Source organism: Carcharodon carcharias, chromosome 19 (genome assembly GCF_017639515.1).
Source record: "Carcharodon carcharias isolate sCarCar2 chromosome 19, sCarCar2.pri, whole genome shotgun sequence".
NCBI classification, from domain to species: Eukaryota; Metazoa; Chordata; class Chondrichthyes; order Lamniformes; family Lamnidae; genus Carcharodon; species Carcharodon carcharias.
In genome coordinates, this window is record NC_054485.1 from 111007598 (window position 1) to 111151776 (window position 144179).

Here is a 144179-nt window from a genome sequence, read left to right on the forward strand (position 1 = left end):
ACATCACAATGATTGGCTGATCGAATCAAATGACATGATCCATCAGTTGTTCATACTGGGCGGAGTATAGACCGTACTCAACCAGCCCAGTGTTTGCAAAAACCCAAAGCAAAACAGCTACTTTTAGATGTGATCCACGATTGGACGGCACTTGCTGAACAATCCTGAATGCACTAATAGCTATGTTAACAGCCAATTTAAGATAATCAGTTCAGCTCATAACGTGGCTCATTTACACTTGCTAGAAGGACATACATTCATACGCAGGGACCCATTCTCTGCAAACAAAAGGAATATGTTCAAGCCTTTTTTGAATTACCAATGAGGCTGGGGAACCTATGTTCCTGTTGCTTTCTCCGTGGCAATACCTCAGCCAATCAGAGTCTACTTTCCAATCAATGAGGACCTTTTTCTCCTGTGGTAAAAGCTGCTGAGATCATTTGAAATTTGGCGTTCTTGCTTTTGTCCTGACGAGTGTGAGACAAAAGAAACTTCAGCAACATATCTCCCATATTATGAAAGAAGTGAGTTAGTGACTGCAAAGATTCAGTTCCCACCCCAGAGATTTGAGGTTATATCCCGGGTAGACACTCCCAATGCCAGTATTGCAACTTCAGAGGCGCCATCTTTCAGGTGAGGCATTAAACCGAGGCTCTGTCTGCCATCTCCAGTGGATATGGAAGACCCTACAGCACTAGTTCGAAATTATCCTTCAAATATCATCATAAATAGAAACAGATTATGTGGTCATTATCTCATTGCTGTTTGTGGAAGCTTGCTGGGCGCAAGTTAGCTGCCGCATTTTCCACATTACAACGGTGACTGCACTGCACAAAAAATATTCCATTGGGTGTGAAGGGAATGTCCTAAGAATTGCAAGTGAAATGCAAGTCTTCCTAACTTCTTATTGAAACTATGGTTTCATGCTGGTATGTTTGTCCAAAGTTAATAACGCAAAAAGAAATGTAAATAATTTCTCTCAGAGTGCAAATAAATTTGAAAAAAATAAAATCTTTTTGAAGCTCCTATGATTTTTCACTCCATTTTCTCCAGCACTGTAGTGGAGGGTTAATCTTCATTCCCTGGAGACTGTGGCCACTCTGGAGGGTTGATAAACATACTGCGAGATGGGTTTTTTATATTGTCATTGATTCCAGTATTTTCCACATCAGCCGCATTTTGTTTTGGGAACAGCTTCGATTAGCCAACTCCTCCCTCCTAAGTTAGGAGTGGTCTGCTCCCCAGCATGATCCACCTCTCACACACCTGTGCGCACGGGGAAGGGGGTGGGGGGTGGGGGTGGGGGGATTCCCCCCTAGGGTCAAAGGTCAGATATGAAAAAGGCCAGACACATGCATATTGACAATAATTTATATAAATACAGAAATAAATAGATCGGCGTCCTGATTAAACAAAAAAGAGTTATTGCATATAAGCTGGACCTGGCCTGACCTTTCAAAGGTCAAAGTTGAGAAGCAATGTCAAAGGTCCATTTTTTAAATCAGATCCCTGTAAAAGAAGAATATTGCTTGAGCTCATCCCAACGGTTCGGTGCTTGCTTGCGGTCCCATATTTTGCTCAATTTCCTCATTCCAAATGGGGTAGAACTGAGCAAACTTCCATCCAATCTCCAGAACCGTGGAATGCTGGAATGTCGAAGCGCTGTCCTATTTGTGACCGGGAACAAGGCTTGCGTGATCTTGTCTGCAGGAGGTCCGGGGCAAAGGAAGTCTTTATAAAGCCTCTGTTCTTCCCCAGTAAAGAGCCAGGCAGTGACAGGACACCAGCAGGCTAGGTGATGCTCGGGTCCTTGGAGCTGGCATTCAGATGGCCTTGTTCTCGGGCCTCAATCAGCTGCTTGATCAGAGAAGTCTTCTCCTGCTCTAAGATGGTGATGCGTTCACTCTTCATGGACAGCTCCTGTTGGGAAGACATGAATGAGGTTGAAATCCATGCTGTTTTGCGTAAAACAGTGAGAGAGATGCTTGGCTAACCAGTTGGAACCTCTCTCTCACTTGCTACAGTCAGAGAAGTTTACGAGGGTGCCCATCTGGGTTCAGTAGGTTATTCTCTCATCTCTAAGCCAGAAGGCTGTGGCCTTAAGCCTCCACTCCAAAAACTCAGAATCATAGCATGGTTACAGCATGAAAGCCGGCCATTCGGCTCAGCATGTCTGTGCTAGCTCTCTGCAAGAAACTCACGTAGTCTCAATCACTCATCTTGTCCCCATAGCCCTGCAAATGTATTCCAGGCTAACTCCTCCAGTGGAGCACTGAAGGAGTGTTGTGCCATTAGAGGCCTTTTGAATGAGACCAAGGCCCCTTCTGCCCTCTCGGGGTGGCCACTATTTCAAAAGAGGAACAGCGGAGACAGGGGATGGGGGTTGGGGAGTGGGGCTGGATGGGGGGAGGTAAGGTGGGTAGGGGTGCCGGGGTGGCACTCACCCTGGTCAGACAAATTTAGACAAATTGCGAGATGAGTATTTTCACTGCTCCCAGGCAATCAAATGGCCTTAGTTGCAGGAACAGGGCAATCTGCCGCATTGCCTGGCTGGTTAGGAACTGGAGGCCCAGCCCCTCCAACAGGCCACTGAGCTAAAAACCATTGGGACCAGAGTCTGTGGTTGAGCGGATCCCCTTCGGCTGCCTGGGTGCTAGAGCTGTGGAATTCCCTCCCTAAATCTCTCTGTCTGTCTACTTTACATGTGAACACAGGAGCAGGACTAGGCCTCTCGGCCCCTCGAGCCTGCTCCACCATTCAGTAAGATCATGGCTGATCTGATTGTAACCTCAATCCCACATTCCTGCCAACCCCTGGTAACCTTTCACCCCCTTGTTAATCAAGAATCTATCTAGCTGTGCCTTAAAAATATTCAAAGACTCTGCTTCCACTGCCTTTTGAGGAAGAGTTCCAAAGACTCACAACCCTCTGAGTGGAAAAAATTCTCCTTATCTCTGTGTTAAATGGGTGGCCCCTTATTTTTAAACAGTGACCCCAAGTTCTAGATTCTGCCACAAGTGGAAACATCCTCTCCACATCCACCCTGTCACGACCCCTCAGAATCTTAAAGGTTTCAACTAAGTCACCTCTTACTCTTCTAAATTCCGGTGGGTACAAGCCTAACATGTCCAACCTTTCCTCATAAGACAACCAGTCCATTTCTGGAATTGGTCTAATAAACCTTCTCTGAACTGCTTCTACCACATTTACATCTTTCCTTAAATAAGGAGACAAATACATGTACAAATTACCCAGCTGTGGTCTCATTGGTACCCTGTACAACTGAAGAATAACTTCCCTACTTTTATAATCAATTCCCCTCACAATAAATGATAGCATTCTATTAGCTTTCCCAATTACCTGCTTTAGCTGCATAGTAGCCTTTTGTGATTCATGTACCAGGACACCCAGATCCCTCTGAATCTCAGAGATCTACAATCTTTCACAATTTACATAATATGCTTTTTTTTTATTCTTCCTGCCAAAATGGACAATTTCACATTTACCCATATTATACTCCATTTGCCAGGTCTTTATCCTCTCATTTAACCTATCTATGACCATTTGCAGCCTCCTTATATCCTCTTCACAACTTACTTTCCTACTACCTTTGTGTTGTCAGCAAATTTAGGAACCATACCTTTGGTCCCTTCATTCAAGTCATTTATATAAATTGCAAAATGTTTTGGCCCCAGCGCTGATCCCTGTGCATCACCACCCATCACATCCTGCCAACAAGGAAAAGACCCCTTTATGCCAACCCCCTGCTTCCAATCTTCAAGTGCCCTGCTGTAGCATCTTTAATAAAAGCTTCTAACATTTTCCCTATGACAGATGTTAAGCTAACTGGCCAGTAGTTTTCTGCTTTCTGTCTCCCTCCCTTTTTAAATAAAGAAGTTACATTTGTTATTTTCCAATCTTATGGAACATCCCTGGATCAAGGGACCTTTGGAAAATTAAAACCAATGCATCAACTATCTCACTTCTTTCAGGTCCCTAGGATGAAGTCCATCAGGGTCCAGGGATTTGTCAGACACAGCTCCAAATACCGGTCTCCTGGTGACTGTAATTTTCCTGAGCTTCTCCGTCCCTTCCATTTTCTGATCTAGAGCTATTTCTGGGATGTTACTTGTATCCTCTAAAGTGAAGACCAATGCAAAATAACTGATCATTTCATCTGCCATCTCCTTTCTTTCCATTATTAATTCACACTTGCTACAGGACCAACACTCACTTTGTTAACTCTATCATTATTTAAATACCTATAGAAACTATCACCATCTGTCTTTATATTTCTAGCTAGCTTTCTCTTGCACTATAAGTTTCACTCCTTATTAATCTTTTTGTCATACTTTTCTGTTCTTTATATTCTGTCCAATCTCCTGACCTTTCACCCGTCTATGCGCAATTATATGCTTTTTCTTTAAGTTGATACTGGCTGCAACCTTTTTAGTTAACCACAGATGGTGGGCCTTCCCTTTGGAATTGTTCTTTCTCATTGGAATGTATCTATTTTGTGTACTCTGAAATATCCCTTTAAATGTCTGCCACTCTCAACTGATCTATCCCTTAATTTCATTTGCCAGTTCACTTTAACTAGCTCTGCTTTCATGCCCTCATGGTTGCCCTTTTTTAAGTTTAAAATACTAGTCTTAGACCCACTCTTTCCCCCCTCAAACTGTATGTAAAATTCAATTATATCATAATCACTGCTACCTAGGGGGTGCCTTCACTATGAGGTTATTAATTAACCTTATCTCATTGCACAATACCAGATCTAGTACAGCCTGCTCTCTGGTTCGCTCTAGAACATGCTGTTCTAAGAAACTATCCTGAAAACATTCTATGAACTCGTCATCTAGGCTACCTTTGTCCATCTGATTTTTCCAGTCTATATGTAGATTAAATCCTCCATGTTTATCACTGTACCCTTCTGACAAGCTCCCATTATCTCTTCCTTTATAACTCAATGCTACCGTGCAGTTCAATTAGGGGGCCTGTACACCACTCCCACAAGTGACTTCTTGCTTGCCTTTCTCACCTCAACCCAAACCGTTTCTACATCCTGGTTTCCTGAACTTAGGCCATCCCTCCCTAACATGCTAATACCATCATCAATTAACAGAGCCACCCCTCCACCTTTTCCTAAATTCATGTCCTTCCTAAATGTCACGTACCCTTTATTATTCAGGTCCATCCTATAGCCAAGCCTCTGTAATGACTATCAAATCATACTTATTTATTTCTATTAGCACTATCAGTTCATCTGTTTTGTTTCAAATGTTGTGTGCATTCAAATACAGGGCCTCCTTAAAACCTAAAACCTTAGCCTTCTAGCTAGAGGAAAGAGTCACACACAGAGTGTCTGTCCTTATCAGGGTGTCAGCATCATAATTAGGCTTTCAGTCACCCATCCTAATATCACCTTATGTGGCCCAGGTCTAAAATTTGCTCCTGTGAAACACCTTGTGACTTATTACTAATCCAAAGGTGCTACATAAATGCAAGTTGTTGTTGTTGTAGTTGCCTCAAGACACTTGCATGGCTCAGCAGGTTCCACTTTAACCTCTGAGACAGATGGTTGTGAGTTCAAGCCCCACTCTAGAGCATTGAGCTCAAAAGGTTGTTGCTGTTGTTGAATGCTGTACAACCCAACCTCCTTTCACAGAAGTATGAACAGTCAAGGGTTCTGGCTTGCTTTATTCACCGCCTCTCTTCCGATCCCATCCTCAAATACCAGGGGTGCATCTCATTAAACACCAGTGGAACGTACCTTGGTTAACAGATGGTTCTGTTCTTTCAACGAGCTGATTGGCTGCCTTTGGAACCCCATCACCTTCAGGGGGGATCCAAAGCCATTGGTGTGGTGGTGAACGAATGGCAGCTGCAAACAAAAAAAAAGTGTGGAGGGTCAAGGGGTTAGAGGCCAGGGGGCAAAGACCAGAACACAAACCACAGCCTTGCTTCAGGGCCATTCCTGGGAATGTGCCACCCTCAGAGATCTGATGGGAATCGTGATCTTGGGAATTCACTGGGAATGGCCATTGCTGGCTAGGCCAGTACTTATTGCCCATTCCTAATTACCCTTGAGAAGATACAACTGAATGGCTGGCTCAGCCATTTCAGAGGGCAGTTAAGAGTCAACCACATTGCTGTGGGTCTGGAGTCACAAGTAGGACAGACTGGGATCGAGTTGAGAGATTGACTGGGTCGGTACACCTGTCACATCTGTATCGCAGGCATCCTAAAGGACAACTAGGTTCAATTAATTGTTGGAATTCTCTTCCCCAGAGATCAATGGAAGCTGGGTCATTGAACTTATTCAAGGCAGAGTTTAGTCAGATTTTGGATTGACAAAGGAGTCAAGGGTTATAGAGGGCAGGGAAGTGGAGTTAAGGTCACAGTCAGATCAGCCGCAATCTTATTGAATGGTGAAGGTGGCTTGATGGGCTGAATGGCCTACTCCTGCTCCTATTTTGTATCAGCCCAGGAAGGACAGAAACTCCCTGTGGAGCAGAAATGGGAAGATTTCCACCCCTAAAGGGCATCAGTGAACCAGATGGGTTTTTACAACAATCCAATGTTTTGATGATCCCCATTAATGATGTTAGCTTATTTTAAATTCCAGATCTATACAATTAACTGAATTTAAATTCCCCAACTGCCACAGTGGGATTTGAACTCATTGCTCCAGATCAGGCCTCTGGTTGAACAGTTCAGTAACGTAACCATTAAATTACCATAGCCAATTGTAAATACTGTGAGGGGTTGGCAGAGATGTCTCACCACCAACACCACATCCCACTCCCCCAGGTCTGTACAACGGGCCTGGTTCTCTCCCTCTCCTCCGACTACCAGTTGTGCGCTTTGAGGGTGAGGCGGTGGAGGGGTCTCTTCTCTCTTCCAGTTGGCACCATAAGGTTAAAGCTGCTCTTTCAACACCGCTACCCCTACAAACCACATCCACCACCCCTAAACCCCCCAACACCCCCCCAGCCCCCGGGCCATAGCTGTGCGCAACCCGGTGGAGGTTGGGCCCTCTTGACCGGCCATGCCGACCATTCTTCACAGAGACGAACCTTTCCGGAGGAGGAAATGAGGTCGCTGAGGCAGCAGTTCACTTCCTGGATCTTAGCCAATAGAAGGTAGGCTCGATTCTGGTGCGGATCAGTGAAGTAATCCTGGAACAAGAGGATAAGCTCGTCAGAAAAACAAACTGGGGGTACGATGAGGGGGGTGTGGGGGTGGGAGTGCACGTTGGCGGGGGAACAAAATGCTCACAGGGAAAAATCTCACCCTCATCTCCCCTACAGCTCGGGACTAGGATTTGTGCTGTGGCTCACACCCCTTGCACAACATTGCAGGGGCTGTTCTAATGGAACTGTTCCAATTGGGTGTGGGTGGAATTCGAGTTGTTGGCTTCTCCAATGTCTTAGATTGAACTCTTTCTCCCAGGCGTATATGCCTCTGACACATTTAGCAAGCTGGATTGTAGAAACATACAGGCATGACCTTGTATCCAGTGATACTATGGTCATGATAGGGGGGAGAGAGAGAGACGCAGAGAGGTTTAGGGAGGGAACTCTGAGTCTTAGGGCCCAAGCAGCTGAGGGAATGACCACCAATAGGGGAGTGATTAAAATAACGGATGCATAAGAGGCCAAATTGGAGGAACGCCAAGACCTTGGAGGGTTGCAGGGCTGGAAGAGGTTATAGAGATAGGAAGGGGCTGAGGCAATGGAGGGATTTGAAAACAAGGATAAGAATTTTAAAATCTTATCATACGTAGACAAAGTTTATCCAGAACCTTAAGGAGAGACCGTTAACATTCTCAAACTGGGCTGACGAAATCAATGAATGATCAAACCTGCAACTCGTTTTCATATTATGACATCATAAGGTGCTGAATGTGACATCACAAGATCATTAATGTGGCATCATAAGCTCCTTGTGACATCATTAGGTAATTATGATGTCATAAGGTAGTTAATTTGACACCATAATGCCTGGCATCATAATGTTACATTTACTAGCCTAATACCAGCAATGGACTGGTTGTCTTATGAGGAAAGGTTGGACAGGTTAGGCTTGTATCCAGTGGAATTTAGAAGAGTAAGAGGCGGCTTAATTGAAGCCTTTAAGATCCTGAGGAGTCTTGACAGGGTGGATGTGGATAGGATGTTTCCTCTTGGGGGAGAATCTAGAATTAGGGGTCGCTGTTTAAAAATAGGGGGTCGCTCGTTTAAGACAGAGATTAGGAGAATTTTTTTCTCTCAGAGGGCTGTGAGTCTTTGGAACTCTCTTCCTCAAAAGGCAGTGGAAGCAGAGTCTTTGAATATTTTTAAGGCAGAGCTAGATAGAGTCTTGATTAACAAGTGAGTGAAAGGTTATCAAGGGTAGGCAGGAATGTGGGGCTGAGGTTGCATTCAGATCAGCCATGATCTTATTGAATGGTGGAGCAGGCCTGAGGGGCTAAGTGGCCTACTCCTGCTCCGAATTCATATGTCCATATGCCCGTATGTTGCTGAAGCTTTTTGTCTTGCACACATGACGACAAACGCAAGAATAGCAAATTTCAAACAATCACAAAAATTTATACTACAGATAAAGGGCACTGATTGCTTGGGATGTTTGGCTACAGTTGTATGGGGCCTTGGTGAGACCACACCTAGAATACTATGTACAGTTTTGTTCTCCTTATTTAAGAAAGTACATAAATGCGTTAGAACCAGTTCTGAAAATGTTTACTTGACCGATTCCTGGGATGGATGTAGTTATCTTAAGAGTTAAGATAGGACAGGCTGGGCCTGTATCCAATGGAGTTTAGAAGAATGAGTGGTGATCTTATTGAAACACATAAGATCCTGAGGGGACTTGACAGGGTAAATGCTGAAATGATGTTTGCGCTTGAGAGAGACACAGGAACTAGGGGACACAGTTTAAAAATAAGGGGTCTCCTAATTAAGATGGAGATGAGGAGAATTTTTTTCTCTCAGAGGGTTGTGACTTTATGGAACTCCCTTCCCCGGAGAGTTGTGGAGGCTGGGTCATTGAATACTTTTAAGGCACAGGGAGATAGATTCTTGACCAACAAGGGATACAAATGTTATCAGTGGCAGGCTGGAATACGGAGTTGAGGACACAATCAGATCAGCCATGACCTTATAGAATGGCAGAGCAGGCTCGATGGGCTGAGTGGCCTACTCCTGCTCTTAATTCGTATATTGGCAAATTAACTCTGATCAGCCAAGGCATTGCCATGTGGAAAGCAAAAGAGAACTCTAAGCTCCCCAAGCTTCTGGGTACTTCAAAGAAAAGGCACAAAGCTTGAACATATTCCTTTTGTTTACAGAGAATGGGTGTATGTGACTGTATGTCACTTCCAGCAAGCGTAAATGAGCCATGTTACAAGCTCGACTGATTATCTTAAGTTGTTTGTCAGTGTAACAATTAGTGCACTTAGGATTGTTCAGCAAGTGCTGCCCAATCACGGAATCACATCTAACAATAGACATTTTGTTTTGGGTTTTGCAAACACGTGCTGATTGAGTACAGTCTGTCTTCTGCCTATTACAAACAACGAAGGAATGTGCTATTTAATTGGTTCAGCCAAGCTAGAATTGACATCTATTTATACTCAGGGGCACTTCCATGCTAACAAAAGGAATATGTTCAAGCCTTGTCCCTTTTTTGAATTACCAGGGAGCTTGGGGAGCATGTTTCTCCCTTGCTTTCACCTTGGCAACGCCTCAGCCAAACAGAGTCGACTTCTCAACCAATCAACTTGTCAACCCTTATACCCCTGTAGTATTGTTGTGATCGTTTGATATTTGGTATTCTTGTGTTTGTCCTGATTGGTGCTAGACTAAAAGCTTCAGCAATCTGTCTCGCTTTTCAGCAATATTCTAATTCTGTTCTATCAAGTGACTGAATGTTATCATTATGACACCAACAGGCTGTTAACATAACATCATTGGGTCATTATTATGACACCATCAGGTTGTCAATCTTATATAATGCCTGAATTGACATGGTCACCCACATATGGTTGGAAATGAAATTGTGTGAGAAAAGGCACGGGGCCCTAACATGATTAGATATTCAGGCCCTTTCATAAAGTGGACAAGTAGGAAATGTTCAGCCACCCAGTGATACACTGAACTCAAATCCCAATCTCCTCACTGATACCGTGTCACTTTGTACAGTTCCCTTGGAAACAGTGTGAGATAGTGGAAGAACTCACAGGCAGTGGCTTAGTGGTATTGTCACTGGACTAGTATTCCAGAGACTCAGTGTAATGCTCTAGGGACTTGAGTTGGAATCCCATCACAGCAGATGGTTAAATTTGAATTCAATAAAAATCTGGAATTCAAAGCCTAATGATGACCATGAATCCATTGCTGATTGTTGTAAAAAACCCACCTGCTTCACGAATACCCTCCTTTAGGGAAGGAAATCTGCCATCCTTACCTGGTGTGGCCTGTGTGTGACTCCAGACCCACAGCAATGTGGCTGACACTTAAAAATGCCCTCTGAGTGAGGGTACTTAGGGATGGGCAAAAAAAATGCTGGCCTAGCCAGTGATGCCCGCATCCAATGAATAAAAAAAAAGGCTGATTACTGGTCTGACAGGCTGTGATGGGAACACTCCCCCCCAACTTTATACCGGGCATTAATAGTCATATAAGGTGAGGGCTCCGGTGGCCCATATGGTAGTGGTGGTGGGGTTGGGGAGGTAGGAATAGGAGGTAGCTACACCCACTGGACATTAGTATTGGATAGTAACCCGGAATTCAGAGCCAGAACCCGGGGCTCTATGCTCCAGGCTGATCTGACTCTGATTGGAGGATTGGAATGCAGCTGCAAGGCCATAGGCTGGCTCTGTTGATATTAAATGAAGCCAAGTAACTGGGTGCTGCATGAAATGGCAAAGAGGCAGAGTTGGGGTGGGGTGGGGCAGCGGTGGGGTGGGATGGGGGGTGGGGGGGTGACGGTGGGAGAGGGAGGAATTCTCTGCGCCCAGCAGTCAGGCAGCACTGGCTATGGCCACGTCAGAACTCACTTTGTTTCCGTAGCCCTGCCTGACATGCTTCTGCCTCTGGTGCACAGCGTGGATCTGCTGATGGTACCAGTCCCGTGCCCGCTCAACCACCTCCAGCCCATGCAAGAGGGCATCACGCTCACGCTCCAGCTCCTTCATCTGCTTCAACTGTGGAGAGACAAAGGGAGAGAAAAGCACTCCATGTGGCAGCTTGTTACAGCCAGGGCCATTTATTCATACTGCCCACCCACTCTGAGAATGTTAACAGTTCCTCCATTAGGCTCCAAATATACTTTGTCTAAATACAATCTAAAAAATTTCATCTTCCGTTGCCTCAGACCATGCACCCCCATCCCCACCCCCCCAATCCCAGTGCCTTCCTTATCTCTATAATCTCTCCCACCCCTGCAACCCTCTAAGATCATCTTCCAATCCTAGCCTTTATGCATCCTGGATTTTAACCATTCCACCACTGGTACCTTCAGCTGCCTGGAGTATAATCTCTGGAATGCCCTCCCTAAATCTTTCTGCCTCCCTCTCCCTCCTCCTTTAAGATGCTAATACTTCCTGATGTGTGGTGCAGGTATGGAGCGATAATGCACATGAAGAAAACCACAGCACTAACCAGGAATGTGCCAGCCATTGCACAATATATAGTTTTACCAGGAAGAGTTGCTTTCCATAAAACCAGCTCCTGCTTGCAAAAGTAGAGCTTTTTTTCTTTGCATTTGTGATTGAAGTGACTCCTACCAGCTGAATGAGTCATCTGGAAAGAACTTGTACTTTATCGCACCAGTGTACAACCTCCGAACATCCTAAACAGGCCAGAGATTGCTTTTTGATATGTAGTCACTGTTGCACTGTGGAAAACATGGCAGCCAAATTGCACACAGCCACATATTACCAGATCATTTGTTTCCAGGCGTTATTTGAGGAGTAAGTATTGACCAGGATACCAGGGAGAACTCCCCTGTTTTTTGTCAATCCTTAATACCTACCTGAGAGACCAGATGGGGATTGAGTTGTTTTTATTTTTTTGCGGAATGTGGAGCTCACTAGCTGGGCCGGCATTTATTGAGCATCCCAATTTGCCCTTGAGAAGGTGGTGGTGAGCCGCCTTCTTGAACCGTTGCAGTCCATGTGGTGTAGGTACACCCACAGTGCTGTTAGGGAGGGAGTTCCAGGATTTTGACCCAGCAACAGTGAAGGAACAGCGATATATTTCCAAGTCAGGATAGTGAGTGGCTTGGAGGGGAACTTCCAGGTGGTGGTGTTCCCATCTATCTGCTACCCTTGTCCTTCTAGATTGTAGTGGTTGTGGGTTAGGAAGATGCTGCTGAAGGAACCTTGATGAATTCCTGCAGTGGATCCCATAGATGTTACACACTGCTGGAGGGAGCGAATGTTTGTAGATGGGGTGCCAATCAGGCGCCGTGCTTTGTCCTGAATGGTGTCAAGCTTCTTGAGTGTTGTGGGAGCTGCACTCAACCAGGAAAGTGGGGAGTATTCCTTCACACTCCTGACTTGTGCTTTGTAGATGGTGGACAGGCTTTGGGGAGTCAGGAGGTGAGTTACTTGCCGCAGGATTCCCAGCTCTTGTAGCCACAGTATTTATATGGCTAGTCCAGTTCAGTTTCTGGTCAATGCCCCCAGGATGTTGATGGTTGGGGATTCAGTGATGGTAATGCCATTGAATGACAAGGTTCGATGCTTAAATTATCTCTTGTTGTAGATGGTCACTGCCTGAAATTTGTATGGTGCGAATGTTACTTACCACTTGTCAACCTGTCTAGGTCTTGCTGCATATACACAAGGACTGCTTCAGTATCTGGGGAGTTGTGAATGTTACAGAATATGCCATGATGGTCAGCGAACATCCCCACTTCTGACCTTGTATGGACTAAAGGTCATTGATGAAGCAGCTGAAGATGGTTGGGCTGAGGACACTACCCTGAGGAACAACTGCAGTGATGCCATGGAACTGAGATAATTGATCTTTCAAAGCCACAGCCATCTTCTTGTGCGCTAGGCAAGACTCCAAACAGTGGAGGGTCTGATTCTCACTGAATCCAATTTTCCCAAGGTTTTTTGATGCCATACCCAGACAACTGCTGCCTTGATGTCAAGGACAGTCACTCAAACCTCATCCCTTGAGTTCAGCTCTTTTGTCCTTCTTTGCACCAAGGCTGTAATGAGGTCAGGAGCTAATTGTCCTTGCGGAACTCAAACAAAATGTCAGTGAGCAGGTTATTGCTGAGTAATTGCCTCTTGATAGCACTGTCTACAACACCTTCCGTCACTTTACTGATGATGGAGAGTAGACTGATCGGGCAGTAATTGGCAAGATTGGATTTGTCCTGCTTTTTGTGTACAGGACACACCTGGGCAATTTTCCACATTGCTGCTCAGATGACAGTAGTATACTGGAACAGCTCGGCTAGGGGTGCGGCTAGTGGCGGAACACAAGTCTTCAGTACTAATGCCAGGAATGTTGTCAAGGCCCGTAGCATTTGCAGTGTCCAGTGCCATTAACCATTTCTTGGTGTCATGTGGGGTGAATCTCATTCACAAGATAGCACATTCAACAGCATGGATTTAGTTCTCAGATTGTTGGAGTGGGAGTTGAACCCCTGGTTTTCTGATCCAGAGGGGAAAGTGCCACCCAATGAGCTATAACTGACATCTTGATGCAGCCACAAGGAATTAATGTTGGGATGTTGATGAGGAGCAATAGTAGTAGCTGACATGGGTCATTATACCAGCTGAGGGAGAGCACGGTCCATCTCCCTGAACCTGCCCTTTGGATACATGATTCAGCTGGCATTCTTGAAGTGGAGCTTTGGGACCCTACTGGTCATCTGGCTCCAGCTACCTCACCATAGAGAAGTCCTTGAGTATACGACCATCTTCATCCTGATCTGATGTGCTCCTTCCGTGACAGCACCACCTGGTCCTCCTAAGTCGGCCTCTGTTTGATGAGTGCTAACACACTTTGGAGCCCTGAGTTTGAGGGGACTGCCGCGATCCTGATTTTGTCCTGTTAGGATATACCGCAGGCAGCAAAGATGGATATTGTTGAGCTTCTTTTGCTAGTGGCTGTAAGTTGTCCATCCAGCAAGGTGCTGAGTACACAGGCCTTATAGACCTTAGGTCACCATGCAACCGTGAGTTTGCTAACCACTTCTAATGGGGTGCTATTTAGTGATCGGGGGTGGGGGCAGAGATGCAACACCTTGTCCCGTGGCCATGGTTTTCTTGAGGCTGATGGGAGACACGGTCCATGAGTCCTTGTGGCTGAGTTTCTGTGTGGGGGTGACTAGCGCAGCATCGTCAGCTTAGAGGAGTTCACTGATCAGGACGCATTGTGTTTTTATCTTCACTTTCAGTCTGGACGGATTATAGTAGAGCTTGCCATCTGATCCAGTGTGCAAATGGACTCCTTCCATACCTGCAGGGAAGGCAAAGGTCAGGAGCACAGAGAAGAAGATGCCAAGCAGAGTGGGGACTAGGACACGACGCTGTTTCACTCCATTCTTCACTCAAACTGTCGGAAGTGGAGCCATCGAACTGTACAGTGCGGTGCTACCATGGAAAGAGCAGATCAGACGGAAGAGCTTTGGTGGGCAGCCAATTTTCCCCAAAATCTTGTCGAATTCTGCTCTGTTGATAGTGTTGACTGCCTTATTGAGATCTACGAAATAGTTATACCCTGTTCACTGCATTTCTCTTGTAGTCGGTGTATGGAGAAGGTGGTGTCCACTGTAGATCTGCTGGCACAGAAGCTGTTCCTGTAACTGCAGTATAATCTGAGCCTCCAGAGAGCAGCAGCCTTGCACACGGAAAGAAGCTTTGTTCATTGTTTGTGAATGTGATGATCATTAACTGAGAGTTTCTTTGTGTTTCAGTCTGATTCACTACTTATTCAGTTCTGAATGCTGTTCCTGCTTCAATTCAGGTTCAATTGAAGTCAAACCTGCTGAATGGGTCAGAATTTCCTCTTCAGTGCTCAGATAGAGTTTTGTTATGTCAGTGACTAGGTTTCATTGGCTATAAAGAGCTTTGGGACATCCGGTGACCATATAAAGTGTTAGAGAGGTGCAAGTTCTCTCTTACACAATTTCCCACCTCTCTCCTTGCCCACGATGTGATGTCAATGGGTCTCACTCTCACCCCAGCCTCAGAAAATTTTGGTTTAAGTCCCACTCTGGAGACTTGAATCTGTCATCACGGCTGACACTTTCTGTGCAATACTAGGAGCACTGCATTATGGGAGGGGCACTACTGAGGGAGTGCTGCATTGTCGCAGGAGGGGTACTGAGGGAGCGCTGCACTTTTGGAGGGGCAGTACTGAGGGATTACTGTACTGTCGGAGGGGCAGTATTGAGGAAGTGCTGCACTGTCGGAGGGGCAGTAATGAAAGAGTGCTGCACTGTTGGAAGGGCAGTACTGAGAAGTCTTGCATTATTGGAGGGGTACCATTAAGTGAGTGCTGCACTTCAGAAGGGCAGTACTGGGGAAGTACTGCACTGTCAAGGGGCACCATGGAGGAGCGGTACTGAGGGACGGTTACATTGTTGGAGGATCAGTGCTGAGGGCATGCTGCAATGTCAGAGTGCAGTTCTCGGGAAGAGTTGCACTGTTGGAGGGACAGTGCTGAGGGAGTTTGGCGCTGTTAAAAGGAGTTGCTAATTTTCCAGCGGGACAAAGTAGAGGGAGCACTGCATTTTGGAGGGTCAGTACTAATTGAGTGCTGCAGTGTCAGAGGTTTCATACTGAGGGAGCGCTGCAATATTATGAGAGGCAGTAAAGAGGGGGTGCAGCACTGTTGGAGGGGCAGTACTGAGGAAGTGCTGCACTGTTGGAGGGGCAGTACTGAGGGAGCGCTGCACTGTTCAAGGAGCAGTGCTGAGGTAGTACTGCACAGTCAGAGGTGTTGTCTCTCAGATAGTCACAATTCTGACTTGAAACTAAATCACCGTTCCTTCACTGTCACTGGGTCAAAGTCCTTGCCAGCAATGTTCACATCACATTAATGAATAAAGATTCGACAGGCCGCATACAGAATAATACAGGCTGACGGAATTCAAAACAAGGGCTGTGAAAGCTTTAAACAAACTTAAATATGAATTTGGTGGTGGTGTTGGGGGTGGGTGGGGTGGGGGTGGGGGGTGTTGGTGGGTGATGGTTTCGGCAGGCTGAGCTCTTCTCTCATCTCCATGGCAACCTTCATCCTAATGACCTCTATAAATCTGAGGCCTCGTAAATCCCACCGGCCCAGCATGTGTTGGTGACAAATTACTGTTGCTCTTTTAGATTTGTGGAATAATTTCCTTGCTTTGTCCGATGGCGCAGAGAGAGAGGGAGAGACAGAGAGAGAGAGAGGGAGGATGCCCTTGTGTTGCAGCTGTCAGAGTGTCTGGCTCTGCTCCCATAGGATTTCATTAGGACTCGGTCTAATTAGCAGCCAACTGGATGGATGACCTTGTTCCCTGGGATACCTCATCCAGAATTCCCCTCAGGCATCATAGGCAGACGCCACAGGAGAGTGCTTCATTGCCTGGAGGGATTTGACAGGCCAACGTGCCCACATTGGAGGTCCTGTTGTCACTAGCGTCTTCCACATTGGACTGTTTCACATCCTTGTTCAATCTTATCTGTAACCCTTCACAGGCACGGGCTGAGGACACCGGTGATTGGGGTGGGGGGGATGTCAGGGATAGGGGGGTGCGTTACCATGGTAAGCATGGTAATGAGGGCAGAGGACCATAACTGAGGGAGAACAAGGGAAGGCAGGGTAATGGAGGGAGAGCGAGGTAATGGGAGAGAGCAACATAATGGGGAAAGAGCAGGGTAATGCAGGAGAGTGGGGTAATGGGGGGATGAGTGGGTAATGGGGAGAGTGGGATAATGGATGAGGGCAGGGTAATGGGGAAAGCAGGGTAATGTGGGGAGAGCAGGGCAATGGGGAGAGCGGCGTAATGGGGGAGAGCAGGGTAATGGAGGAGGGTGGGGTAATGGAGGAGAGTGGGGTAATGGGGGTGAGTGGGATAATGGGTAAGAGCAGGGTAATGTGGGAGAGCAGGGTGATGGGAGAGAGCAGGGTAACAGGGAGAGCAGGGTACTGGGGAGAGCGGCGTAATGGGGGAGAGCAGGGTAATGGAGGAGGGTGGGGTAATGGAGGAGAATGGGGTAATGGGGTTGAGTGGGGTAATGGAAAGAGCAGGGTAATGGGGGAGAACAGGGTAATGGGAGAGAGCAGGGTAATGGGGAGAGCAGGGTAATGTGGGGAGAGCAGGGTAATGGGGAGAGCGGCGTAATGGGGGAGAGCAGGGTAATGGAGGAGGGTGGGGTAATGGAGGAGAGTGGGGTAATGGGGGTGAGTGGGATAACGGGTGAGAGCAGGGTAATGTGGGAGAGCAGGGTGATGGGAGAGAGCAGGGTAACAGGGAGAGCAGGGTACTGGGGAGAGCGGCGTAATGGGGGAGAGCAGGGTAATGGAGGAGGGTGGGGTAATGGAGGAGAATGGGGTAATGGGGTTGAGTGGGGTAATGGAAAGAGCAGGGTAATGGGGGAGAACAGGGTAATGGGAGAGAGCAGGGTAATGGGGAGAGCAGGGTAATGGGGAAAGCAGGGTAATGGGGTGAGCTGCGTAATGGGGAAAAAAGGATAATGGGGAGAGCAGTGTAATGGGGAGAGCGGGGTAATGGGGGAGAGCAAGTTAATGGGGAGAGCAGGGTAATGGGGAGAGTGGGGTAATGGGGAGAGCGGGGTAAAGGGGGGAGAGCAGCGTAATGGGGAGAGCAGGGTAATGGGGAGAGTGGGGTAATGGGGAGAGTGGGGTAATGGGGAGAGCGGGGTAAAGGGGGGAGAGCAGCGTAATGGGGAGAGCAGGGTAATGGGGTGAGCGGCATAATGGGGAAAAAAAGGATAATGGGGAGAGCAGTGTAATGGGAAGAGCAGGGCAATGGAGGAGAGTGGGATAATGGGAGTGAGTTGGGTAATGGGGAGAGCAGGGTAATGGGGAGAGCAGGGTAATGGGGTGAATGGTGTAATGGGGAAAAAAGGATAATGGGGAGAGCAGTGTAATGGGGAGAGCAGGGCAATGGAGGAGAGTGGGATAATGGGAGTGAGTTGGGTAATGGGGAGAGCAGGGTAATGGATAAGGGCAGGGTAATGGGAAAAGCAGGGTTATGTGGGGAGAGCAGGGTAATAGGGAGAGTGGCATAATGGGGAGAGGAGGGTGAGGTAACGGAGGAGAGTGGGGTAATGGGGGTGAGTAGGGTAATGGGGAGAGCAGGGTAATGGAGGAGAGCAGGGGAATGTGGGGAGAGCAGGGGAATGTGTGGGGACAGGGTAATGGGGAGAGCATGGTAATGGGGAGAGAGGGGTAATGGAGGAGAATGGGGTAATGGGGGTGAGTGGGGTAATGGGGAAGAGAAGGGTAATGGGGAGAGCAGGGTAATGGGGGAGAGCAGGGTAATGGGGAGAGCAGGGTAATGGGGGAGAGCAGGGTAATGGGGGGAGAGGAAGGAAATGGAGGGAGAGCAGGGTTATGAGAACGGAGCATCACAATGGGGAATCAGGGTAATGGGGGAAACAACGCAACAGAGGAAACATGGCAATAATTGGGGGCAAAAGTTATATAAAGGGATATTGGCATGTTACATGAATGTCATGAACCGATACAGAAAATAATCAAAAAGCACAATGGCATGCTTGTCTATATCTCTAGAAGACTAGAATTCTAGGGGGTAGGAGTCAGGCTAGATCAGACCTAGAGTAACTGTAAGCAGTTCTGAACACAGCATCTTAGGCAGAATGTCTCGACCTCAGAGGAAGTGCAGCATAGATTCACCAGAATGGTACCTGGACCAAGAGGTTAGATTAAGAGAATACATTACACAAACTAGGGTTGTATTCCATAGAATTTAGAAGGTTAAGGGCTGATTTGATCAAAGTTTTCGAGATATTATGTGAAGAGATAAGCTGGATAGAAGTAAACTATTCCCATGAGTTGATGTCTGTCTGGAGTGGGGTGGGGTGGGTGCAGTGTAAAAATCAGGAGTGAAATTAGGAAACGTTGCTAAACACAAAGGGTGGCGGAAGTTTGGGACTCCCTTCCCCAGTCAGCAATTGATACTAGATCAACTGTTAGTTTTAAAACTGAGGTTGATAGATTTTTGACAACCAAAGGTGTTATGGGATAAGGGCCAAAGGGAAGTATATGGAGCGAGGCTGCAGATGAGCCATGATTTTATTGAATGGTGGAACAGGCTCAAGGGGCTGAATGGCCTCCTCCTGTTTTTATGTTACTACCACACTCCCTCGGTCGCACTTACCATGTCATAGTCAATGCCGTTGGCTATGGTGTGCCGCCTGGGTTCGTTACGGCCCTGGCAGCTCCTGTGCAGGGCACCCCGGGCAATGGAGGTGGCAATGCTCTGGGAGCGGCTGATTCCCGTGCCCTCGTGGTCTAGTCAGAAGAGAAAAGGGGATTGTTAAAGTGCCAAAGGTTTGGCACTGACTGAAATCACCAGCTTCCTAGATTCTCGTAGCAACAGCTCAGTGAGACATCTGCGTTCCTCCGATTCTGGCCTCTTGTCCATCGCCCACTTCCACCACTCCACCATTGGTGGGCGTGATGTCAGCTGCCTGGGCCCTAAATTCTCAATTCCGTCTCTAAGCCCCTCCAACTCTCTCACCTCCTTTAAGACACTCTAAAATCCACAACTTTGACCAAGCTGTCTTATAATATTTCTTTATATGGCGCAACGTCAAATTTTGTTCCATAACAAAAGTGCCTTGGGACATACGTAATATAGTAAAGGTGCTGTATAGATGCCAGTTGTTGTTGGTGTGACAACAGGGATGGCTGTCCAAAGGACGCTCCTCCTGTGTAAGTCTTTGACACTGTGCTCAGTGCGACCACCCTAGCCCGGCTGTCAACCTATTGATTCAGACACGGAGAGGGAAGCCCTGCTCAGTTCCCCTTCCATCTGCTCGCGGAACGATGGTAATGTTGCTTTTTACTGCGATGCCGGGACATTACAGAACCTGCAATGGAGCCCACAGCCTTATGACCAGCAACAAGACATAGGCATCACTTTCTAAAGAGACCAATTGCTATGTGTCTAAAGCACCTGCCTGTAACAGGTGACAGGCCCCTTTAATGTGGAAATCGGGGCCCTATGACAGAAGCCTGATTGCTATTGTGAAAAAGGGGTAGTGCATGAGTCACAAAAAGTTAAGATACAGGTACAGCAAGTGATTAGGGAGACAAATGGAATCTCGAATACTGTGTGCAGTTTTGCTTTCTTTTTTTAAGGAAGGATGTAAATGCATTGGAGGCGGTTCAGAGGAGGTTTACTAGATTGATACCTGGAATGAATGGGTTGTCTTACTAGGATGTGTTGGATAGGCTGGGCTTGTTGCCACTGGAGGTTTAGAAGATTGAGGGGTGATTTGATTGAAGTATATAAGATCCCGAATGGTCTTGACAAGGTGGATATCGAAATGATGTTTCCTCTTGTGGGTGAGTCCAGAACTAGAGGGCACTGTTTTAAAATTAGGGGTTGCCTTTCAGTACAGAGATGAGGAGAAATTTTTCTCTCGGACAGTTGTGCCACATTGGAATTCTCTGCCTCAGAAAGTGGTGGAGGCGGGTCATTGAATACCTTTAAGGTGAAGATAGATAGATTCTTGTTAGGCAAGGGGATCAAAGGTTATCAGAGGTAGATGGGAACGTTGAAATACAAACAGATCAGCCATGATCTTATTGAATAGCAGGGCAGGTTCAAGGGGCCGAATGGCCTATTCCTGGTCCTATTTTGTATGTTCATATGTTTGTAATGAAAGTTGGTGTTTATTGCAAGGGGAATGGAATATAAATGTAGGGTGCAGCTGTGCTGAGACCACACCTGGAATACTATGTACGTTTTTGGTCCACTTATTTGAAAAAGAGATATAATTAGTGTCAGAAGCAATTTAGAGAAAGTTCACATGGACTCACTCCTGTGATGAAGGGCTTAACTTATGAAGAAAGGTTGAACAGGTTGAGCCTACAGCCATTGGAGTTCAGAAGAATGAGAGGTGATCTTATTGAAACATATCAGATCCTGAGGAGACTTGATAAAATAGATAACAGGAGGATGTTTCCACTTGTGGAGGTGACTAAAACTTTTTATCTGTTTATTCTTTCATGGGATGTGGGCTTCACTGGCAAGGCCAGCATTTGTTGCCCATCCCTATTTGTCCTTGAACTTAGTGGCTTGCCATCACCATTTCAGAGGGCCATTTCTGCAGGTCTGGATTCACATGTGGGCCAGACCATGTAAGGGTGGAAGATTTCCTTCTCTACGGGACATTAGTGAACCAGAGGCATGTTTACGATAATTGACAATGGTTTCGTGGTCACTGTTACCGAGACTAACTCAATTCCAGATTTATTCACTTTTATTAAGTGAATTCAAATTCCACTGAGCTGCCGTGGCAGGATTTGAACCCATGTTCCCAGAGAATTAGCCTGGGCTTCTGGATTACTAGTTCAGTGACTATGTATAGCATTATATGGCTCAGTGCTTAAGCCCATTATTGCTACACCACTGTCTCCCCGCTAGACAATGCTATTTAAGAATAAGAGGTCTCCATTTTCAGATGGAGATGCAGAGAAATTTTTTTCTCTCAGAGGGCATTGGAGGCTGGATCATTGAATTTATTCAAGGCTGAGTTAGATTTTTGATCGACAAGGAAGTCAAGGGTTATGGAAGGGCAGAGGGCAAAGTGGAGTTGAGACCACAACCATGATCTTATTGAATGAAGGAGCAGGCTCCAGAGGCTGAACGGCCACCCCTTACACCTAAGCCCAATGTTCCTATAACTGGCCTGAATGTGTGCAGCACACTCCTTTAAACCTCTTCCACAGGTGATGGGAATGAGAAGATACTGAATGAGTGAGTTCCTATCGTTGGTCTTCACCTTTGCCAGCACACTGGGTTGCTTTAGCCAGAAGCCCCAGAGCTGTCATTCTGCAAGGAAGATTTCCTCCAAGGATCATTATGTATTCAGTGCTTAAGCCCAGCAGAGCCAGGTTTTTCTTTTATTCTTTCACAGGATTGTGGGCATCACTGGCAAGACCAGCATTTATTGCCCATCCCTAATTGCCCTTGAGAAGGCAATGATGAGCTGCCTTCATGAACTGCCACAGCCCCTGTGATGTAGGTACACCCACAGTGCTGTTGGGGAGGGAGTTTCAGGATTTTGACTCAGCGACAGTGAAGGAACAGCGATGTAGTTACAAGTCAGACTGGTGTGCAGCTTGGACGTGGTGGTGCTCCCCTGCAACTGCACACCTTGTCCTTCTCCGTGGTATAGGTCGCGTGACTGGAAGGTGCTGTCAATGAGTTGCTGCAGTGCATCTTGTAAATGGTAAACACTGCTACCACCATGTGTCATGGTGGAGGAAGTGAACGTTTAAGTTGGTGGATGGGGTGCCAATCAAGCGGGCTACTTTGTCCTGGATGGTGTCGAGCTTCTTGAGTGTTGTTGTTGCTGTACCCATCCAGGCAAGTGGAGAGTATTCCATCACACTTTTTTTTTGGTTTTTATTTGACCTAAACATTGCTTTCAGGATCATTATTTTGTGCCCTGTCGCAGGCAGAATGGAGCTGTACATTCAGTGGGAGACTCAGTATGTTGCATGTCAGAGAGATTGAAGCTGTATATACAGAAGAGAGGGTCAGTATATTATATATCAGTGGGTGGAGCTGTATATACAGTGGGAGGGTCAGTATATTATGTATCAGTGAGTGGAACTGTATATACAGAAAGAGGGTCAGTGTATTATATATCAGTGAGAGGAGTTGTGTATACAGTGGGAGGTTCAGTGTATATTATATCAGTGAGTGGAGGTGTATATACAGAGGGAGGATCAGTATATTATACATCGGTGAGTGGAGGTGTATATACAGAGGGAGGGTCAGTATATTATATATCAGTGAGTGGAGCTGTATATACAGAGGGAGGATCAGTATATTATGTATCAGTGAGTGGAGTGTATATACAGAGGGAGGGTCAGTGTATTATATATCAGTGAGTGGAGCTGTATATACAGTGGGAAGGTCAGTATATTATATATCAGTGAGTGGAGGTGTATATACAGTGGGAGGGTCAGTATATTATATATCAGTGAGTGGAGGTTTATATACAGTGGGAGGGTCAGTGTATTATATATCTGTGAGTGGAGCTGTATATATAGTGGGAGGGTCAGTGTATTATATATCAGTGAGTGGAGCTGTATATACAGTGGGAGGGTCAGTGTATTATATATCAGTGAGTGGAGCTGTATATACAGTGGGTCAGTATATTATATATCAGTGAGTGGAGCTGTATATACAGTGGGAGGGTCAGTGTATTATATATCAGTGAGTGGAGCTGTATATACAGTGGGAGGGTCAGTGTATTATATATCAGTGAGTGGAGGTGTATATACAGAGGGAGAGTCAGTATATTATATATCAGTGAGTGGAGTGTATATACAGTGGGAGGGTCAGTGTATTATATATCAGTGAGTGGAGCTGTATATACAGTGGGAGGGTCAGTGTATTATATATCAGTGAGTGGAGCTGTATATACAGTGGGAGGGTCAGTGTATTATATATCAGTGAGTGGATCTGTATATACAGTGGGAGGGTCAGTATATTATATATCAGTGAGTGGAGCTGTATATACAGTGGGAGGGTCAGTGTATTATATATCAGTGAGTGGAGGTGTATGTACAGAGGGAGGGTCAGTGTATTATATATCAGTGAGTGGAGGTGTATATACAGAGGGAGGGTCAGTGTATTATATATCAGTGAGTGGAGGTGTATATACAGAGGGAGGTATTATATATCAGTGAGTGGAGCTGTATATACAGTGGGAGGGTCAGTGTATTATATATCAGTGAGTGGAGCTGTATATACAGTGGGAGGGTCAGTGTATTATATATCAGTGAGTGGAGCTGTATATACAGAGGGAGAGCCAGTATATTATATATCAGTGAGTGGAGGTGTATATACAGTGGGAGGGTCAGTGTATTATATATCAGTGAGTGGAGCTGTATATACAGAGGGAGGGTCAGTGTATTATATATCAGTGAGTGGAGGTGTATATACAGAGGGAGGGTCAGTGTATTATATATCAGTGAGTGGAGGTGTATATACAGAGGGAGGGTCAGTGTATTATATATCAGTGAGTGGAGCTGTATATACAGTGGGAGGGTCAGTGTATTATATATCTGTGAGTGGAGCTGTATATACAGTGGGAGGGTCAGTGTATTATATATCAGTGAGTGGAGCTGTATATACAGTGGGAGGGTCAGTATATTATATATCAGTGAGTGGAGCTGTATATACAGTGGGAGGGTCAGTGTATTATATATCAGTGAGTGGAGCTGTATATACAGTGGGAGGGTCAGTGTATTATATATCAGTGAGTGGAGCTGTATATACAGTGGGAGGGTCAGTGTATTATATATCAGTGAGTGGAGCTGTATATACAGTGGGAGGGTCAGTGTATTATATATCAGTGAGTGGAGCTGTATATACAGAGGGAGAGCCAGTATATTATATATACATCAGACAGAGAGAGACTGTGCGCACAGCTGTTTGAGAAGTACACTGCTTCACTGAGTTTGTGTACGAAGGGCATTAAACTTCTCCATCTCTCATTTGGATTCCTTCCATGTGCAGCGGATTGAGTGGATCAGGCAGGCTGATTCACAACCCGCTCCGATTAAATATTTGGCAACACTCACAAGACAAGGCTAACAAACAACAGGCAGATGTGAGGGAGTGGGAGCAGGCACAGGGCAGCGGGGTCAGGGAAGCTGATCAAGCGTGACTTGAGGTGAGAGTGTACAGAGCTCAGATGCTCCCATCTGATTGCTCCTGAACTCTGGTGCCTGAGGAGCATGAGGTCTGGTGAAAAATAAAACGTCAATGATAGAAAAAAAAATACAGTTCAGTCACATTCTAAAGAGATGTTCCCCAGCCAATGGCTGAATGATTAACCTTCCAAATAGCTCAATTCTGTTACCGAACTATTAACCCTTTGTTCACCCTAGCACCGCTACTGCACAGTTAACCTCTCGATCACTGCTAACACAGCTACTGAGGCATTAACTCTTCAATCACCATAACCCAGTTACTGAACAATTATCCCTTAGAATCATGGAATGGTTACAGCACAGGAGAAAGCCATTTGGCCCATCATGTCTGTACCAGCTCTCTGCAAGAGCAATGTACCATGTGCCACTCCCCCACCTTATCCCCATAGCCCTGCACATTTTTCCTCTTCAGACAATATTTCAATTCTCTTTTGAAAGTCATGATTGAATCTGCCTCTGCCATATTCTCAGGCAGTGCCTTCTAGATTCTAACCACTTGCTGTATAAGAAAGTTTTTCCTCGTGTCACCTTCACTCTTTTTGTCAATTACCTTAAATTGCTGTCCTCTGGTTCTCGATCCTTCCACCAATGGGAACAGCTTTTCCCTATCTATTTCCAGACCCCTCATGATTTGGAATACCTGTATCAAATCGCCTCTCAACTTTCTTTTCCCTCAAGGAGAACAGGCCCAGCTTCTCCAGTACAACCAAGTAACTGAAGCTTCTTGTCCCTGGAACCGTTCTTCTGAATCTTTTCTGCACTCTCTCTGATGCCTCCATATCCTTCCTAAATTGCGGTGCCCCAGAACTGTACACAATACTCCAGTTAAGGCTGAACCAGTGTTTTATAAAGGTTTAACATAACATCCTTTCTTTTGTACTCTATGCCACCATTATAAAAGCCTAGGATACTGTATGCTTCATTAACCACAGTCTCAACCTGTCCTGCCATCTTCAATGACTTATGTACCTAAACACGCTTGAGGTCATCCTCACCAAACTGCCTGCCGCAGATGCACCTGTCCATGACGGTATCAGTAAGAATGACCACCGCATAGTCTTCATGGAGACAAAGTACCGTCTTCACATTGAGGACACATTGAGGACACCCTCCATCGTGTTGTGTGGCACTAACATCGTGCTAAATGGTTTAGATTTCAAACAGATCAAGCAACTCAAGACTGGGCATCCATGAGGCGCTGTGGGCCATCAGCAGCAGCAGAATTGTACTCAAACACAATCTGTAACCTCATGGCCCAGCATATCCCCCACTCTACCATTACCATCAAGCCAGGGGATCAACCCTGGTTCAATGAAGAGTGCAGGAGGGCATGCCAGGAGCAGCACCTGGCATACCTAAAAATGAGGTGCCAACTGGTGAAGCTATAACACAGGACTACTTGCGTGCCAAACAGCATAAGCAGCAAGTGATAGACAGAGCTAAGCGATCCCACAACCAACGGATCAGATCTAAGCTCTGCAGTCCTGCCACATCCAGTCGTCAATGGTGGTGGCCAGTTAAACAACTCACTGGAGGATGATGCTCCACAAATGATAGGGGAACCCAGCACATCAGTGCAAGAGATAAGGCTGAAGCGTTTTCAACAATCTTCAGCCAGAAGTGCGGAGTGGATGATCCATCTCGGCCTCTTCCGGAGCTCCCCAGCATTTCAGATGTCAGTCTTCAGCCTATTCAATTCACTTCATGTGATATCAAGAAATGGCTGAAGGCACTGGATATTGCAAAGGCTATGGACCCTGAAAATATTCAGGTAATAGTACTGAAGACTTGTGCTCCAGAACTGGCTATACCCCTAGCCAAGCTGTTCCAGTACAGCTACAACACTGGCATCTCCCCAGCAATGTGGAAAATTGCCCAGCTTTGTCCTGTACATAGAAAGCTCAGTTGGGCCCGGCACCTCATCAAGCAGTGTGCTTACCAACCGGGTCTTTGCCAAAGTCGGGAAGTTTTCATTATAGGCTCTGTCCTGAGGCTGCGTCAATTTACGCCAGAACCCTAGTGTGGAAAGGACCTGAGCATAATCAATTTTACCCCATCTTTTATCTCTTACGGGACTCCCTGACCTGTGATGGGATTGGGTGATCAATCACTTTTCAGTCAATAATTGTCATCACTTTGTCATTTCAGCTGAGAGCAGAGCACTTTCCCCTTTGTCACAGGGGCTTCATGCACCAGGATAAATATTCACCCAAACCATTTTAGTCAACTATGGTCGCCAATCACCCACTTCCTCAACGCAGGTTAATAAAAGAGAAAGTACTTGACAGAATGATGGAGAAGAGGAGGACATTCAGTCCACCGCTACTGTGCTGCCTCTTTGAAAGAGCTGCCTGATTAGCTCCATGACCCTTGATCTTTACCTACAGCCCTGCAAATTTCTCCTTTTCAAGTATTTTCCAATTTTCTTTTGATAGTTACTATTAAAATGACTTCCAGCAGGCGGGTGGCCAACTTTGGTTAGGTGTTATCCTGGAGGTTTCACCACATAAACCACTACCTGGTCTTGTCCAACAAACTTCCCCTTTGTTTGAAAGAAATTATTTAACAAGGAACATTTTGCTCATTTAGTAGTACAGAACTTGAGTATTGCTGAAAAAAGACATTTTGTCGAAGCTTTTTGTCTTGCACTCATCAGGACAACTGCAAGAATACCAATGTCAGGGAAAATATAACTTTATACTGTGTGAGGAGAGAGTGCTGATTGGTTGGTAAGAGGTAGATCTGATTGGTAGATTCCAAACAATGCTTGGCAGTTAACTGTTAGTCCCCATTAACTGATGCATTCTCCATGGCACTACCCCTACCAATCAGAATCCACTTACCAACCAATCAGCACTCTGTTCCCATATGGTATAATGTTGTTGCTTCCCCTGACATTGGTATACTTGCGATTGTCCTGATAAGGGCTAGACTAAAAGCTTCAATTAAATGTCTTTTTCAGCGAAACTAAAGAATATTTTCTTTTATACGTTGCTCCTAGCACTGCCTAGGAGGTTAACCTTGAATCCCAGGAGACTCCAGGGCCATTCTGGAGGGTTAGCAACCCTATAATCCACCAACCACTCTTTCAGGCAGGGCGCTACGAATCATAACAACTCGCTGCACAGGAAAGATCTCATCCCCCCAACCTCAGGACATCCCAAAATGCTTTACAGCCAATGACGGACTTCTTGAAGGTTGTCACAGTAGTAATGTTGGAAGAGTGGCAGCCAGTTTGCACACAGCAATCTGACACAAACAGCAATATGTTAATGAGCAGATGATGTCAGTTCTGGTGATGTTGATTGAGGGATAAACATTGGCAAAGTTACCGAGGGGAACTCCCTGGCTCTTCTTGAGAATAGCGGCTGCGAGATCTTTTATGTCCACCTGAGAGGGCAGACGGGGCCCCGGTTTAACTGCTCATCCAAAAGGCAGCACTCCCTCTATACTGCACTAGGTTTTGTGCTCAGGGCTTCAAAGTGGGACTTGAATCCTCGGCTATACAATTGACAAATGAGCTATCCGATAGGCCAGGACTGACACTGAGGTCCTTTACATTGAGTATATAAGGGTTCCAGTTGCCTTGAGTGCAAAAGGAAAGAGAAAAGGCCGGAAGTAACTCTGAAGATCTGGCAGCATCTGTGGAGATAGAAGCAGAGCTAATGTTTCGGGTCGATGGCCTTTCATCAGAAATGGGTTTTGAACATGTGAAAGTAGAGAGGGTGGAGAAGAGAACAAAAGGGAAAGTCTGTGACATTAAATCCAATATTTGTACTTTGGGGAAGAATGAGTCTGAAGCTAGTCTGTACCTTAAAACAGGTTTATTTCCAAGACAGCAAAGGAAAGTCACAGACTCTCCCACTTCCTCCCAGACACCCAGAGCCAACTGGTTAATATACGCTTGCAATGATTGCCAAATCCTTCCCCAAACAGGGGTGGCTGTGGTTAATTAACAACTTAAAGCATGTATTCCACTGCAGCAGATTCAGCATTAACATGTGATAGTTTGGAGGGCAGAAGAGACTGAATGACAATTGGCATGATGGTGCAAGGATAAAGGGAATGATGAGAAAAGAAACAAAAGATTTGACTAGAGGAGGTGTAAATGGAGGAATCATGAACAACTGCCGCCTGAAAATGAAACACAGGGAAGCAAGGGAGATATAAAAGCAAAAGCAAGAAAGATAAAGGAACAAAATGGGCAAAGAAGTTACAGTCTGAAATTGTTGAACTCAATGTTGAGCCCAAAAGGCTGTAAAGTGATTAATCAAAAAAAAGTGAGGTGCTGCTCCTCAAGCTTACATTGAATTCACTGGAACAATTCAGCAGGCCGAGGACAGAGACGTTAGTGTGAAAGCCATGTGAAGAATTAAAATGACAAGCATCCAGGAGCTCAGGGCCATGCTTACAGACTGAACAGAGGCATTCCACAAAGCAGCCACCCAGTCTGTTTTTGGTGACCCCAGTGTAGAGGAGTTAAAGAGTTAGAAGTGAATCACTGTTTTACCTGGAAGGAGTGTTTAGAGCCTTAGAGGGTGAGGAATAGGGAGGTAAAAGGCCGGGCTTAGCATCTCCTGTGCTTGCATGGAAAGGTGCCAGAGGGAAGGGAGAGGGTGACTGAGGAGTGGACCAGGGTGTCATGGAAAGAGTGGTTCCTTCAGAATGCTATCATGGTTTTGGGAGGGGTGGGAACAGAAGTTCAGGAAATGGAATGGACACAGTGGAGAGTCCTGTCAATCACGGTGGAGGGAAAACCGTAGACTGAGGAGAAAGAAGGACATATCGGAAGTGTTGGTATGGAAGGTTGCATCATCAGAGCAGATGTGACAGAAATGGAGAACCTGGGAAAGCAGAATAGAGCTCTTTACAGGATGCGGGATAGCTTTGTGAATCAGTAGGCTTACACTGCATATTCATCGTTAGCTTATCCCGAGAAATGGAGACAGAGAATTCAAGGAAGGGAAGGGGAGAGGACTGTGTGATGCAAATTGGAAACAAAGTGGATGAAATTTTCCAGTTCAGGGCGAGAGCAGGAAACCGCGCCCATACAATCATCAATGTACTGGAAAGAAAGAGGTGAGCCAGGAGGCACAGGTAGGGCCGGAAGAGAGAATGTTACACATATCCCTCAAAAAAATAGGCCCAGCTACAATCCATTTATTCAGAGGAAGTGCACAGAGTTAAAAGAGAATGTGCTCGACATGAGAACAAGTTCAGCCAGGCAGAGGAGGGCGGCGGTGGATGAGGACTGGTTCATTCAAAGGCTGTCACACCGTCCTAGAGGAGGATGGGTGTAACCCATCAACATACCTTTCTATTCCCTTCTCACTTCTGTGTTTCTGTAGCTTTCCCTAAATGCTCTTTCCTCAAATATCCCTTGTGGTAACAAGCTCCACATTCACACGACCCTCTGGGTAACTAAGGTAGATTGTTCACGATTATGTATTCATGCCTCTTCTAGACACTATTTGTTTCTTCGCTTGCCCCATTACCACTCCCTTTGGCCTTGCGCCATAATTCCTTCTCTCACTGAATCTCTCCGAGACTTCCACCCTATCACAGACCTTCCCTTTTGTTTATTTCCCCACCCTCCTCCCTTTCAATTGCTATAAAGCCTAATGCATTTCTAACTATTCCCAGTCCTGACAAATTGACCTGAAATGTTAACTCTGTTTCCCTCTCACCGCTAAAGCTCCCTGACCTGTTGATCGAGTATCCCCAGGATTTTCTGTTTTTTTTTAGATTTCAGACTGCCAGCATGCGGGGTAATATTCCTTCTTGTGCTAAGACACAACGTTGCTGCTGTAAACTGTTTGGCGACCGGTTATAGCTATTGGTTTCGGTTGCCAGTCTGGGCTTGAAGGATATGAGGAGCAGTGCTCGCATGACATGGTGACCTCTGGTCATGCTTCTCTGCAATTTGTCAAATGGCCTCATGCTTCACCGATCCAGCCCACACTGCAGTACAAAGCAGGCTTTTCCACAGATAAAGCTGGCAGGGACAGAGCTTAAAAGGAACCACAAATTAAAACAGACCTTACCTCCTTAATCACTTCACAGGGGACTGTTACAGAGAATTACATTGGCTTTACTACCAGCAGAAACAGGCCATTCTGTCCAACACATCCACGTTGGTGTTAATGCTCCACATGAGCCTCCTCCCACCCCTCTTCATCTCACCCCTCATCTTAGGCTTCTGTTCCTTTCACCCTTGTTTGTTTATCTAGTTTCCCCATAAATGCATCTTTGCTCCTTGCCTCAACCAGTCTCTGTGGTAGAGAGTTCCACATTCTCACTGCTCATTAGGTGAAGAGGTTTCTCCTGAATTCCCTCCTGGAGTTATCAGTGACTGGCAGCACTGTGGCTCAGTAGTTAGCGCTGCTGCCTCACAGGTCCACTGAACCCGGGTTCGATCCTGACCTCGCGTGTCTGTCTGTGTGGAGTTAGCACATTCGCCCCACATCTGTTTCTACGGGGGTGGCTTAGTTTCTTCCCACCGCCCAAAGATGTGCTGGTTAGCTGGATGGGCTATGGTTAAATTGCCCCTTAGTGTGTGCCCTGTGATGGACTGGGTGCTCTGTCCTGGGTGTACCATGCCCATTGCCTGTTGGAATAGGCTCTGACTCCCCATGACCCTGAGCTGGATGAAGGGATTCTGGAAAAGTGAGTGCGTTATTAGCGACTATCTTGTATCTCAGACACAACGATGACTAAAATCACCACTTCTTTTAAGAATTTTAAGACTATCAGCGGGATTTTCTGGTAGGCATCATCGAGAGCAACTTTTGGTTGCTCTCCAAATTTTCCTTTACTGCCGGCGACTTTGCACCCTGCTGGCGGGATCGGAAAATCCCGGCCTACATGTATAATTCTCTCCTCCTCCTCTTTAGCCGCTCGGGATCAGACCCACGGCTGGATCCCTTCAGGTGCAGCGGGGGATAACCACTCTTGTCAAGCGAGTACTTAGACATTGAGTGCTGGAGGGTGACTTGTCCATGGGATGGGGAGACGACACCAGAGATCTTAGCTGAAACCCATCCTTACTGGAGGTGAGGGGGCTTGGGTTATCTGCTCCTGAACATGGAGACACTGAGGCCAATAGTTGCGCATCAAACACTGAGGCAACAAGTTGCATCTACGCATTGGGCTGAATCTTCCGTGGGCTGGCAATCACAGTCAGAATGCCTTCTGCTCCCATTTTCATACCTTACCCTGGAGCTCCACATCTCTCATCCAGACTTCCGACAAGGACCTTTGAGAAACGTGGAACATATCTGCTCATGGGCTCCCTGCAGTGCAGGGCTGGAGCATTGGGGAGGGGGTAAATTTTTTAAATAATCCTTCACGGGGTGTGGGTGTCACTGGCTGGGCCCAGCATTTACTGCCCATCCCTAATTGCCCTTGAGAAGGTGGTGGTGAGTTGCCTTCTTGAACCGCTGCAGTCCATGTGGTGTAGGTACACCCACAGTGCTGTTAGGGAGGGAGTTCCAGGATTTTGTCCGTGTGGTGTAGGTACACCCACAGTGCTGTTAGGGAGGGAGTTCCAGGATTTTGTCCATGTGGTGTAGGTACACCCACAGTGCTGTTAGGGAGGGAGTTCCAGGATTTTGTCCATGTGGTGCAAGTACACCCACAGTGCTGTTAGGGAGGGAGTTCCAGGATTTTGTCCATGTGGTGTAGGTACACCCACAGTGCTGTTAGAGAGGGAGTTCCAGGATTTTGTCCGTGTGGTGTAAGTACACCCACAGTGCTGTTAGGGAGGGAGTTCCAGGATTTTGTCCATGTGGTGTAGGTACACCCACAGTGCTGTTAGGGAGGGAGTTCCAGGATTTTGTCCATGTGGTGTAGGTACACCCACAGTGCTGTTAGGGAGGGAGTTCGAGGATTTTGTCCGTGTGGTGTAGGTACACGCACAGTGCTGTTAGGGAGGGAGTTCCAGGATTTTGACCCAGTGACAGTGAAGGAACGGCGATATATTTCCAAGTCAGGATGGTGAGTGGGCTTGAAGGGGAACTTCCAGGTGGTGGTGAAGCCATTCCCCTTTTTATTGGCACTAGCTGCCGCATACTGGGAAGTTTAGATGTCCCAGCCACTTTTGACAAGCTATGGTGAGAAGTCGGGGGTTGGTGTGGGGGGCAGTGGAGGAGGTGGCTGTAGTTGGGGCAGTGGGGGGATAGTCCACTCAGGAAGGGTTCGGGATAAGTCGAGGGGTTGGAGGGGTAATTGGGGGATGGTCAGGAGGGTAGCCGGGAGAGAGGGGGCGGGGGGATGGGTGGTGGGTGTTGGGGTGTGTGGTGTCAGTGGTATGGTTACCCAGGATTTAGAACTGGTTTTAATCCTTCTACCTTTTCCTGAGTAACTGTGCTGCTAAGTAAATCCGAACCATCTAAAGTCTCTGACTTAATCGGAATTTCGGAGTGTCCCAGGCACAGGGTAATCACCAAGGGAAGTTAAATTTTCCCAGTCACTTCCTGTGTAGTCCTGGCTTCGGGACTTCCGAGGGGTCTCCCAACACATCTTCTGGGGCACCACCTTTCAGAGGCAGGTAGATCTGGGCCCTCATCTTTAAGCTAGTAAAACATCCCAAGCCGGGTCAGAGGAATGGTTATCAAACAAACAAAAGGCAGTCCAGAGAAGGTTCACAAGGATGATTCCCGGGATAAAGGTAGTTGTTTGATGAGGAATGGTTGAGTGGGCTGGGCCTATACTCATTGGAGTTTGGAAGAATGAGAGGTGGTCTGATCGAAACATGGGCCAGGGTGTTACAGCCCAGCCGAACTGCATGGAGATTTAAATGACTCGCTGCATCTACTGGGGGGGTGTAAAATCCAGGCCGTGTAAGATTCTGAGGTGGCTTGACAGGGTAGATGCTGAAAGGATGTTTCCTCTTGTGGGGGAGGCTAGAACGAGGGGGCACAGTTTCAGAATGGTTTAAGATGGTGATGAGGAGGAATTTCTTCCCTCAAAGGTTCATTAGTGTTTGGAATTCTCCACCCCAGAGAGCAGTGGAGGCTGAGTCACTGAATATGCGGAAGGCAGAGTTAGACAGATTTTCGATCTACAAGGGAGCTAAGGGTTATGGGGACAGGCTGGAAAGTGAAATGAAGGCCACAATCAGCACAGCCTTGATCAATCTGAATGGCGGGCTGGTCCGAGAAGCCAAATGGTCTACTCCTGCTCCTATTCCTTACGCTCATGTGTTCTAATGTAGGATCGAGCTTGGTTAACGATGCTTCCCATGGCTGAATACCCAGCTAACACTTACTGCTTCGACTCACACACAAAAGCGCATCCTCTGTATGTCAGCACCACAGCAGAGAATGGGGTGGGTGGTGGGGGTGGTGGGGGGGGGGGAGAGCGGGGGGGAGCATGGGAGGAGGTGATTAAAAAATTAAAGAAGAGAGAAGTGAAATCGCAAAGCAAAGAGTAAACAAAACTGGATTTTCCAGCTTTTGACATTTTCTGCAGCCAAGCCCCCAGCTTGTTTACCTGTTGAGGGATCTAATTCCATTGTGCTCGATAAACTTTTTTTTTAAGTCGCTGTTCAATGATGAGTTTCCTTGCATTGCATTCGATGGGTTGTTCGATGAATAAATAATTAAATCGGAGAAGGCAAAGATTTGCAAACTTCCCTGGATTTTTGTCTCATTCCAATATGCAAATTCCAGGAATCCTGGTGCAGCTCAGGTGTTTTCCTGGCAGAGTGAGCCAACTCCACCACAAACAACATTGTGTTTTATTTTTGCCAGTTCTGTCTTTCTCTCTCTCTCTCTCTCTCCTGCAGGTGCTGAGATCTCGCTGGGGCAGCATACAGGAACCTCCTGCACCCAATCCGACTGGCGAGAGACCACCCCCTCCCCCCATGCCAACTGGGTAAGGTGGCACAGGGATTATGTCACTGGACCTGTGCTCCAGAGAGGGATGATGTCAAAACCCACCCGTGGGCACAATGAGGATTTGAATTCGGTTTTTTTTAAAAAAATGTGGAAATTAAAAAAAAGGCCGGGATCAGGATTCTTGTAAAGACCCATCTAGCTCATTAATGTCCTCCAGGGAACCTGCTGTCCTCAGCTGGTCAGATCTTAACGTCCACTGTCAATGTCAACTCTTACCTATCCTCCAACGTGCCTTAGCAACCCACTCCCTTGTGCCAGCACCTTCTTGAGGGCATTTGGGGTTGGGCAAATGTGGCCTTGCTAACAATGCCCACACCCTGAGGATTATTTTTTACAATTGTTTCGCCTGTGAATATCAACAAGTATTTTTTATTGTTTATTTATTCATGGGATGTGGGCGTCACTGGCTAGGCCAGCATTGATTGCCCACCCTCATTGCCCCTTGTTTGTAGAGCATTTAACAGCAAACCACATTGCTGTGGGTCTGTAGGCCAGGCCAGGTATGGACAGCATTAGTGAACCAGATGGGTTCTTACGATTTCATGGTCATCATCATACTTTCAATTCTAGGTTTTTATTGAATTCGAGTTTCACCATCTGCTATGGTGGGATTTGAACCAGTGTCCCCAGAGCATTACCCTGGGGTTGCTGGAAAACCAGTCCAGTGACAATATCACCATGCCACCGCCTCCTCTTAAAGTTATTCTTCTATATTCTTTATGCTCCCGCTCCCCCGTGCATTATTCCCCCTTCATTTTGCCGTTGGCTGTCATGGCCTCAATCTCCAGAATTTCCTCCCTGAACCTCCCCACTTCTCTCTCTCTCGCTCTACAAAAGCCCAGAGCAAAACCCCTCTGAGGCTCCATTCACCTGCCTCAATCTCCCCACTCTGTGTACGAGTGTCCATCCCCTTGCCTGTCCCTTGCTCGTGAACGAGGGGGATTTTGCTAAACATTAGTGGCCCGATAACCACAAGTTCCCGCAAGTTTTGCTGTTCACCCTCTGGCCCAATCCCACTCTCGCCCCAAATCTATGTCCAGGTTCAATCCTCGGTCAGTGTGGGGGTGGGGTGGGAGGTGCAGGGGGGGTGCAGGGTGTAAGTGAGTGGTCAATTTTAACAGCAAACCGCCGTTCTGTCCAAAAATTGATAGGATCCATCTGTGATGCTGGTTTCACACCACCAACAACTACCTCCCCCCACTATGTCCCCCACCACGCCTCCAATTTTACTGTCAGTCAAAGACAAAGGAGAACGGCTATTAACGGTGGAAATGTCAACGGGTTATTCGGCCTTGGAAGGCACCACAAGCAAGCCTGATTCTGGGCACTGAGGGAGATGGCTGAAGTCATTCCTAGATTTAAAAATGTGCAGCCAGCAGCAGGTTGGTTTGGGGGAAAGTAATGTCGGTGGCAGCTCATCTGTTGATTCCGTGAGTGGTTGACACAGCTGTGCATACAGCTCACACCTCCTGTGCAGATATTTTTATCTGTTCAACACACGCGTAGACTCATGGGCTTATAGACATTTACAGCACAGAAGGAGGCCATTCAGCCCATCGAGCCTGCGCCAGTCAGCAAAGATCTGACGACACTAATCCCATTTTCCAGTGCTTGGCTCAGACTGCCACCCACCCTCTGGGTGGAAACATTTCTCTTCAACTCCCCTCTTAGCCTTCTACCTCTTACCTTAAATCTATGCCCTCTGGTTATTGAACCCTCTATTAATGGAAAAAAGTGCCTTCCTACCAACCCCATCAATGTTACCAGGCGGGAGAATCTTATGTCAGGGGTTTAGGGTTCAGCTGAAAGACCTCAGGCTAGCTGCTGCAGTTGTCAGCCGTGGATCACTTGCTAGCACTCTCGCCTTTGGCTCAGAAAGCCAGTTCGAACCCCAGCCCAGAAAGCTGACCACCCTGCAATGCAGTGCTGAGGGAGTGCCGCACCGTCTGACGTGCCGTCTCTCAGATGAGGCGTTACAACAATTAGCCGGAGTTCCAGCTCTTGATCTCCTGCCAATGGCTCTGACCGCAAAGCGTGCCAGGCGGACCCCGGGGATGGGGCTCCACCGTCAACCCCAGTACCCACCCCCCCCCCCCTCCCCCCACCATCTCCCAGCTTACAGACACACAGAGGGGTAACTGGGAAAGGGGGCAGTTTGAACTGAGCACGCCCATTGGGAAGCTGATAGGATTGGGTGGGGGTCGGGGGTGGGCGGGGGGGAGGTGGTGGCTGTTGGCAACATTTGTCCAAGTTTACCCCACATTGAAGCCAACGGGCTGAGTTTTACCATGGGCATCAGAAACACTCCCCACAGATTCCTCTTTTGGGCCAATTGAGGCCCCTGCTCCAATGGCCCATTAAGCTAAGGGCCTCTCTACATGGTAGGGGGGGTTGTCCTGCCATAGGTAAACTGTAATTCGGCCCCTGATGGGCCTTTAATTCTACTAATTGGCTGCCAACTCCTTGGAGCAGGCGAAATGCCTTTGGTGGCAGGATTGCATCTGGGGGTTTGGGGGGGGTTGGGGAGGGGCAACCTGGCGTGGCTCCCCCCCCACTATGATTTTGCATGCCTCCGTCACTTCCCAGCCCACCCCCCCGGGACTGGTAACATCCCGGCCAACAAGTAATCTCAGGCAAGAGAAGGGAGGTGCAAAACTGACCCAGTGGAACCCTGGCCTAGAGATGAGTTAGTTGAACATTGACGCTCCCTTGCTAGATGGGGTGGTTCCTAATCCTCAGGTCTTGCCAGGCTGCTGGAATTTGGGGAAGAGAGCGTGTCCTCATGTGTGACTTGCTCGGTAAAGTGGTTTGGCCACAGCTATGGAACTTTGTAGAGTTCTGGTCAACACATTACAGGATCGCACGAGAGAGGCTACGGTGAATATTCAACAGAGGATGCTGCCAGGACTGGAGAATTTTAGCAACGAGGAAAGATTTGGAGAGGCTGCGGTTGATTTGGTTGGAGCAGGGGAGGCTGAGGCCAGATTTAATTCAGGTGTAGAAAATGCTGAGGGGCCCAGATAGAGTTGCCAACCCTCCAGGAATTGAAGATGAACCTTCAGGACACTGCCTTATGCAACACCGAGGAAATATCATGGAGACATTTAAAATAAATTCTTCAGTTTCTTTGAATATTTCTCTTTGCCAGATACAAAAATATTGAAAATGAGGGATAAAAAAGCTGTTTAGCGGAAAATCAAGCATCATGCAATTGGCGATTGAGTCTTATTGCTTTCAAGTTGACATAGGAAGGGCAGCATGTCACAAGGCTAGATGTGTTGGCTGACTAATGTCTGGAGCGTGGGGGCAAGTCATGTGATGAAACCTCTAGGAATATATTTACTTGCAGTTGGCAACCCTAGGCCCAGATGGAGTGAGTAGGAAGAGCCTACTTTGTTAGCAGAGCGTTCAATATTCAGGAGTGGGGAGTGGGGGGTGAGGGAGGCGGGTATAGATTTAAAGTTATTTACAGAAAGGTGAAAAAGGAGTTGAGGAGAAATGTTTCACCCAGAGGGTGGTGGGGATCTGGAGCTCACTTCTTGAACGGGTAGTAGAGACAGAAACCATCACTGAATTTTTTAAAAATCATTTAAGTTATGAAGAGAGGTTGGATAGACTTGGGTTGTTTTCGTTGGAGCAGAGAAGACTGAGGGGCGACCTGATTGAGGTGTACAAGATTATGAGGGGCATGGAATTAGGTAGGTAGGTCGGTGTTTCTCATGTGTCGGTGCAGACTCGATGGGCCGAAGGGCCTCTTCTGCATTGTGTGATTCTGTGATTTGTATATACATTTGAAATGCCATAACCCACACAGCTGAAAACCAGGAGCTGGAAAGTGGGAATAGGCTCATTTTTTTGGCTGGTACAAACAAGATAGGCCAAATGGCCTCCTTCAGTGCCACAAATTTTTGATAACTAAGTGATTCTAGGAATAATGCATAGCTTTAAGTTTAATTTGCATTTTGTATTTGGGTGCTAAGAAAGGTGAAACCTGGTTTTAGTTTCATTTAGAGGTTTATGTGAGCTGAGTGCCAGAGAATCTGGGGCCCTGTTTGTATATATGCATTTTGAATGAGGTTTTACAACTCTTGAAATGAAGAGATGGGTTACCAAAGGGGCTAGTAGTTTAGTGAAGTTTGAAAAAAGTAGGAAAAACTGTGCTGTTGCCTGGCAACAAGGGTCCAGAGACACACAGAGAGACAGGGAAACACAAGGGAGTTCAGTTAGTGTGTGCATACCAGGGAGTGCAGGTAGAAGGTCCAATCTCTCTAATAAGAAATCCTACAAAACTGGGGAACCAGGTTTAGGGAACTCATGTGTTTGCTCTGAAGTTGAAGCAATAGTGAGTTTAGATTGTGGTTTTTGGGTGTCTCAAGAAGAGATACCAGCTGAAGAAAAGCATCTAGTGAATGCTCAGCAGTCTGCCAGAAGGTAACTGTTTGAAACTAAGCTAACCCAAGCAAGAAACCCTGGTGTTGAGACAGTGGTAAATCTTCACTGGGGTTTTGTATCTGTAAGGGTTGCTGGGATAAAAGGAATAGTATGAATTTGAATAATTTTCTGGTATCTGTACTGAAATCTTTCCAACCCTTTTGTCTAATATAGTTTATTTTTTCTTGTTTAGTAAACATTTTATTCTTTGTGTTAACAGTGTACTGGCAGACTCTTGTGAACATGTTCAGTGACTGACCTCCATAGTTTCTAAAAAAAAAGTTAAGAACTACCAATATAAAAACAGAAAATTCTGGAAAAACTCAGCAAGTCTGGCAGCATCTGTGGAAAGAGAAACAGAGTTGACGCTTTGAGTCCCTATGACTCTTCTTCAGAGCTAAAGAGAAGTAGAAAATGTGATGGATTTTATACCGTTTAAGAGGGAATGGAGCAGATGGAGCAGGATAGAAGGCCAAGGATAGGTGGGAGCTAAGAAGAGATAGACAAAGATGTCATGGATACAACACAAAGGGAATGTTAATGATGGTGGTAAAGACTAAAGAAGGTGCTGATAGTGGCATAAAGGGAAGAAAGCAGAATGTGCTAATAGCAGAACAAGGACCAGCGCTCTGTGAAAGCACAACATAGAAACAAGATGGCCCTGTGGGGGCTTGGGGGAAAAGGATATAAAAACGAATACATAAATAAAAATAAATAAATCAAAAATTAAAATTAAAATAAATTTTTAAATAAACATTGGATTAAAAAAAGGGTAAAGATGGAGGAGAGAGTTCATGGTCTGAAGTTGTTGAACTCAATATTCAGTCCGGAAGGCTGTAAAATGCCTAGTCGGAATATGAGGTGCTGTTCCTCCAGTTTGGGTTGGACTTCACTGGAACATTGCAGCAAGCCAAGGACGGACATGTGGGCAGGAGAGTAGGATGGGGTGTTGAAATGGCAAGCGACAGGGAGGTCTGGGTCATGCTTGCGGACTGAGCAAAGGTGTTCCACAAAGCGGTCACCCAGTCTGGGGTCTGACTTGTCCAGTATTAATATCAGCTGGGATCAATGTAACTGGAGTTGGAAATTGCTTTCCAAACAGATAATGAGCTGACGGGGGCAGGAAAAGCTGGACGCACAACACTTTACATTTAAGCTGAATTGCTGAAACGTAAAATGGATCCACATGGGTCTGTGGGACTTTCATGTTTGACATGTAATGAATAAAGGTTGATTTGAACAAAGTTTTTCAGGTATTTAAGGGAACTAATATAATAGCAGGGGGTGGTGGGGGGGTGGGGGGAAAGTGATTTCCTCTGGTGGGGAATTGAAGAGTAAAAGTCTAAAAGTGTAAAAATGAGAACCAGACCTTTCAGGAGTGAAATTAGGAAGTGCTCCTGCACACAAAGGATGGTAAATGCTTTGGAATTCCCTTCAACAAATGGCAGTTGATGCTGGGACAATGGTTAATTTTAAATCTGAGATCAATAGATAACTGTCAACCAAACGCGTTGAAGGATATGGGCAGAGGTGGGGATATGGGGTAAGGTTGCAGATCAGCTAAGGTCAGCATTGAATGAAAGAACAGGCTCGAGGGGGCTGAATCGTCCCTTCCTATTCCTACAACAGTCGTTAGTCCAAGCAAAACTTCACAGCTCTGATATCCAGATCTCCAGCCCAGGAAACACATGGTCCTCGACAGGAGAGGATTATCTTTCCACTGTGCTAAGCCCGGCGAAGCAGCTAAGCAGATTTTCAGAGGATTGTACAGGATGTTGCACATCCTCCGCAAACTCTGTGACCCAATTAAGAAAAGGGAAAAAAACACTTTCACTCAGGAGTTCAGGCGATTCCCCCACCCCCCACCTCCCCCCTGAGCGTCAGCCATGGCTCAGTTTCGTCAAAGCAGTCAGAAGGAAGTGGCTTCATGTGACTTAGCCCTGCCCCACCAGCTCTGCAATAGGTTACCAGGTCACGATAACATCTGTCTGTGGGAGCTTGCTGTACAGAAATAAAACTGGCTGCAGTGTTTCCTACACTACGGGAGCGACTATACTTCAAGAGTAGCTCATTGGGTGAAAAGTACTTTGGGACCTCTTGAGGACATAAAAGGTGCTATTTAAATGCAAGTCTGTCTGCTAAAGTATCATATAGAACATGCAGCACAGAAACAGTCCATTTGGCCCAATTGATCCACACTCCATACAAGCATCCTTCCATCCTACTTCATCCCATCAAATCAGCATATCCTTCTATTCCTTCTTCCCTATGCATTTATCGAGTTGGCCCTGAAATGTATCTGTGCTAGTCACCTCAACTGTACTCCGTAAGTAGTATTTAGTTCAAAAAATTGCCTCTCCGAGGATGGAAGAGTAGGCAAAGAGAAGGAGAGGGAGTGAAGGAAATAAGTGAGAGGAAGAGAGACGGAGAGAGAATAAGGTTGCCAACCCTCCAGGATTGGCCTGGAGTCTCCAGGAATTGAATATCAATCTCCAAGATATTGCTGTGTGCAAACCTGGAGAAAAATTATCACATTAGAAACGATTGGTGTTTTTCTTTCATTTTCTTTCAACATATATCTTTAAAGGAGTTAAAATATTGAAAATGGGGGAAGGGAACCAGCTGTTAGGCAAACAGTCCAGCATCATCCAATTGGGTAATGAATCTTTTTTTCTTTCCAATTAGCATAGGAAGGCGATACATCACAATGCTGAGTGCTTTGGCTGACTAATGGCTGGAACATGTGGGCAAGTCATGTGATGAAACCTCCAGAAATACATCAAATCACAGTCAGCAACCCTAAGAGAGGGAAAGGCAATTCATTCATGGGATGTGGGCTTCACTGGCTGGGCCAGCACTTATTGTCCATCCTTAATTGCGCTTGAGAAGGTGGTGATGAGCTGTCTTCTTGAACCGCTGCAGATCATGTGGTGCAGGTACACCCACAGTGCTGTTAGGGAGGGAGCTCCAGGGTTTTGACTCAGCGACAGTGAAGGAACAGGGATTTATTTCCAAGTCAGGATGGTGAGTTACTTGGAGGGGAACTTGCAGATGGTGGTGTTCCCATGTATCTGCTGCCCTTGGCCTGCTAGATGGTAGTGGTCGTGAGTTTGGAAGGTGCTGTCTAAGGAGCCTTGGTGAGTTCCTGCAGTGCATCTTGTAGATGGTACATACTGCTGCAGAGAAGTGGGCAAGTTAGAGGTTTGAGTCAGAAAAGGATCATTCTGGAGGTACACTAGAAAACAAAGTGAACATCAAGCCATGTGGCTACAAGAATAGGTCACCTCCTGACTCCCCAAAGCCAGTCCACAAGTCAGGAGTGTGATAGAATACTCCCAACTTGAATGGATGAGTGCAGCTCCCACAAAACTCAAGAAGGTTGACACCATCCAGGACAATGCAGCCCACTTGATTGGTACCCCAATGACAAGCATTTACTCCCTCGTCCACTGAAACACAGTAGCAGCAGTATGTACCATTTACAAGATGCACTGCAGGAACTCACCAAGGCTCCTTTGACAGCACCTTCCAAATTCACGACCACTACCATGTAGAAGGACAAGGGCAGCAGATACATGGGAACACCACCATCAACAAGTTCCCCTCCAAGTAACTCACCATCCTGATTTGGAAATAAATCGCTGTTCCTTCACTGTCGCTGAGTCAAAACCTTGAAGCTCCCTCCCTAACAGCACTGTGAGTGTACCTACACCACATGAACAAAATCCTGGAACTCCCTCCCTAACAGCACTGTGGGTGTACCTACACCACATGGACAAAATCCTGGAACTCCCTCCCTAACAGCACTGTGGGTGTACCTACACCACATGGACAAAATCCTGGAACTCCCTCCCTAACAGCACTGTGGGTGTACCTACACCACATGTACAAAATCCTGGAACTCCCACTCTAACAGCACTGTGGGTGTACCGACACCACATGGACAAAATCCTGGAACTCCCACCCTAACAGCACTGTGGGTGTACCTACACCACATGGACAAAATCCTGGAACTCCCTCCCTAACAGCACTGTGGGTGTACCTACACCACATGGACAAAATCCTGGAACTCCCTCCCTAACAGCACTGTGGGTGTACCTATACCACACGGACAAAATCCTGGAACTCCCTCCCTAACAGCACCGTGGGTGTACCGACACGACACGGACAAAATCCTCGAACTCCCTCCCTAACAGCACTGTGGGTGTACCTACACCACATGGACAAAATCCTGGAACTCCCTCCCTAACAGCACTGTGGGTGTACCTACACGACACGGACAAAATCCTCGAACTCCCTCCCTAACAGCACTGTGGGTGTACCTACACCACATGGACAAAATCCTGGAACTCCCTCCCTAACAGCACTGTGGGTGTACCTACACCACATGGACAAAATCCTGGAACTCCCTCCCTAACAGCACTGTGGGTGTACCTACACCACATGGACAAAATCCTGGAACTCCCTCTCTAACAGCACTGTGGGTGTACTTACACCACATGGACAAAATCCTGGAACTCCCTCCCTAACAGCACTGTGGGTGTACCTACACCACATGGACAAAATCCTGGAACTCCCTCCCTAACAGCACTGTGGGTGTACCTACACCACACGGACAAAATCCTGGAACTCCCTCCCTAACAGCACTGTGGGTGTACCTACACCACACAGACAAAATCCTGGAACTCCCTCCCTAACAGCACTGTGGGTGTACCTACACCACACGGACAAAATCCTGGAACTCCCTCCCTAACAGCACTGTGCGTGTACCTACACCACATGGACAAAATCCTGGAACTTCCTCCCTAACAGCACTGTGAGTGTACCTATGCCACAGGGACTGCAGCGGTTCAAGAAGACAGCTCATCACAACCTTCTCAAGCGCAACTAAGGATGGACAATAAGTGCTGGCCAAGCCAGTGAAGCCCACATCCCATGAATGAATTGTTTAAAAATCCAATTTGCCTCTTAAAAGCTTCTATTGACCCTGTCTCCACCATACTCTCAGACAGTGCATTCCAGACCCTGACCACTCGATTGACCCTGACTACGCAAAACTCTCAGACAGTGCATTCCAGATCCTAACCACTCGATTGACCCTGTCTCCCCCATGCTCTCAGACAGTGCATTCCAGACCTTAACCACTCGATTGACCCTGCCTCCACCATACTCTCAGGCAGTGCATTCCAGACCCTAACCCTCAATTGACCCTGTCTCCACCATACTCTTAGGCAGTGCATTCCAGATCCTAACCACGCGATTAACCCTGTCTCCACCATACTCTCAGACAGTGTATTTCACATCCTAACCATTTGATTGACCCTGTCTCCATCACAATCTCAGGCAGTGCATTCCAGATCCTAACCACTCGATTGACCCTGTCTCCACCACACTCTCAGCCAGTGCATTCCAGATCCTAACCACACGATTGACCCTGCCTCCTCCACACTCTCAGACAGTGCATTCCACATCCTAATCATTCGATTGACCCTGTCTCCACCACACTCTCAGCCAGTGCATTCCAGATCCTAACCACTCGATTGACCCTGTCTCTACCACACTCTCAGGCAGTGCATTCCAGACCTTAAACACTCGATTGACCCTGTCTCCACCACACTCTCAGACAGTGCATTCCAGATCCTAACCACTCGATTGACCCTGTCTCCACCACCTCTCAGGCAGTGCATTCCAGACCCTAACCACTCAATTGACCTTGTCTCCACCAAATTCTCAGGCAGTGCATTCCAGACCCTAATCACTCAATTGACACTGTCTCCACCACACTCTCAGGCAGTGCATTCCAGACCCTAACCACTCAATTGACCCTGTCTCTACCAAATTCTCAGGCAGTGCATTCCAGATCCTAACCACTCAATTGACCCTGTCACCTCCACACTCTCAGACAGTGCATTCCAGACCCTAACCACTCAATTGACCTTGTCTCTACCACACTCTCAGACAGTGCATTCCAGATCCTAACCACTCAATTAACCCTGCCTCCACCACACTCTCAGGCAGTGCATTCCAGACCCTAACCACTCGATTAACCCTGTCTCCACCACACTCTCAGGCAGTGCATTCCAGACCCTAACCACTCAATTGACCCTGTCTCCACCACACTCTCAGGCAGTGCATTCCAGATCCTAACCACTCGATTGACCCTGTCTCCACCACACTCTCAGACAGTGCATTCCAGACCCTAACCACTCGATTGACCCTGTTTCCACCACACCCTCAGACTGTGCATTCCAGATCCTAAACACACGCTGTGTGAAAAAGCTTTCCCTCATCATCATTGTTTCTTTCACCAATTACCTTAAGACTTTGCCTTTTTGTTCTTGATCCCCCCACCAATAGGAACAGCTTTTCCCTACAACTACCCTGTGTCGCCCTCTCATGATTTTGAACAATCTGGGAGATTGGCCAGGGTTATAATGTATGGAAACACGGCAGTCAAATTATGCTCTGCCCTCATAGGCAGAATGTGACAATGGCCATTAATAATTAAATCCATTCCAGCTCCTACCACTTGGGATTTGACCTAAACCTTAATTCCAATTGAAGAATTCAGAGAGCTGTAGCAAAACAAAATGTGTGCATGTGGCAGTGAAGGAGAGGCGACACTGAGATTAAAAGCCACACATGCAAGCCTTCATGGTGACAGCCCCCTTTAATCGGCTTTTGTTTCGAACCCATGGGTCATTAACTCTGTCTTCTCTCTGAGCTCAGTAACAGCTGAACCAGCAGACACAGTGAGTTAGCAATGGATTCATCCATTCGATCCATTGTTGTCAGTGTGAACTGTGTCATCCCTTCTCATAATGTGCTGAGAGTTAACGAGAAAGTATCTATTGAAGCATTCGAGGTGTACAGGTGTTCTTTAAAAGGTGTTTGACAAGAAGATAAACTATATGTTAATATTGGCACAGGGCCAAATGTAGGAAAGGTGTTGTACGGTAAACACATCAATTTCCATAGAAACCATTCTTTAGCAGGATATCATTCCAATTCTGCAATGGAAAGAACAGATAAGGGACACACTGCACAATGCAGTTCCAACTTATCTGCTAGCAGAAAAGTGAAGGAGAGTTTCAGGGTGGGTGGAGTAGTGGGTCAGATAGTGTCCTTTCCCCCTCTGGGACTGGGTGGGACAGTGGGTCAGATAGTGTCCTTTCCCCCTCTGGGACTGGGTGGGACAGTGGGTCAGACACTGTCCTTTCCCCCTCTGGGACTGGGTGGGACAGTGGGTCAGACACTGTCCTTTCCCCCTCTTGGACCGGGTGGGACAGTGGGTCAGACGCTGTCCTTTCCCCCTCTGGGACCGGGTGGGACAGTGGGTCAGACGCTGTCCTTTCCCTCTCTGGGACTGGGTGGGACAGTGGGTCAGACACTGTCCTTTCCCCCTCTGGGACTGGGTGGGACAGTGGGTCAGACGCTGTCCTTTCCCCCTCTGGGACTGGGTGGGACAGTGGGTCAGACGCTGTCCTTTCCCTCTCTGGGACTGGGTGGGACAGTGGGTCAGACACTGTCCTTTCCCCCTCTGGGACTGGGTGGGACAGTGGGTCAGACGCTGTCCTTTCCCCCTCTGGGACCGGGTGGGACAGTGGGTCAGACGCTGTCCTTTCCCCCTCTGGGACCGGGTGGGACAGTGGGTCAGACGCTGTCCTTTCCCCCTCTGGGACCGGGTGGGACAGTGGGTCAGACGCTGTCCTTTCCCCCTCTGAGACCGGGCGGGACAGTGGGTCAGACACTGTCCTTTCCCCCTCTGGGACTGCGTGGGACAGTGGGTCAGACACTGTCCTTTCCCCCTCTGGGACTGCGTGGGACAGTGGATCAGACACTGTCCTTTCCCCCTCTGGGACTGCGTGGGACAGTGGGTCAGACACTGTCCTTTCCCCCACTGGGACTGGGTGGGACAGTAGGTCAGACACTGTCCTTTCCCTCTCTGAGTCTTTGTTGAAACACAGTCCAGAATGATCTTGGGAAAATCTCTTTGCATGCTGGCTGTAAAGATTTTGCACAAGAGCTATCTGAGCTGCTTCAATCCAGTTTCCAGTGGGTGTGGATCCACAACAGTAAACTGACTTTATCTGGCACAGATTCAGCGTTTAATTGGCACTTTCACTCAGAGAACTCATGGCGCCTGGTGTGGGAAAGGAAAGTCTTTCACATTTGTGAATTACGAGACAAGGTTGAGACATATTGTTAGGCTGCAAAGGAATACAGGAAGAACAAGAGGCCATTCAGCAGCTCGAGCCTGTTTTGCCATTCAATGAGATCATGGCTGATTTGTGATGTTGCTCCAGAGACCTGCTTCTCTTGATGCCCAGTGGTGACTTGGTAACAAAAACCAGTCAATTTAAAATTAACCATGTATCAAGCATCAATTGCCATTTGTGGAAGAGAAAACTTCTCCCACCCTTTGTGTGTACAAGTGTTTCCTAATTTCACTCCTGAAAGATCTGTCTCTAATTTTTAGACTACGCCCTCCCTCGCCCGCCCCTTGCAATAGTCCAAGACTCCCCAAAAAGTGGAAATAGTTTTTCTCTGCCTTTCTTACCTGTTCCCCTTAATATCTTGAAAACTTTGAACAAATCACCCCTTAACCTCTTCAATTCCGGGGAATGCAATCCTTGAATATTTGTTTAATTTCTCCTCGTAATTTAACACTTTGGAGTCTAGCTACCATTCTGGTAATTCTCGGCTGCGCTCCCTCCAAGACCAGTATAACCTCCCTAAGGTGCAGTGCCCAGAACTGCTCACAGTGTTCCAGATGTTGAGTATTACCAAAAAAAAGACACTATTTTTCAAAACTTTTCATCTTGCACTCATCAGGACAATTCTCAAGAAAATACCACTGTCAAGAGGAAAACAACATATTTTTACGGTATGAGAAGAGAGAGCTGATTGGTTGGCAAGTGGACTCTGATTAGTAGAGGTGTTGCCATGGAGAGCACACCAGTTGATGGTGATTGTCAGTTATCTGCCAAGCATTGTTTGAAATTTTAACCAGGCAGTTTGACTCTGATTGGTTAAGACATTGCCCTGGTGAATGAACCAACAAATGGTTGTCATTTATTTTGTTTAGCTGAAACGGGCGCAATATGTGTACATGTTCTTTCTGTCTGCAACGAACAGGGTCCTGTGTGTGAATATATGTAGCTTCCAGTACATGAAAATGCACCACACTGCCAGCCTGACTGACAATCCTAAACTGGTTGTCAGCGTAATTCTTAGAACACTGAGGATTATTTAGCAAATGTTGTCCAATCGCGGAATCACATCTAATGTTGGACACTGTGTTTTGAGCTTTGCAAGCACGGGCTGGTTGGTTATGGTGTGTACCTATATTCCAGGTGCGTTCTAACCAGGGCTTTGTAGAGCTGAAGCATGTATATTGACCAGTTTTCTTAACTGTTCTATTGTTCGGACTGTGTTCATTCCCTAGCATTGACAACTCCACTTTGACAAAACCCGGAAAGGAAAGGATATTGGGTGGGATTTTCCGGCCCCACCATGGCGCAGGATATTCAGCAGCCCAGTCAAAAGTCCATTGACTTTTGGCAGCACGGAATGGTCCTGGTGGTGGAGAGGGGGAGGGGCAGAAAATCCTGCCCATTATTTTCAGTATCTATGATAAATAATTACTACTCATTTGGCCAAAAAGCTCAATGGAAGCTATGTGCAATGGCTAATGACTTCAGGAGCGAAGAGATAGACAATAACAGACCTTGCCTCAGGGACAACAGTGAGATAGCCGAGTAGAGATAGGGAGGGAGCAGCACTAATTAGCCAACGTAGGCGCAGCTCAGCCAGTAACACTCTTACCTCAAAGTCAGAAGGTTGTAGGTTCGAGTTGCCACTCGAGCAACCTGAACATAACCTGGGCTGACACTCCAGTGCAGTACTGAGGGAGTGCCGCACTGGTGGTGGTGCTGTATCTCAAGTGAGCCATTAAACCAAGGCCCTGCCAGGATGAGAGAGGTCCTGAGGCCACTGTTTTGGAGCTGAGCAGTTGTGAATCTTTCCAGAGCCCTGGGCAATATTGATCCCTCACTCAAATAATTACAAACAAAAGGTTCCCTGTTCATTATCACATTGCTGCTTTTGGGGCCTTTCTGTGCACAAAAGGGCTGCCACGTTTTCTACATTACAACAGAGGCTGTAAAATGCTTTGGGATATCCCGAGATCATGAATGGCATTGTGTAAATTTGGATGGCAGTTTCACAGAGCAAACACAATGGGCTGAATGGTGGCCTCTGTGCTGTGCATTCTATATGCCAATTGGAAAATCTTGTCTCTTCCCCTTCCCTACTCTCTCTCGATGTGAACTCTTATATCACCACAAGATTACAGGCGCAAATCCCTCTCCCCCACCTCCAGTCATCCCTTGCGCATCCTGTGCAACCGGATGCCAGATATCAAAAGCACAGAAGAAAACCAGCTACTCCATTCAGTGATGGCCTGGACTGTGGATTCGATCGAGTATTTCTCACACATTACCCTCACACAAGAGGTGTTGGAAAGCATCTGACACGAGGCTTACTTGACCAATTTTCTTCCTTTCCAACCGTCCCTGAGCTTTTTCCATTGTTTGTGATGGGGTTCTCTTTTTTCCAATCCAACCGTGGGTTGTGAGCATCACTGGCAAGGTTAGTATTTATTATCCATCCCTAATTGTCTTTGAGATGGGCCACAGGGTCTGTCCAGTGATGCTCGCATCCCTTGAGTGAATTAATAAGAATACAGCACGAGTGAGGAACCAGACTACAGTGGTCTCTGCCAATCATTGCAAAGCCTGCATTCAGGAATCCTCCTCTTCATTTTTCTTCCTCCCCTCCTCACTGCCTTACAAACATTTATGACACTCTAAGAATATAAGAACATAAGGAATAGGAGCAGATGGCCAGTTGTTAAGCTCATGACTTATGTTCAAAATTAACTCCACTTCCCTGCGCTATTCTACACTCCTTGGTCTCCTTAGTGCTCATCGATCTCAGTCCTGAGTCTACTCAATTAGGGGAGACGGTGTGGTAGTGGTAATGTCACTGAGCTAATAATCCAAAGCAAACGCTCTGGAGACATGGGCTCAAATTCCACCACGGCAGCTGGTGGAACTTAAATTCAATTAGTTAAAAAAAAAAATCTGGAATATAAAGCTAGCCATGGTGACCCTGAATCTATCACTGATTGTTGCAAAAGCCCATCTGGCTCACCAATGTCCTTTATGGAAGGGAATCTGCCCTCCTTACCTGGTCTGGCCTACAGGTGACTCCAGACACACAGCAATGTGGCTGACTCTTAAGTGGCCTAGCAGCCCACTCAGTTTAAGGGCAATTAGGGATGCAATAAGGGCAATAAACGCTGGCCTTGTCAGTAATACCCACATCCCATCAAAGAATCAAAAACAACCAAAGCAATCCATAACCTTTTGGCTAAAGAATTCCAAATATTTAGAACTCTCTGATCGACGTCCCCTCTAATTGGTGTCTCGCTAACACAGCAATCCGGAAATTCCTGTGCAGGTTGAGCACAATCAGTCTCTTTAAGATACTGTGCGTGTGAGGCTGCACAAAGAATTTTGGAAAGTCCCTATTGATTGAACAGGAGGCAGACAATTAAGAAGAAGAAAATAGTGGGAATGTTACTCTGAATTTAAAAAAAAAATTGCATCTCAGTCTTAAATAACGGACCCATTATCCTGAGACTGTGACCCTGCGATCTGGATTCTACAGACAGGGGAACCAACCTCTCAGTGTCAATCCTGCCAAGACATTTCAGGATTTCATCCTTCAATAAGATCACCTCTCATTCTTCTGACCCTCCTCAATATCGCCTTTCCTCACTTCTGCAACGCTTCCTGTTCCGTGCCCCTTACTCCCACTAGGAAGCATCCGGACTGCTGATGTATGGTCATCGACTTGAACTGTTCATAGTCATTCTAGGTGAACGTGTCGAGCTAGAATTCCATGGGGTCAGGTGGAATGCTGGTTGAACATCCCACCACAGTTGACTACAATTGCCCCTCTCTCCACAGGTGCTTCCTGACCTGCTGAGCATTTTCTCTTAATACTTTCATCAATGTGGATATCGCTGGCTAGGCCAACATTTATTGCCCATCCCTAATTGCCCCTTGAGAAGGTGGTGGTGAGCTGCCTTCTTGAACCGCTGCAGTCCATGTGGTGTATGTACACCCACAGTGCTGATAGTGAGGGAGTTCTAGGATTTTGTCCATGTGGTGTATGTACACCCACAGCACTGTTAGTGAGGGAGTTCAAGGATTTTGACCCAGGGACAGTGAAGAACTACGATATATTTCCAAGTCAGGATGATGTATGGCTTGGAGGGGAACTTGTACATGGCGATATCGAAGGAGCTATGTTGAATTACTACAGGGAATCTTGCAGATGTGTGACCTGCGGGCTGGATGTGGCCACAAAGCCAAACATTACGGCCCTGGGAGGTGGGTCCTAAAATGCCGATATGTGCAGTGGTAGATTCTGAAAGAAATTGCTCCTCCAATCACAGGCTGCTCCTTTCCTGCGTTTGCTGCTGTTAGGCTCACGAGGGAGCCTATCAACAGCAAATGTGGGAGAGAAGCAGCCTGTGATTGGAGGAGCAACAACGTTGGTAGCAGCAAGTGGGCTCTGGAGAAGGGAGATGGGAGTGGGGTCATGGGGTGGGGGGTGGGGAATCAGTTGTGGAGGCCGGGGTGGGGGGGAGAAGAGACAGAGAGAGAGAGGCTGCCGTGCCGTGCTGAGCCAGGTAAGCGAGGGAGAGTTTTGCTCCGTGTTGGCCTGGAAGACACTCGCTGCTGGGCCAGAAGAAGCTGGATGCGTGTGGTGAGGATGAAAAGACTCACTGACCAGGGATGTGGGAGAGGGAGAGTGAGTGAGTGCGGGAGAGAGTGAGTGAGTGTGTGAGAGAGTAAGTGAGTGTGTGAGAGAGTGATTGAGTGTGGGAGAGAGAGTGAGTGTGAGAGAGAGTGAGTGAGTGTGGGAGAGAGAGTGAGTGAGTGTATGAGTGAGTGAGTGTGGGAGAGTGTGAGTGAGTGTGTGAGAGAGTGAGTGAGTGCGGGAGAGTGAGTGAGTGTGTGAGAGAGTGAGTGAGTGTGTGAGAGAGGGTGAGTGAGTGTGTGAGAGAGAGTGAGTGAGTGTGTGAGGGAGAGTGAGTGAGGGTGTGAGAGAGAGTGAGTGAGGGTGTGAGAGAGTGAGTGAGTGTGGGAAAGAGAGAGTGAATGTGGGAGAGAGAGTGAGTGAGTGTGTGAGAGAGTGAGTTAGTGTGGGAGAGTGAGAGAGTGAGTGTGTGAGAGAGAGTGAGTGAGTGTGTGAGAGAGAGTGAGTGAGTGTGGCAGAGAGATGAGTGGGTGTAGGAGAGTGAGTGAGTGTGAGAGAGTGAGTGAATGTGGGAGAGTGAGTGTGGGGGAGTGAGTGAGTGTGTGAGAGAGTGAGTGAGTGTGGGAGAGTGAGTCAGCGTGGGAAAGAGAGTGAGTGAGTATGGGAAAGAGAGTGAGTGAGTATGGGAAAGAGAGTGAGTGAGTATGGGAAAGAGAGTGAGTGAGTATGGGAAAGAGAGAGTGAATGTGGGAGAGGGTGAGTGAGTGTGGGAGAGAGTGAGTGTGTGAGAGAGTGAGTGAGTGTAAGAGAGAGACTGAGTGAGTATGGGAAAGAGAGAGTGAATGTGGGAGAGAGAGTGAGTGAGTGTGGGAGAGTGAGTGAGTGTGTGTAGGAGAGTAAGTGAATGAGTGTGAGAGAGTGAGTGAGTGTGGGAGAGTGAGTGTGGGAGAGTGAGTAAGTGTGGGAGAGTAAGTGTGAGAGAGTGAGTGAGTGTGTCAGAGTGAGTGAGTGTGGGAGAGTGAGTGATTGTGGGAGAGTGAGTAAATGTGGGAGAGTGAGTGAGTGTGGGAGAGTCAGTGAGTGTGGGAGAGTGAGTGAATGTGGGAGAGTGAGTGAATGTGGGAGAGTGAGTGAGTGTGGGAGAGTGAGTGAGTGTGGGAGTGAGTGAATGTGGGAGAGTGAGTGAATGTGGGAGAGTGAGTGAGTGTAAGAGAGAGACTGAGTGAGTATGGGAAGGAGAGAGTGAATGTGGGAGAGAGAGTGAGTGGGTGTAGGAGAGTATGTGAGTGAGTGTGAGAGAGTGAGTGAATGTGGGAGAGTGAGTGTGGGAGAGTGAGTGAGTGTGTGAGAGAGTGAGTGAGTGTGGGAAAGAGTGAGTGAGTGTGGGAAAGAGAGTGAGTGAGTATGGGAAAGAGAGTGAGTGAGTATGGGAAAGAGAGTGAATGTGGGAGAGGGTGAGTGAGTGTGGGAGAGAGAGTGTGTAAGAGAGTGTGTGAGTGTGGAAGAGAGAGTGAGTGAGTATGGGAAAGAGAGAGTGAATGTGGGAAAGAGAGTGAGTGAGTGTGGGAGAGAGAGTGAGTGTGTGAGAGAGTGAGTGAGTATGGGAAAGAGAGTGAGTGAGTATGGGAAAGAGAGTGAGTGAGTATGGGAAAGAGTGAGTGAATGTGGGAGAGAGTGAGTGTGTGGGAGAGAGAGTGAGTGTGGGAGAGTGAGTGAGTGTGTGTAGGAGAGTAAGTGAATGAGTGTGAGAGAGTGAGTGAGTGTGGGAGAGTGTGTGGGAGAGTGAGTGAGTGTGGGAGAGTAAGTGTGAGAGAGTGAGTGAGTGTGTCAGAGTGAGTGAGTGTGGGAGAGTGAGTAAATGTGGGAGAGTGAGTGAGTGTGGGAGAGTGAGTGAGTGTGGGAGAGTGAGTGATTGTGGGAGAGTGAGTGAATGTGGGAGAGTGAGTGAGTGTGGGAGAGTGAGTGAGTGTGTGAGAGAGTGAGTGAGTGTGGGAAAGAGAGTGAGTGAGTATGGGAAAGAAAGTAAGAGAGTATGGGAAGGAGAGTGAATGTGGGAGAGGGTGAGTGAGTGTGGGAGAGAGAGTGTGTGAGAGAGTGTGTGAGTGTGGAAGAGAGAGTGAGTGAGTACGGGAAAGAGAGAGTGAATGTGGAAAAGGGAGTGAGTGAGTGTGGGAGAGAGAGTGAGTGTGTGAGAGAGTGAGTGAGTATGGGAAAGAGAGTGAGTGAGTATGGGAAAGAGAGTGAGTGAGTATGGGAAAGAGAGAGTGAATGTGGGAGAGAGTGAGTGAGTGTGGGAGAGAGAGTGAGTGTGGGAGAGTGAGTGAGTGTGTGTAGGAGAGTAAGTGAATGAGTGTGAGAGAGTGAGTGATTGTGGGAGAGTGAGTGTGGGAGAGTGAGTGAGTGTGGGAGAGTAAGTGTGAGAGAGTGAGTGAGTGTGTCAGAGTGCGTGAGTGTGGGAGAGTGAGTGACTGTGGGAGAGTGAGTGAGTGTGGGAGAGTGAGTGATTGTGGGAGAGTGACTGAATGTGGGAGAGTGACTGAATGTGGGAGAGTAGGTGAGTGTGGGAGAGTGAGTGAATGTGGGAGAGTGAGTGAATGTGGGAGAGAGTGAGTGTGTGAGAGAGTGAGTGAGTGTAAGAGAGAGACTGAGTGAGTATGGGAAAGAGAAAGTGAATGTGGGAGAGAGAGTGAGTGAGTGTGGGAGAGAGAGTGAGTGGGTGTAGGAGAGTATGTGAGTGAGTGTGAGAGAGTGAGTGAATGTGGGAGAGTGAGTGTGGGAGAGTGAGTGAGTGTGTGAGAGAGTGAGTGAGTGTGGGAAAGAGAGTGAGTGAGTATGGGAAAGAGAGTGAGTGAGTATGGGAAAGAGAGTGAATGTGGGAGAGGGTGAGTGAGTGTGGGAGAGAGAGTGTGTGAGAGAGTGTGTGAGTGTGGAAGAGAGAGTGAGTGAGTACGGGAAAGAGAGAGTGAATGTGAGAAAGAGAGTGAGTGAGTGTGTGAGAGAGTGATTGAGTATGGAAAAGAGAGTGAGTGAGTATGGGAAAGAGAGTGAGTGAGTATGGGAAAGAGAGAGTGAATGTGGGAGAGAGTGAGTGAGTGTGGGAGAGAGAGTGAGTGTGGGAGAGTGAGTGAGTGTGTGTAGGAGAGTAAGTGAATGAGTGTGAGAGAGTGAGTGAGTGTGGGAGAGTGAGTGTGGGAGAGTAAGTGTGAGAGAGTGAGTGAGTGTGGGAGAGTGAGTGAGTGTGGGAGAGTGAGTGATTGTGGGAGAGTGAGTGATTGTGGGAGAGCGAATGAATGTGGGAGAGTGAGTGAGTGTGGGAGAGTGAGTGAATGTGGGAGAGTGAGTGAATGTGGGAGAGTGAGTGAGTGTGGGAGAGTGAGTGAATGTGGGAGAGTGAGTGAATGTGGGAGAGTGAGTGAGTGTGTGAGAGAGTGAGTGCGTGTAAGAGAGAGACTGAGTGAGTATGGGAAAGAGAGAGTGAATGTGGGAGAGAGAGTGAGTGAGTGTGGGAGAGAGAGTGAGTGAGTGTGGGAGAGAGAGTGAGTGGGTGTAGGAGAGTATGTGAGTGAGTGTGAGAGAGTGAGTGAATGTGGGAGAGTGAGTGTGGGAGAGTGAGTGTGTGAGAGAGTGAGTGAGTGTGGGAAAGAGTGAGTGAGTGTGGGAAAGAGAATGAGTGAGTATGGGAAAGAGAGTGAGTGAGTATGGGAAAGAGAATGAGTGAGTATGGGAAAGAGAGTGAATGTGGGAGAGGGTGAGTGAGTGTGGGAGAGAGAGTGTGTGAGAGAGTGTGTGAGAGAGTGTGTGAGAGAGTGTGTGAGTATGGAAGAGAGAGTGAGTGAGTACGGGAAAGAGAGAGTGAATGTGGGAAAGAGAGTGAGTGAGTGTGGGAGAGAGAGAGTGTGGGAGAGAGTGAGTGAGTGTAAGAGAGAGACTGAGTGAGTATGGGAAAGAGAGAGTGAATGTGGGAGAGAGGGTGAGTGAGTGTGGGAGAGAGAGTGAGTGGGTGTAGGAGAGTAAGTGAGTGAGTGTGAGTGAGTGAGTGTGGGAGAGTGAGTGAGTGGGTGTAGGAGAGTAAGTGAATGAGTGTGAGTGAGTGAGTGTGGGAGAGTGAGTGTGAGAGAGTGAGTGAGTGTGGGACAGTGAGTGTGAGAGAGTGAGTGAGTGTGGGAGAGTGAGTGAATGTGGGAGAGTGAGTGAGTAAATGTGGGAGAGTGAGTGAATGTGGGAGAGTGAGTGAGTGTGGAAGAGTGAGTGAGTGAATGTGGGAGAGTGAATGTGGGAGAGTGAGTGAGTGAATGTGGGAGAGTGAGTGTGAGAGAGTGAGTGAATGTGGGAGAGTGAGTGAATGTGGGAGAGTGAGTGAGTGTGGGAGAGTGAGTGAGTGTGGGAGAGTGAGTGAGTGTGGGAGAGTGAGTGAATGTGGGAGAGTGAGTGAATGTGGGAGAGTGAGTGTGAGAGAGTGAGTGAGTGTGGGAGAGTGAGTGAGTGTGGGAGAGTGAGTGAGTGATTGTGGGAGAGTGAGTGAATGTGGGAGAGTGAGTGAGTGTGAGAGAGTGAGTGAATGTGGGAGAGTGAGTGAATGTGGGAGAGTGAGTGTGGGAGAGTGAGTGAGTGATTGTGGGAGAGTGAGTGAGTGATTGTGGGAGAGTGAGTGAATGTGGGAGAGTGAGTGAATGTGGGAGAGTGAGTGAGTGTGGGAGAGTGAGTGAGTGATTGTGGGAGAGTGAGTGAATGTGGGAGAGTGAGTGAGTGTGAGAGAGTGAGTGAATGTGGGAGAGTGAGTGAATGTGGGAGAGTGAGTGTGGGAGAGTGAGTGATTGTGGGAGAGTGAGTGAGTGATTGTGGGAGAGTGAGTGAATGTGGGAGAGTGAGTGAATGTGGGAGAGTGAGTGAATGTGGGAGAGTGAGTGAATGTGGGAGAGTGAGTGTGAGAGAGTGAGTGAGTGTGGGAGAGTGAGTGAATGTGGGAGAGTGAGTGTGAGAGAGTGAGTGAGTGTGGGAGAGTGAGTGAGTGTGGGAGAGTGAGTGAGTGATTGTGGGAGAGTGAGTGAATGTGGGAGAGTGAGTGAGTGTGAGAGAGTGAGTGAATGTGGGAGAGTGCGTGAATGTGGGAGAGTGAGTGTGAGAGAGTGAGTGAGTGTGGGAGAGTGAGTGAATGTGGGAGAGTGAGTGTGAGAGAGTGAGTGAGTATGGGAGAGTGAGTGAATGTGGGAGAGTGAGTGAATGTGGGAGAGTGAGGGTGAGAGAGTGAGTGAGTGTGGGAGAGTGAGTGAGTGTGAGAGAGTGAGTGAATGTGGGAGAGTGAGTGTGAGAGAGTGTGAGTATGGGAGAGTGAGTGAATGTGGGAGAGTGAGTGAATGTGGGAGAGTGAGTGAATGTGGGAGAGTGAGTGTGAGAGAGTGAGTGAGTATGGGAGAGTGAGTGAATGTGGGAGAGTGAGTGAATGTGGGAGAGTGAGGGTGAGAGAGTGAGTGAGTGTGGGAGAGTGAGTGAGTGTGAGTGCTGTTTGTGGAAGCTGACTGTGAGCAAACTGGCTGCCATGTCTCCTGCATTACAGCTTAGCTGTGAAAGTACTGCTTTGGTTGTGAAGCACTTTGGGATATACTGAAGTCATGAAATGTGGTGGTATTGTCACTGGATTAATAGTACCGGATACTCTAAGGACCTGGGTTCAAATCTCATTATGGCAGATGGCGGAATTTGAATCCAATGTTAAAAAAAATGGAATTCAAAGTCTGATGATGATCGTGAAACCATTACTGATTGTTGTAAAAACCCATCTGGTTCACTAATACCCTTTAGGGAAGAAAATCTCCAACCATTCCTTCTCTGGCCTACATGCGTACTCCAGACCCACAGCAATGTGGGTGACTCTTCTGAACAAGGACAATAAATGCTGGCCTAGCCAGTGATGCTCACATCTAATTAATTTAAGCAATCTCGCCACCAATATTTTTTAAACAACATTCATTCTGGATCATACACAGGAAATTGCTTGGTTCTGCTTGATAAAATGGTCTCTTTATTTGCAAAGCTGCACAGTTGGTTCAGGTCAGGGTCAAATCAGTGAAGATTGGATCAGATGCAGTCTCATGATCATTGTCATTAAACATGAAATGGAAAAATATCAGTTAACAACATGACCTCAGTTACTTCTGTTTTGTTCTTTCTTGGGATCTGGGCATCACTGGCAGGGCCAGCATTTGTTGCCCATCCCTAATTGCCCTTGACCTGAGTGGCTTTCCAGGCCATTTCAGAGGGTAGTTAAGAATGACCCACAGTGCCCTTGCCTGCTCTGAGTCGAGTGCTGTACCAATGTGGGTTTACTCTTGCCCTTTGAAGCGTTCTATTAAAGTGACCGCACCACATTTTCTGCAGCGGTTCAAGAAGACGATCCACCATCTTCTAAAGGGCAGTTAGGGATGGGCAATAAACTCCAGTCTTAGCAGTGACACCCACATCTCTCCGAGGCCGGGAACCCCATTTTGAGGGATACAGGAAAATTCTATGTCTGCCACACACTATTCTCATGGGTTTTGTAAGCCCTAAGAACAAACGCTCATCCTTGGAGAGTTCATGGGGGAGAGAACCTGCTCAGGAGTTTGGATTGTTCTGAAAGGTAAGTGTAAAGTTACAACAAACCTTGTTGTGTAGTAATGTAGATGTCTTTTTAATGCTGCGATTCATCAAAGGGAACCGCCCTGCAAGGTTAATTTATGGGGAGATGGTGGCATAGTGATATCGCTGGACTAGTAATCCAGAGGCCCAGGCTAATACTTTGGGGAAACAGGTTCAAACCCCATCATAGCAGCTGGTGGAAATTAAATTCAATTACACAGATCACAGAATTGTTAAGGTTCATAAGGAGGCCATTCAGCCCATTGCGCCTGCACTGGCTGTGGAATTGGAATAGTGTGTTGGTGACCATGAAACTTTCATTGATTTGGTTCACTAATGCCCTTTAGGGAAGGAAGTCTGCCATCCATACCCGGTCTGGCCTACATGTGATGTCAGACCCACAGCAACGTGGTTGACTCTTAACAGCCCTTTCAAATGGCCTAGCAAGCCATTCAGTTTCAAGGCAATTAAGGATGGACAACAAATTCTGGCCTTGCCAACAACATCCACATCCCATGAAGGATTTTAAAAAATGACCGTTACATTGACCAGCATTATGTAATTGTCAAGCATTACAGTACTTTTCAATCTGTCAGAAGTGCCATCATGCATTAAAATGTAAAACAAAAAAAGTCCTGTTAGCTTCTGATATCATGTTTTATAACAGTATTGGCTGATAAAAAAAAACTCTGCTTTTGAATTTTGCAAAAAATCTCAGCACCCTCTCCCCTCCATTGTTTGATGAACACTCGACTTTGAAATGGAAATGGGACCCCATTCTGTTCTGTTAATTCCATGCAGTATAGCTGGAAGCTTTTATTATAACAGCTGTAGCTATTATGAATGCTTGGCTGGCTATCAAAAGCCAGTAATAACTTCAGCTTAGCAAGTGGTCTATGATCCAAGAACAATTGAAACTTTTAAAAGGCTGTAATATCAGAATGTGTCCTTGATGTGGTTTCTTGTTTGTTTAAAAGAATATTAGATACTTAAAGAATTACAGGTTTCGTTTTGCACTGGAGTAGTTTTTTCTTTCGAGTGTCAAGTATAGTGTGTTTAAATTCAGATTTTTATTAGATTGTTAGAGATTTTTTTCCTAAATATTTTAAAGTAGTTCCCATTGCAATTGCAAGGCTCCTGAGCACTGTATATAATGGACACAGGGTGCGTGTCAATGGAGGGTACATGGGGGTATGGAGGAAGCATTAGCCAGCATGAGGATCTGAGGGATGATGGGTGGCATGGGTGATATGAGGGTGGGAGGGTTGAGGGGTGGGGGGGTGAGGGGTGAGGTTTTAAGGGGCTGGAGTTGGCTACTGTTGGAGAACTGGGGCAGCCAGTAATACTCCTCACACACTCATTGTGGCTCACAAACCCAATCCCTTGTGTGAAAAGACAAAAACCCCACAAAAAGCCACACATGTGCTGAATGTGCATCTTGGAAGGTGCAAAAGTGTGCTGGTTGGATTTTCCTGAGCCCACATGGAAATCAAGGCCATGGGGTCATTATGGCACAGAAGGAGACTATGTGGCCCATCGAGCCAATGCCGACTCTCTGCAGAGCAACCAGTCAGTACCATTTCCCCTTCTCTATCCCCCAGCCTTTTGGATTTATTTTGCTGAAGTGCCCATCCAATTTCCTTTTGAAATCATTCTCCATTGAAGATTAAAATCAAATGTGGTGTTAAACCAGTGTTGCACCCATTCCCACCAGTTTACCAATGGGTGGGATGGGTTAAAACTGCCCTTTGAAGTTTTGCTGTTACTCTCCTTGTATCCCATGTGGGTTTAATAACTGACTCTCTGCTTCATTACTCTGTACATACACAACAGCCAGGAATAACTCATTGTCTGTGGATTCAAATCTACTCTGGGTCAATCAAGTGTACCTAATGTGTTATCATGTCATTTAACCACACCCCCACCACTGTCCCTCCACGATCCCCAGCAAGAAAAAGATTAAACAGCTGCTGTTTCGAAGTGGACTGTTTCCAACTGCTGTCAAGTGGAACTGTGTGCCTGTGCACGGATGAACAATGAATGTCAGTGCCTCTGGAAAGCGGGTCAATGGGATTGATATTTAGTTAGTCAACAACAGGAGCTGCTCCCCCAGAGCATGGCAACCATATCGGAGAAGGGCCGGTCTGATTGTCTGCTTGTATGTGAGAGAGAGAGAGAGAGATAAAAAATGGTGGGGGGTGGGTGGGTGGGGGTGGGGGTTGGAGTGGAGAGAGAACAAGAGAATGAAAAAGGAGATAGTGAGAGGGAGGGAGATGGTGAAAAGAAGAGAGAGACAGAGGAAAAAATGAGGAAGAGAAAAAGAAAGAGGCCAATAGAGAGAGTGAGATAAACTAAGCAAAATAGATAAAGAGAAAGAAACAGAGTACGAGAAAGTGAGAGGAACAGAGAATGAGAAAGTGAGAGAAAGAGAACATAAAATATGGATGGGCAGGAAATATAATATTAAAATGAGCAGGGATATCCTGCCCTCTGTTCTCACAGTTTTTTTATTACATATTTGCCCAAACAGTTGATACTTATGGTGAGTTCCCAGTTTCTATTGCCAGATTATTATACATTTATTACTAATAGTTTGTTATTCACACTGTATTAAATTCTTCCTGTCTCTGTTGGATCTATTAATTAGAAAGTATTTAAATTATTAAAATCACACACTTTGCATCCATTTCTTGCTCTCTGTTTTACTTTCAAATATATTAATAATCTGATACTTGCACACTCTGTGTACAGCTCATGCTGTTGCGTTTTACTACTAAATATATTAATAATCTGATACTCATACACTCTGTGTCCAGCTTCTGCTCTCTGTTTTACTATTAAATATATTAATCTGATACTCACACATTCTGTGCCCAGCTCCTGCTCTATGTTTTACTATTAAATATATTAATAATCAGATACACACACACACTTTGTGCCCACTCCTGCTGCCTGGTTTACTATTAAATATATTAACAATCTGATACTCACACACACTGTGCCCAGCTCTTGATCTCTGTTTTACTATTGAATATCTTAATAATCTGATACTCACACACTCTGTGCCCAGCTCCTGCTGCCTGTTTTGCTATTAAATTTATTAATAATCTGATGCTCACACACTCTGTGCCCAGATCCTGCTGCCTGTTTTGCTATTAAATTTATTAATAATCTGATGCTCACACACTCTGTGCCCAGATCCTGCTGCCTGTTTTACTATTAAATATAATAATAATCTGATACTCACACACTCTGTGCCCAGCTCCTGCTACCTGTTTTAATATTAAGTATATTAATATGATACACACACACTATGCCAAGCTCCTGCTGCCTGTTTTACTATTGAATATATTAATAATCTGATACTCACACACTCTGTGCCCAGCTCCTGCTGCCTGTTTTACTATTAAATATATTAACAATCTGATACTCACACACTCTGTGCCCATCCCATAATTGCCTGTTTTACTATTAAATATATTAATCTGATACTCACACATTCTGTACCCAGCTCCTGCTCTATGTTTTACTATTAAATATATTAATAATCAGATACTCTCACACACTTTGTGCCCAGCTCCTGCTGCCTGGTTTACTATTAAATATATTAACAATCTGATACTCACACACACTGTGCCCAGCTCTTGCTCTCTGTTTTACTATTGAATATCTTAATAATCTGATACTCACACAACTGTGCCCAGCTCCCGCTGCCTGTTGGACTATTAACTATATTAATCTGATACTCACACACACTGTGCGAACTCCTGCTCTCTGTTTTACTAATGAATATCTTAATAATCTGATACTCACACAACTGTGCCCAGCTCCTGCTGCCTGTTTGACTATTAAATATATTAATCTGATACTCACACACACTGTGCCAACTCCTGCTCCCTGCTTTACTATTAAATATATTAAAAATCTGATACTCACACACTCTGTGCCCAGCTCCTGCTGCCTGTTTCACTATTAAGTATATTAATATGATACTCACACACACTGTGCCCAGCTCCTGCTGCCTGTTTTACTATTGAATATATTAATAATCTGATACTCACACACTCTGTGCCCAGCTCCTGCTGCCTGTTTTACTATTAAATATATTAACAATCTGATACTCACACACTCTGTGCCCATCTCCTGCTGCCTGTTTTACTATTAAATATATTAATCTGATACTCAAACATTCTGTACCCAGCTCCTGCTCTATGTTTTACTATTAAATATATTAATAATCAGATACTCTCACACACTTTGTGCCCAGCTCCTGCTGCCTGGTTTACTATTAAATATATTAACAATCTGATACTCACACACACTGTGCCCAGCTCTTGCTCTCTGTTTTACTATTGAATATCTTAATAATCTGATACTCACACAACTGTGCCCAGCTCCCGCTGCCTGTTGGACTATTAACTATATTAATCTGATACTCACACACACTGTGCGAACTCCTGCTCTCTGTTTTACTAATGAATATCTTAATAATCTGATACTCACACAACTGTGCCCAGCTCCTGCTGCCTGTTTGACTATTAAATATATTAACCTCAAACTCACACACACTGTGCCCAGCTCCTGCTCTTTGTTTTACTATTGAATATCTTAATAATCTGATACTCACACAACTGTGCCCAGCTCCTGCTGCCTGTTTGACTATTAAATATATTAATCTGATACTCACACACACTGTGCCAACTCCAGCTCTCTGCTTTACTATTAAATATATTAAAAATTTGATACTCACACACTCTGTGCCCAGCTCCTGCTACCTGTTTTACTATTAAGTATATTAATATGATAGTCACACACACTGTGCCAGCTCCTGCTGCCTGTTTTACTATTGAATATATTAATAATCTGATACTCACACACTCTGTGCCCAGCTCCTGCTACCTGTTTTACTATTAAGTATATTAATATGATAGTCACACACACTGAGCCCAGCTCCTGCTGCCTGTTTTACTATTGAATATATTAATAATCTGATACTCACACACACTGTGCCCAGCTCCTGCTACCTGTTGTATATTAATATGATACTCACACACTGTGCCCAGATCCTGCTGCCTGTTTTACTATTGAATATATTAATAATCTGATACTCACACACACTGTGCCCAGCTCCTGCTGCCTGTTTGACTATTAAGTATATTAATATGATAGTCACACACACTGTGCCCAGCTCCTGCTGCCTGTTTTACTATTGAATATATTAATAATCTGATACTCACACACTCTGTGTCCAGCTCCTGCTGCCTGTTTTACTATTAAATATATTAACAATCTGATACTCACACACTCTGTGCCCAGCTCCTGCTGCCTGTTTTACTATTAAATATATTAATCTGATACGCAAACATTCTGTGCCCAGCTCCTGCTCTCTGTTTTACTATTAAATATATTAATAATCAGATACTCACACACACTTTGTGCCCAGATCCTGCTGCCTGGTTTACTATTAAATATATTAACAATCTGATACTCACACACACTGTGCCCAGCTCCTGCTCTCTGTTTTACTATTGAATATCTTAATAATCTGATACTCACACAACTGTGCCCAGCTCCTGCTGTCTGTTGGACTATTAAATATATTAATCTGATACTCACACACACTGTGCGAACTCCTGCTCTCTGTTTTACTATTGAATATCTTAATAATCTGATACTCACACAACTGTGCCCAGCTCCTGCTGCCTGTTTGACTATTAAATATATTAACCTCAAACTCATACACACTGTGCCCAGCTCCTGCTCTCTGTTTTACTATTGAATATCTTAATAATCTGATACTCACACAACTGTACCCAGCTCCTGCTACCTGTTTTACTATTAAGTATATTAATATGATACTCACACACACTGTGCCCAGCTCCTGCTGCCTGTTTTACTATTGAAAATATTAATAATCTGATACTCACACACACTGTGCCCAGCTCCTGCTGCCTGTTTTACTATTGAATATATTAATAATCTGATACGCACACACACTGTGCCCAGCTCCTGCTGCCTGTTTTACTATTGAATATATTAATAATCTGATACTCACACACTCTGTGCCCAGCTCCTGCTACCTGTTGTATATTAATATGATACTCACACACTGTGCCCAGCTCCTGCTGCCTGTTTTACTATTGAATATATTAATAATCTGACACTCACACACACTGTGCCCAGCTCCTGCAGCCTGTTTTACTAGTAACTATATTAATAATCAGATTATCACACACACTGTGCCCAGCTCCTGCTCTCCGTTTTACTATTGAATATATTAATAATCTGATACTCACAGATTCTGTGCCCAGCTCCTGCTGCCTGTTTGACTATTAAATATATTAATCTGATACTCACACACTCTGTGCCAACTCCTGCTCCCTGCTTTACTATTAAATATATTAAAAATTTGATACTCACACACTCTTTGCCCAGCTCCTGCTGACTGTTTGACTATTAAATATATTAATCTGATACTCACACACTCTGTGCCAACTCCTGCTCCCTGCTTTACTATTAAATATATTAAAAATTTGATACTCACACACTCTGTGCCCAGCTCCTGCTGCCTGTTTTACTACTAAGTACATTAATATGATACTCACACACACTGTGCCCAGCTCCTGCTCTCTGTTTTACTATTAAATATATTAACAATCTGATACTCACACACACTGTGCCCAGCTCCTGCTGCCTGTTTGACTATTAACTATATTAATCTGATGCTCACACACACTGTGCCCAGCTGTTGCTGCCTGTTTTACTATTGAATATATTAATAATCAGATACTCACACACACTGTGCCCAGCTCCTGCTCTCTGTTTTACTATTGAATATCTTAATAATCTGATACTCACACAACTGTGCCCAGCTCCTGCTGCCTGTTTTACTATTAAATACATTAACAATCTGATACTCACACACACTGTGCCCAGCTCCTGCTCTCTGTTTTACTATTGAATATCTTCATAATCTGATACTCACACAACTGTGCCCAGCTCCTGCTGCCTGTTGGACTATTAAATATATTAATCTGATACTCACACACACTGTGCGAACTCCTGCTCTCTGTTTTACTATTGAATATCTTAATAATCTGATACTCACACAACTGTGCCCAGCTCCTGCTGCCTGTTTGACTATTAAATATATTAACCTCAAACTCACACACACTGTGCCCAGCTCCTGCTCTCTGTTTTACTATTGAATATCTTAATAATCTGATACTCACACAACTGTGCCCAGCTCCTGCTGCCTGTTTGACTATTAAATATATTAATCTGATACTCACACACTCTGTGCCAACTCCTGCTCCCTGCTTTACTATTAAATATATTAAAAATTTGATACTCACACACTCTGTGCCCAGCTCCTGCTGACTGTTTGACCATTAAATATATTAATCTGATACTCACACACTCTGTGCCAACTCCTGCTCCCTGCTTTACTATTAAATATATTAAAAATTTGATACTCACACACTCTGTGCCCAGCTCCTGCTGCCTGTTTTACTACTAAGTACATTAATATGATACTCACACACACTGTGCCCAGCTCCTGCTCTCTGTTTTACTATTAAATATATTAACAATCTGATACTCACACACACTGTGCCCAGCTCCTGCTGCCTGTTTGACTATTAACTATATTAATCTGATGCTCACACACACTGTGCCCAGCTCCTGCTGCCTGTTTGACTATTAAATATATTAATCTGATACTCTCGCACTCTGTGTCCAGCTCCTCCTGCATGCTTTACTATTAATTATATTAAAAATCTGATACTCACACACTCTGTGCCCAGCTCCTGCTGCCTGTTTTACTATTAAATATGTTAATCTGATACTCACACACACTGTGCCCAGCTCCTGCTGCCTGTTTTATTATTGAATATATTAATAATCTGATAATCACACACACTGCCCAGCTCCTGCTGCCTGTTTTACTATTAAGTATATTAATAATCTGATACTCACAACTCTGTGCCCAGCTCCTGCTGCCTGTTTTACAATTAATTATAGTAACAATCTGATACTTACACTGTGCCCAGCTCCTGCTGCCTGTTTTACTATTAAATATATTAATCTGATACTCTCACACTTTGTGTCCAGCTCCTGCTCTCTGTTTTACTATTAAATATGTTAACAATCTGATACTCACACACTCTGTGTCCAGCTCCTGCTGCCTGTTTTACTATGGAATATATTAATAATCTGATACTCACTCACTCTGTGCACAGCTCCTGCTCTCTGTTTTACTCTTAAATACATTAATAATCTGATACTCACACACACTTTGTGCCCAGCTCCTGCTGCCTGTTTTACTATTAAATATGTTAATCTGATACTCACACACTTTGTGCCCAGCTCCTGCTGCCTGTTTTACTATTAAATATGTTAATCTGATACTCAGACACATTGTGCCCACAGCCTGCTGCCTGTTTTACTATTAAATATATTAATAATCTGATACTCACACACACTATGTCCAGCTCCTGCTGCCTGTTTTACTATTGAATATATTAATAATCTGATACTCACACACTCTGTGTCCAGCTCCTGATGCATGCTTTACTATTAAATATATTAATATGATACTCACACACTCTGTGCCCAGCTGCTGCTCTCTGTTTTACTATTAACTATATTAATAATCTGATACTCACACACTCTGTGACCAGCTCCTGCTCTCTGTTTTACTATTAAATATATTAATAATCTGATTCTCACACACTCTGTGCCCAGCTCCTGCTGACTGTTTGACTATTAAATATATTAATCTGATACTCACACACTCTGTGCCAACTCCTGCTCCCTGCTTTACTATTAAATATATTAAAAATTTGATACTCACACACTCTGTGCCCAGCTCCTGCTGCCTGTTTTACTACTAAGTACATTAATATGATACTCACACACACTGTGCCCAGCTCCTGCTCTCTGTTTTACTATTAAATATATTAACAATCTGATACTCACACACACTGTGCCCAGCTCCTGCTGCCTGTTTGACTATTAACTATATTAATCTGATGCTCACACACACTGTGCCCAGCTGTTGCTGCCTGTTTTACTATTGAATATATTAATAATCAGATACTCACACACACTGTGCCCAGCTCCTGCTCTCTGTTTTACTATTGAATATCTTAGTAATCTGATACTCACACAACTGTGCCCAGCTCCTGCTGCCTGTTTTACTATTAAATACATTAACAATCTGATACTCACACACACTGTGCCCAGCTCCTGCTCTCTGTTTTACTATTGAATATCTTCATAATCTGATACTCACACAACTGTGCTCAGCTCCTGCTGCCTGTTGGACTATTAAATATATTAATCTGATACTCACACACACTGTGCGAACTCCTGCTCTCTGTTTTACTATTGAATATCTTAATAATCTGATACTCACACAACTGTGCCCAGCTCCTGCTGCCTGTTTGACTATTAAATATATTAACCTCAAACTCACACACACTGTGCCCAGCTCCTGCTCTCTGTTTTACTATTGAATATCTTAATAATCTGATACTCACACAACTGTGCCCAGCTCCTGCTGCCTGTTTGACTATTAAATATATTAATCTGATACTCACACACTCTGTGCCAACTCCTGCTCCCTGCTTTACTATTAAATATATTAAAAATTTGATACTCACACACTCTGTGCCCAGCTCCTGCTGACAGTTTGACTATTAAATATATTAATCTGATACTCACACACTCTGTGCCAACTCCTGCTCCCTGCTTTACTATTAAATATATTAAAAATTTGATACTCACACACTCTGTGCCCAGCTCCTGCTGCCTGTTTTACTACTAAGTACATTAATATGATACTCACACACACTGTGCCCAGCTCCTGCTCTCTGTTTTACTATTAAATATATTAACAATCTGATACTCACACACACTGTGCCCAGCTCCTGCTGCCTGTTTGACTATTAACTATATTAATCTGATGCTCACACACACTGTGCCCAGCTCCTGCTGCCTGTTTGACTATTAAATATATTAATCTGATACTCTCGCACTCTATGTCCAGCTCCTCCTGCATGCTTTACTATTAATTATATTAAAAATCTGATACTCACACACTCTGTGCCCAGCTCCTGCTGCCTGTTTTACTATTAAATATGTTAATCTGATACTCACACACACTGTGCCCAGCTCCTGCTGCCTGTTTTACTATTGAATATATTAATAATCTGATAATCACACACACTGCCCAGCTCCTGCTGCCTGTTTTACTATTAAGTATATTAATAATCTGATACTCACAACTCTGTGCCCAGCTCCTGCTGCCTGTTTTACAATTAATTATAGTAACAATCTGATACTTACACTGTGCCCAGCTCCTGCTGCCTGTTTGACTATTAAGTATATTAATATGATAGTCACACACACTGTGCCCAGCTCCTGCTGCCTGTTTTACTACTGAATATATTAATAATCTGATACTCACACACTCTGTGTCCAGCTCCTGCTGCCTGTTTTACTATTAAATATATTAACAATCTGATACTCACACACTCTGTGCCCAGCTCCTGCTGCCTGTTTTACTATTAAATATATTAATCTGATACGCAAACATTCTGTGCCCAGCTCCTGCTCTCTGTTTTACTATTAAATATATTAATAATCAGATACTCACACACACTTTGTGCCCAGATCCTGCTGCCTGGTTTACTATTAAATATATTAACAATCTGATACTCACACACACTGTGCCCAGCTCCTGCTCTCTGTTTTACTATTGAATATCTTAATAATCTGATACTCACACAACTGTGCCCAGCTCCTGCTGTCTGTTGGACTATTAAATATATTAATCTGATACTCACACACACTGTGCGAACTCCTGCTCTCTGTTTTACTATTGAATATCTTAATAATCTGATACTCACACAACTGTGCCCAGCTCCTGCTGCCTGTTTGACTATTAAATATATTAACCTCAAACTCATACACACTGTGCCCAGCTCCTGCTCTCTGTTTTACTATTGAATATCTTAATAATCTGATACTCACACAACTGTGCCCAGCTCCTGCTACCTGTTTTACTATTAAGTATATTAATATGATACTCACACACACTGTGCCCAGCTCCTGCTGCCTGTTTTACTATTGAATATATTAATAATCTGATACTCACACACACTGTGCCCAGCTCCTGCTGCCTGTTTTACTATTGAATATATTAATAATCTGATACGCACACACACTGTGCCCAGCTCCTGCTGCCTGTTTTACTATTGAATATATTAATAATCTGATACTCACACACTCTGTGCCCAGCTCCTGCTACCTGTTGTATATTAATATGATACTCACACACAGTGCCCAGCTCCTGCTGCCTGTTTTACTATTGAATATATTAATAATCTGACACTCACACACACTGTGCCCAGCTCCTGCTGCTTGTTTTACTAGTAACTATATTAATAATCAGATTATCACACACACTGTGCCCAGCTCCTGCTCTCCGTTTTACTATTGAATATATTAATAATCTGATACTCACAGATTCTGTGCCCAGCTCCTGCTGCCTGTTTGACTATTAAATATATTAATCTGATACTCACACACTCTGTGCCAACTCCTGCTCCCTGCTTTACTATTAAATATATTAAAAATTTGATACTCACACACTCTGTGCCCAGCTCCTGCTGACTGTTTGACTATTAAATATATTAATCTGATACTCACACACTCTGTGCCAACTCCTGCTCCCTGCTTTACTATTAAATATATTAAAAATTTGATACTCACACACTCTGTGCCCAGCTCCTGCTGCCTGTTTTACTACTAAGTACATTAATATGATACTCACACACACTGTGCCCAGCTCCTGCTGCCTGTTTTACTATTAAATACATTAACAATCTGATACTCACACACACTGTGCCCAGCTCCTGCTCTCTGTTTTACTATTGAATATCTTCATAATCTGATACTCACACAACTGTGCCCAGCTCCTGCTGCCTGTTGGACTATTAAATATATTAATCTGATACTCACACACACTGTGCGAACTCCTGCTCTCTGTTTTACTATTGAATATCTTAATAATCTGATACTCACACAACTGTGCCCAGCTCCTGCTGCCTGTTTGACTATTAAATATATTAACCTCAAACTCACACACACTGTGCCCAGCTCCTGCTCTCTGTTTTACTATTGAATATCTTAATAATCTGATACTCACACAACTGTGCCCAGCTCCTGCTGCCTGTTTGACTATTAAATATATTAATCTGATACTCACACACTCTGTGCCAACTCCTGCTCCCTGCTTTACTATTAAATATATTAAAAATTTGATACTCACACACTCTGTGCCCAGCTCCTGCTGCCTGTTTTACTACTAAGTACATTAATATGATACTCACACACACTGTGCCCAGCTCCTGCTCTCTGTTTTACTATTAAATATATTAACAATCTGATACTCACACACACTGTGCCCAGCTCCTGCTGCCTGTTTGACTATTAACTATATTAATCTGATGCTCACACACACTGTGCCCAGCTCCTGCTGCCTGTTTGACTATTAAATATATTAATCTGATACTCTCGCACTCTGTGTCCAGCTCCTCCTGCATGCTTTACTATTAATTATATTAAAAATCTGATACTCACACACTCTGTGCCCAGCTCCTGCTGCCTGTTTTACTATTAAATATGTTAATCTGATACTCACACACACTGTGCCCAGCTCCTGCTGCCTGTTTTACTATTGAATATATTAATAATCTGATAATCACACACACTGCCCAGCTCCTGCTGCCTGTTTTACTATTAAGTATATTAATAATCTGATACTCACAACTCTGTGCCCAGCTCCTGCTGCCTGTTTTACAATTAATTATAGTAACAATCTGATACTTACACTGTGCCCAGCTCCTGCTGCCTGTTTTACTATTAAATATATTAATCTGATACTCTCATACTTTGTGTCCAGCTCCTGCTCTCTGTTTTACTATTAAATATGTTAACAATCTGATACTCACACACTCTGTGTCCAGCTCCTGCTGCCTGTTTTACTATGGAATATATTAATAATCTGATACTCACTCACTCTGTGCACAGCTCCTGCTCTCTGTTTTACTCTTAAATACATTAATAATCTGATACTCACACACACTTTGTGCCCAGCTCCTGCTGCCTGTTTTACTATTAAATATGTTAATCTGATACTCACACACTTTGTGCCCAGCTCCTGCTGCCTGTTTTACTATTAAATATGTTAATCTGATACTCAGACACATTGTGCCCACAGCCTGCTGCCTGTTTTACTATTAAATATATTAATAATCTGATACTCACACACACTATGTCCAGCTCCTGCTGCCTGTTTTACTATTGAATATATTAATAATCTGATACTCACACACTCTGTGTCCAGCTCCTGATGCATGCTTTACTATTAAATATATTAATATGATACTCACACACTCTGTGCCCAGCTGCTGCTCTCTGTTTTACTATTAACTATATTAATAATCTGATACTCACACACTCTGTAACCAGCTCCTGCTCTCTGTTTTACTATTAAATATATTAATAATCTGATTCTCACACACTCTGTGCCCAGCTCCTGCTGACTGTTTGACTATTAAATATATTAATCTGATACTCACACACTCTGTGCCAACTCCTGCTCCCTGCTTTACTATTAAATATATTAAAAATTTGAAACTCACACACTCTGTGCCCAGCTCCTGCTGCCTGTTTTACTACTAAGTACATTAATATGATACTCACACACACTGTGCCCAGCTCCTGCTCTCTGTTTTAGTATTAAATATATTAACAATCTGATACTCACACACACTGTGCCCAGCTCCTGCTGCCTGTTTGACTATTAACTATATTAATCTGATGCTCACACACACTGTGCCCAGCTGTTGCTGCCTGTTTTACTATTGAATATATTAATAATCAGATACTCACACACACTGTGCCCAGCTCCTGCTCTCTGTTTTACTATTGAATATCTTAATAATCTGATACTCACACAACTGTGCCCAGCTCCTGCTGCCTGTTTTACTATTAAATACATTAACAATCTGATACTCACACACACTGTGCCCAGCTCCTGCTCTCTGTTTTACTATTGAATATCTTCATAATCTGATACTCACACAACTGTGCCCAGCTCCTGCTGCCTGTTGGACTATTAAATATATTAATCTGATACTCACACACACTGTGCGAACTCCTGCTCTCTGTTTTACTATTGAATATCTTAATAATCTGAACTCACACAACTGTGCCCAGCTCCTGCTGCCTGTTTGACTATTAAATATATTAACCTCAAACTCACACACACTGTGCCCAGCTCCTGCTCTCTGTTTTACTATTGAATATCTTAATAATCTGATACTCACACAACTGTGCCCAGCTCCTGCTGCCTGTTTGACTATTAAATATATTAATCTGATACTCACACACTCTGTGCCAACTCCTGCTCCCTGCTTTACTATTAAATATATTAAAAATTTGATACTCACACACTCTGTGCCCAGCTCCTGCTGACTGTTTGACTATTAAATATATTAATCTGATACTCACACACTCTGTGCCAACTCCTGCTCCCTGCTTTACTATTAAATATATTAAAAATTTGATACTCACACACTCTGTGCCCAGCTCCTGCTGCCTGTTTTACTACTAAGTACATTAATATGATACTCACACACACTGTGCCCAGCTCCTGCTCTCTGTTTTACTATTAAATATATTAACAATCTGATACTCACACACACTGTGCCCAGCTCCTGCTGCCTGTTTGACTATTAACTATATTAATCTGATGCTCACACACACTGTGCCCAGCTGTTGCTGCCTGTTTTACTATTGAATATATTAATAATCAGATACTCACACACACTGTGCCTAGCTCCTGCTCTCTGTTTTACTATTGAATATCTTAATAATCTGATACTCACACACTCTGTGCCCAGCTCCTGCTGCCTGTTTGACTATTAAATATATTAATCTGATACTCTCGCACTCTGTGTCCAAATCCTCCTGCATGCTTTACTATTAAATATATTAAAAATCTGATACTCACACACTCTGTGCCCAGCTCCTACTGCCTGTTTTACTATTAAGTATATTAATATGATACTCACACACACTGTGCCCAGCTCCTGCTGCCTGTTTTACTATTGAATATATTAATAATCTGATAATCACACACACTGCCCAGCTCCTGCTGCCTGTTTTACTATTAAGTATATTAATAATCTGATACTCACAACTCTGTGCCCAGCTCCTGCTGCCTGTTTTACAATTAATTATAGTAACAATCTGATACTTACACTGTGCCCAGCTCCTGCTGCCTGTTTTACTATTAAATATATTAATCTGATACTCTCACACTTTGTGTCCAGCTCCTGCTCTCTGTTTTACTATTAAATATGTTAACAATCTGATACTCACACACTCTGTGTCCAGCTCCTGCTGCCTGTTTTACTATGGAATATATTAATAATCTGATACTCACTCACTCTGTGCACAGCTCCTGCTACCTGTTGTATATTAATATGATACTCACACACTGTGCCCAGCTCCTGCTGCCTGTTTTACTATTGAATATATTAATAATCTGACACTCACACACACTGTGCCCAGCTCCTGCAGCCTGTTTTACTAGTAACTATATTAATAATCAGATTATCACACACACTGTGCCCAGCTCCTGCTCTCTGTTTTACTATTGAATATCTTAATAATCTGATACTCACAGATTCTGTGCCCAGCTCCTGCTGCCTGTTTGACTATTAAATATATTAATCTGATACTCACACACTCTGTGCCAACTCCTGCTCCCTGCTTTACTATTAAATATATTAAAAATTTGATACTCACACACTCTGTGCCCAGCTCCTGCTGCCTGTTTTACTACTAAGTACATTAATATGATACTCACACACACTGTGCCCAGCTCCTGCTCTCTGTTTTACTATTAAATATATTAACAATCTGATACTCACACACACTGTGCCCAGCTCCTGCTGCCTGTTTGACTATTAACTATATTAATCTGATGCTCACACACACTGTGCCCAGCTGTTGCTGCCTGTTTTACTATTGAATATATTAATAATCAGATACTCACACACACTGTGCCCAGCTCCTGCTCTCTGTTTTACTATTGAATATCTTCATAATCTGATACTCACACAACTGTGCCCAGCTCCTGCTGCCTGTTGGACTATTAAATATATTAATCTGATACTCACACACACTGTGCGAACTCCTGCTCTCTGTTTTACTATTGAATATCTTAATAATCTGAACTCACACAACTGTGCCCAGCTCCTGCTGCCTGTTTGACTATTAAATATATTAACCTCAAACTCACACACACTGTGCCCAGCTCCTGCTCTCTGTTTTACTATTGAATATCTTAATAATCTGATACTCACAGATTCTGTGCCCAGCTCCTGCTGCCTGTTTGACTATTAAATATATTAATCTGATACTCACACACTCTGTGCCAACTCCTGCTCCCTGCTTTACTATTAAATATATTAAAAATTTGATACTCACACACTCTGTGCCCAGCTCCTGCTGACTGTTTGACTATTAAATATATTAATCTGATACTCACACACTCTGTGCCAACTCCTGCTCCCTGCTTTACTATTAAATATATTAAAAATTTGATACTCACACACTCTGTGCCCAGCTCCTGCTGCCTGTTTTACTACTAAGTACATTAATATGATACTCACACACACTGTGCCCAGCTCCTGCTCTCTGTTTTACTATTAAATATATTAACAATCTGATACTCACACACACTGTGCCCAGCTCCTGCTGCCTGTTTGACTATTAACTATATTAATCTGATGCTCACACACACTGTGCCCAGCTGTTGCTGCCTGTTTTACTATTGAATATATTAATAATCAGATACTCACACACACTGTGCCTAGCTCCTGCTCTCTGTTTTACTATTGAATATCTTAATAATCTGATACTCACACACTCTGTGCCCAGCTCCTGCTGCCTGTTTGACTATTAAATATATTAATCTGATACTCTCGCACTCTGTGTCCAAATCCTCCTGCATGCTTTACTATTAAATATATTAAAAATCTGATACTCACACACTCTGTGCCCAGCTCCTACTGCCTGTTTTACTATTAAGTATATTAATATGATACTCACACACACTGTGCCCAGCTCCTGCTGCCTGTTTTACTATTGAATATATTAATAATCTGATAATCACACACACTGCCCAGCTCCTGCTGCCTGTTTTACTATTAAGTATATTAATAATCTGATACTCACAACTCTGTGCCCAGCTCCTGCTGCCTGTTTTACAATTAATTATAGTAACAATCTGATACTTACACTGTGCCCAGCTCCTGCTGCCTGTTTTACTATTAAATATATTAATCTGATACTCTCACACTTTGTGTCCAGCTCCTGCTCTCTGTTTTACTATTAAATATGTTAACAATCTGATACTCACACACTCTGTGTCCAGCTCCTGCTGCCTGTTTTACTATGGAATATATTAATAATCTGATACTCACTCACTCTGTGCACAGCTCCTGCTCTCTGTTTTACTCTTAAATACATTAATAATCTGATACTCACACACACTTTGTGCCCAGCTCCTGCTGCCTGTTTTACTATTAAATATGTTAATCTGATACTCACACACTTTATGCCCAGCTCCTGCTGCCTGTTTTACTATTAAATATGTTAATCTGATACTCACACACATTGTGCCCACAGCCTGCTGCCTGTTTTACTATTAAATATATTAATAATCTGATACTCACACACACTATGTCCAGCTCCTGCTGCCTGTTTTACTATTGAATATATTAATAATCTGATACTCACACACTCTGTGTCCAGCTCCTGATGCATGCTTTACTATTAAATATATTAATATGATACTCACACACTCTGTGCCCAGCTGCTGCTCTCTGTTTTACTATTAACCATATTAATAATCTGATACTCACACACTCTGTGACCAGTTCCTGCTCTCTGTTTTACTATTAAATATATTAATAATCTGATTCTCACAAACTCTGTGCCCAGCTCTTGTTCTCTGTTTTACTATTAAATATATTAATCTGATACTCAAACACTCTGTGCCCAGCTCCTACTCTCTGTTTTACTATTAAATATATTAATAATCTGATAGTCACACACACTGTACCCAGCTCTTGCTGCCTGTTTTACTATTAAATTTATTAATAATCTGGTACTCACACACACTGTGCCCAGCTCCTGCTGCCTGTTTTGCAATTAATTATATTAACAATCTGATACTCACACTGTGCCCAGCTCCTGCTGCCTGTTTTACTATTAAATATATTAATCTGATACTCACACACTTTGTGTCCAGCTCCTGCTCTCTGTTTTACTATTAAATATGTTAACAAGCTGATACTCACACACTCTGTGTCCAGCTCCTGCTGCCTGTTTTACTATGGAATATATTAATAATCTGATACTCACACACTCTGTGCCCAGCTCCTGCTCTCTGTTTGAATATTAAATATATTAATAATCTGATACTCACACACACTGTGCCCAGCTCCTGTTGCCTGTTTTACTATTAAATATATTAATCTGATACTCACACACTTTGTGCCCAGCTCCTGCTGCCTGTTTTACTATGGAATATATTAATAATCTGATACTCACACACTCTGTGCCCAGCTCCTGCTCTCTGTTTGAATATTAAATATATTAATAATCTGATACTCACACACACTGTGCCCAGCTCCTGTTGCCTGTTTTACTATTAAATATATTAATCTGATACTCACACACTTTGTGCCCAGCTCCTGCTGCCTGGTTTACTATTAAATATATTAATAATCTGATACGCACACACACTGTGCCCAGCTCCTGCTGCCTGTTTTACTAATAAATATATCAATAATCTGATACTCACACACTTTGTGCCCAGCTCCTGATGTCGTGTTTTACCACTGAATATATTAATAATCTGATACTCACACACATTGTGCCAGGCTCCTGCTGCCTGTTTTACTATTAAATATATTAATAATCTGATACTCACACACATTGTGCCAGGCTCCTGCTGCCTGTTTTACTATTAAATATATTAATAATCTGATACTCACACACACTGTGCCCAGCTCCTGCTGCCTGTTTTACTAATAAATATATCAATAATCTGATACTCACACACTTTGTGCCCAGCTCCTGATGTCGTGTTTTACCATTTATATATTAATAATCTAATACTCACACATAGTGTGCCCAGCTCCTGCTCTCTGTTTGACTATTAAATATATTAACAACCTGATACTCACACACTTTGTGCCCAGCTCCGGCTGCCTGTTTTACTATTAAATACATTAATCTGATACTCACACACTCTGTGCCCAGCTCCTGCTGCCTGTTTTACTATTAAATATATTAACAATCTGATACTCACACACACTGTGCCCAGCTCCTGCTCTCTGTTTGACTATTAAATATATTAACAATCTGATAATCACACACAGTGTGCCCAGCTCCTGCTCTCTGTTTGACTATTAAATATATTAACAATCTGATACTCACACACTTTGTGCCCAGCTCCTGCTGCCTGTTTTACTATTAAATATATTAATAATCTGATACTCACAAACTGTGCCCAGCTCCTGCTGCCTGTTTTACTATTAAATATATTAACAATCTGATACTCACACACTCTGTGCCCAGCTCCTGCTGCCTGTTTTACTATTAAATATATTAACAATCTGATACTCACACACACTGTGCCCAGCTCCTGCTCTCTGTTTTACGATTAAATACATTAATAATCTGATACTCACACATACTTTGTGCCCAGCTCCTGCTGCCTGTTTTACTATTAAATATGTTAATCTGATACTCACACACATTGTGCCCACCGCCTGCTGCCTGTTTTAATATTAAATATATTAATAATCTGATACTCACACACTTTGTGCCCAGCTCCTGCTGCCTGTTTTACTATTAAATATGTTAATCTGATACTCACACATTGTGCCCACCGCCTGCTGCCTGTTTTAATATTAAATACATTAATAATCTGATACTCACACACTCTGTGCCCAGCTCCTGCTCTCTGTTTTACTATTAAATATGTTAACAATCTGATACTCAGGCACTCTCTGTCCAGCTCCTGCTGCCTGTTTTACTATTAAATATATTAATCTGATACTCACACACTCTGTGCCCAGCTCCTGCTGCCTGTTTTACTATTAAATATGTTAACAATCTGATACTCACACACACTGTGTCCAGCTCCTGCTCTCTGTTTTACTATTAAATATGTTAACGATCTGATACTCACGCACTCTGTGTCCAGCTCCTGCTGCCTGTTTTACTATTAAATATATTAATCTGATACTCACACACTTTGTGTCCAGCTCCTGCTCTCTGTTTTACGATTAAATACATTAATAATCTGATACTCAAACACACTTTGTGCCCAGCTCCTGCTCTCTGTTTTACTATTAAATATGTTAATCTGATACTCACACACTTTGTGCCCAGCTCCTGCTGCCTGTTTTACTATTAAATATGTTAACAATCTGATACTCACACACACTGTGCCCAGCTCCTGCTGCCTGTTTTACTATTAAATATGTTAACAATCTGATACTCACACACTTTGTGCCCAGCTCCTGCTGCCTGTTTTACTATTAAATATGTTAACAATCTGATACTCACACACACTTTGTGCCCAGCTCCTGCTGCCTGTTTTACTATTAAATATGTTAACAATCTGATACTCACACACACTGTGCCCAGCTCCTGCTCTCTGTTTTACTATTAAATATGTTAATCTGATACTCACACACTTTGTGCCCAGCTCCTGCTGCCTGTTTTACTATTAAATATGTTAACAATCTGATACTCACGCACTCTGTGTCCAGCTCCTGCTGCCTGTTTTACTATTAAATATATTAATCTGATACTCACACACTTTGTGCCCAGCTCCTGCTGCCTGTTTTACTATTAAATATGTTAACAATCTGATACTCACACACTCTGTGCCCAGCTCCTGCTGCCTGTTTTACTATTAAATATGTTAACAATCTGATACTCACACACTCTGTGCCCAGCTCCTGCTGCCTGTTTTACTATTAAATATGTTAACAATCTGATACTCACACACACTGTGCCCAGCTCCTGCTCTCTGTCCTGGGCTGTTTGTCAATGACCTGTTAATCTGACATTCACTCACCTTTCGCCCACGTCCTGTTGTCTGTCGCCAGTCTCTCGGCCCCTTTCCCCGCCGGGTCTCTGTGCTGGGAGGTGCCCAGGGCTGGCCGCTGCTCCTGCCCGCCTCCCGGACCCGGGCTCTCGGTCTCTTGCTGCAGCGCCGTCCTGATGCCGGCCAACAGGCGGGGGAAGGTGAGCTGGCCGCTGGGCGCTGCCACTCGGCGGAGGCAAGGCATGAGGCCGGGCGGCAGCGCCGGCTCCCGGCTGCCTTCCCCCCGCCAGCGGCTCTCGATCTCCCGCAGGTCCACCGAGCCCCGACCCTCCTGGTCCAGGATGTCGAAGAGGGTCCGCAGGCTGAGCAGGAAGGCGCGGGGCAGGCAGCGCTCCCGCTCCCGGGGCTGGGGCTGGGGCAGCTCCGGCCGGCTCATCGCAGCCGCACAGCCCAGTGACTCAAGCCCAGGGAGAGGGGGAGCCCACAGCCGGCTCACATCGGACAACAACTCCTGGTTCTGCTCCCGGGGTCGGGGGGGGTGGGTGGTGGAGAGGGCAATAAATCCTGAGCGGAGAGGCAGGGAAAGCGTAACTGGGTGTGGGGGTGTGTGTGTGTGTGCAGCTACAGAGCTCAAACTAGCAGAAAGTGAGATGGAAAATGACCAGCTGACAGAGACAGATTATCAGTGACAGATAGACGCACCAGTGAACACAGAGCTGCATAACAGAATGTCACAAAGCTGTAAAAAGATAGATTAATAAATGATGCTCAGTTCCTGCTGAGTGTTTTACTATTAAGTATCCTAATAATCTGATATTCACACGCTCTGTGCCCAGTTCCTGATGCCTGTCTTACTATTAAATATATGAATAATCTGATAGTCACGCACTCTGTGCCCAGTTCCTTCTGTCCGTTTTATTTTGAAATATATTAATAATCTAAAATTCACACGCTCTGTGCCCAGTTCCTGGTGCCTGTCTTACTATTAAATATATGAATAATCTGATAGTCACGCACTCTGTGCCCAGTTCCTTCTGTCCGTTTTATTTTGAAATATATTAATAATCTAAAATTCACACGCTCTGTGCCCAGTTCCTGATGCCTGTCTTACTATTAAATATATGAATAATCTGATAGTCACACGCTCTGTGCCCAGTTCCTTCTGTCCGTTTTATTTTGAAATATATTAATAATCTAAAATTCACACAGTCTGTGCTCAGTTCCTGGTGCCTGTCTTACTACTAAATATATGAATAATCTGATAGTCACACAGTCTGTGCCCAGTTCCTGATGCCTGTCTTACTATTAAATATATGAATAATCTGATAGTCACGCACTCTGTGCCCAGTTCCTTCTGTCCGTTTTATTTTGAAATATATTAATAATCAAAAATTCACACAGTCTGTGCTCAGTTCCTGGTGCCTGTCTTACTATTAAATATATGAATAATCTGATAGTCACGCACTCTGTGCCCAGTTCCTGCTCTCCAGATGGGAAAACATACAAATACTGATAGGGAAAATGTTGTTTTCATACAGCACTTTTCGCCACTGCTGAACAGTTTCAAAACACTTTAAAAACCAAGTGCGTTTTTGAGGTGTTGCATATGAATTTGGTGCAGGAGTAGGCCATTCGGCCCCTTCGATCCTGCTCCCCCATTCAATAAGATCACGGCTGATCTGATTGTGCTGTCAATTCCATATTCTGCCCTGATAACCTTTGGCCCCCATGTTCGTCAAAACTATTTAATGACCATGCATCCACTGCCCCCTGGGGCAGACAGTCCCAAAGACTCGTGACTCTGTGAGAGAAAAACAATTCTTCTCGGCTCTGTCTTAAGTGGGAACCCACAGATTTTCAAACTGTGCTCCCTAGTTCTAGTCTCTCCACAAGGAGAAACATCATTTCTGCATCCAATCTGTCAAGTCCCCTCGGGATCTTATATGTTTTAATTACACAACCATCCCAGGTATCAGCTGGGTGAACCTCTGAACTGCTCCCAATGCAGTTACGTCCTTTCTTAAATAAAGGGACCAAACCGTGCACAGTACTCCAGATGTGGTCTCATCAGTGCCCTGTACAGCGGTAGCAATGCTTCCCTATTTTTATATTGCATGCCCCTCACAATAAATGACAACATTCCATTCGCCTTTCTAATCACTTGCTGTATCTGCACACCAAAATGTTGTAATGTAGGAAACACAGCAGCCAATTTGCGCACAGCAAGCTCCCACAAACAGCAATGCGAAAGCGACCAGATAACATGTTCCTGTGATGTCGATTGATGGAATAAAGTCAATCAAGACATTGGGGAGAACGCCCCTGCTCTTCTTCGAAATAACGTCTTCAGATCTTTCACACCCACCCAGGACCTCAATTTGACATTTGACCTAGAAAGGCAGTGCAGTGCTTCCAACAGTCCGCATCAGCCTTGATTAGTGGACTCAAGCCTGGAGAGGGAATTTGAACCTAGAACATTCTGACGCAAAGGCAAAGGGCTACCAACTGAGCCACAGCTAGCACACACGAATGCACAGATTGGAGAGGTTTTGATACACAAATATATATGCAGCTAGAGATGATAAATGGAAAGATTGAAGTGAAGAAAGGATTCAGATGAAAGGTCACAGACCTGAAACATTAACTTTGATTTTCTCTCCACAGATGCTGCAAGACCTGCCGAGTATTTCCAGCATTTTCTGTTGTTGCTTCAGATTTATATTGCGTCCAGTGTTAACTCTTTATGTTTTCCTGGTTTTTTGTTGCACTAGATGGTCAGAGATTTTGAGATGTCAGCAACAACTTGCATTTATACAATGTGCCTTTAAACCTACTAAAACATCGCAGGGCACCTTCAAAGAAACAAAATCCAACACAATTTGACAAAAAACCACACAAGGTGATAATTGAGACAGGTGACCAACAAGTTTGATTAATGAGCTAAGTTTAAGGGGCATCTTAAAGGAGGAGAAAGGTATGGAGATGGAGAGTTTTAGGGATTGAATTCCACAGTTTAGAGTCTTGGCAGCGGACGGCACCCCGGCCAATTTTGGAATATTTAAAATCTGGAGTTCTCAGCAGAGCAGGGTGGAGGAGCTGAGATATCATGGAGGTTTGTGGAGGTTTGTAGGGCTGGATGGGGGGTTATAGAGATAGTGAGGTAGCCTTTGTATATCATCAAATTGAATATTTAATGACCAGATTTAAGCTGGAAAACAAAAGAGACAAATTATTGATCTGATAAGGAAATTGTGGAGTTTACAATTAAAACATAGTCATAATACACAGTGCTTTCGATAGAAAATAGACTTGGGGGGGGGAGTACTAAATAGACAAGTAAATTTATGTTAAAGGGGGAGTTTTGTCTCAAAAGGAATACTGAATAGAGAACTTTGTCTTTTCAAAGCTATGTTATAGTAATTATTATCGCAGATTCCTGAAGTATCTGCAGAACATTACTTCTTCCATCATTGTCACCTTTGTTTTAAATGGCTTAAGCCCTTAATGAGCAGAGAAATTGCAATACCATGTACCAAACAGCAGTACCCCTGTCTGTCACTGACGGCGATATCAATGCTCATAATTCAGTTCATTAGGAAGTACAATATCACCCTCTGTTGGCCAGTGTATACGGACTGAGAAATGAACTCCTGTTGCAGAATGTGTCTCTTACAGAAAGAGTGAACATGAATTTATTTATACGGTGTCTTTAGAACGTCATGTAAAATCTCAAAGTGTTTTACAGCCAATGAAGTACTTTTGAAGTGTTGTTGTTATTCCAACCCGCTCCTGGCTGGTCTCCCACATTTTCCCCTCTGCACACTTGAGGCCATCCAAATCTCTGCTGCCCGTGTGTATACTCGAGCAAGTCCCATTCCCCTATCACCCCAGTGCTCACTGACCTACACTGGCTTCCAGTCCAGCAGCACCTTGATTTTAAAATTCTCATCCTTGCTTTCAAATCCCTCCATGACCTCTCTCTTCTCCTCCAGCCCACAACCCTGCCCTCCTCTAACCCCTGGCCTCTTGTGCATCCCCGATTGTAATTGGTCCACCACTGGTGATCGTGCTTTCATGTGCCTAGATTCTAAGCTCTGGTGTTCCCTCCCTAAACCTCACTACCTCTCTACCTCATTTACCTCCTTTCAGACACTCCGTAAACCCTACTTCTTTGACCAAGCTTTGGTTACCTGACCTAATATCCCCTTAAGTGGCTCAGAGTCATATTTTGTTTTCTAAATGCGCCTGTGAAGTGACTTGGGATGTTGTAATACATTAAAAGCACCATATAAATGTAAGTTGTTGTTGCAATGGAGGAAACACAGCAAGCAGTTTGTGCACAGCAAGATCCCAAAAGCAGCCTTGTTGCAAATGACCAGATAGTCTGCTTTAGTGATGTTGGTTCAGGTATAACTATTGACTTGAAAACTGGGGAGGACCTCTCTGCAGAATAATGTCCCAGGATATTCCACAGCCACATGAAAGGGGCAGTCAGGGCCTTATTTGAACATCTCATCCAAAAACAGCAGTGACTCCAACAGCACAACACTCAGAGGATCAGCTTAGATTTTGTATTCAAGTCTCTGGAGTCAGACCTGAACTGACAACCTTCTGACCTAGAAGTAATAGTGCTGTTGAATTAACCAGAGCTAACTTCAAAAGCCACTGGCTGCTATCATTTTAATGGCTGTTTGCTTTGATTACAAACGCTTCCACTCTATCCTATTGAGGGGAGATGGTGGTGTTGTGGTAATTTCATTAGATTAGAGGCCCGGGGTAATTCTCTGGAGACATCCTGCCATGCTAACTGGTGGAATTTATATTCAATTCATAAACCTGGAATTAAAAGCTAGTCTCAGTAATGGTGACCATGACAATTATCATTGTAAAAGCCTACCTGATTCACTAATGCCCTTTAGGGAAGGAAATCTGGCCAACAGTGTGACTCCAGACCTACAGTAACGTGGTTGACTCTGAAATGGAATAGAAAGCCATTCAGGACATGGGCAACAGTGTGCCCACAAACCATGCAAGAATAAAGGGAAAAAAAACTCCCAGTGGCTTACTGGGCATATGTGTCTTCCTGTGGTGGTACCACTGGGCTGTGCAGAACAGCTTTGACTCCTGCTGTGCTCTGAGGTGGCTGGCCTCATCCAGGGCAGCAGTGTAAAGTGCCAGAATTGGCTTCAGTCTTCTCTTGACATTGCAGATGAGTGTCAGACAGGGTCCCTGCCCTTGGTTGCGACTCCATAACTCTTGCTCCAGAACCTGTCCATTTCAAGATGTGAGCATGAGATAAGAACAGGCTTGCATGTGGCTGCGATTCCCACTGTTGGCTTCTGAGATACTTTAATTTCTGCACCATTGATAGCCGTGCCTTCTGCAGTTAGAAAGTCCATCTCTCTACCTCTCACACTCCCACCCTCCCACCCTCCCACCCTTTCGCGTGCTCCTTAAAGCCAACACGTTAAGCAAGCTCCTGTCCTTATGTGCCTCAGTGTCAAAATTTGTTCAGGTACATGGGAACAGGAGGAAGCTATTTAGATCCTCAGGTCTGTATGTTCATTGATATTTCTAACATTTTAAAATTGAACAAAGACCTTTAAAATGGATGAAACTATGTCAGTATGTAACTCCTGAACCAAACAAGCCACTTGGCAGTTCTAAGAAAACTCACACCTTGTTATCTCTGAGGAGCCACCAATGACCCCCTGTTCAGCCCAACTTCAAAGAGAGCTGTACAAAGGCCATCTGCATTTAATCACCCAGGCTGGCTAAGAAAAATGCCTTCAAACTTCCTTTCAACCCCTAATAGCTGAGACATTTAACAGCCTTTGGGATCCAGATGATGGATTGTCTTTGTTAAAGATCTTTTGGAGAGGTGGGAGTCATGTGACTTGGGCCACTGGCTTGAGGAACAAGTAATATTGCCTGGCTGAACTGCATAGCTCAGTCTGCTGTTTTCCATCTAATAGCAGCATCACAGACAAGGAACTCTTCCCAGGTGGAATACCTGGCCCCCATCTATGCTGCTTCTGCTGGAAAGTCACCTACATGACTGATTCTGCGTCCTGTCTCACCGCATGAAGTCAAAACCACCAGGCAAGTGAATTATCCAAAATCGCTTGTCAGCCCTCCAACCTCCGTAAAGGAATATCTAATTGGACTTTGATTCCCGACTCTGGAACCCTTATGAAAAACATTTTTTTTCCTCTATGGTCACCCTCCTTTTGCATTTTGAATGTGTGCAATAAACTAACTCTTTTTTAGTTCATCCTATCTCGGGTTTGCTGTGAGGTTATTAATGGAAAATTCAGTCACACAGAAGCTGAGATTTGGGGATATGCGACCACTTATAAAGCAGTAAACAAATCACAACAAATCAAACCCCCCCCCCACCTCCCCAACCTCCTGTCCGTAACAGAAATTGGGTGCTCAAATCCGGGATCGCCCATTGAACTTGACCAGAGTTCAAGTAAGACACAAGCCAGGGCTAATACAAAAGAACCAATTGGAAACCAAAAGGAAAAACATGGTGGCTGGGATGAATTTTAAAATAATTAAATTACCAAGCAAATTCCTTTTCCCTAACACTGAAAAAAATGGCAACTTTTGATGTCCAGATGTGGATTAAGCAAGGAGACCTAAATGGTGAAACATTAGCATCCCATAGCGCAGAGCAACTGAAAGCTATAGCTAGGGAGGTACAGTTAAAGTTACCCACTAAAATGAATTGAAGTGAACTGATCCAGTTGTTGGTAAAACATTTGGATCTCACATATCCGATAGAACAAGTGAATGAGGGGCTCCACCATGACCCCGAATTTCCTTCCCTAAGCAAATCTGAGCTGGAAAAACTCAGAATGCAACTAGAATTTAAGGACAGGGAAAGAGAGAGTTAAAGGGAAGTTCAGGAGAGAGAAAGAGAGAGAGAGAGAGAGAGCAAGGGAACAGGAAAGGGAAATTCTAGCTTCGAAAATTGGAAATGGAGTTGGCAGCTCAAAGAGAGAGAGAGAGAGAGACCAGGCAGCTGGAAGCTGCAAGAGAGAATCTCTCTCTACCCGATAGCACTCCTGATCTCCCTAAACCAGACCCACTCTCTGGGGCCCTCAGGTATGTTAGATTCATTCCCAAATTCAAAGAGAGTGATGTGGAGTCATTTTTTTGCCACCTTTGAGAAAGTACCAGAGCAGCTAAAATGGCCAGTGGGCATCTGGACCTTCTTAATTCAAGGGCAGCTGTCAGGGAGAGCCCAAGAGGTCTAGTCCATGCCGACTCTGATGTGTCCATGAATTATGAGCCGACCAAGGCTGCCACCCTAAGTGACTATGAGTTAGTCCCGGAGGTTATTGCCAGCAATTCTGAAATGCTCACAAGGAGACCCCACAAAACTACCTTGAGTTTGAACTACTGAAGCAAATCGCGTTTGATCGATGGGTAAGGTCCCTAAAGATCCCACGCATCTATCAGGGATTGTGGGAATCGATATTGTTCGAGGAATTTACAAACCAGCTTACCCTTCAGCCTGAAGGTGCACTTGGAGGTGCAGAGAATCCTCACGGCCAGGATGCAGCCGTCAACGCAAACAGCCATGATCTCACCCATCAACCTGGAAACTCAGGCAGTTCCCTTCCGGAGTTTTGTCTTTTCAGGAACCTACCTATCTGTCGCAAAATGTGAGCAAGACCCTTGTACCGCTCTGGGGAATGGAGGCCACTCAGTCCTCAATGTCGGAGGGAAACCTAAACCTACCAACCCCTCCACCCCACCACCACCACCACCACCGCCCCTCTGAGTGCTCCCTAAAGGCTAAAGCCCTGGCCAGAGGAGTGGGAGGAGGATCTGTGTTTGGCCCCCTCCACAGGGTCCAGATAGAGTGTGACCTTGCTTCAGGCCCTGTCACGATAGGAATTGTCCCTGAACTACCAGTAGCAGGAACCGATTTCCTCCTCAGAAATGATCTGGCGGGCATCAAAGTGGTGGCCAGTGAAAGAAAATAAGCCAATGCCAACCAGCAGGAATCTGCAGGAGCGCAGAGAGCTGGGGGAGGACCTGAGGCCCAAAAGGGTGAAATAAAACCCACAGCCATTCAGCGAGAGCTGCTTGAGTGTAACAATGCCAAGTTAGAGTTGAAAGAGGTCCAGGAAGGGGCAATAGAATCTAAAAGAGACTCACAGAACAGCCCAGAATTGAACAGGGACCTGATACCTTGCAGAGCAGGGAAAGGGGTAGTGTGTGGAATCGTCCCAGATTCACACTTCCCCAAGCAAGCACTAGCCCCACAGCTCTTGAGGAGCCACCCCTGTCTTATGGCTGGTCCGGTAGGTAGAGACCAGCCCCAAAGTCCTCCGAAAAGTGATGTGGTGCTGCCTGTGAAGCCTGGTGCTGATGACCGTGAGTGCTGCCTGAAGCAAGGCAGGCAAAGAAACCTCGAAGTCCCAAGCAAAGTGCAGCCCTCCATGTACACATCGCTGATGTACAGTTGTGAAACATGTCGGAGCAGAATCATGCTGAACCACGCAGATGACCCAGCATGGGGGCTGATTCCAGCAAGCAGGGCTTATTATGATATACAATGAGGTTCCCAGTGTCTGACGGTGGGAGATGTGGTCCACCAGAGACAGGTAGAGCAGACAATTGCAAACTGGTTTCATAATGTCGTGAAAGCGATTTTTGGCCCTCTCACCACGCTGTCTGCTTATGCTGCCAAACACGCCCGATGCCAGTGGGCACGGAAAATTCCACCCAGTGAGGGAGATACCCCACGTAGTCGAAAAGCCGGAAGGAAGGCAAGTTATTAAACCAGCAAAGACCAAGGTTAAGGAATTGCCTGAAGTATGGCGGACGGAAACCTTCTTTCTGAATTTAAATAGGGACAAAGGGAGCCCCCCAACCGATGAACAGATAGGGAGTGAGGTGTCACCCCCATTTGAAAGGCCATAAGGGAGTGTAGCCAGAGCTTCACCTCCACTTCAGGGGAGTGGTGTTCCAGGGCAAAGGGGTGAGTTAGGACGGCACCTACTCCCAATCCAAAGGCACCAACTCAGAAGCTACTGATTGGTCTAGCCAGCAGCTTTATGGAGAATTTAAGTGGGAACCAGGAATATTCCCAAACTGGCCCAGAAAGTGTGAGGGTGATGCCTCGCTTAGCTGAAAAGCCACAGGGAGATATAGCGAGAACTGACCCTTCACCAGAGGGCAGTAATGTTCCAAAATACATGGAGCCTACCATCAAACTGACCAGCAGAGAGATTCCAGCCAGGCTGGATCCCATATCCACCCTTAGTGCAGAATCAGGAGGCAACCAGACAGGTTTAACCCACCAGGCAACAGCACTGCAGGCCTAACCGGTATGGAGGCAGGAGAGGACCCTTACAGGAGGCAGTATTCCTATCATCCGGGTCCATAAAGTCTGGCCCAAGCTCAGGTGTAGATTGCCAGCCTGTTGCCTTGTCAACCCATAACACCACGCAACAGGAACTGGAACCCCAAGAAGTGCCAACGCCAAGACAGACACTAAACTGGAACTCCCAAAAAAGACCAAAGTCCCTTTAAAACCCTCCAATCTCCTGTCAACCAGCCTAACCACCGTCCCTCTGCCTTATATTTACACAGTTGCAACTTAATAAACAACTTCAAGATCACTTATGACCGCAACCCCCTCTTTGGTTAACCTGTGACTCCTGATTAACTCAAACCTTATAATGGAGTGTGCGGCGTGGAGAGTCTTAAACAGGTGTTGATCTTTCCCTGTCTGACAATGGCCTTGTGTGTACAGGTAACCTTCAAAAAGAACCACCTGACTTGAACATTTACCTATACGGCAACACATCTTGAGGCACAGATTGTAAAAGGCCTGTTGCTCATTGTCAACAGGCTTTGTTTCATTTCAAGTCCCTCAGCACAAGAGGTAGGAAACCATCTGATGGTGGTTTCCTTCCTCCGCGCTGGTCAGGAATATAAAAAAAAAGGAAGTTACAAATTGTCTCTGACAAAACTGATTATAAAAATAGGAATGGCCTGTTGACTAAATGCAGGATCTAGCATGACACAGTCATGCAGAATGCCTCCATACGTTACAACACACTCCACAAACTTGTGGTTGCGAAAAATGCCATCTGTGTGCAAGTCTTCCTTTGTCCACCACCATAACAATGTCAAATTCACCCTGCCTCAGCTCATCTTCTGCTGCAGTTACTTTGAGGCATAACTCCTGGCCGGCCTCCCATCTTCTGGCCTCTATAAATTTGAGCTCGCCCAAAACTCTGCTGCCCGTATCCTTTCTCACACCAAGTCTCATTCAGCTTTCACCTCTATGTTCACGGACCTACTGTTACCGACAGGAGGGGGGATAATTCAAACCGCCCTGATTTCTCCTCTCGCCACCCATCTGTAAACCGAAAGGTGTTTTGATTTGTAATCCCCTTTATAAATGGTGGCGTATTTCCCAACCCTTCAGTTTTGGTGTGATCCAATTTTTCGTAATAACCCCACAGCAAACTCAAAATAAGACAAACTCAAAGGGTTAGTTTATTTGCACACACTCAAACACAGGAGAGAATAGTAGCATTGCCTTCTTTTCACTCTGAGAAAAAGGGGGATATAGAAAAGGAAGATTTACAGGGAAAAGACCACAGAGCAAAAAAATATTGTTTCACATGAGTCCAGAGTCAAAGTCCAATGAGATATTCCTTCACAGGGGTTGGCAGGTAGAAAACTGATGCTGTATAATTCAATAGAGTTGACTTCCACCATGAAATAGGCATGAAGACGTGAATCGGCCTTGTAGGTGATGGAATAGAAATTCCAGCAGGGCCAATATAGATGGGGCCAGGCATTCAAACCTAAGCAGAGCTCCTTTTCTGTTCTGCTGCTGCTTGGAGATGGTCAAACGGCAGACTGAGCTTTCAGTTCCACAGGCCAATATTACTGGTTCCACAAGTGGCATCCATGTCACATGACTCCCACCTCTTCACAATGTCTTTGACAAAGGATGTGTAACCCTTTGTCTGGGCCCCTGAGATTGTTAAATGTTGAATATTAAGGCTTGAAAGGAAGTTTGTGAGATCCTTTTACCTAGAAGACAAATAGACCCTGGTTGGCTGGGCTTGGATTATGAAATGCAGATGGCCTTTCTATGGTTCTCTTTGAATCTGGTCTTTGCAGCCCACAGGGGCCGTTAGCGCCTCTTCAGAGATAACGAAGCACAAGTTTCTGCGATGCTGCCATGGTTGCTCCTCTTATTCAGGGTCACAGACAGGCATAGCTTTAGTCATTTTTTAAATTTAGAAATTAGCCATGAGGATATATATATATAAAAATATATATATTATAAAAATATAAATAATAAGTGTGAGGTCTTAGTCCCTCGACACCTACATTGACTCCCTGTCCAGCAATACTTCAATCCTTGTTTATAAATCCATCCATGAACTTGCCCCTCCCTGTCCCTGTGACCTCATCCAGCCCTGCTGCTCTCTGAGATATTTCTGCTCCTCCAGTTGGCAGCTGTGGCTTCAATTGCCTGGGCCTAAGCTCTGGAACTCCCGCCTTAAACATCTTCGCCTCTCTACCTCTCTCCTCCCTAACCCCCCACCCCACCGCACCCCACCTCCTCCCCTTAAGATGCTCTTGAAAATCACCTCTTTGGCTAAGCTTTTGGTTATCTGTGCTAGTATCTCCTTCGCAGACTAGGTATCAAATTTTGCTTGATAGTTGCTCGCATGAAAATCAACTCAGGATATTTTATTATATTAAAGGTGCTATGTAAATGCAGGCTTTTGTTATAGTGTAGATTTTGGGTCTGGCCAGTGTCACCAACTCTGATTAAATGGATGTTTCATCACATGACCACTTTCAACCAATCTGCTGCCACTTTCCCCTATCTTCTCCTCCTATTGGTTGCCAGATGTCTCCACCCTCATGACACCCCGCTTTACACAATAAATTGGAAAGCAAACATCCGATTGGATGCTTCTTGATTGTTGAGCTATTTGTCCATCTCCACTGTTGTTATAACTAATGAAGAAAAGTGCTCAAACAACCACGATCCCTGAAAGGGTAGTGACTGCAGATTCAGTAGCAACTTTCAAAATGAATTCGGACATTGCTGAGAAAAGAGACATGTCGAATCTTTTCACCTTGCACTCATCAGGACACTTTGCAAGAATGCCAATATAAGGGGAAAACAACAATTCATACTGGTATTCTTGCAAAGTGCCCTGATGAGTGCAAGACAAGAATTGGATAAATACCTCAAAAGGAAAAATAAACATCAGAGCTATAGGGAGAAAGCAGGACTCCTCAGAGAGTTCATTTAAAGAGCTAGCACAGGCATGGTAGGTAGAATGGCTGGAAATATGTGCTATAACTTCTAACATTCAATGGGGTTTTTTTGCATATGCATAAACATTGTGGATATATCACTTCCTTATAAAGTAAACCACAATTCCAAAAAGAACCAAGAGCTTGGCACAAGGAATTAACACCAGAGAAAAAATAGCATACGCCGGTATCTTCTTGGGAGTCATCCCACTGGAACCATTGTGATTTCCTACATTACTATCTTCAATGCCTGATCCCGACCCGGAATCATCGAAGTGTGATTTGAAATCAGAATCATCGATAGGTGGTCCAGAATTTGTATCTTCAAGCAGCGTGCCCCAAAAACAGATTCCTCCTACAAGTTAAGGATTTTTTGGAGGGGGTGGGGGGTGGGGGGGGGTGGTGGAAGGAACAGATTACACATCAATATAAAAGCAAAATACTGCGGATGCTGGAAATCTTAAACAAAAACAAAAATTGCTGGAAAAACTCAGCAGGCCTGATAGCATCTGTGGAGAGGAAGAAAGAGTTAACGTTTCAAGTCCGTATGACTCTTCGTCACTTCTGATGATGCTCTGCAGATGCTGTCAGACCTGCTAAGAGTGTGTTTCAGTCTAAGAATCACACAGGATGGGGATTTTTCACTTCAGAACCCATACTGGGAAACCTCCACAGCCCCCAAACTATGACCCTCCTGCAACTAATTTCAATGGTCAAAAGAAAATCATGGAATACCGGTGCGGGGTTTCCACAGTTGCACGTCCTGTGCATGCCTGGGAAATAGATCACCGTTCCTTCACTGTCGTTGACTCAAAATCCTGGAGCTCCCTCCCTAACAGCACTGTGGGTGTACCTACACCACATGGGCTGCAGCGGTTCAAGAAGGCAGCTCACCACCACCTTCTCAAGGGGCAATTAGGGATGGTCAATAAACATTAGCCCAGCTGGCGACAGCCATACCCCATCAAATAATAAGAAAAACAGTGCCAGGAGTCCCGAAAGTGGAAAACCCCTTCGTCAAACATGCAGCAATTAAACATTTTTATACTCACTCTCACCTCAGTGCAATTTTTTTTGAACAGAAAATTCACTTACCCGAAATGAACAGAAAGAAAATTGGTGCCAAATGGATGCTGACAATACTGGCCATATTTGCCGACTACAGTTTCGTCTGGAGCTTGTTGCTATCTGGGTTAGTTAATTTGCCTTTAAAACAATGAATTCCAGTTCCTCTTCGTCATCTGCACATATATGATTTAGCAAAAGGAGGCAGAAGTTTGGGTGCGGAAATTGCACACTAAGTGACCACATTGTCATTGTAATGAGAATGGTAACACTTCCTGCTAGCAAGCGGAGACTATGATGTAGTGATAATGGCACTGGGCTAGTAATCTACAAGCCCAGGCTAATGCTTTGGGGGACATGGGTTCAATCTCACCACAGCAGCTGATTAGAATTTAGCTCAATGAATAAACCTAGGTGATAGAATTATCATCAGTTGTTGTAAAAACCCATCTGCCTTTAGGGAAGGGAACCTGACCCACATGTGACTCCTGACCCACAGCAATACGGTTGACTTTTAAATAGCTGGGAAAAGCACTCAGGACAATTAGGGATGGGCAACAAATGCTGACCTTGCCAGCAACACCCACATCCCATGAAAGAATAGAGGAAGCAAGTAGTGACGAAAGCTGAGCACCATTGCTGGGTCAGTTTTTCCACTGCAATCATTGGCAATTTGGTGACATTTAAAATTAACCGAGGGGTGGGACCATTTCCAGGTCCCACTGGCTGTCAGGGCACCCGCCTGGGAGATAGTCCTAAGGGCGGCCAGGTAATAGGCTGGAAATAAGAACAGAAAATGCTGGACAAACTCAGCAGGTCTGGCAGCATCTGTGGAGAGGGAAACAGAGTTAACATTTCGAGCCAGAATATGAGTCTTCTTCAGAGCAGGGTAGGCCAGACCCTGGCTTCCAGAGACTGAGATCTGCACTGCTGCCACAGGCCTGGGATCATGAGGCCACTTCCATCTGGAGGCAGCCTCTGAAGCGGTTAGACTTTTAGAAAAATAAACCCCTTTTCAGGATGATCTCTGGCCGCAGTTGTCTCCCACTATTCAATGTGGCTCTGGTCTGCTGGGGGGTGGTTGGGGAGGGAGTGAGAAAGTGAGAACTCAGGGGCAAACCCTGGACAGTCACAGGGAAGCCACCTCCAGACACCTGTCTGGTCTGGTCCTCAGTACTATTTGTGGCTTTCCTCCAAGTCCTGCCTTCAAGCCTACCTGCTGCTGAATCTCCCTAATCTCTTTACTTCATCCTCTTTCCTAACCCAAATTAATTTTATTAATTATTTGGTCTTGACTAGGCCAGCATTTACTGACCATCCCTAATTGCCCCTTGAGAAGGTGGTGGTGAGTTACAGGGATATGGCAAGCTGCTGTGGCTTTTTCAGAGAGTCAATACAGATTCGATGGGCTGAATGGCCTCCTTCTGCACTGAAAGGATTCTGCAACGCTGTTTGACTTTGGCACTGCAGCGATCACGGAGTGGAGGTCAACATAGAACTAAGCCTTGAACTCATCAGGGTTGATCATAGTCAAGGTGTCTGTACTGATGAGGGTTGCTTGCCAGCTGCTGTAACAGGGGAGTTTAAGCACCACCAGATGGTCATCAACATCCTTGGGAAGGCAAGTCAAATTACCAATGGGATGGTTCATAACAGGAAAGCCGGCAGCAGCATCACCCCATTCCCCACTTTCACAGTCACTCCACCCACACTTTGAACTGACCATCCTCAGGTAGATGAACCCCATTGAGGGCAGAGGTCTGGACATTGTAGCTAGCCAGCCTCTAGTAACAAGAGCAGCTCTTCTGTCAGGTCTGTCAGCTGTTGTGTTGTTCACGTCTGTGTGCCAATGGTGACTTGCTTTGTTAAGATCAGCTTACAGCAGTGTTGGTGGAACCCCTTCCCAGCTGCTGACTGCAGACCAGTGTAGGTGAAGCAGATGATGTTTAGGGCATCTTTTCTAGCCCCTTCCTTAGTCTAGGGAGTTGAGCAATGTTGCCCTGAAAAGGGCTACTCTGGGTGCAGGGTGAAGGGGATGGGGGGGTGCATGGGGCAGCCAACTTCTACTTCTGCTTCTTTCTAGTGCAGGTTCACAGATAGAGATCCCAGTGTATCTACAGCTGCTGCTACATCATTGCTTGCTCTTGGCCATGGAGCAGAAGAACAATGCAAAGCTGGCATAGCCTTGGCTGCCATGTTTCTCCAGCTCACGCTTCAACTCAATGAACCTGAGCTGAAGAAACTAAGGCTGTAGCTGAGGTTAGAAACCAAAACTTCAGGGATGACTGGAACTGAGTGAAATCATTTAAAAGGACACAGAGCCATCCGAGCTCAGATGACGAGTCCAGTGGTGCAGTACAAGCAGGCTGAAGAAGGCAGAGGCTAGATCCAAAAGCTAAGAATAGGCAAATGCACAGTTGCTGCAGCTGCTTCTGTTATCTTCTGTTATACTTTTAACTTATCTTACTTTATTTGCATGCACCAATGATCAATGTCTACATTTTTTAACCTTGTTACAAGACCCAATCATTTACACACATAATTAGTTTGTTGATCCTATTATCTTCGATGTGTACATGTTGTAACTTTGTTACAGGACCCAATCATTTGCACACACAATTAGTTTTTTAGTTCTGTCCTACTATCTTCGAGACATTTGTACATGGTTATATTATCCACTCCTATTCAATGTATACACAGGGTCTCTTATGTCTTATCTTGACTCTTATCTGGTCTAGACAATGACTTGTGGTTTATCAAAAGCTACTTCTTTCTACCAGCTGCTCCTGAAGATAACATTGGTGGATCTATGCCAGCCATGCTGTCATAAGCAGAGTTGCAGAGTTTCCGCAGATGTGTGCCATTTTTGGTGAAGGCCATGCCTGTGGAACTCTGGTTGGTTGTGCGCTGCTAAGGATCAGATTAAATCCTTGGAGAGGAGGAGCTGAAATTCTTTATGAGAAACACAGAGTTTTGAAGAACTGTTGACTAAGACTTGAAAGTGAGCTCAAGCACCCTCCAATCCTGCAGCGACCACACAAGACTCAAGCTTCTTTCACCGGTTTTATTCAAGCATGCAGTGGAGGCTGTCCCCATACAAGATGGGTACAAGCTCCCCAAATGGTTACATTTTCTTGCAGTTGTACTTTTCCCTTATCTTACTCTATTTGCATGCACCAGTGATCAATGTCTACACGTTTTAACCTCATTACAAGACCCAATTGTTTACACACACAATTAGTTTGTTTGTTAGTTCTATCCTATTATCATCAAGACACCCGTACATGATTATATTATCCACTCCTATTCAATGTATACACAGGGACCTTGACTCTTATCTGGTCAAGGCTATGACTTGTGGTTTATCAAAAGCTACCTCTTTGTCTATTGTATTTGGTTTTTAACCCTTTCACCTCCCCCTTCAGATTGTTGCCACATATGCTGAATGGACTGCTGAGCCAATTTGTAAGATCTGTCATAATTGTATCTGCCATCTAATGTGTAAATTATAGTTTATAATCAACTACAATTTGTTTGTTAATTCCTGTTTAACTTTTATTGATTCTTGGTTTAAGAATATTGGATTTTACATAAGATAGTATTTATAATGTGTGTAAAAAGTGGATTTTTGGCTTGGAACTGTCAAGTTCATTGGAGCTGTCAATCAGTCAAGGGAACTGTCAAGGGGACTGTCAAAACTCATTGGAACTATCAAGCTGTCAAGGTGTTTAACTCTCCGGGCCTTAATTAAAATAAACAATCTGTAGGTTAAAAAAAGTGCTTGCTATTTCACTCTGTCTGTTGACATAAGCCTGATGGTTGTCATTATAAGATTTGTGCTGCATGACTGATTTCACAACCTTTCATTATCACAGTGGGGTGCCTGCCTGTTCACAGATTGATTGACAGTTCTAAATTCTGGACAGTTATAAAGTCTTTGATGTGAAGCTGTGAATACAAATGCTTGTTATTGGAATTAGATGTTTTAGAGAATGTAAATGTTAATTGTTAAGACATCAATGGATATTTAAAACTACATTTCCTCTCAGCATGGATATTGGGTGAGTTGGCACAGAGGGTGGGTTTTGTGATGCAAGGAATGTTCCTAACTCCATGCTCCTGACCCAGAGGACTTTTGAGGAGCCTCAACCTGGTTGAAACATATAAAAGAACACAAAACCAGCTTGATAGTTCCAATGAGCTTTGACAGTCCTCTTGACAGTTCCCTTGACTGATTGACAGCTCCAATGAGCTTGGCAGTTCCAGTGAGTTTATCCACAATTTACACACATGCATATTTATTTTTTAACAATCCCAAGGGTCACTAGCCCTCTCCCAAACGGAACCTTACCTCTCCCTGAAATGCAGCAAGTTCTCATCATTGTAAACATTTTGACAAATGCTTATTATGTACTAAATCAGTAACCCTTTTCATATTTTACAATTACATGTCATGTTTATAACATTAAAAGGGCTTAACCCAAAAGAAAAGCAAATAAAGCTAACAATTAGAATTAGAAGAATTCCAGTATCATGGTAATATCATAACTCAGGGCCTGTTTCCTCGGCCACAGCCTTTAAAAAAAACAACTCTAGGCAGAGCATCGTCAATTACATTATTTTTCTTGGCACCATGTTCAGCTTTTAGGATGAAGGATTGCAGCATCATACTCCAGGAGCATCCTAATCCAGCAAGACAACTGAAGATCCTTCATGTGGAACTTTTCCAGAGGTGCCAGTGGATTATGTTGTGTAAATTAATGCCTCCTCTTGATTATTCAAAGTGATTCCAGTGGTGCAGCACAGGCAAGCTAAAGAAGGCAGAGGCCAAATCCATGAGCCCAGATCCCTCCATGTCAATCAATACCCTCTAACAGCACCCCATGGCCCCTCATACCAACCTATGTTCCTCCACCCACCCTATGGCCCCTCCTCACCCCATGTCAATTTACTGCCAACATATTCTACTACATGTCGCCACCTTTGACCTCTGTCAAAAATGCAAATACTCCTCAACTCTGCTCATAATGGTCCGGATGGTGTAGATCCATTAATGCTATCTTCACATGACACAAACAGCTGAAGCAACTGTGTATTTGCCAATATTCCCAGCTCCTGGACCTGGCCTCTATCTTCTTTAGCCTGCCTGTGGTGCACCACTGGGATCATCAACTGAGCTTGAGTGGCTTTGTGTTCTTTTATATGTTTCAACCAGTTTGAGGATCCTCAAAAGTCCTCCGGGTCAGGAACATGGAGTTGGGAACATCCCCAGCTCTACAAAGCCAACTTGGCAGGAAATGCCCCTGGTGATCCGAAGTTCATTCTGGGGTGGAGTGGGAGGCAGGCAATAACAGGAACCATGGCCGCTGCCTCCAGAAACAGTTCAGAGGCAGCATGGGGTAGCTGAGTGTGGAAGTGGGCTGGGTGAAAGGCCGGCCACAGTGATCTAGTCCTTTGACCCATCTCCAAAAAAAAACACCCATTTATCCCTCAACCTTCACACAGTCCCCAAACCATGCCATCTCATGGCCTTACCCAAACCGCCCATGGACCCTCATACCCTCCACGTCAACCAATGTCCTCTACCAACACCCCATGGCCTCTCATGCCAACCTATGCTTCTCCACCAACCCCATGTCAATTTAGTGTCAACCCATGCCACCACATGCCCTTACCTTTGACCTCTGCCCTTACACCCTCCGTGCCCATGGAGCTTGGGTTGGTTGTGAGCTGCTGTCGGCCAAATCCTGGAAGAAGAGGATTGGAAAGTAAGGAGGACAAAAGTTTTGAAGGACTTTGTGATTGAGATTGATGACATACATGCTGAGCAAGCTGCCGAGCCAATTCATAAGTTCTGTCTGAGTTATATCTGCTGTTTAATGTGTAAGTTATAGTTTATAATCAACCACAATTTGCCTCTTAATTCGTGTTTAACTTATGTTGATTCTGGATGTTAAGATTATAAGAGGTTGTTTAAAATAGCGTTGTGTTTGCTTTTTTGATTCTTGTATAGTAACAATTCTTCTGTTTCAAACAGTGGAATCTTGTGGCTTCATTTTTTCAGTAAATAACTGGGAGTTTGGATTTCTTCTTTCGTTCAATAAGCTGTTGCTGGTCTCTACTGAGATCATAACATTTTCAACATACCCTCCCATTCTGTCCTCCGCAATCCCACCCCCCCCCCCCCCCCCCCCCCCCCCCCCCCACGTGTATTGATCTAACTTCCCCTTAAACCTCAAGATTCACCTAGTTATTTATTGTTCAGTTCAGATTGACCACCAAATCCAAAATTACCAAGTTTCCAGGTACTGGAATTTGTTCTTCTTGAGTGGATTGCAGGCTCAATCACCTATAACGAATGAACTTACTTTTTTGGTTTAATCATGAACAGTAACCCACAAAACGCAGACGCTACACAAAGCCTATGGGACTTGGGCTGAGTCTTAGATTTTGGCTCTTGTTTGGGCCGGGGGCGTAGGGCGATGTTGAAACTCCTCCCAGGGAGTGTAACTATTTGCGAGCTGTGTACTGCCAAAGCGGAGAGGTGTGATGGTGACTTCTACCCCCACACCCAAGTATCCAAATTCAATGAGTGGAGACGGACAACATTTATCATCATTTTTCTTCATATAATTTAGAGAAGGGGGGGGGGGGGGAGAATAGGTCATTGCAAATTAACTCCGAGATAGCAAGCAGGGGTAACATTAACCTTTTTGGGGGAGGAAAGAGTGTTACATATCCGCGGTCATCTACACTGTAAAAATCAGCAGCTCTTTTTTTCCCGCTTGGTGGTCACCAAGGTCAATGTGGAATGAAGTGACAAGCCCGTCTTGGATGTCGGTCAAGTGGCTCTGAAAAGAGCCTTTTTGTGTGTGTGTGTGTGTGTGTGTGTTGAACGTGGCCTCTTCCCCAAGGCGGCTGGAGCGACCCGTGAACCTCATTTGCAACTGTTGTACTTGGTGACCGCCTTGGTCCCCTCGGAGACAGCGTGTTTGGCCAGGTCCCCCGGCAGCAGGAGGCGGACGGCGGTCTGGATCTCCTGGGAGCACAAGGTCTGCCGCTTGCTGTAGCGGACCAGGCGGGAAGCCTCGCAGGCGAGGCGCTCGAAGATGTCGCTGACGAACGAGTCCAGGATGCACATGGTCTTGGAGGAGATGCTCATCTCGGGGTGGATCTGCTTCAACACCCGGTGGACGTAGCGGCCGTAGCTCTCCTTCCGTTTCCGCTTCCTCTCGCCTCTGGCCCTTTTTCTGCCCACCACTTGCTTCGGCCCTTTCTTCGGGGCCATAACCCTTGGCCAGCGTCTCGGGCACAGACAAGGAGTTTTGCTCCCGAGCCAGTGCCCTGGACGCGCTATTTAAATGCTGGCTGTATGCAAATGAGGAATTGGCAACAGCCGCATTCCTATTGGCTGAGCGGGCAAGTATCCATTGTGATGTGGCAACAATTGATGCGAATTGACCAATCAGGGCCATGAACGGTCCTGTTACACTTTGGGATGAATTAAACAGCTGATGTCCGCCAAATTTCAGGGAGATCTGCACACCGGTGGGAAAACATTGAGAGAAGGAGTGCCCCCTGATTATCAAATAAAGACAGAAAATAGGGGGTGGGAACTCAGCAGGTTGGCAGCATCCATGTAGAGAGAAACAGAGTTCTGATGAAGTGATACATGTCACGAAGAGTCAACACGTTAACTGTTTCTATAACAAAAACAGAATAACCTGGACAAACTCAGCAGGTCCGGCAGCATCGGCAGAGAAGAAAAGAGTTGACGTTTCGAGTCCTCATGACCCTTCAACAGAACTAGGTGAATCCAAGGAAGGGGTGAAATATAAGCTGCTTTAAGGTGTGTCGGGGGTGGGGGTGTGGGGGGGTGTGTGGAGAGAAGTAGTGGGGGGAGGGGGTTGTTGTAGTGACAAACAAGCAGTGATAGGAGCAGATCATCAAAAGATGTCACAGACAAAGGAACAAAAGAACACAGAGGTGTTGAAGTTGGTGATATTATCTAAACGAAGCTAATTATGAATGGATGGTAGGGCACTCAAGGTATAGCTCTAGTGGGGGTGGGGGGGCATAAAAGATTTAAAAATAATGGAAATAGGTGGGAAGAGAAAAATCTATGCAAATTATTGGGAAAAAAAACAAAAGGAAGGGGGAAGAAACAGAAAGGGGGTGGGGATGGAGGAGGGAGCTCAAGACTTAAAGTTGTTGAATTCAATATTCAGTCCGGAAGGCTGTAAAGTGCCTAGTCGGAAGATGAGGTGCTGTTCCTCCAGTTTGCGTTGGGCTTCACTGGAACAATACAGCAGGCCAAGGACAGACATGTGGGCAAGAGAGCAGGGTGGAGTGTTAAAATGGCAAGCGACAGGGAGGTTTGGGTCATTCTTGCGGACAGACCGCAGGTGTTCTGCAAAGCAGTCGCCCAGTTTACGTTTGGTCTCTCCAATGTAGAGGAGACCGCATTGGGAGAAACGAATACAGTAGACTAAGTTGGAGGAAATGCAAGTGAAATGCTGATTCACTTGAAAGGAGTGTTTGGGCGCTTGGACGGTGAGGAGAGAGGAAATGAAGGGGCAGGTGTTACATCTTTTGCGTGGGCATGGGGAGGTGCCAAGCTGGGGGTTGAGGAGTAGGGGGTGATGGAGGAGTGGACCAGGTTGTCCCGGAGGGAATGATCCCTATGGAATGCTGACAGGGGAGGTGAAGGGAAGATGTGTTTGGTGGTGGCATCATGCTGGAGTTGGCGGAAATGGTGGAGGATGATCCTTTGAATGTGGAGGCTGGTGGGGTGATAAGTGAGGACAAGGGGGACCCTATCATGTTTCTGGGAGGGAGGAGAAGGCGTGAGGGTGGATGCGCGGGAGATGGGCCGGACACAGTTGAGGGCCCTGTCAACGACCGTGGGTGGAAAACCTTGGTTAAGGAAGAAGGAGGACATGTCAGAGGAACTGTTTTTGAAGGTAGCATCATTGGAACAGATGCGACGGAGGCGAAGGAACTGAGAGAATGGGATGGAGTCCTTACAGGAAGCGGGGTGTGAGGAGCTGTAGTCGAGGTAGCTGTGGGAGTCGGTAGGCTTATAATGGATATTGGTGGACAGTCTATCACCAGAGATTGAGACAGAGGTCAAGGAAGGGAAGGGAAGTGTCAGAGATGGACGACGTGAAAATGATGGAGGGGTGGAAATTAGAAGCAAAATTAATAAATTTTTCCAAGTCCTGACGAGAGCATGAAGCAGCACCGAAGTAATCATCAATGTACCAGAGAAAGAGTTGTGGAAGGGGGCCAGAGTAGGACTGGAACAAGGAATGTTCCACATATCCCAGAAAGAGACAGGCATAGCTGGGGCCCATGCAGGTACCCATAGCCACACCTTTTATTTGGAGGAAGTGAGAGGAGTTGAAGGAGAAATTGTTCAGTGTGAGAACAAGTTCAGCCAGACGGAGGAGAGTAGTGGTGGATGGGGATTGTTCGAGGAAGAAGCTAAGGGCCCTCAGACCATCCTGGTAGGGGATGGAGGTGTAGAGGGATTGAACGTCCATGGTGAAGAGGAGGTGGTTGGGGCCAGGGAACTGGAAATTGTTGATGTGATGTAAGGTGTCAGAGGAATCACAGATGTAGGTAGGAAAGGACTGGACGAGGGGAGAGAGAAGGGAGTCAAGATAACGAGAAATGAGTTCCGTGGGGCAGGAGCAAGCTGACACGATCGGTCTACCGGGACAGTTCTGTTTGTGGATTTTGGGTAGGAGGTACAAACGGGCCATCTGAAGTTGGGCGACTAACAGGTTGGAAGCTGTGGGAGGAAGATCTCCAGAGGAGATGAGGTCAGTGACAGTCCTGGAAACAATAGCTTGATGTTCAGTGGTGGGGTCATGGTCCAAGGAGAGGTAGGAGGAAGTGTCTGCGAGTTGACACCCAGCCTCTGCGAGGTAGAGGTTAGTGCGCCAGACAACAACAGCACCACCCTTGTCAGTGGGTTTGACGACAATGTCAGGGTTGGACCTGAGACAACGGAGTGCAGTAAGTTCAGAGAGAGAGAGATTGGAATGGTTGAGAGGAGCAGAGAAATTGAGACGACTAATGTCGCGCCGACAGTTCTCAATGAAAAGATCAAGAGAAGGTAAGAATCCAGAGTCCAAGGGCCCAAACACTCCTTTCAAGTGAAGCAGCATTTCACTTGCATTTCCCCCAACTTAGTCTACTGTATTCGTTGCTCCAAATGCGGTCTCCGCTACATTGGAGAGACCAAACGTAAACAGGGCGACCGCTTTGCAGAACACCTGCGGTCTGTCCGCAAGAATGACCCAAACCTCCCTGTCGCTTGCCATTTTAACACTCCACCCTGCTCTCTTGCCCACATGTCTGTCCTTGGCCTGCTGCATTGTTCCAGTGAAGCCCAATGCAAAGTGGAGGAACAGCACCTCATCTTCCGACTAGGCAATTTACAGCCTTCCGGACTGAATATTGAGTTCAACAACTTTAGGTCTTGAGCTCCCTCCTCCATCCCCACCTCCTTTCTGTTTCTTCCCCCTTCCTTTTTTTTTGTTTCCAATAATTTATATAGATTTTTCTCTTCCCACCTATTTCCATTATTTTTAAAACTTTTATGCCCCCCACCCCCACTAGAGCTATAGCTTGAGTGCCCTACCATCCATTCTTAATTAGCACATTCATTTAGATAATATCACCAACTTCAACACCTCTTTGTTCTTTTGTTCCTTTGTTGGTGACATCTTTTGATGATCTGCTCCTATCACTGCCTGCTTGTCCCTACAACAACAGCAGCCCCCTCCACTTCCCTTCGACAGAACTAGGTGAATCCAAGAAAGGGGTGAAATATAAGCTGGTTTAAGGTGTGTGTGTGTGTGTGTGTGTGGTGGGGGGGGGGGGGGGGGGGGGGTGGGGGGGAGAAGTGGAGGGGGGGTGTGGTTGTAGGGACAAACAAGCAATGATAGAAGCAGATCATCAAAAGATGTGACAGACAACAGAACAAAAGAACACATAGGTGTTAAAGTTGGTGATATTATCTAAATGAATGTGCTAATTAAGAATGGATGGTAGGGCACTCAAGGTATAGCTCTAGTGGGGGTGGGGGGAGCATAAAAGATTTAAAAATATTTTAAAATAATGGAAATAGGTGGGAAAAAGAAAAATCTATATAATTTATTGGAAAAAACAAAAGGAAGAGGGAAGAAACAGAAAGGGGGTGGGGATGGAGGAGCGAGGTCAAAACCTAAAGTTGTTGAATTCAATATTCAGTCCGGAAGGCTGTAAAGTGCCTAGTCGGAAGATGAGGTGCTGTTACTCCAGTTTGCGTTGGGCTTCACTGGAACAATGCAGCAGGCCAAGGACAGACATGTGGGCAAGACAGCAGGGTGGAGTGTTAAAATGGCAAGCGACAGGGAGGTTTGGGTCCTCCTATTTTTACTCAGTTCTGTGGAAGGGTCATGAGGACTCGAAACGTCAACTCTTTTCTTCTCCGCCGAAGCTGCCAGACCTGCTGAGTTTTTCCAGGTAATTCTGTTTTTGTTTTGGATTTCCAGCATCCGCAGTTTTTTTTTTGTTTTTATCCCTGTTTCTATCTTCTCACTCGAAAAAAAAGACACACCACAAACAAAATTAAAGCGCTGGGAAAACTCAGGTCTGACAGCATCTGTGGAAAGACACAGGGTTAACGTTTCGAGTCGGTATGAAGAGTTTTTCTGGGTTTTTTTTTGATTTCCAGCATTAATATTGCAGGTATACAGTGCCTTATCTCAAAGTGTTAGTAACCGCTTTCCTGCTACTGCTCAGGATGTCCCTTCATAATCCCTGGATGTGAAGCTGACCGGGTAGAAGTTCATTTTAATCAGCATCTTTTTTATACGTGACAGCCCTCTCTGGTGGAGATACATGGGCGGCTCTTAAAAGAGCCTTTTTCCTCTTTAAATTTTTTTTGGGTTTTTTTTTTGTCGTCGTTCCAATTAAATCCAAACTTCCCTTTTTAAGACTTTCAACCCCCGAATCCGTAGAGGGTCCGGCCCTGGCGCTTCAGGGCGTAGACCACATCCAGGGCGGTGACTGTCCTGCGTTTGGCGTGTTCCGTGTAGGTGACCGAGTCCCTGATGATGTTCTCCAGGAAGACCTTGAGCACCCCCCGGGTCTCCTCGTAGATGAGGCCGGAGATGCGCTTGACGCCTCCTCGCCGGGCCAGGCGGCGGATGGCCGGCTTGGTGATGCCCTGGATGTTGTCTCGGAGAACTTTGCGGTGCCGCTTGGCTCCCCCTTTGCCCAGCCCTTTGCCGCCTTTCCCTCGGCCCGTCATGATTGGGCGGGAAATATCCCGGAAGTAGAGAAGTAAAACGTCACCGGTTGTTGTAACAGTTGTTGTTGCTGTTTTTTTGTTGTTGTTGTTGTTGCTGTTTTTCTTTGTTGTTGTTTGGAAATGACAAAAAAAAAATGCAACCCGAAAATTCAACTTCCCGTCAACAAAGGCTGAACTCCGCACATTTATTTTTATGCGGTGCTGGCGGACCTGGTTGGAGGAGGTTTTAAATTGGGAGGAGTCAGGATAAAAATGACACTTTTTGTTGTGTGTGTGTGTGTGTGTGTGTGAGAGAGAGTTTTGTCAAGTAGCCCGATATTCGACAGCACACTTTGGACAGAATTACACACACAAAAAAAACATATAAACCCAAATATGTATATATATATGTAAGTGTATGTGTTTCCATCAAAATGCAGCGAAATCTGAATTAGAAAAGGCAAATGCGGGGTGTGCAGCATCGATGGAGAGAAGGAATTGATCAGTCCATTTGGTCTGCCCGCACCTCGTCCCTGACTTTGTCCTTGTCCCCTTCAACTGCCTTTATTAAAGCCCCTCCACACTACAGGAGGGATGTGGTTGCAACTGGAGAGATGGTGCAGAGGAGATTCACCAGGATGCTGTCTGTGCTGGAGGGTCTCAGCTGTGAAGAGAGACTGGACAGACTCGTGTTGTTTTCCTTAGAGCTGAGAAGGCTGAGGGGGGGGGGGACCATAATACAAGATTATGAGGGGCATAGATAGGGTGGATAGGAAGAAGCTTCTCCCCTTAGCGGAGCTGTCAATAACCAGGGGCCATAGATTTAAAGTAAGGGGCAGGAGGTTTAGAGGGGATTTGAGGGGGAAAAAAATCACCCAGAGGGTGGTAGGAATCTGGAACACACTGGGAGTGATAACATTTAAGAAGCATTTAGATGAGCACTTGAAACACCATAGAATACAGGGACCATAAGGAGCAGAAGTAGGCCATTTGGCCTGTCGAGTCTGCTCCACCATTCAATGAGATTATGGCTGATCTGATAATCCTCAACCCCACTTTCCTGTCTTTTCCCCATATCCCTTGATTCCCTTCGGTCTGTCCGCAAGCATGACCCAGACTTCCCTGCCGCTGGCCATTTCAATACTCCACCCTGCTCTCATGCCCACATGTCCGTCCTTGGCTTGATGCATTGTTTCAGTGAAGCTCAACGCAAACAAGAGGAACAGCACCTCATCTTCCGTTTAGGCACTTTACAGCCTTCTGGACTGAATATTGAGTTCAACACCTTTAGATCATGAACTCTCTCCTCCATCCCCACGCCCTTTCCGATCCCCCCCTTTCTTCCAATAGTTTATATAGATTTTTCTTTTCCCACCGACTTCCATTATTTTTAAATGTATTTCCATCCATTGTTTTATCTCTACCTTTTAGCCTTTTTTGATTCCTTTACCCCACCCCACCCCACCCCCACTAGGGCTATCTGTACCTTGCTTGTCCTGCTTTCTACCCTTAATTAGCACATTCCTTAGATAATATCACCACCTTCAACACCTCTTTGTCCTTTTGTCTGTGACACCTTTTGGTTATCTCCATCTATCACTGGCTCTCTATCCATCTCTTCTTGTCCCATCCCCCCTTAAACCAGCTTATATTTCACCTCTCTTCTATTTTTACTTAGTTCTGTTGAAGGGTCATTCGAACTCGAAACGTTAACTGTGTCCCTCTCTGCAGATGCTGCCAGACCTGCTGAGTTTTTCCAGGTATTTTTGTTTTTATTTTGGATTTCCAGCATTCGCAGTTTTTTGTTTTTATCTTGATTCCCTTACTGATTAAAAATCCGTCTATCTCAGCCTTGAATATACTTAATGACCCAGCCTCTACAACCCTCTGTGGTAAAGAATGGGCTATGGACTAACTGCTGGAAAATGGGATTAGAATAGATAGGTGCTTGATGGCTGGCAGGGACAAAATGGGCCGAAGGGCCTGTTTCTGTGCTGTATACTTTATGACTATGACTTCTACATCTCAATCCTTCCAGCAGGCATTTTCATTGTTCCAATACATTTCGTTTATCCTGTTTCTATTTTTTTTGACTATTTTTGCTTATTCGTGGGATGTGGACATGGCTGGCATTTATTGCCCATCCCTAATTGCCCCTTCAGAAGGTTTTAGTGAGCTGCCTTCTTGAACCATTGCAGTCCATGTGGTGTAGTGTTGTTAGGAAGGAAGTTCCAGGATTTTGACCCCAGCCACTGTGAAGGAATAGCAATATATTTCCAAACCAGGATGGCGAGGGGCTTGGAGGGGAACTTCCAGGTGGTGGTGTTTCTGCTACCTTTGTCCTTCTAGATGATAATGATCATGGGTTTGTAGGGTGCTGTCTAAAGAGCCTTGGTGAGTTTCTGCAGCTGTGCAGGGCCTTCGTGGGATGACATCAGGAATACTGTGTAAAGTTTAGGTCTCCTTCATTGAAAAAAATATATCATTCCTTTAGAATCTGTTCAGAGAAGGATCATTCCACTCATTCCTGGGATGAGAGGCTTATGTCAAGAGGAAAGATTGAACAGGTTGGGCCTATACCTATTGCAGTTTTGAAACATTTAAAATCCTGAGGTTAAAATCAGGAGGATGTTTCCACTTGTGGGAGAGACTAGAATTAGGGGACACAGTTTAAGACTAAGAGGTCCACCTTTTGAGACAGAGATGAGAATTTTATTTTCTCTCAAAGGGCCATTAGCCTGTGGAATTCTCTTCCACAGAAAGCAGCGGAGCCTTGGGTCATTAAATTTATTCAAGGTTGAGTTAGACAGATTTTTGATATAAAAGGGAGTCAAGGGTTATGGGGGACAGACAGGAAAGTGGAGTTGAGGCCACAATCAGATCAGCCATAAGCTTATTGAGTGGAGGAGCATGTTTGTAGGACTGAATAGCCTATTCCAGCTCCTAAGTCCGATCTTCCCATGTTCCTAAGAGAAAGACAGAGAAAGAAGGGAGAGAGAAAGAGTGCATCGAAATGATTGCATTTGGAGATTACAGAAACATGGTGAGAGGTTCAGCAGCAAACAAAGGGGCAGAGACAGAGGTGGAGGCAGAGAGTGTTACAGAGAAAGAAATAGCCAATATTTGTGATTGAGTATAGGGCAAGGAAAACATATTCCCACCTTATTGCACAGGTATAAAATGGGTGTTTTGGGTCGGTTGTCCATTTGTTCCATTGAAGTTGATGCAGTGATTTCTATAATGACCAACCTCACCCTTTGAAGTCCAATATGTTGCAAGCCTCTTCAGCAGGTTTATTACTTTAGTTTTAAATTGCAGACTTTATGGAGCCATGGGTCAATGGGAGCCGGCAAGGACAGAGGGTAATGGTGAGCAGGGACAGGAATCATGAATTATTTGCTCTGTCACGTTTGTATTAAACCTATCACAAAAAACATCTCTCATTAGGTTTGTGACTGCAGGCACTTGACCACTCGGTCCAGAGAGATCAAAATCATCATGGTCCTCTAGACTATGGACAACCAGGCCAACAAACCAGAAATCTTTCTTCAGCACCTTAGGGACAGAACTTGGAAGAAGGAATTAATTGCCAGAGATTGGAATGAGAAGCTTCCAAGTTTAACTAGGATTCATTCAAGTCTTGTGTTTATCTGTTATTACCTTAAAAGTATTTTTTGCAATGAAGTGACAACAAAAAAAGAAATACTTGTATTTATATTGTGTCTTTCGCTGTTTCAGGACCTCCCAAAGTGCTTTACAGACAAATGAGGTGCTTTTGAAATGTAGTCACAATTGTGATATAGGAGTGTTGCTCTGTCAAGGGGTGCTGTCTTTCAGATGGGATGGCAAACCAGGTCCCCATCTACTCTCTCTCTCTCTCTCTCTCAGGTGGACATAAAAAATAACATTTGGCGCAATTTCCAAGTGGAGCAGAAGAGCAAACCACGGTGACCTGGGCCAATAACACTTCTTCAATTAGCATGGCTTTAAGAAAAAACAGATTACGTGGTCATTATTACATTGCTGAGTGTGAGAGTTTTCTGTGCGCAAATTGGCTGAGGCGATTCCCACAAGGCGACAGTGACCACACCACAAAAGTACTTTGGAGAAGTCGTGAAAGGTGCTATGCAAGAGGAGAACACAAGGCTTTCTTTTCGATACACATTTGACGTGTTTAGTTTCGAGAAGGCAAAGGGCGGGTTGAAAGATTACTTTGCACTGGTTAGAGATGGACCGGCCTGGGGATGGTGAAACTGAAAGATTGCATCAATCTGAGAGCGGGGTGGAAGGTTTGAAGCTGCTGTGAACAAACTGGACACTTGTGGTTTTTATTTCTTTTCCTCGCACAGGGAAGAAGGCGGGCGGCGGGGGGGGGGGGGGGGGGGGGGGTGGGGGGGTGAGGGTGGGGTGGGATCGGGGAGATCCTCTCAAGGGGGACGCGCATTGGGGAGCGCGCACCGTGTGGGCTGGCGAGCGCGCGTTGGTTGGGTTGAGGAGCACGTGCCGGGGGTGGTGGTTGGGGGGGGGGGGGGGGGTTTCGCGCCGGGGGTCCCGCGCGGGGGCGGGAGGTGGGGATTCGCCTCTCTCACGTCCGCCTTGAGGGTTGAAAAGGCGCCGCCGCCGCCGCCCGTTCGATAGTTTCGTTTCCTGCGACCAGGATCGCGGAGCAGCCGTAGGGAGGGGCCAGGCCGGGAGGGGTTGGGGAAGGGAAGGTGCTGAAAGCACTGCCTCCCCCATTCATCAGCCCACCCGCCTTCCCCCGCCGGAGTCGCCGAGATGGCTTCGGGCGACCTGCTCGAAGGCCCCTCCCGAGGCAGGAAGGCGAGGAGGCGGAGGAGCCCGGCCAAGATGTGGCAGGCGGCGGCGGGGGGAGCGCCCACCATGGCCGGCCACATCCTGGAGGTGGTGGCGTCATCCCGGGAGCGCCGCGGCCTCTCGCTGGCCGGCGTCAAGAAGGTGCTGTCGGCCGCCGGCTACGATGTGCCGCGGATCAACTCGCGGGTGAACCAGGCGGTCCGGAGCCTGGTCGCCGAGGGTTCGCTGCTGCAGACGGCGGGCGCCGGGGCCTCGGGCCCCTTCAAGGTCAACCGGCAGCAGCTGGAGGGCCAGAGCCGCCCGGCCGCCGCCCCCGCCCCCACCCGCAAAGCCCGGGGCCGGCAGGGGAGAGCGGCCGCCGGCCGCAAGGGGAAGGTGAAGAGGAGCCCGGCCCGGGTGAAGGAGAAGGAGAAGCCGGGCGGCCGGAGGAAGGGCGGCGCCGGCCCGAGGAAAGTCTCCAAGGGGAGCGGCGTCCGGAGGCCGCGCGGGCGGCCCCGCAAAGCGGCCGAGGAGCCGGCGCCGGGCGCGGATCCGGCCGCCGGGGAGGAAGGCGAACCAGAGGCCGGAGCTGGGAACGTCCCCGAGGGGATCCGGCCGAGGGGCAAAACGGTGAAGGAGGGAAAATAAAAACATCCGCCCGAAAAACACAGGGAAAAAAAAGGCTCTTTTCAGAGCCACCGACCCCTCCAGAAAAAGGAGAAATGACCGGAAATCCCCCCGCGCGACTGTAAAATATAAACAAACCCCCGATAATCACAGACGGCGGGAAAACTAATGGAAATAGTGGGAACACTCGGCACCTGCGGAGAGGGAAAGTTTCTGGGGGAAGTTAGAAAGGTGACGGGGGGGGGGGGGTGGAAGTGCCAGAAAAATAAAATAAAGAAGCTGCAGCTGGGGATGGGGATGGTGGCGGGGGAATTATTTTCACACCCGGTTGCTGTGGATGTTGGGGGCGGGGGGGGGGGACACTTTCTTCTCATGTTTAAATATTTAAGGGTTTCTGGTTGAATAGTTACTATTTCAGTGGCAATTCTTGAAGCCGAAGCGGCGGCGGCGGCGGCGGCAGCAGGTCCGGGATTTGCCCTCAATGGCTGACCGGGCCCTGATGGTTGGAAGATTTCAGGCGGCTGCGGAATCTTTGCGGCGGGGATGAATTTACAGGGCGTTGGGCTGGCGGCTTTGCGGTCACGTCCACCTGAAATAAGATTTGAAAGGTGCATAGTTGAGTGAAATGTCATTTTTCTCCCGAGTCCTGTCCCCCACCCACCCCCAGCGAATTAAGGTTCGCCTCCCCCACTCCCTGCCCGGCTCAGGCTCCTCCTGACAACTGGGGGGGGGGGGGGGAAACCAAGAGGAAAATGATACTTTTACTGTGATTTGTGCCAATTGAACATGAGGTTCATCCAGGTTTAGTCAATTGGAATTGACGATTTGTTATCCTTCATTTGCATAAACTGTGCACATCACGGTGGACCCACTTTTCTGTTCCTTCAATTCTCTTCTTTTTTAAAACAAAAATACCTGAAGAAGTCGGAGTTGTGAGGAGGATTTGAAGCGTCTGCGATGCCGACCGCCGCCGTCTCCACCAGCGCCACGGCCGTCGGCGCCAAGGGCTCCCTCTCCAAGAAAGGCTCGAAGAAAACGGCGATGAAAATGTCCAGGAAGGGCGACAGGAAGCACAGGCGGAGCAGGAAGGAGAGCTACAGCATCTACATCTACAAGGTGCTGAAGCAGGTCCACCCGGACACCGGCATTTCCTCCAAGGCCATGAGTGTCATCAACTCGCTCGTCAGCGACATCTTCGAGCGGGTGGCCGGCGAGGCTTCCCGCCTGGTCCATTACACCCGGCGGCAGACCATCTCCTCCCGGGAGATCCAGAGCGCCGTCCGCCTCCTGCTGCCGGGGGAACTGGCCAAACACGCCGTCTCCGAGGGCACCAAGGCGGTCACCAAGTACACCAGCTCCAAGTAGAGCTGCCAATAAAGAGATAAACAAAAGGCTCTTCTAAGAGCCACTCACCAATGTCTTCACATGGGGCTATCAATCATTTCTGGCTTCACCCAAACCAATCTTCAAACTAACAAAACAAAACTCCCAATTTACCAGAATAAACAACTCCCAATTTACCAGAATAAACAAAACTCCCAATTCACCAGAATAAACAAAACTCCCAATTTACCAGAATAAACAACTCCCAATTTACCAGAATAAACAACTCCCAATTTAGCAGAATAATCAAAACTCCCAATTTACCAGAATAAACAACTCCCAATTTACCAGAATAAACAAAACTCCCAATTCACCAGAATAAACAAAACTCCCAATTTACCAGAATAAACAAAACTCCCAATTTACCAGAATAATCAAAACTCCCAATTTACCAGAATAAACAAAACTCCCAATTCACCAGAATAAACAAAACTCCCAATTTATCAGAATAAACAAAACTCCCAATTTACCAGAATAAACAAAACTCCCAATTTACAAGATTAAAGAAAACTTCCAATTTACCAGAATAAACAAAATTTCTAATTTGTCAGAATAAACAAAACTTTGAACTCACCAAAACAAACAAACTGAAGATTGCCGAGATACAAACTAGTTAGACATGTGGATTTCCCATTACTTGCAGTTTGGGAGTCGCTGGGGGGAATGTTGGACTCAGAACCAGATGCCCCACATTCGTTTCCTTGCAAACCCTATTTTCTCTCCTTAGTTTTAACGTCCTGTTGAGGCGGGGGGGAGGAGAATCAAATTGGAAATCTGCTCAACTTGCATTTTACAAATGGTAATTTGAGCCCTAAACACGTCCCAAGAGCATCCAATAAGGGACTAAGACTTCTTTTTAAGGGAAATTAAGAGGTGCCCAGAATTGTTAACAAAAAGATGGAAGTTCAGCAGGATTTTAAAATGGGGAGAAAGCCTCTGGAAATATATCATTTCCCTAAAGGTGACAGAGGCTTTGGAAATATACGTATTATGGGGATGAAATGCCTCCAGATCCTGGACTGGAAGAATTCTTTGAGTGGATTTATAAAAATTCTGATTTGCCCAACTGCCAAATGAGTTGGCTTAAATCCTTCGAGCTAGCTCCGCCATTTGATAAGATCTGATTGTGGTTTTAATGTCTTTAAGGATTAATGTCCTGAGAGAGAAAAAAAATGCCCTAAGCTCCATATTAAATGGGAGAAATCTTGAAAAGGAAAGGTGTTTTCACTCCAGCTTGGCACAGGGTTTGTTTAAAAACCTAGTATTTCTTTTTTCAATAACGCTTTGAAAAGACTATTTGCCCCCATGTCCCGGTCTAGAGGTGATCCCGGAGTTGGTCTGTGCTCCTGGTCTAGGGGTTGATCCCGGAGTTGGTCTGTGCTCCTGGTCTAGGGGTTGATCCCAGAGTTGGTCTGTGCTCCTGGTCTAGGGGTTGATCCCGGAGTTGGTCTGTGCTCCTGGTCTAGGGGTTGATCCCGGAGTTTGTCTGTGCTCCTGGTCTAGGGGTGATCCCGGGGTTGGTCTGTGCTCCTGGTCTAGGGGTTGATCCCGGAGTTGGTCTGTGCTCCTGGTCTAGGGGTTGATCCCGGGGTTGGTCTGTGCTCCTGGTCTAGGGGTGATCCCAGAGTTGGTCTGTGCTCCTGGTCCAGGGGTGATCCCGGAGTTGGTCTGTGCTCCTGGTCTAGGGGTTGATCCCGGAGTTGGTCTATGCTCCTGGTCTAGGGGTGATCCCGGAGTTGGTCTGTGCTCCTGGTCTAGGGGTTGATCCCGGAGTTGGTCTGTGCTCCTGGTCTAGGGGTTGATCCCGGAGTTGGTCTGTGCTCCTGGTCTAGGGGTTGATCCCGGAGTTGGTCTGTGCTCCTGGTCTAGGGGTTGATCCCGGAGTTTGTCTGTGCTCCTGGTCTAGGGGTTGATCCCGGAGTTGGTCTGCGCTCCTGGTCTGGGGTTGATCCCGGAGTCGGTCTCTGATCCCGGAGTCGGTCTTTGACTCTGCAGCGTCGGGCTGACCCGGTTAAATAGCGGCGGCCGCTGCCAACTCTTCATTTCCCGGCAGAGGGAGAGGGAGGGAAAACCCGCCGAGCCCAGTGATGGCCGATACCCTGCCGGCCAGGAGGAAGGGGAGGAGGGCCAAGGCCCCTCAGCCGCCGGCCCAGCGGAGCGGCTCGGGCACCGTGTCCGAGCGGATCCTGGAGGCGGTGGCGGGCAGCAAGCAGGGGCGTCGCGGCCTCTCGCTGGCCGCCCTCAAGAAGATGCTGTCGGGCAGCGGCTACGACGTGGCCGCCAACAAGTGGCGGCTCAAGCAGGCGGTCCGGAGCCTGGTCAGCAAAGGCTCCCTGGTCCAGACCTCGGGCAGCGGCGCCTCGGGCTCCTTCAAACTCAGCAGCAAAGGGCAGAAGGAGGAGGCCACCCGGGCGGAGGAGAAGCCGAGGGTGAGGCCCCCCGGCCGGCAGAGGGGCCGGAAAGCCGCGGCCAAGGGGCCCAAGAGGAGGGTCGCCCCCAGGAAGATGGGGAGGGGGGCGAAGGGGAGCCGCAAAGCCAGAAGCCCCAAGGGGAGGAAGGCGGCCCGGAGCCCCGGGAAGGGCGGGCGCCAGCGGGCAAAGCCCAGGAAACTGGCCCAACCCCCGGAGGAAGAGGGCAAAGCTCCGGCCCCGGAGGAAATCTCCGCCTCTGAGGAAACCAGCCAAACCTGTTCGGAGATCCAGGGCAAAAACTGAGGGAAACAAATCCTCAAAACAAACAAAACAAAACAAAAAAGGCTCTTTTCAGAGCCACAGAACATTTCCGAAAGAGCCGGAGCCGGTGGTTGTATCAGTAAAAAAAAAATAAAAATAAAATTGCAAATTGACTCGATGGTGAATTAACAAAAATCCCCCCCACCCCCGTGTTGAAGGGAAATCGGAATAAATTATCCCCTCACAATAACTAAAACGAGCAGGGATTCCGTCCAGATTTTTTTTTCTCTCTCTCTCTCCCTCTGAGAAATCAACTCAAACCAACTCAAATTGTTCTTTTTATTTCTTACCTCGTGGAAGAAAACCACCTGCCCGCCGCTTTCAGCCGTCCCCAGACACGTTTGTCTGTGTTTGTTTGTTTATTTGTCTGTCTGTTTGCTTATTTATTTGTGGCTGCCGTTTATTTATTTGTTTATTTATTTTACGAATGCAGTCTGGTTATTCATTCATTTACTTAGCATCGGCTTTGATTCATTTTCCCTCCCCCCACCCACACTTCAATAATAAGACTATCGTTAAAATACACATTTCAAAATTAAGCCCTGCCTTTGGTCGTTATCGCAATTATTGATGGCAGAGAATTATTGCAGATGCGTTATCATGAAATGACAAACCTACAGGGCTTTTTTTTTGCAAAAAAAAAATACTTTATTCGTAAAATGTCTGAAAGAACATGACAAAACTTTTCCAATTGGGCCATCACAGTAAGTGCAATGATATTCATGTTTTCTACCTGGATCCTGTTGCATCCTGAGGTGCTTCAACAAACGATAAACTAATTTTTGAAGCGCTACTGTCCTGGTGATATATATATGTATATATATATAAAAGACAAATGCTGGAAATAGCTTTGTTCTTGACTGATATGTAGCAGCCGCATTTCAATCCTGTTTTAGGTACAATTGAGGGAGGTGAGTCTTCTTCGCCACTTGGATGTGCAAGTCTCGCCGTTGAAGCAAAAATAATAATCTATTTTCACCTTCATTTTGTGCCCTCGGTGTATTTTGATAGCCTGTCTGAGACTGCGGCTGTCACATCACCAATTCGCATTTTCACGGGAAAAGGATAGAATCACAGAAGCCACCCTCACTCAAATAAAAAACGCGGGCAAAATTCCTGCATTGGCATAGGAATTCATTCACCAAAAAAGAGACGGGTAGCCCAGCTGATAAAATTCTACAATTCCATTACTTCAAGATAAGAATTTAGGGAAATCCCAGGTAATATAATTTGGTCGCCAACAATCATTGTGTGATTATCAGAATATGGACAATGGGAATGAGTAGCCCCAGATCCTGCCAAAGCCTTTTTTCACAAACAGGATTCGAGTGCAGAAATTTCACCTCATCTCTGTCTCTCATCCTGAGACTGTAGCCCCTGTTTTAGATTCTCCAGCCAAAGGGAACAATCTCTCAGTGCCTATCTAACCAGTCAAGCCCCTTCAGAATCATTTATGTTTCAATGAAACCATCCCATTTTTTTTCTAAACTCCAGAATGTAGACCCAATTTACTCAGCTTTTCATCATAGGACCAAGATTTTTTCTAAGAATTGTATTAGGAGTCAGCAGTACTCAGAATCACAGAACTGTTACAGCTCAGGAGGCCACTTAACCCATCATGCCCGCACTGGCTCTTCGAATGAGCAATTCACCTAATGCCAATCCCCCACCTTCTCCCCATAGCCCTGGACATTCTTCCTTTTCAAATAACAGTCTAATTCCCTTTTGAATGGCTCAATTGACCCTGTCTCCACCACAATCTCAGGCAGTGCATTTCAGATCTAACCACTCTCTGTGTAAAAAAGCTTCTCCTCATATCACTTTTAGTTCTTTTGCTAATTAATTTAAATCTGTGCCTTCTCATTCTTGATCCGTTCATGACTGGGAACAATTTCTCCCTATCTACACTTTCCAGGCAGCTCCTGGGTTTGAACACCTCTACCAAATTGCCTCTCAACCTTCTCTTCTCCAAGGAAAACTTTTCCAATCTATCTTCATAACTAAGATTCCTCATCCCTGGAACTAATCTCGTGAATCTTTTCCACACTGTCTCCAATGTCTTCACATTCTTCTTAAAGTGCAGCCCCCAGAACTGGACGGAATACTCCAGCTGAGGAAGAACCCATGTCACATACAAGTTCAACATAACCTCCTTGTTCTTTTACTCTATGCCCCAATTAATAAAGCCTAGGATACTGTATGATTTATTCACCACGCTCTCTCAACCTATTCTGCCACATTCAATGACTTATGCACTTGTGCACCCAGGTCCCCTGGAGTGCACCATGTCTATCCATAACAACATTTTAATTTAATTTATTAAGTTTCCATAGAGGATTTTTTTTACCAGTATCCCTCCCCCCACACCCCACCCCCCCCCCCCATCCTTTAGAGATGTACCCTTTATTTTCTATTGTCTCTCATGATAAAGCTTATTTTATATTGTTTCATCATATGTTTTATTTCATATTATCACATTTTATTTTATATTGTCTGCTGAAGTATTTTATTTTATTTCATCATTTATTTTATTTTATATTACCTCATAATATATTTTATTTTATATGGTAATATATGTTACCTTATATTTTCTCTCAATATGTTTATTTTATATTGTCCCTTAATATACTTAATTTTATATTATCTCTCAATATATTCGTTTTATATTGTCTCCTAATATATTTTATTTTATATTATCTGATCATATATTTTATTTTATATTATCTCAATATATTTATTTCATATTGTCTCCTAATATATTTAATATTATCTGATAATATATTTTATTTTATATTATCTCTCAATATATTTATTTCATATTGTCTCCTAATATATTTTATATTATCTCCTAATATATTTTATTTTATATTATCTGATAATATATTTTATTTTATATTATCTCTCAATATATTTATTTCATATTGTCTCCTAATATATTTTATATTATCTCCTAATATATTTATTTCATATTGTCTCAGAATATATTTTATTTTATATTATCTCTCAATATATTTCATTTTATATTGTCTCCTAATATATTTTATTTTATATTATTTCAATATATTTATTCCATATTGTCTCATAATATATTTTATATTATCTCATAATATATTTTATTTTATATTATCTGATAAATATTTTATTTTATATTATTTCAATATATTTATTTCATATTGTCTCCTAATATATTTTATATTATCTCCTAATATATTTTATTTTATATTATTTCAATATATTTATTCCATATTGTCTCATAATATATTTTATATTATCTCATAATATATTTTATTTTATATTATCTGATAAATATTTTATTTTATATTATTTCAATATATTTATTTCATATTGTCTCCTAATATATTTTATATTATCTCCTAATATATTTTATTTTATATTCTGTCAATATATTCATTTCATATTGTCTCCTAAAATATTTTATTTTATAATATCTCGTGGTATATTTTATATAGTCTCTCAGAATATATGTTATTTTACATTATCCCATAATATATTTTATATTGTCTCTCGTCTTATATTTAATATTATCTCTGATAATATATTTCATTTTAACTTGTTTCTCTCACTCAGGCTACAAGAGGGGTTTCAGCTGCAAAACAACTTTGGGCGGAGGATGTTTGTCAGGAATTTGCAGCCGATGGAGAGGGGGGGAGGAGGGGGGAGGAGGTGGTGGGGGGGGGGGGGTGGTGGTGGTGGTGTTCGGGACTGACCCACCCACCCCGCCCTCCCCGGGTGTCTCCATCGCGTCCGTCCCGAGGCTTGAAATGGAAATGCGGCCGCCGGGGGCGCCCGCATCAGCCGAGCGAACATGCCCAGGTTACCCCGAGGAGCCGGTGGCGGTGGCGGCGGCGGCGGCGGCGGCGGTGGCATCGCGCCCAGGAAGCAGCAGCAGCAGCAGCTCCGGCCGCACCGGCGGCCCAGGAAGCCGGAGGTGCGGATCTCCCAGCTGATCCTGCAGGCGCTGTCGGCCCGCAGGCAGCGGGGCGGCCTCTCGCTGGCCTCCCTCCGCCAGGCGCTGCTGGCCAGCGGCTACGACGTGGAGCGGAACAAGGCCCGGCTGCAGACGGCCATCCGGAGCCTGGTGAAGAACGGCTCGCTGGTGCAGACCAAGGCCACCGGCTCCCTGCAGCTCAGCGGCGGCCGGCAGGCCCAGGAGGCCCAGCCCCCTGCCCTGCCCGCCCAGGCGGAGGCGGAGGCGGAGGGGGAGGGGGAGGAGGCGGCGAACCCGGTCAAGAAACCCCGGAGGAGACGGGCCGAGAGGAAGGCGAAGCCCAGAAAGGCCCGGAAGTGAATGGAAGTGAAGAAAACTCTGAAAACAAAAGGCTCTTTTGAGAGCCACAAACTCCCCGAAAGGAGGCGGAACCAAACTTTTTAATAAAACACTGGGGAAAGTTTATAAACCCCCCGAAAATATAACATAAATTAAAATGACATTCCAGATTGAGAAGATACATGAGGTGCAATAGGATTCAGCTTTTCTCCACATGTCCCCCCTCCTGTGAGAAGCCTCACAATGTTTATTCTCTGTGACATTTACAATGTTCATTCAGCCCGAGGACAAAACATTTAAAACTAAAAGTGACAATAAAAGCGCAACCAGGTTCCGCTCAGATGCCATTTCAACACTCCTGACATTTACAACACACGTTGGCCGAAACCCTTTCTATTTAGAAATTAAAGATTGCAATAGGATTAATTTGTTTCTCTCTCTCTCTCTCTCTCTCTCTGTCTCTCTCCACATGTTCCACTCTTGATGTTGATGTTTACAAAATGTGTCCCACGTCCAGCGCGCAACCCGAGGGCCGGGGGAGGTGGGAGGTGGGGGGTGGGGGGTGGGGGAGGTGGGGTTTCAGCCTCTCGGGTGTCTTGTGGTTTCATTAACTCAAGACAACCCAGTGCTGAATATCTTCAAGGCTTTTGCTCAGTCCAGAATCATTTTACATCCAGGAGACTTTTCTATGAGAAACTTGACTTGAGGAGGAGCCGCTTCCACGGGCCGGGAGGGTCAGTGACCAGAGGACGGCGATTTTGGACCATGAACGAAGCGGGTGAGACTTATTTAACGAAGTAGGTGAGACTTATTTAACGAAGTAGGTGAGACTTATTTAACGAAGTAGGTGAGACTTATTTTACGAAATAGATGAGACTTATTTAACAAAATAGGTGAGACTTATTTAACGAAGTAGGTGAGACTTATTTAACGAAGTAGGTGAGACTTATTTAATGAAGTAAGTGAGACTTATTTAACGAAGTAGGTGAGACTTATTTAATGAAGTAAGTGAGACTTATTTAACGAAGTAGGTGAGACTTATTTAACGATATAGGTGAGACTTATTTAACGATATAGGTGAGACTTATTTAAGGAAGGAGGTGAGACTTATTTTACAAAATAGATGAGACTTACTTAACAAAATAGGTGAGACTTATTTAACGAAGTAGGTGAGACTTATTTAATGAAGTAGGTGAGACTTATTTAACGAAGTAAGTGAGACTTATTTAACGAAGTAGGTGAGACTTATTTAACGAAATAGGTGAGACTTATTTAACGAAATAGGTGAGACTTATTTTATGAAGTAGGTGAGACTTATTTTACAAAATAGGTGAGACTTATTTTATGAAGTAGGTGAGACTTATTTAACGAAGTAGGTGAGACTTATTTAACGAAATAGGTGAGACTTATTTAACGAAATAGGTGAGACTTATTTTACGAAATAGGTGAGACTTATTTAACGAAATAGGTGAGACTTATTTTACGAAGTAGGTGAGACTTATTTAACGAAATAGGTGAGACTTATTTTACGAAATAGGTGAGACTTATTTAATGAAGTAGGTGAGACTTATTTTACGCGGCTGAATTTCAATTTGCAACAGCCTGAAGAGGAGAAAAAAAAAAGGGGGGGGGCAATAGCGAAAAATTCGATCCAAAACTTTCAGAGGGGAGTGGATTGAATATTTGAAAGTGAATATTTGTGTAGGGTTATAAGGGGTGGGGGGAAAATCCACAGGGGAGGGAATGAGGTTTAATTGTATTGTCTTCTTTTCAAAGGAGGCAGCACAAGGGGCGATGGGCCGAATCCTGCATCATTCTGCCATTCTAATTCTATCAGATTTGCCTGGGTAGTTGTCTGTCACTTCCCTTGATCACTTTCTTTCCCGTGTGCGATCATTCACCCTCGGATTCCCTTCCTACCCACCTTGGGCACATTCATCCCCCTTCACTCCCTGTTCCAAAGTCTTTTTTTCTGACACCTTCCACCCGGTGCCCTGGCAGGAATCCCGGCACTTTCACACTCCTCAGAGAGAGAGTAGCTGTTGCTATTTTCTGGACCCGACAGTCACCTCTGGTCCGACACGGCCAAAGTCGGGGTTTTTAAAAAAAATTTTAAAGCCACCTTTCAGATGCTTGGTCAGTCATCACCAGCCCCGGATTATCACCTCCGCCCAAAACCCGTCCCTCACCTTCCCCCAAGTGGTTTCCAACTGAGTTTATCAAAGACCTTTGGCCTCCATTGCCAAGTCAGGAGTGGGTCTTTCCGGGGCCGAACTCCACTCACCAAGTCCAGGGAAGCAGCCGGTGCAAAGCTGCTGGAATCTGGATTCACAGCCCGAGGTTTGGGGTTGGCGATTTCTGGGATTTCTCGCATGATGGGCGCCCCAAAATAAAAATGAGAAACTCCTTGGGGCGCTGGGAACGTCAGAACAGCAAATATATAATATAAATATATATATATATATATATGTGTGTGTGTGTGTTGGGAAAATACCCCCTGGCACTGGTGGAGAAAGTTGATTTGAGAAACCTCTTGAGGTGGACAAACCTTCACCAGAACCAGAAGGGGAAAAAAATCTCCTGAAGAAATAAACTCCAGCGTGGAAGCAAAATAATTCAATCTCAGCTTCATGTTTGATGTCACTATTTATTTGTTTGTGACTGTATTTATTTATTTTTTGTGTGTGTGGTAAATAAACCTCAGTTGAAATAATTGTAATGGACACGATCCAATGATGAGTTATTCATGAAAGTCAGCAAGTTAAATGAATCTCAAGTAAAATAATTTTACGGTCAAGGTGGGAGATGATATAATCATTAAGGGGAAGTCAGCAAGTTGAATAACTCTCAAGTAAAATAATTTTGCAGTCAAGGTGGGAGATGATATAATCATTAAGGGGAAGTCAGCAAGTTGAATAAATGTCAAGTAAAATAATTTTATGGTCAAGGTGGGAGATGATATAATTATTAAGGGATGATATAATGATGATATAATCAGCAAGTTGAATAAATCTCAAGTTAACTAATTTTACAAGACAAAAATAAAAAAAAAATAGCTGGAAAAACTCAGCAGGTCTGGCAGCATCTGCGGAGAGGGACCCAGTTAACGTTTCGAGTCCGAATGACCCTTCGACAGAACTAAGTAAGAGTAGAAGAGAGGTGAAATATAATCTGGTAGAAGGGGGATAGTTGGGTGGTGGTGGGGGCGGGGGGTGGGGGTGCAGTGATAGATGGAGACCAAGAAGTCTCCCTCCCCCTCAGATGCTGCCAGACCTGCTGAGTTTTTCCAGCTATTTTTTGTTCTGGATTTCCAGCACCCGCAGGTTTTTACGCTTCTAACTAATTTTACGACCGTGGGTTACTAAATAAACCTCATGTAAAGCAATTTCATGGCCACGATGGAACTCTATGGTTCACTATTGAAGGGAAGTCGGTGTGTTTTTGTGTTTCTTTGTGGAATGGTTTCCGGGTGACAAGATTTAACAGGCGGATCAGCTCAAGTTTCTTTCCAGGTTTGGTGGCTCTGAAAAGAGCCGTTGTTTATATATGAGAGAGAGAGAGAGAGACGGAGGTTGTTTATTCTGCTGCCCCAGGTCTCTTAACATTTCCCGACCACCCGCCGGGTGGTGACCCTCCTCTGCCGCTTCCCCCTGGCGCCGGGCGGCCGCCCCCGCTGCCCGTGAGCGGCCGGCGCCGCCCTCCTGACCACCCGCACCGGCTTGTGTTTGCGGCGGAGCTGGGGCCGCCCTCGGTGCTGCTGCTGCTGGTGCTGGGGGGCGGCTCCACCTCCTCCACCTCGGCCCTTCAGGCGGACCCGCACCCGGGCGCTCCGGGGCGGCGGCGCCCGGCGGGGTTTGCAGCCGACGCCGCCCCGGCGACGGGAGCGGGGGGCCGGCCGGCGGGCTTTGCGCTGGGGCTTGGCCGGGGCTTTGCGGCGGCTGGGGGCCCTCCTGCGGAGCCGGGGGCCGCGCGGGTGCTGCGGGGGGCGGGGCAGGGGCGGGGGCGGGGGGGACCGCCGGCGGCCGGCCGCCCGCCTCTTGGCCGCTTCCCTCCTGGCGGCGGGGGGGCCGCCGCCGCCGCCGCCTCCTCTCCGTGCTCCCGCCGCCTCGCCGCCTGATCCGCGGTTGAAGCGGAAGGAGCCCGCGGCTCCCACCCCGGCCGTCTGCACCAACGAGCCGTTGCGCACCAGCTGCTTGACCGTCTGGTTGACCCGCGTGTTGTTGCGGCTCACGTCGTAGCCCTTGGCCGAAAGCGCCTTCTTGAGGGCGGCCAGCGAGATGCCCCGACGCTCCTTGGTGGCCGCCGCCACATGCAGGATCTGCTCGGTCACGGTCGGTCCCTTCTTCTTGCGGCGGGACGGGGGCGGAGGCGGGGGCGGGGGCGGGGGCGGAGGCGGGGGCGGGGGCGCCGCCGCAGCATTTTGCTGCTGTTGTTGCGGCTGCGGATTGTTTTGCAGATTTTGCTGCTGCTGCTTCTTCTTCTTCTTCTTCTTGTTCGCCCCTCTCTCGGCTGTCGTCCGAGCCTGGGGCGGGGTGGCTCCTCCGCCGCCTCCTGAATCGCCCACATTTTCCTCCTTCTGGCTGTTGTCAGCCATCCTCCCTCCTCCCTCCTCCTCCTCCTCCTCTTTTATTTTATCTCTGATATAAGATTTTTGTTTGTTTTTTTTTGTCTTTTTGGTCCCTACGTTGCAATCTTCATAACCAAACGCTGCCCGAAGATGAGGAGGAGCGGGGAGCCGCCGCTTTTTTTTATAAGGTGAGGGCGGACGCCGGCGGAGCCAGATCCCGCCTCCTTCACCCCTTCCTCCTCCTCCTCCTCCTCCTCCTCCTCCTCCTCCTCCCGCTCATCCCGTCCCTCCCCTTTTCTCCACCGTTTTAGATTCACCAGAATGGTTCCAGGGACGAGGAACTTCAACATTGGAGAGGTCGGGACAAAAACAACAACAGCAACAACAACAACAACAAAAAAAAAATGCTGGAAAAACTCAGCAGCTCTGGCAGCTTCTGCGGAGAGAGAGAGAGAAACATTTCCAGTCCGTCTGACTCTTCTTCACAGCAGAGGAGTTGGGGCTGTTTTCCTTGGAGAAAAGAAGGCGGAGAGGAGATTTTTTTATAGAGGTTTTCAAAGGCATGAGTGGTCTGGGCAGAGTAGATAGAGAGAAACTGTTCCCACTCGTGAAAAGATCGAGAATGAGAGGGGCACAGGTTTAAAGTAATTGGTAAAAGAAGCAAAAGTGACATGAGGAAAACCTTTGTCACACAACGAGTGGTTAGGGTCTGGAACGCACTGTCTGAGCGTGTGGTGGAGACAGGGTCAATCGAGTGGTTAGGATCTGGAATGCACTGTCTGAGAGTGTGGTGGAGTCAGGGTCAATCGAGTGGTTAGGGTCTGGAATGCACTGTCTGAGCGTGTGGTGGAGACAGGGTCAATCGAGTGGTTAGGATCTGGAATGCACTGTCTGAGAGTGTGGTGGAGACAGGATCAATCAAGTGGTTAGGATCTGGAATGCACTGTCTGAGAGTGTGGTGGAGACAGGGTCAATCGAGTGGTTAGTGTCTGGAATGCACTGCCTGAGAGTGTGGTGGAGACAGGGTCAATTGAAGCATTTAAGAGGGAATTAAACTGTTATGTAAAAAGAAAGAATGTGCAGGGTTACGGGGAGAAGGCAGGAGAATGGAACTAAGTGAATTGCTCATTCAGAGAGCTGGCACAGACCAGATGGGCCGAATGGCCTCCTTCTGTGCTGTAATAATTGTGATTCACTGATTCTTTTTATTTCTGTCTATCTGTCCTCCTGCACCTTATTTCACACTCCCCTCTTCCTGCACCAGTTCAGTAAACCAGGCCAACCGGATTTCACCCACCCCACCCCACCAACTTCAAGGCAGCAACTCCAAACAGACCAAAAAGTGACCCTTCTTCCCTCATTCAAAAAAAAAATACCGGCCGGAAAATGTGCAAAGAGCAAAGCAGGGTGGATGAAACCCCGCCCGCTCTTCCTGTCTTTCGCCCCCTCTCCCTGTCGAAACTAAGGAAAGGTCCTGAGGTTTTAGTTTGTTTCTCTTCCGAAAATGGGAAGTTCCCCCACCAACACCGAGTTGTCTAAGGTAAAAGCTTCCCAAAAAAAAATAATAACCTTGCCCTCATGAGGTTTACATCTGCTTCAGCTGCCTTCAGTCAATGTGGATACTGTAACACGGGTCATCCAGAAAGCGGGGCAGACAAATTACATCCGATTAGACGTTGGTTTCTCTGCGTTCGGGTCGAGTTTTTGATTTGACCCCGAGAATCGGATTTATTATTCTGAAATGTGGGAGCTCTGCTAATTTTCCTGGATCAACAGAAGGAAAGCCTGGCATTGCAGAGCTTTGTTTAAAATTCTCTCCCAAAGCAAACATTTGAGAAAGAGGCGGGGGGGCGGGGGGGGGGGGAGGCAGCTTGAAATTGAATTTCTTATTGTTAATTGACATGTATCACTCCTGTTGTAAGTATTAACTTTATTTATTGCCCGCGGCTTCCATTATGAGATGTTATTTTAACGCCGGTTTTCACCTGTGCTGCTGGTGTCATCGTAGCATCGTCGTCGACCGACTGGCTGAGCACCTTTGGACAAGACGGTTCGCACCTAAGGCTAAGAAATATCAGTCTGACAGACGAGACCAGATGGGCAGATCTGCCCATCTGTGAATAAGGAAGATCGTTACCAAGCGCACAACATGATAGTGGCACATCCAGCAGGTGGAATTGACTGCGATGAGGATTTGGCTGCAAAGAGCATGAGGCATCTGCTCAAGGGCATACGATTGTCGATTAATAGCCATGGCGGCCAAACTTATGTCTCCAGCTCATTTCCAGAACTTGACGAATGACAATAAGTTGGATTCCTTCACTCGCGCCGTTTTCCCTCCCTCTTTCTTGATAATAATCGCCCGCAGGTCACCCAGCTAATCGGCACGTGGAAAACGGCCACTGATTCAGAGCCTCAGAGCCAAGTTACCCGGGAATCTGAGGAGATTCTGCCTTTAACATAAACACTCAGCCCTGTCCAGTGGATTAATACATTCTCAAGGGGGCTGTTTTGTTTTTTATTTTAACTTCACCCGCCCGACGGGGAACTGACAGGATCAGGAATTCTCCATTGGAGTCAATAAAAGTTTCACTGCCGGGTTCCCGAACAGACTTCATCCGACCGGCAGTGTTGACCTGAGAAGGGAAGGGGTTTTTTTTTTTTTTTGGCGCGATATCCAAGGCCTGGACCTGTCTGGCGATAAAACCCGAAGGGGGCGGGTCCTCCGCCCGGCGTTCTCTCTAACTCGCCCGCTTTCCGCTTTGATCTGAAGCCGCCGCCGCCGCGGCCCCCGCCACATCCTCCCGGTGACCGAGAGCAATGACCGAGACCGTCCCCGTCCAAGCCGAACCCCCCGCCGCCCCTCCCGCCCCCAACCTTCCCCCTCCCGCCGCGGCCCCCGCCCCCGCCCCCGCCCCCGCCCCCGCCCCGGCCCCGGCCGCCAAGAAGAAGGCCGCCTACCGGCCGCAGAAAAGCGGCGGCGCGGCGGTGGCCGAGCAGATCCTGGAGGCGGTGGCCGCCACCAAGGAGCGCCAGGCGGCCAAGCTGGGCCCCCTGAAGAAAACCATCTCGGCCTCCGGCTACGAGCTGGAGAAGGGCGGCGGCGGCGCCCGGCCCAACCCGCCGCTCAGCACCGTGGCCAACAAGGGATCCCCGGCCGAGAGCGGGGCCGGCACCTCCTCGGCCTCCCTCCATCCGGAGCAGCAGCAGGAGAAGGAGGAGGAGGAGGAGGAAGGGGGACCGGAGGAAGGAGAGGCCGAGGACGGCACCAAAGGAGGGGCCAAGAGGAAAGCGCCGACGGCCAAGAGAGCGGCCCCGAAGAGAGCGGCGGCCAAACGGGCCAAGAAAGCGGCGGCCAAGGGCCCCCGAAAGGGGACGGCGGCCAAGCCGAGAAAAGCTGCTAAGCGGCCGGCAACGTGCAGGCCTGTGGGGCGTAAGCGGGCGGCGGGGAAGAGGAGGTAGAGGCACGAGGAGCGGAGAAAGATCTGAAACACCAAAGGCTCTTTTCAGAGCCACTCAACATTTCCAGCCGAAGGAGCTAAAAAGAGACAATAATTAGCGGCTGGTGACTGAAGGCGGATTGAAAAAAAAACCACAAACAAAAACAGTAAAATTGCCGGGAAAACTCAGCAGGTCTGAGAATCTGTGGAGAGAGAGAGAGAGACAGAGTTAACGCTGTTATTCGGCGCTATTTTTACCCTTTGCTGCAGACAAATTGTGTGACTGCGCTCCGCAAAGGAAAATTAGATCCGCAACAGTGAAATGAAACAGAGCGGATGTTGCAAATCTGAAATAAAGAGGCGGGGGAAACCCAGATCGTACTGTGGGGGGAGGAAATACTCAGGACTTTTTCTGTTCATTCCTGGTCCATTGTGCTTCGTTTTGGGTTTGGTGGGGGGGGGGGGGGGGGGGGGTGGGGGGGCGGTTTCGGGCGAGAGTCAGCAAAATACTCAGGACAGGGAGGAGGGAACCAGGTTTTACCACGGGGCGGATGGAAGGCCCCAGACCTGAAGCGTTAACCGTTCCCGAAGTGGTGTCAACGCTGGACTCGAAACGTTAACTTCTCTGTTCCTGCCTCCCCCGGTTGCTGCATTTCCAGCGTTTTGTTGCTACCCTTTCCAATGTCCCTCCATCGCAGCGCTTGAGGCAATTAATTAGAAGGAAATTGCAGGAGGAAATGGGAATGTTTCGCGAAATAAAGCAAAATGTTTGCTGAATAAACTGGATTGAATAATCTGTGCCTCGTGCGTTTTACATTTAGTGGGGGGGGGGGAAGTGAAACATATTGGGCGGGAAATCTCAGCCCCAATCAGCGGGCGCACAGATACTGCCTTCCTATTGGGCCACTGCTGACAGCACATTGTCCAATCAGAAAGCCTAACCCCGATTCCCCCGGCTGGTATATAAAGAGCAGACTCCGCGGCTTCTCGCTCATTCTCCGGCTGTCGGTCGGGGAAGTGTTTTGAGGGAGGGACATGTCTGGTCGCGGTAAAACCGGAGGCAAAGGGCGTGCCAAGGCCAAGACTCGCTCCTCCAGAGCCGGGCTCCAGTTCCCCGTCGGCCGCATCCACCGGCTGCTGCGCAAGGGCCACTATGCCGAGCGGGTCGGGGCCGGAGCCCCCGTCTACCTGGCCGCCGTCCTCGAGTACCTGACGGCCGAGATCCTCGAGCTGGCCGGCAACGCGGCCCGGGACAACAAGAAGACCCGCATCATCCCCCGCCACCTGCAGCTCGCCATCCGCAACGACGAGGAGCTCAACAAGCTGCTGGGCGGGGTCACCATAGCCCAGGGTGGGGTCCTGCCCAACATCCAGGCTGTGCTGCTGCCCAAGAAAACCGGCCACCCCAGCAAGGTTTACGCCTGAAGGGGAGACACCGGGAACAGATCAAATCCACAAACCCCCCCCCACCACCACACACACACACACACACACACACACACACAAAGGCTCTTTTAAGAGCCGCCCACCTCCTCCTTTTGAAGAGTTTAACTGGGATTTTACTCCCGCTACTTGGCCAAGTTGTCCAATTTTTAATTGGGTGACCCAGGATGTTAGGAACTTTATACAACAACATTGGTCCTTTGGACTTTATAACACCCAATACAGCGCAGTTCACCACATTTTTCATTCTAAAAGCTAAGTCCTGAATTTTGCCAAATATTCTAATTTTTTCTATATTGAAATCGTCTGAATTTTCCAGTCCCTTTATTACTTAGTATTTTATTTTGCTTGTCTGTAGCCTACGAATTAGCACTGATTTTATTTATATTGTCGCCATAATTTTTTTCAGTAAATTATCTACTTGCTGTGCTAATTTTATTCGTGTCCTGTCTGAAGATTGCTCACCCTGCGGGCTCTGTCCACGTCTCTATTGAACAGTCCTCTTCAACTGGGTGTAGTCCGTATTGAGTAGTCAGTCTTCGTAATGTCCATCTATATTTGTCTCTGTTCCTCTGGCACCCTCTCCCTTTTATAGCCTCTGTTGACGAACATGACACCAAATCTCTTGGACTCTTACAGCACAAGGAGGCCATTCAGCCCATCATGTCCGGGCTGGTCAACAAAGATTGGACCACTAATCCCATTTTCCAGCACTTGGACCATAGCCCTGGAGGCTATGGCAACACAAGTGAATATCTAAATACTTCTTAAATGTTACGAGAGTTTCTGACTCAACCACCCTTTCAGGCAGTGAGTTCCAGACACCCACCAGCCTCTGGGTGAAAAACTTTCTCCTCAACTCCCCACTTAGCCTTCTACCCTTTAACTTAAATCTATGCCCCTTGGTTATTGACCCCTCTACTATTGGAAAAAGTGCCTCCTTATCCATCCTATCTATATCCCTCATTATCTTATGCGCCTCTATCAGGCCCCTCTCAATCTTCCTGCTCCAAGGAAAACAACCCCAGCCTATCCAATCTTTCCTCATAGCTCAGGCCCTCCAGCCCAGGCAACATCCTGGTAAATCTCCTCTGCACCCTCTCCAGTGCAACCACATCCTTCCTATAATGTGGTGACCAGAACTGCACGCAGTTCTCCAGCTGTGGCCTCACCAAGCTTAGGCTATAACCGTATCCTCAAGCTACATGTCCAAACGATGACATCTTTCTTTTGACCATGCTCCAACAAACTTGATCTTTCTTCCATCTTACCCAAAACTACTTTACCAATTGCTCTGCTTCACCAACTGATCTTTAACGTTCTTCTGTGGATCCTTTATTTTATCCTAGAATTGGAGTGAAAAGAACTTAAATCAAGTTCAATGTTCCCATGTGGCGAGTGTATTCGGCCATCAATAATTCTCCAGAGGGATAACAGTGGCTATAAAAGCAACATCCTGGTGAATCTCCTCTGCACCCCCTCCAGTCCAATCACATCCTTCCTATAACGTGGTGACCAGAACTGTACACAGTACTCCAGCTGTGGCCTCACCAAGCAGTAAGGGTGGCAGTGTTTGGAAAATCGCTACATCGGGTTTTCACGCTAATTAATGAAAACCAATAAATAATGTGACTGACTGTACACTATAGTTTCATTGTTACACTGAATCTTATAATGAGCTATATTTTTAACCCTGTTTGTGGTTTTACCAAAAAACAGCCGAGAGGTGAATTGAGGAAATGGTGGTTTGGGACCTTTGTTGACCAAATAATTTTGAAGCCCCAATGTTTCAAAAAGAAATGGTAAATTTCTGCGGATTGCGCAAACAAAGAGCCTGCTGCACCAGAACTGAAAGTGAAAACATTTTGATGCCAGTGCCTGGTTGTGAGGAGAATCTAGATTTTTAAATTTTAAATTAAGTATTTAGATGAACATTTGAAATACCATAGCATATAGGGCTACAGGCCAAGTGCTGGGAAGTGGGATTAGAATAGAAAGGTGCTTGATGGTCAGCCCTGACACAATGGGCCGAAGGGCCTATTTCTGTGCTGGACAACTCTGTGACTCTATGACTCTAATTTAATTTCTATACTTTTGAGGCAGATCCTGCTGTGGAACAGAAGCTGAAAGCTGGTTGGAGGATGTGGAAGGACACAGATCAGTACTGGTTCGGTATGGGGCACCTGCCTGGGAAGCTGGCTGGAAAATAGCTCGCAAGGTCAGGCTGCCTATCAGGAAGGTGGAAGGTTGTGGTGCAAGAAAAGGCAGTGAACAGCGACTGTCAGCTCAGCACAGCTGGGGAGCTGGGATTGTGACTGTGAATAGACGCTGGAGTCCAACCTGGCCTACCCATGGAATACAGTCTCAGAAGAAGAGATTGAGCAGCTGGGTGGCAAGCTATTGCAGGAGAAATGAGTTTGCAGGCAGAAGAAGGAAGAGACCCTCCAGTCTGAGGTGGATCTGGCCTGGAGGCAGCTTTGTGTAGAGCAGAGACAAAATAGCCCAACACCAAAATCACCATATTTTCCTTGCTTTGGCCAGTGCTATGATCTCAGCAGAGACCAGTAACTTCCTTTAAAACAGAAAAAATTAAGAATCCCAGTCATTTTCTACAAATATAAAGGGACAAGACTCCACAGTTTAAAACAGAAGAATTTTTACCGTACAAGAGTCAACAAAGCAAGGTAATAATAATTTGGTCTCCATAGGCTTTGCAAAGAAAGAATGAGAAGCTTTTCATGAGCATATAAATTGTAGAGGTTTTTTGTGTTGCATTGACTGATTCGATGGTATCTTGGGTATGACCAGTGAGTCATGACATTGACATCACACTTCTCCCAGCTGCGTAATACTGTTGCACTTTGATGCCACAGCTCAGACATGAGCATGTGTCAAGTTTTACTAATATTGAATTACATATAAGCATTGTCACCAATAAAGATTCTCAGAGGTCAGCTCTCCCACCACTTAAGAAGTTCTTCCTCACAGCCGCTCCCTTCATCTTGTGAAAAATAGTTTAAACCTATGTGTTTTTTAAATTTATTCTTCCATGGGATGCAGATGTTGCTGGCTGCACCAGCATTTGTTGTCCACTCCTAATTGCCCTCAAACTGAGTGGCTTGCTAGGCCATTTAAGAGCCAACCACATCACTGTAGGTCTGGAATTTATATGTAGGCCAGACCAGGTAAGGATGGCAGATATCCTTGTTGAACTATCCACCCTTACTAGCTTTCAATTCTGGAGCATTTATTAATTGAATTTAAATTCCACCACTAGCCATAGGGCACCCATATCCCCAGAGCATTAACCTGGGCTTACTGATCCAGTGACACTACCACTGCACCACAATGCCATCTTAACTCTAGGGATAAGTCGAGGCAATATAGGCCACATGGCACAATTCTAAAGAATGTGTCTCCTGTACCATCAGCAAATGGGAACAGCTTTTCTTTATCTACCTTATCTAACCCTGTCATAATCTTGTACACCTCTATCAAATCTCCCCTCAATCTCCTTTGCTCCGAGGAGAACAACCCCAGCTTCTCCAACCTAACCTTGTAACTAAAATCCCCACCCCTGGAACCATTCTGGTAAATCTCCGCACCCTCTCAATGGTCCTCACATCCTTCCTAAAGCGTGGTGGCCAGAACAGGATGCATTATTCTTGTTGTGATCTAACCAGAGCATCATAAGTGTTCAACGTAACTTCCTTGCTGTTGTACTCAAAGGTCTCTATGCATGAGCCCAAGATCCCATATGCTTTGCTAACCACTCCCTCAATATGTCCTGCCACCTTCATGGACATGGACAGCAAGGTCCCTGCTGCACCTGCACGCTCTTTAGAATTGTACCATGTGGTCTATATTGCCTCTCCTTATCCCTTCTGCCAGAATACATCACCACATACTTCCCTGTGTTGGATCCAACTTGGATGTACAACTCTTTATTCCTTCACCCAAGTCAGCAATAAGTGTGATGAAAAGCTGAGGCCATGGAACAGATTCCTAGGGAACATGGCTTGCCACATCCCACCAATCTGAGAATGTTACCTCTGCAAATCTGCAGGCAAATAACAGAGAAATGCAAGAACTACAGAGTGGTGATGCTGGGGTACATCAATTGCCCAAATGGCAACTGGGATCAAGTTAGAGAAAGGGAAAAGAATTTATGAAATGAATTTTGGAAATTTTCCTTTACTCTTTCATAGGATGTGGGTATCACTGAAAATACCAGCATTTGTTGCCCATCCCTAATCGTCCTTGAATGGCTTGTGAGTCCATTTCAGAGGGCAGTTCAGCTCGACAATATTGTAGGCCAGAACAGGTAAGGTTGGCAGATTTCCTTCAAAATTAGCAAACAATCAAAGATAGTTTCATTGTCACCATTATTGGGACAAACTTTCATTTCCAGATTTTGTTAACTGAATTTAGATTCCAGCAGCTACCAATGTGGGAATTGAACACAAATCCCCAAAGAATTAGGCAGGGTTTTTAAATTACCAGTCTAGAGATATTACCACTACACCACCACTTCCCTTGGTGCACCTGCAAGCTAATGGGGAAGGATAAATTATTGGATCTGGCGCTGATGAATGAGGTGGGCCACTGGACCAAGTGTCAGTGGGACAACACTTGGGGAAGAGTGATCATCATATCGGAAGATTTAGATTAGCAATAGAGAAGAGCTAAGAACAAGCTAATGTAGAACACCTAAATTGGAAGTTGACTAACTTTGGTGGAATGAAGGGAGATCTAGCCAGAGTAAAATGAAACCAATGTTTCATGGGAAATGTTAAAATGGGACAACGGGTGATCTTTAAGGAGGAGGTCAGGTACAGGCTAGGTACAATAAGATGGAAAGGAAGGGGAATCAAAGTCAGGGGTCCTTGGATGATGAAGGAGTTGAAGGATATGAGGAAACAATAATAAGAGGATTTATGAAGCTTGTCAGGTGAATCCTTCAAGTGAGAACTAGGCCAAATAAAATAAGTTGAAAAGGGAAGTGAAGAGAAAACTAAGATAGGCAAAGAGAGAATGTGAGAATAGAATGGCAGTAAACATAAAAGCTAACTCAAAAAAATGTTCTGTTTTTCAATTCATTCATGGGATGTGGGCATCGCTGGCTAGGGATGGGCAATAAATGCTGGCCAAGCCAGCGACACCCATATCCTGTAAATAAATAATTAAAAACAAATTATTAATCTCTAGTTGCCCTTGAGAAGGTGGTGGTGAGCAGCCTCCTTGAACCGCTGCAGTCCATGTGCTGTAGGTATGCTCACAGTGCTGTTAGGAAGGGAGTTCCAGGATTTTGAACCGGTGACAGTGAAGGAACGGTGATATATTTCCAAGTCAGGATGTTGTGTGGCTGGGAGGGGAACTTCCAAGTGGTGGTGTTCCCATCTATCTGCTGTCCTTGTCCTTCTAAATGGTAATGGTAGTGGGTTTAGAAGGTGCTGTCTAAGGAGCCATGGTGAATTCCTATAGTGCATCTTGTAGATGGTACACACACTGCTGCTACTGTGCACCGGTGGTGGAGGGAGTGAATGCTTGTGGATGGGGTGTCAATCAAGCGGCTGCTTTGTCCTTGATGGTGTTGAGCTTCTTGAGTGTTGTGGGAGCTGCACTCATCCAGGCAAGTGGGGAGTATTCCATCACACTCCTGACTTGTGCCTTGTAGATGGTGGACAGGCTTTGGAGAGTCAAAAGGTGAGTTACTTGCCACAGAATTCCCAGCTTCTGACCTGCCCTTGTAGCCAAAGTATTTATATGGCTAGTCCAGTTCAGTTTCTGGTCAATGGTAACCCCTAGGATGTTGATAGTCAGAGATTCAGTGATGGTAATGCCATTGAATGTCAAGGGGCAATATCCTATCTTGTTGTTGATGGTTATTGCCTGGCACTTATGCAGTATGAATGTTTCTTGCCATTTGTCAGCCCAAGCCTGGATATTATCCAGGTCTTGCTGCATTTGGACAGGGACTGCTTCATTATCTGAGGAGTCATGAATGATGTTGAACATTGTGCAATCATCAGTGAACATCCCCACTTCTGACCTTATGAGGGAAGGAAGGTCATTGATGAAGCAGCTGAAGATGGTTGGGCCGAGGACACTACCCTGAGGAACTCCTGCAGTGATGTCCTGGAGCTGAGATGACTGATCTCCAACAACCACAACCATCTTCCTTTGTGCTGGGCATGACTCCAACCAGCAGAGGGTTTCCCCCCTGATTCCCGTTGACTCGTTTTGCTAGGGCTCCTTGATGTCACACTCGGTCAGATGCTGCCTTGATGTCAAGAGCAGTCACTCTCACCTCACCTCGTGAGTTCAGTTCTTTTGTCCATGTTTGAACCAAGGCTACAACGAGGTCAGGAGCTGAGTGGCGCTGGCAGAACCCAAACTGGGCATCAGTGAGCAGGCTATTGCAAAGCCATTGCTGCTTGATAGCATTGTTGATGACCCCTTCCATTACTTGACCAATCATCGAGAATAGGTTGATGGGGTGGTATTTGGCCGGGTTGGATTTGTCCTGCTTTTTGTGTACAGGATATACCTGGGCAATTTTCCACGTAGCTGGGTAGATGCCAGTGTTGTAGTTGTACTGGAACAGCTTGGCTCGGGGTGCAGCAAGTTCTGGAGCACAAGTCCTCAGTACTTTTGTCAGGGCCCATAGCCTTTTAGCCTAATATTTAGGCTATGTCCCATATGAAATGCCCACATCTACCAAATCCTGGAATTTGACCACCCAGAGTCAGACACTGTACAAAATATGGCACAGATTAAGAGTCTATCAACAAGATAAAAGCAAAAATGATGTTACCACTGGGATGGACAAAGTGTGCAGTTTATCTATCTCTGCTACATCACAGGTCATATGATCATAAGATGGAGGAGTAGAAGTAGACCATTCAGCCCATCGAGTCTGCTCCATCCTTCAATGAGATCATGTCTGGTCTGATAATCCCCAACCCCACTTTCCTGCCTTTTCTCCATAACCCTTGATTCCCTTACTGATTAAAACCTGTCTATCTCAGTCTTGAATTTACTTAATGACCCAGCCTCTACAGCCCTCTGTGGTAAAGAATTCCATAGATTGACTACCCTCTGAAAGAAGAAATTCCTCCTCATCTCTGTTTTAAATAGGTGATGCTTTGCTCTGAGATTATTCCCTCTGGTCCTGGACTCTCCCACAAGGGGAAATGGCCTCTCAGCATCTACCCTGTCAAACCCCCTAAGAATCTTATATATTTCAATAAGGTTGCTTCTCATTCTTCTAAACTCCAATGAGTACAGGCCCAACCTACTCAACCTCTCCTCATATGAAAATCCCTCCATACCTGGAATCAACCCAGTGAGCCTTCTCTGGACTGCCTCCAGTATATCTTTCCTTAGATAAGGGGACCAAAATTGTTCACAGTATTCTCAGTGTGGTCTAACTAGTGCCTTGCATAGTTTTAGCAAACTTCCCTTTTTTATACTCCAGCTCCTTTGAAATAAAGGCCAACATTCCATTTGCCTTCCCTATTACCTGCTGAACTTGTATGTTATCTTTTTGGGATTCATGCTTGGGGACTCCCAAATCCCTCTGTGCTGCAGCTTTCTGCAGTCTTTCTCCATGCAAGTAATATTCAGCTCCTCTATTCTTCCCGCCAAAGTGTATAACCTCACATTCTCCCACATTATATTCAATCTGCAAAGTTTTTGCCCACTCACTTACCCTGTCTATATCCCTCTGTAGACTCTGTGTCATCCTTACCTTTTGCCTTCCCACCCATTTTTGTGTCATCCACAAACTTGGTGATAGTACATTCACTTCCCTCATCTAAGTCATTACTATATATTATAAATAAGTGTGGCCCTAGCACTGATCCCTGTGGCACGCCACTAGTTATACGTTGCCATCCTGAAAATGCCCCCCTTATCCCAACTCTCTGTCTTCTATTAGTTAGCCAACCCTCTAGCCATGCTAATATATTACCCCCAACACCATGGGCTCTTATCTTATTAAGTAGCCTTACGTATGGTACCTTATTGAATGCCTTGTGGAAATGCAAATATATTACATCTACTGGTTCCCTTTATCTATCCTGCTTGTTACCCCCTCAAAAGATTCTAATCAATTTGTCAGGCATGATTTCCCCTTCATGAAGCCATGCTGATTCTGCTTGATTATAGTGTTCATTTCCAAATGCCCTGCTGTTACATACTTTATAATAGACATTAACATTTTCTCAATGACATGTTAAACTAACTGGCCTATAGTTACTTGCGTTTTGCCTCCCTCCCTTTTTGAGTAAGGGTATTACATTGGCAGTTTTCCAATCTTCTGGGACTTCTCCAGAATCCAAGGGTTCTTAGAAAATTACTACCAGTCCATCCATTATTTGTGTAGTTACTTCCCTTATTATCCTAGGATGCAACCATCGGGTCCAAAGGGCATATTGGCCTTTAGTCCCATTAGTTTTCCTAGTACTTTTTCTCAAGTGATAGTTATTTTATTTATTTCGTCCACCTCTTTTGCCCCTTGATTATTTTGTATTTTTGGAATGCCATTAGTGTCTTCTACCATGAAGACTGAAGCAAAGTATTTATTCAACTCCTCTGCCATTTCCTGGTTCACCATTATTATTTCCCCAGTCTCATTCTCTAAGGGACCTATGTTCACTTTGGCCTCTCTTTTCCTTTATACATATTTAAAGAAGCTCTTACTGTTCATTTTCATATTACTTGCTAGTTTATCCTCTAAGTTTATTTTCTTCCTCTTTATTATTTTTTGGTCATCTTTAGTTGGTTTTTAAAACTTCCCCAATCCTCTGGGTTACCACTAATCTTTGCTACATTTTTTCTTTCAATTTGATACTATCCTTAACTTCCTTGATCAACCATGGTTGGTTTATCCCTTTCCTTGAATATTCTCTCTCACTGGGATATATCTTTGTTGTGAGTCATGAACTATTTTCTTAAATGCCTGCCATTGTTCATCAACTGTCTTTTCTGGTGAACTCCTCTCCCAGACCACGTCAGCCAACTCTGCCCTCATTCCTTTGTAATTACCCTTCTTTCAATTTAGTACTGCTGTTTCCAACCCAAATTTCTCACTCTCAAACCAAATGCTAAATTCTACCATGTTATGGTCACTATTTCCTAGGGGGTCTTTTACTCTGAGATTATTTGTTAAACCTGCCCCATTACACATTACCAGATCCAAAATAGCCTGATCCCTGGTTGGACCCACAACATATTGTTCTAGGAAATTGTCCTGAATAAACTCTATGCTTTCTTGTTCATGGCTACCTCTGCCAATTTGATTCCCCCAATCTACATGAAAATTAAAGTCACCCATGATTAATGTGCTGCCTTTTTTATGTGCCCCCATTATCTCATGATTTATCCTCAGTCCTACAGTGCAGTTACTGTTAGGGGGCCTATAGTCTACTCCCAGCAATGTCTTCTTCCCCTTGTTATTTCTTACCTCCACCCACATGAATTCCACATCATCCGATCCAAGATCATTTCTTGCTATCACACTTAATCCATCTTATTCTAACAAAGCTATCTCACCACCCATTCCTTCCTGCTTCTCCTTTTGAAAAGTCACATATCCCTGAATGTTTAGTTCCCAGCTTTGATCTCCTTGTAACCATGTCTCCATAATAGCTATAAGATCATACCCATTAACCTCTATTTGTGCTGGTAATTCATTTAATTTGTCCTGCTTACTACGTTCATTTCAGCAAAGAGCCACTAATTTTGTCTTTTTACTACTTTTTCCCCCTTTGACCCTATTTGCTGCTTTTTTTATGTGTGTACACTCTGTCCCTTCCTGTCACACTCTGGGTATCATTACCTAATATAGCTGCCCTACAAGGCTGCCATATCCTTTTGCTTTGATAGCCTACATATCCCCTCTCCAGAACCCTCTTGGTGGCAGGACACACCAGGAATGTAAATGTTTAATTTGCTCACCAAATTCATCAATTATTTACCTGTTAGACTCAGAACAAAAGAAAGTTTAACCAGGCTTCTTTCACCAAACTCAGAAAGATTGGTATATACATAAAATGAAACTTCTTTTTTAAAGCAAGTTGCGAGAACAAGTCAAGGCACAATTTGTAATCTGGACATGTAACTATCTATCCCTTTTAAAATACCCCAGCACATGTGCACGTACACACACACACCCACACCCACACACACACCCACACCCACACACACCCATACACACACACCCACACCCACACACACACCCATACACACACACACACACACACACACACCAAGGACAGACAAACAGGGTCTCTGCAGAGATTGGCAGTTAAAGAAAATCTTTATGAAAATAATAAAATTTTCAGGGTTTTGACACTGTTGATCTGGCACTCCCTTGTGTGAAGATGGATGTCTGGAGGTTCTTACCAATGGAGCTTTGGCATGGAGCAGAATAGAGACAGATCAGTCCTTGAGATCTCCCCCTTGTCTTCGCTTCTCATATTTCCAAACACAGACAAGTTCCACTGAGATGAAGATTACTAGCTGGATACTGATAACCACACTGCATTTCAGGCAAGACAAGAAGAGCGCAAGTTGGGCAGCTGTACCCTTCCTGGTTTTTCCTCACTGAGTTCAAAAAACAAGTTCAAAACATTAAACTTATCTTCGTCAGGTGATTTCTGGAAAATCACCAGATCCATTTCTTTTCCAGCCAATAAAGTAATTACAGTTAAAATAAGCAAATAGCCCTCTTCCTCAAGTGCATGCTGGTCCTTTGAGTCATGTAATTTCTTAGAAAAGGCATGCATGCTCACATTTCAAAGTGAACTTATGACCTTTTTTTAAAAAAATCAAAATCCAAGTCAGTTTGCAAGTGTTTAAATAGTGCAATATCCTGCCAAATGTTTAAAAGGAAACACAGTGCTTGAAAATGTAGTTTCCCAACAATAAGAATAGCATTTTGTTCACCCCACACCTCCCTGTGCTCTGTCAATTCAATTCGTCTGTGTCACATCTGTCAACTTCAAATAATGGAAGAAAAGCTCTGAGGCAGTGTAATGGGACCAGGAAAGCAGAACAAGGGAATTGCTTTTGCTGACTGACATTCTGCTCTAATAAAGCCAATTAAACTGAATGTCACGCATGGTGCATAATTGCCAACTAATGTGATATTGTTTGTTTTGCACTTTGTCCAAGTTCAATTTCACAGCCTGGTGCTCTGGCAAGATGCACCCGCATAAGAAAATGATCAGTTGTAATGGGAGAAACAAAGAACTAGGTAAAATGTACAAATATTGCATTGCTCTTGAGCCTGTGGATTCGGTTTCCATTTTGAAGCACTGATGTCCAGACATTGGTCACTCAGTTACAATTTCACAATATGCCTAATATAAGGGGGATGTGAAAAGGGCTATGCCTTGCAACTGCCAAATCCTAGTACTAACAAACTTAGACCTCTTGGCCAAAGGTCCGTGTTAGCAAGTGCCAAACATTGGCCGTTTTTAGTAATCTCCCTGTACTGTAACTAGCAATGGTGTAATTTGAGGTTAGATTCCCAATGTCCTTTTGTAGGATTTCATCAAAATTGCAGCACAGAAACATTTGGCCAAACCAATGCTTCATTATTCTTTTATTTATTTGCTCACGAGATGTGGGCTTCTCTGGCTGGGCCCAGCATTTATTGCCTGTCCCTAATTGCCCTTGAGAAGGTGATGGAACTGCCTTCTTGAACCACTGCGGTCCATGTGGTGTAGGTATGCCCACAGTGCTGTTAGGGAGGGAGTTCCAGGATTTTGTACATGTGGTGTAGGTACACCCACAGAGCTGTTAGGGAGGGAGTTCCAGGATTTTGTCCGTGTGGTGTAGGTACACCCACAGTGCTGTTAGGGAGGGAGTTCCAGGATTTTGTCCGTGTGGTGTAGGTACACCCACAGTGCTGTTAGGGAGGGAGTTCCAGGATCTTGACCCAGCGACAGTGAAGGAACGGTGATATATTTCCAAGTCAGGATGGTGAGTGACTTGAAGGGGAACTTCCAGGTGGTGTTGTACCCTTTTGCCCACTGCCCTTGTCCTTCTAGGTGGTAGCGGTTGTGTGTATGTGAGTTGCTGTCGAGGAAGCCTTGGTGAGTTCCTGCAATGCATCTTGTAGATGGTACACACGGCTGACACTGTGTGCATGTCTTAGAGGGAGTAAATGTTCAAATGATGGATTGGGTGATGATCAAGTGGGCTGCTTTGTTCTGGATGGTGTTGTGCTCCTTGACTATTGTTGGAGCTGCACTCATCCAGGCAAGTGTTGCACAAAATGCTGACTTGTACTTTGTAGACGTTGAAATGACTTTGGGGAGTGAGGGGGTGAGTTATTGCTGAATTCACAATCTCTGACCTACTCTTGCTATTTATGTAGCTGGTCCAGTTAATTTTCTAGTCAGTGGTGACACCCGGGATGTTGATGATAGGACATTTAGCAATGGAAATGAAATTTAATGTTAAGGAAAGATAATTAGGTTCTCTCTTGTTGGAGATGGTCATTGCCTGGCACTTGTGTGCTTTATTGTTACTTTTTGCTTATCAGCCCAAACCTAAACATTGTACAGGTCTGATTCTGTCGCTGTTTCTGTGGAATGCTGTTTCCGCTGTTTAGGCTGCATGTGTTCCTATGTTGTATCTTCATCAGTTTTGCACTCCTCATTGAACCAGGGTGATTCTCCTGGCTGGATGGTAATAGTAGAGTGGGGGATATGCCGGGGCATGAGGTTACAGATTGTGTTCGAGTACAATTCTGCTGCTGCTGATGGCCCACAGCACCTCATGTTTGCCCAGCCTTGAGTTGCTAGATCTGTTCGAAATCTACCCCATTTAGCACAGTGGTAGTGCCAGACAACAAAATGGGGGCGATCCTCAATGTGATGACAGGACTTTGTCTCCATGAGGACTGTGTGTTGCTCAAGTCCACGAATACTGTCATGGACAAATGCATGTGCAACAGGTAGATTGGTGAGGATTATGTCAAGTAGATTCCTCTTTGGTTTTACTCCTCTCACTACCTGCCACAGACCCAGTCTAGCAGCTATATCCTTTAGGACTCAGCCAGCTCGGTCAGTAGCAGTTCTACCAAGGCACTCTTGGAAATGGACATTGAAGTCCCCCACCCAGAGTGCATTCTGTGCCCTTGCCACCCTCAGTGCTTCCTCCAAGTGGTGTTCAACAAGGAGGAGCACTGATTCATCAGCTGATGGAGGGTGGGATGTGGTAATCAGCAGGAAGTTTTCTTGCCCATGTTTGACCTAATGCCATGAGACTTCATAGGGCTTGGAATCAATGGTGAGATTCCAAAGGGCCGGTCTCTCTCCCAACGTAATACCACAATGCACACTTGCTTCTGCTCCACACAAGACCCACCATACTTCATCTCAAATTATCAGCACTTCCTTTTATTCTTTTCTACCTCGTGTACATAGCTACTTTCCCATGCAGGTCGATCACACCATGCACAGCCAGCTCCTCATTCCAAACGCCCACTTGCAGAAGCAATACCTTCCGGCGTGAAAGCTTATTTACCTGGTGCAACTTTGCAAAGCAAGGAACAACTTATCTGACAAGAGATTTTCAGGACAAGAAACCCAAAACTCACAAGTCCGCTTTAGCTTTACTAATGACCCTTGCCTAAGGAGAACATAAGGTCAAAGCCAGAAATTGGGGTAAGAAAAGGGTACGAAAACTTTATGAGCTAAGAGGCAAGTGCCCCAATAAAGAAGATGCTGATTGGTGTGAACAACAAACAGGGCTCAGCTACAGTGGTTGCTTTGAGAAATTACTGAAGGGAAAATGCACATCCTCATGAAAAGCCGACACACGCCAATTGATTGCAAAACCAAATGAACTAAATTGAAGGAAAAACACGAGAATGGACAAAATGAAGCCAGAGGTTCCACAGAGTGTCCACCATTCATAGGAGCTCTCAGTAAAGATGCTTCTCGCTGCTGAGTTAAAGCTCCACAGGTGGGCAGGCTTTCAACAGGAGATTTAGCCTTGCCCAGTGATTCTACTCATCCTAGGCTATGGGCGTTGGGAATTTTTCACAGGAGATCCCTCAATCCTCTCAGCCCATGTGAGCAAACTGAAAGAGGCATGGAGAGAACTGTCACCAGATGACACTGGCAACCCATAGAGCCAGAACAGCACAGAAGGAGGCTGTTTAGACCACCACGTCTATGCTGTCTCTCTGTGGAGCAATCAAACCTAACCGGGGGTTTGTAATGATTCAGCAGGGAGCGAGTTCCAGGTCATTACCACTCGCTGTATATAAAAAAAAAAGTTTTTCCTCACATCTCTCCTGCATTTCAAGCCTAGCATCTTAAATCTGTGTCCTCTAGCCCTTGTAGCGTAATCTAATGGGAATAGCATTTCTTTCTTGATCTATTCCAAACCTGCCATAATCTTGTACACCTCTATCAAATCGCCCCTCGATTTCCTTTTCTCCAACCTAACCTTGTAGCTAAAATCCCCCATCCCCAGTCCCATTCTGGTAAATCTCTGCACCCTCTCAAGAACCCTCACATCCTTCCTAAAGTGTGGTGACCAGAACGGGACGTGATACTCTAGCCGTTGCCACCCAGAGTTTCATAAAGGGTCAGCGTAACTTCCCTGCTTCTATACTCAATGCCTCTATTTATGAAAGCCAAGATCCCGCATACTTTGCTAACTACTGTCTCCAAAATCCTTTAAACAATACTGGGGAGCACAAGGTCGGAGAAACTCTGGTTTTTGAAAAACCTTTGCAACCATGCACCGAGGTCAGTGGTCAACTTTTTAGTCCTTTCAATGCGAAAGGGGCTGTAAAGTCAACTTTTTTGGCGCTAAGCAGCAAAGTCAATGGTCATGTTCAAAGTTTGCCCAACTCTGGGTTTACAATAATATGCTAATGAGGGATGGACAATGCAACGATTCCCATTGGCTAAATTGAGAACTTGGAATGTTACAGGTTGCCTCGTGAAAGTAGAACCAATCAGAAACAAAGGAAACTCAATTAACCAATGAAAATCTACGGCAGTCGGATCCCTCCAGAAGATATAAAAGGGGAGCGCAGCAGGTGGCCTCCTCCATGAGAGCTGAATTCTGAAAGATGTCCGGTCGCGGTAAAACCGGTGGCAAAGGGCGCGCCAAGGCCAAGACTCGCTCCTCCAGAGCCGGGCTCCAGTTCCCCGTCGGCCGCATCCACCGGCTGCTGCGCAAGGGCCACTATGCCGAGCGGGTCGGGGCCGGAGCCCCCGTCTACCTGGCCG

At 45.6% G+C, this 144179-nt stretch overlaps 9 protein-coding genes across 9 annotated transcripts in view; 6 read left to right on the plus strand and 3 right to left on the minus strand.

Annotated features, from left to right (window-relative positions):
• Window positions 1-1389: 1389 nt before the first annotated feature.
• Window positions 1390-80591, minus strand: LOC121291375 (suppressor APC domain-containing protein 2-like). Its single transcript, XM_041212461.1, has 6 exons — window positions 79992-80591; window positions 19381-19514; window positions 11063-11209; window positions 7080-7181; window positions 5774-5884; window positions 1390-1920 (listed from the first exon to the last, which is right to left on the minus strand). The coding sequence occupies exons 1-6, from the start codon at window positions 80395-80397 to the stop codon at window positions 1792-1794; spliced, it is 1029 nt and encodes a 342-aa protein (XP_041068395.1). The 5' UTR covers window positions 80398-80591; the 3' UTR covers window positions 1390-1791.
• A 19696-nt stretch (window positions 80592-100287) lies between these two features.
• Window positions 100288-100638, minus strand: LOC121291381 (histone H2B 7-like). The gene has a single exon (XM_041212469.1). It carries the CDS (start codon window positions 100636-100638, stop codon window positions 100288-100290), a length of 351 nt encoding a protein of 116 aa, XP_041068403.1.
• Window positions 100639-105345: 4707 nt separating this feature from the next.
• LOC121291383 (histone H4-like) lies at window positions 105346-105657 on the minus strand. Its single transcript, XM_041212471.1, has one exon. The coding sequence runs from the start codon at window positions 105655-105657 to the stop codon at window positions 105346-105348; it is 312 nt and encodes a 103-aa protein (XP_041068405.1).
• Window positions 105658-111884: 6227 nt separating this feature from the next.
• On the plus strand, window positions 111885-112424 carry LOC121291379 (histone H2B 7-like). The gene has a single exon (XM_041212466.1). It carries the CDS (start codon window positions 112015-112017, stop codon window positions 112420-112422), a length of 408 nt encoding a protein of 135 aa, XP_041068400.1. The 5' UTR covers window positions 111885-112014; the 3' UTR covers window positions 112423-112424.
• Window positions 112425-114527: 2103 nt separating this feature from the next.
• On the plus strand, window positions 114528-115154 carry LOC121291342 (histone H1-like). The gene has a single exon (XM_041212412.1). It carries the CDS (start codon window positions 114528-114530, stop codon window positions 115152-115154), a length of 627 nt encoding a protein of 208 aa, XP_041068346.1.
• A 3844-nt stretch (window positions 115155-118998) lies between these two features.
• Window positions 118999-119876, plus strand: LOC121291343 (histone H1-like). The gene has a single exon (XM_041212413.1). The coding sequence runs from the start codon at window positions 118999-119001 to the stop codon at window positions 119479-119481; it is 483 nt and encodes a 160-aa protein (XP_041068347.1). The 3' UTR covers window positions 119482-119876.
• Window positions 119877-126847: 6971 nt separating this feature from the next.
• LOC121291346 (histone H1-like) lies at window positions 126848-127489 on the plus strand. The gene has a single exon (XM_041212414.1). It carries the CDS (start codon window positions 126848-126850, stop codon window positions 127487-127489), a length of 642 nt encoding a protein of 213 aa, XP_041068348.1.
• A 1013-nt stretch (window positions 127490-128502) lies between these two features.
• Window positions 128503-128892, plus strand: LOC121291347 (histone H2A-like). Its single transcript, XM_041212415.1, has one exon. It carries the CDS (start codon window positions 128503-128505, stop codon window positions 128890-128892), a length of 390 nt encoding a protein of 129 aa, XP_041068349.1.
• Window positions 128893-144019: 15127 nt separating this feature from the next.
• The window catches only part of LOC121291348 (histone H2A-like), a 390-nt gene continuing 230 nt past the window's right edge, over window positions 144020-144179 (plus strand). Inside the window, exon 1 of the mRNA XM_041212416.1 lies at window positions 144020-144179. This exon is cut by the window's right edge and continues 230 nt beyond it. Within this exon, the coding sequence (XP_041068350.1) occupies window positions 144020-144179 (160 nt within the window).

Bases quoted from the DNA above. Each gene is read 5' to 3' on its own strand.
- LOC121291346 (XM_041212414.1), top strand. From the start codon at position 126,848: ATGACCGAGACCGTCCCCGTCCAAGCCGAACCCCCCGCCGCCCCTCCC.
- LOC121291343 (XM_041212413.1), top strand. From the start codon at position 118,999: ATGCCCAGGTTACCCCGAGGAGCCGGTGGCGGTGGCGGCGGCGGCGGC.
- LOC121291379 (XM_041212466.1), top strand. From the start codon at position 112,015: ATGCCGACCGCCGCCGTCTCCACCAGCGCCACGGCCGTCGGCGCCAAG.
- LOC121291383 (XM_041212471.1), bottom strand. From the start codon at position 105,657: ATGACGGGCCGAGGGAAAGGCGGCAAAGGGCTGGGCAAAGGGGGAGCC.
- LOC121291375 (XM_041212461.1), bottom strand. From the start codon at position 80,397: ATGAGCCGGCCGGAGCTGCCCCAGCCCCAGCCCCGGGAGCGGGAGCGC. The intron at 19,515-79,991 runs GTGAGTGAATGT...TCTTCTGACTAG, and splicing joins CAACAGGACGTGGGCGAAAG to ACCACGAGGGCACGGGAATC. The intron at 1,921-5,773 runs GTACGTTCCACT...TCTTCCCAACAG, and splicing joins AGAACCATCTGTTAACCAAG to GAGCTGTCCATGAAGAGTGA.
- LOC121291342 (XM_041212412.1), top strand. From the start codon at position 114,528: ATGGCCGATACCCTGCCGGCCAGGAGGAAGGGGAGGAGGGCCAAGGCC.
- LOC121291381 (XM_041212469.1), bottom strand. From the start codon at position 100,638: ATGGCCCCGAAGAAAGGGCCGAAGCAAGTGGTGGGCAGAAAAAGGGCC.
- LOC121291347 (XM_041212415.1), top strand. From the start codon at position 128,503: ATGTCTGGTCGCGGTAAAACCGGAGGCAAAGGGCGTGCCAAGGCCAAG.